This window comes from Xenopus tropicalis, chromosome 3 (assembly GCF_000004195.4).
Source record: "Xenopus tropicalis strain Nigerian chromosome 3, UCB_Xtro_10.0, whole genome shotgun sequence".
NCBI classification, from domain to species: domain Eukaryota; kingdom Metazoa; phylum Chordata; class Amphibia; order Anura; family Pipidae; genus Xenopus; species Xenopus tropicalis.
Window position 1 is genome coordinate 68,481,718 of NC_030679.2, and position 101,589 is coordinate 68,583,306.

Genomic DNA, 101,589 nt, shown 5'->3' on the forward strand with positions numbered 1-101,589 from the left:
GGGTCTGGCTGTACCAAATTCAAATCCTTAGAATCACGTTACTTTTGATCACGTAAACACGAAAGTAAAAAAATGTTTAAATGTCCTAAACGTGTGCTTCTCTTTGGCCATTCCATAGCCTAATTTGCTTATGCAAATTAGGATTTGGTTTGGTATTCCACCAAGGTTTTACAGAGAATTTGGGGTTCAGCTGAACCAAAAATAATGGATTTGGTGCATACCTACAACATATACTGTACATTATAATTCAGCAACCTGCCACTCTCTGCAGAGCCAGGACAAGGAACATAGGAACCCATATAGCAATGGAACCCATATAGCAATGTATTTGGCATAACCAAGCCTTCTGGCAAGTAAAAAAATTGCTTAGGGTCACTAATGCCATTTTGTGAAATACTATCACTGATTAGCTTGTGCTATGTCTACTATGTGGGTTTAAAGTAGTGTGAATCATAATATCTATACAAGGAGCAACCCCCACACAGTTAGTATGTTTGATTTCATGTAAGGGGTATGTTTACATGTCACTTTAAAAGGTTACAGCTCCGACATAATATGACAAAAATGTTATGGCAAAATGTATGCACACTTAGGGGCTGATTTACTTACCCACGAACGGGTCGAATGGAGTCCGATTGCGTTTTTTTCGTAATGATCGGTACTTTGCGATTTTTTCGTATGTTTTGCGATTTTTTCGGATTCTTTACGAATTTTTCGGATCCAATACGATTTTTGCGTAAAAACGCGAGTTTTCCTATCCATTACGAAAGTTGCGTAAAAAGTTGCGCATTTTGCGTAGCGTTAAAACTTCCGCGAAAAGTTGCGCATTTTTCGCGTAAGTTTTAACGCTACGCAAAATGCGCAACTTTTTACGCAACTTTCGTAATGGATACGAAAAACTCGCGTTTTTACGCAAAATTGTATTGGTAACGAAAAATTCGTACAGAATCCGAAAAAATCGCAAAACATACGAAAAAGACGCAAAATGTTCGTTTTCAAGTCGGAACTTTTCCAATTCGGGTCGGATTCGTGGGTTAGTAAATCAGCCCCTTAGGGTTGACAACAATATTACTATTAAATTGACTGTAAGGAGTAAAGGTATATTATGCAGTAGCTATTAAGTTACAGACAGATACACAGAGAGACCCCTCATCAATGAGCCAACACAACCCACTGTACATAAGAATCTAGGTTATACAATATACAATGGGTGTAGTAGAGATGTGACGGCAGATAATTTTTCTTATATTTACGTAAAAAAATAAATAAAACAAATGTAAATTCATCTGCAATGCAGACTTATGTTCAGAGATTCCAAGAGGACCTTCTTTGGATATATGATTAAAGGAGTAGTTCACCTTTAAGATAATTTTTAGTATTTTATAGAATGTTATGGTCTTAATCTTTTATTTTTTATAGTTTTTTTAGTTTAATGATTCAAAACCTTTTTTAAAAAAACTATTGTAAATTGTCTAAGAATATCATTGTCTACATCATACTGAAATTTTAATGTAAACTATTCCTTTAAAGGGAGATGTCTACTTTTTTGTTAAAAAGTCTTCAGTAAGTTTCTATTTCCAGAATAAGTATTTTTCTGAGAGAGGAAGTCTGATACCGAAGAACATGTTTACAAAAAAGGAGACAAGAAATCCTGTGTTTCTTTTGATAAAGGAGTCAAGGACTGCAGCATTTTGTTAGTGGAATTTTGATTTTGAAATGTTGGTCTGAATGCATTTTTATCTTAGTAAGATGCTGCAATGTTAACTAGAAAGGGAAGTTTGAGAACAAACTTCATGTTGGGTTGAAAAATGTGAAGTAACTGAATGAAATCTGATCTGTTGTTGGCTCGCCTCACTTTTTCTAACCTTGGACCACAGTTAAATGGTAAAAACCACTGTGCAAAGTTTGGGGACCCTGGTTTTAATAGTGTCTGAATGGCAGCGATTTAAATTTCCCCACTGAAAGTCAACGAGTGACAAGTGACTGGCGGTTGGTGGCTCCGCCCCCTTTTTCTAACCTGGAACCTGGAGTGACTAGCTCTGCAAAATTTGGGGACTTTAGTATTAATATTTAAAGAATGGCAGCAGTTTAAATTTAAATATAGGTGAAATCCCAGTGACAAACTCTGCAAAGTTTGGGGACCCTGACATTAAACATGTGAGAATGGCAGCAGTTAAAATTTCTCCACTGAAAACAATCAAAGAAATGTGATTGGCTTTTGGTGTCCCCACCCACTTTTTTCTAACCTTGAGTACGAAGTTACCCATTGACTGGGTTGTTGGCTCCACCCCACAAGTCACTAGGTAAAATCTGATTGGCTGTTCACAGCTCCGCCCACTTTTGGGCATCCAACAATCATCATATTTTCATTCAGGCTGACCCCATGACTATGTGATTCAAGTTTGGGGGGGTGCAGCCTCAAAGCTGTAAGATTGTCAGAAGTTTCAATTTCCCCATAAAAGTCAATGGGTGAAACTTGATTGGCTGTTGTTGGTCCCTCCCACATTGGGGTCATCCAAGAAATGTTGCTTTTTTCATTCGGGGTGACCCTATGATTATGTTATTCAAGTTTGGGGGGTGTAGCTTCAAAGCTGTAAGTGTGGCAGCAGTTTGAAAATCTTCCCTGTCAAAGTCAATGGGGGGGGCGCCACAAAAAGACGGGGGGCCGGATCGCTTAGAAAAGCACAAGCAACCTGCTTCGCTATAGGGCGAAGAAGTGTGGGGAGTTTGGGTGCTGTAACTATAAAACTGTAGGAGGAGTAGCGTTTAGAAAATAGGGGCGCTAAGAAGAAGAAAAAGCGGAAAAATAAGCTGAAGTCGAAGAACATTATAACCCAACACGATAAAGCACTATAAGTATTGTATGTTGCAAAAGTGAGTGATAAGGTGGCCATACACGGGCCCATTGTAGCTGCCGATATCAGTCCCTTGGACCGATTCGGCAGCTTATCAGCCCATGTAGGGCCAGGAACGACGGCCATACCTGACCGATATCTGGCCTGAAATTGGCGATATCAATCTGGCAGGTTAAAAGATTTAGTCGGATGGGGGGGCGCATCGGCTCGTTGATGCGGTCCCTGAACCGACTGTGCCATTGCCGCCGTTAGAATTTGATCGTTTGGCCCCATTTTCGAATTAGCCTACAGGTGCTCGATATCGGGAGAAGATCCGCTCTCTTGGTGACCTCGCCAAGCGAGCGGATCCTAACGTGCATGGGCACCTTTATTTGGATTGTGCCTTATTGGATGTTTACTCCTATTTACAGCAGGAGTACCAGAGTACCACTTTTATGTATATTCAGTTATACAACAACAGGCATTTTGCTAGTGGTATTTTACGCCACCATCTTAAGAAAAAAAAAGCATTTAGTTCACCTCACCAGTTAAAAGGTGAGTTATTCTATTAAAGCCTTGGGTGACATGTTCTCCCTGGCTTAATTCCCTTTATGATTATTAGGAATTCTTTAGAAAGTCAATTTCTTACCTTACCATATTTGTTAGTCTTACCTACTCTGGTTTTCTATTGTTATGCTCTCTGCTGTTTGGTGTTGCTTGCTTCTAACGGTGCAGAACTTATTTTTTTAGGGTCTTGAAATGATGTAATAAAAGGTTTTTCTTCTCATCTAATCACCAGGAAGCATGTCACCCATTTAAAATCAATGTTTGCTATAGTTCCATTCACCTATAGCAACCTATTAGCAGGTAGCATTTACTGGTCATCTGTTTAAAAGCAAGCATTTTACTGGTTGCTGTAGGTTAATGCAACCTTGATGTATTAGGACTTTTTAATCTGTTAACTCCCAATGTGTGAGCCTTAGACATGATAATTCCCCTGAATTTTGTGTTATTTTGCTACTGCCACATGGGAAAGTTTCTCAGCTGATAAACATCTCCAATCCACTCTCTAGTGTGCCAGTCAGAGCAGAGAGGCTATTTCTCAGCCTGCAGTTTTATACAAGACAAGAAACTGCCCCATGTGGCAAATTCCATAATTCATAGCACACATTTTAGCATCAGGTAATTTTAAAAGAACATTCAAAAATATTTGTTGTCTCTGTGATTTACAGTGAGCATGCATAATACTGATATGCACTATTTACCAAATAAACGAATGCGTACAATAAAATTCATCTCTCCCAGTTTAAGAAGTTTCATTTTATGTATAAATACACATTGCGTTCAGCTCTGGTTGTGTCAATAGATCCTTTGTCCTACATGACATTTTTAAATGATCATCTTGAAAGGAGCATGTTTTTGATAAACATACGATAATTATTACTAGCATCTTGCATTGTTTTAAAAACAATTACAGCTGTAAAGGAAGGTGTGTCAGATGTAGGATTTGTTGAACCTTGTTTGCAATGGCCACATTGAGACCCATCGTTCGAACACAGATGGTGAATTTCTAACCTAACAGTACCGTCACTTTTACATAATTGCTTTTAAGATGATAATCCAGTGATAATCCATTAAAGAAAATCAGGTCGCCAACTTATTCCCCCCCATCAACTATTGGCAGTTTAGCAACACTCACATGGTCGTTCAGTACAAAAAACAGCCATGTGTGGCTGTTGAATTTACATTTTAGCCAACCTTTAGCACTAGAATCAATATATTTTAACAGTATCAAGTTTCTTTCCCTATTTTCTTACCGAAAATGATATCATCTAGTAACCCTTCCCCGCATTCTGTCTTTCATCTTGCTGCCCTGTGTGTTGCAAGACTACATGCAGCACAGCATGGATCAAAGAAGAAACCACAACTATAATATTCATGGAGAGCTGGCATATTAGATTTTATGATCTACAAGAAAGGCATGTTCACCAGTTGCTCTATATACAGGCTACAGTTAATTTCACTCTACTATTGGTTATTGCTTAATAATAAACTATCATATAATTATCTCTCTGATGCTCTATTTACCAGTAGGTCCTTCCGGCAGACACTTGGGCACCCATTACAAGGAAGCTCCCATCTTAATATTCGGAAAGTGTGTTTTACAGTGAGAGAAGTTGAGAAATTCTCTTCTTGAATCAGTCTTACTAGCTGATACATTAGATAGCTTGAAAAATGGGATGTATGGATCTTATGTAAGCGAGGGAATACAGAGTTATGGGAAATAGCTCATAGTACAAGTTGATCCAGGGACTGGTCCAGTTGCCATCTTGGAGTCAGGGAGGAATTTTTTCCCCTCTGCGGCAAATTAGAGAGGCTTCAGATGGGTTTTTTTGTCTTTCTCTGAATCAACTAGCAGTTAGGCAGGTTATATATAGACTTAAATGATTGAACTTGATGGGCGTGTCTTTTTTTTCAACCTAACTTACCATGTTACTATGTTACAGTTGCCTCTTACTGCTTTATGGAAAGATTGTTACTTTAGGAATTATATATATTTATATATATATATATTGAAGTTTTTACTTTACATGTTGATGTGTGATGGATTTTTATACATTTCACTGCTCAGCAACTTTAACAGTTTAACAGTAATGTTGAATACAGATGCATTATTTTTTAATTAAGCAGCTCCAGATAGTATCATATGCATGAAGAATGCATTGGATCGGAAAGTACCCTTTAACTTAATTACCTGGTTGGTCTTTGAAATAAAGTGCTCACTTCATATTTATTAGAGAAACTTGTCCACTTCATGTTCTAGATTACCAAAACTCTTCCTCAGGTGCTTACATTACAGATATACCAAAAACTATTTATACACAAACATACCAACAAGAGCACCATTTCCTACCATGCTGCCAGGTGCATACAAACAGATGTGTCAAATATGCACTTCCATCTAGTGGCTTGCTGTAGAAATGCAAGGTTATACAGTAGTCTTACAAAGTAACACCAGCAATATGTACTAGAAGAAAATCAATATTAATGTTTTAATAATACTAATAAACGTGCAGTCTTTCAGTAGAAAATTGCAACCCCAATTCAGTGAAACCTGCACTTACTCATGGGGTTGGTGAGCTGCAGGACCAAGGCTGCTTCATCCTTCACACTGTCTGGGGGCAAATAAAAGCCAAATGTTCACTAATCCTTGTGCTTAGTTGTGCCCATATTCATTTTCCCACGTGGGCATACACAACAAGCTTAAGAGTGAAGTATGGTCTCATTTACCCCAGGCAGATTTAAAGAGCCCAAATGTTTAACTATTACAACAATTAAAGATTATATTTGAGCCCAACCTATATCACACTAAAAACATGTGCATATGACTTCTGGATCTTTAAATATCTCTACGTCATATAAAGTTTGGGGGTGTGGGCAGTGACATTGTGCTAGAGGTGAAATAGGAGATCATTTGAAAAGTCAACTTGGATAATATTAATTGCAGGACATACATAGGGCTTAAAAGCCTTATTTGCGTTGTCAGAAAAGAGCCCTATTGTACCAGACACAGGAGGTGGAATCTCAGTATACCAAAACTTTATTGCAATATCATTTTTTAAATAGCCTATTAGATAGCCTTTTACTACTTTGTCTTTAAAGTTTTGCTTTTTATTTTCAAAGCTATCCACTATATGTTCCTTTTTGGGGTTGCAGATGTATTCAGTAAAATAATATGTCCCTTAATATCTATAATATAATAATTTTTATCTATATTAATTCTGTACACACAAGAATAGAATTGATTAGCACCCCAGATATTCTCATTGTGGTACAGTAATGTGAGATCATTTAGGTGTTTTTCTCTTAGGGGTGATACACATTTCCATATTGACAATCAATTTTACAGTTTCTTAAGCAAAGTATTTTGTTGTACAGTCATTGTTGCAGACTATGACGCTAATAATTTTTTTGTGGCAGTAGAATAGTAAACAATGGCAAGACTTTAGTTTTCCATTACGTATTTTGTGATGATCCCCTGGTAACATGTTTTTCCAAATGTTGTTTTGTTATGGAAATAATTTCTCATTAAATAAAATAGCTGCACAGCATTTGAAAATATATAGAGCAAAATTATTATGAAAACATTGTTTTGACTTTACTCTTTCCTTTAAGTGAAAAGTAATTTAAAAGGTAATTTACACATATACATATATATTTAAATATATAAATATGGATTTTATAGTTGTTTCTAAACGTAACTGCAAGTGCAGTATATGTCTGTTCCTTTCTGCCCTGATGGTTGTAATTCTTGAAAAAATGTAAAAGAGGTATGTTTTTCTCCCATTTTCAGTTCTTACAATGGCTTGCATGCTTGTTTTGGTTAATAATCTGGCTTCTGCTACAGTACATCATTTCAATAGTTTGAACCAGCAACACTGCAAAGGACAGACAGGTACTGATTTCAATAGCAATTACATTTACTAACAATTTTAAAGGGAACACTTCTCAGGTCAGAATTATTTTCTTAATAATAATGTGCCTATATGTCCTTATTTTCCTCAATTAGACCTCTTTCTATATAAATTGTACATAGGTCACTTCTCCTTTAAGACAGTGTCGGACTGGCCCACCAGGATACCAGAAAAACTCCCAGTGGGCCCAGTTGTCAGTGGGCCCTTCTGCTCCTGACCATTTGGCCTGATTCATGGGCATTCCCTGTTTCTGAATGGAAACAAAGAGGAGAAATAGATGGAAGAATAGATGCTAGCATGTAAATAAAAGAGACTAGGAGAATAAAGAGGTTGGGTGAGGAAAGGAGGAAAAATAATTTGTAGAGTGGGCCCATGGTCTACGGTTTTCTGGTGGGCCCCTGAGGTCCCAGTCCGACACTGCTGACACCCTCTAATGCTCCCTTGTAAAGAGGAACAATCTGGCAGCTCAGTTAAATGGTGTTTTCTGCTTATACCACGGTGACCACACAGGTCAGTTCAGGTATGCATTTATACAATGACAATCTCTACCGCACTACAAAACTCCTTTCCTTCCCTCCTCCCAGTTGTTTTTTTTTTTCATGGTTTTTTTAACTCATTCCCCCATACTTAATTATTTATGCATGGCCCTTGGCTGCCTGCCTGCTTGCATTCCTTGCACCAACATAAAGGTCTGTGCTAGGACTGCTTACAAGATGAACCTTTTAGCAGCTATTGCTGGAGTAGATCATTTGTGCAGGAAAGGCAATGTGCAGGAAAGGCAAGCAGGGAGGCATAAACCATCAAGTAAAAAAAGAGCCATACACAGAGGAGGTTTCCAGAAACAGGAGGGTTTTTTTGAGACGAGTGTGAGATAAGAGAGGCTGAAAGGATAAATGTCTGCAAAAATAAAACAGTAGTTATTGCTCCCTACAGGAAGTGGCATAAAAGAAAGTAGAGTTGTTTTTTAAAAGCAATATATTTTACTAATGTGGTGGGTTTGTCAGTAATTTTGTGATTAATAATTATTGCTCTCAAAGAGAATATCTAAACACAAAACTGAAGATGTCACTATCACTTTAACACCACTGAAACGTTATAATGAATGTATGCTGAAAAGTTGATTAGAATAATAATATACTGTAATTTCATTATGCAAAATGTTATTTTTTGGTTTACGATCCTTTGTAGAAATAAGTAATAGATTCTCTAGATGGTAAATATAAGACCATTTCAGGACCACCCCTAACTTTTCATGTTTTATCAGGCTGAAAGACATGTTTGTATGAAATGCATAAATGGTGTTTTATTGTCAGCTTGCATGGGTAAAATGCAGCTATGTCTTCATAACACTAATATATGAATTTGTAAGTGCAACTGCTATGATGTTGTAAGACAGTGATGCTCAACTGGAGGTCTGTCGCCTGGATGAGGCTCTTCAGGAGATTTTTTTGCCCTCCAGTTTTCATAAGGGCTACTCTATTTTATTTACATATCATCATTTTATTATAATCCTGCCCCAGAATAAGAATAGATGTATAAAAGTATTATTACAGACAAGCATTTGGACAGCACTTAAGCTGGCCATACACGCACCGATAATATCGTACGAAACCTCGCCAGGTTAAAAGATTTTGATCGGGTGCCGTAGAAGGCGCCTGAGCAAAATCTGCCTTCAGGGCTGAATCGGCAGAAGGAGGTAGAAATCCTATTGTTTCTACCTCCTTATCTGCCGTTTCAGCCCTGAACGGTTAGTGGCTGATTGAACAATCTTGTACATTAGCTAACCCTGCACAGTGTCCAACCAACTGAACCGTAGGCATACATTGGACTGACCCAAACAATATCTGACCCATCAGGTCTATGGGCCTAACAGACAGATACTTTACAAAAAGCCTTTAAGACCTTTACATTGTCTTGTTTGGTCGGGGCCAACTGTCCAAATGATCAGAATAGCAAAAAGAGGAGCTGCAGAGATGTGGCTCCTCCTCACTTCCTCTAGGTAAACTGATAGAAATTTTGCTTCAGGAATGCTAATCCTTGAGGTTGGCCCTACTGTCTAAGATTTGGTGTGGCAGTTTGGCTTATTTTGATCATACTGCCTGACTGTCCTGGTATATATGACTAGATATAGTCCTATACAAGTGAACTGTCAAAGAGTTCTTTTGGCCTGTTTTGTGGTGAAATGTCTAGTTGCACTTTGATAGACTTTGACCTCCACAGGAATCAGTATAGCAAATGTAAATGATCTTTCAGATATATGGTAATAAATCCTGCTCAACGTTGAGCTATATTTTTTTACCTAGAATCTTTTAGCACTTTTATCATGTAAAAATAACTTTTATTGCTAACACAGGAATCACTGCAGTTAAAACATCACAAAGAAACCTGTGGGGAGAGCAATTTCCCACAGTTGACACAACTGACTGATTATAAACATATTAAAAAAGAAGAAAAGCTTCAATCACTGGTGGATGCCAATTGATAGGTCCCTCCCAGTGTAATCACTTACTCCTGGGCCGTGTCCCCTTTTAGCAGAAAACAGCACTGGCCCTGAGGTACTTCTGTGCCAGTGATCCTCTTTCTGCTTCTTCTTTCTTTGCGCGGGTGTGCATGTGCAGTAGAGTGAAAGGTTTGAACTTTAACAAAAAAGTTGTCAGTACTTTCAGAAGCTCTTCTCAGCCAAGGTCTTCTGTAAACTGGAGCTCTGTAATGCATTTAATTTTTAACGGGTTAAGTGGAAAATAACCTTTTGAACAAGGTACATACTATATGAACACTGTATTTTGCCCATTGGGCTCTGTAATGATCCAGCTTCAGTTTACACTTGATACTACTTTACCAGCCTGAGGATGGTAAAGTGGGTTATGAAGTGCTGGGTATTGTAATCTACCAGTAGCTAGGGACAGCAAAAATTACTCCTGTAACTGAATATTGAACTGAATATTGTTTTTGATTTTATACAGTTACTAGGGTAATATATGCAAAACCTCAAGCACGAAGAAAAACATGTGGATTGCATTTTTCTCTCTTAGGATGTTTAAATCACCTTGTTTATGGAAGTACTATTGCAAAACAGGAAATACGGTAAAAAAATATAATTCTTTGCATTCAGTTTATTATAATAAGATAGGAATCAGCATGAAATAATGAACATAGTTTTAAGTCTTCCATTATACAGATATTGTCCAAAAACACAATGTGTTTTCCATTTGGGAAATCTAGTTTATCCTTGATAAACATGCTCCAGCCTAATTGTTGCTTTTTTAACAAGGAACATAAGTATTCTTTGTAAAATAATAGTGATAACATCTGGTTATGTTACACAAAATTTTGTTGTGTGCTCACTCATTTTTATTGTCTTTTCAAATAATCAGAGAAACATTAAGAAAAGAAAATTCTCTGTAAAAAAACATTAATTTTATTGTCAACGAATTGTGGTTAAGAAATGTTAACTATCTTTTTAAGAAGAATTGATATGACTGCTAATTAAACCACTAAAAACAACGATGGGAATTAGAATCTTTGATGGTTATGGGTAAGAGAATTGTTATGCAAAAAGTAGTTTTATAACACTTGACTCAATTTTTAACTGCTGTTTATTGCAGCTTTTGTAACAGTTTTACAATGGCAATACAGCTGGCATGTAACTACTTAATTATATCACCACTGTAATATTGTCAGGAAGAAAGAACTGGAGGGTGCAAAACATTTTAATAATTGTCTTCTATTCATTTGTAGGATTGTTTATAATGGGGCTAGGTTGTGAATTTGCATGGTCATGGTTTGTCTTAGTTTCTTTTAACCCTTCTTTAAATGGCAGAAAATCAAATACAAATATTCAGTACACTATGTTAACCTTAGGTATAAACAATTATACCCTGGGATCTATGTCTTGGACACCCACTGTTGAAATAATAATAAAAATAATATAATAATATAATAATAGCTACTTTAACATATATCGCTCTCTTTTTTTAAGTAATTCCAATTCATCACTAAGGGTACTATCACATGGGGATTTCATCACCTGGCGGGAAATCTCCTTGTGTAGATGTTGTGTAGATGCTGGCAAGCATGGCTGGTATTAAACATGCCTAGTAGATACATTTTAACTGAATCATCTTTTATTAATGAATACTAAGAATCTGCATTGCCTACACAAGTTAGCTTTGCATGTTTCAGGGCAACGCTGGTGTATGGCTTCCCTGATTATTATAAATTCCTACCTGCTTGCTTTAGCTCATTAGCTGATTTCTCAAATGTAAGTCAACATTTAGAGCTCTGCAATTATAATGCACTTTGTAATAATATGTTATTAGCTGGCACTTTGAATTTCAGGTATAGTCAAGGTATAATGCCTGTGATACTATGTACTGTAGGTGTGTGGCACAGGCTATTGTCTTTTAAAGTGATATCTGACTGGATAATAGGAATATGTGAAGAGAGAGAGCAAGCATGTAGAATCTTTATTTTTAATGTGTATTTTTAGGTTACATTTTACTATGCTTCAGAACATTGTTTTATTAGTGTACTTGTTTTAAACAAGAGTAAAACAAACTCCAAACATGCGGGGGCAGATTTATCAAAATGTGAGTTTAGAGTTTAATACATAAACACTCACCCACGTTCTATTCATTCCTATGGGATTTTTAAAAGCCTATTTATCAAATAGGGAGTTCTTACTTTTGCCCATTGATAAATATGATTCTAAAAATCCCATAGGATTTTTATGTATTAAGCTCTAAACTCACATTTTGATGAATCTGCCCCTTACTGTTCATAAATAAGAACAAAATAAAGCTTGACTGTATTAGCTTGCAGAGTTGCAGGAAAAGGTGATGTACCGTGTTAGCCAGTCAAAAAATGTTTACAGGGTAACCCTTTTGAAATAAAAAATAACAAACGTGGTATAAAGGTGATACCTTTATTGGCTAACTAAGATAACCATAGCAAGCTTTCAGAACATTCTAGTTCCTTTTTCAAGCTGATTACAAAGAAGCTGTGGTGCTCGCTGATATATATACAACATTCAGCTCATAGATCAAATAACCAGAAAAAAAGAATATCTGTGTGGAAGGTGTTAACAAAGTCATATAAATGGGGGGGGGGGGGGGCTGCAAGGGACAAACAGATACAAACAGATAAGGTACTGGATAATGTGGATCAAAGTGACTTCATATAAATTAGGGTAAGTTACTGAAGTGTGAAGTGAATGGAATTCCATGTGATTAACTGGCCCAGTGTCTATACAGATGTTGGTATTTCTGGCTGGGTGCAGGCAGTTCTTAATCTATATAATTTGCCATAAATCCAAGGCCCAGGTTCAGCCCCTTCTCCAGAGAGTTGAAAGTTTTCATTAATTTATACTCCCAAACCTTCCTTTCATTGTCTGTTCTGAAGTTTCCCTTAAGGACCAAGATTCTTAAATCGTTTATGGAGTGGTGAGGGCTGTTGAAATGGTTCCCTACTGGTGTGTCCAGTTTTTTATTCAGACAAAATACAGATTCCGGACACATTAGAGGAATACAACATCCATGGCCAGTACAACTGTTCTTCCTCCAACGTGGTATACTTAATACAGTGCACTAGATGCCCAACAGGAGGACTGTATATAGGAGAGACTGGCCAAAGCCTGAGAAAGAGGAATACACACCACCGCTTTACCATAACAAATAAAAAACTGGACACACCAGTAGGGAACCATTTCAACAGCCCTCACCACTCCATAAACGATTTAAGAATCTTGGTCCTTAAGGGAAACTTCAGAACAGACAATGAAAGGAAGGTTTGGGAGTATAAATTAATGAAAATTTTCAACTCTCTGGAGAAGGGACTGAACCTGGGCCTTGGATTTATGGCAAATTATATAGATTAAGAACTGCCTGCACCCAGCCAGAAATACCAACATCTGTATAGACACTGGGCCAGTTAATCACATGGAATTCCATTCACTTCACACTTCAGTAACTTACCCTAATTTATATCAAGTCACTTTGATCCACATTATCCTGTACCTTATCTGTTTGTATCTGTTTGTCCCTTCCAGCCCCCCCCCCCCCCCCCCCCCCATTTATATGACTTTGTTAACACCTTCCACACAGATATTCTTTTTTTCTGGTTATTTGATCTATGAGCTGAATGTTGTATATATATCAGCGAGCACCACAGCTTCTTTGTAATCAGCTTGAAAAAGGAACTAGAATGTTCTGAAAGCTTGCTATGGTTATCTTAGTTAGCCAATAAAGGTATCACCTTTATACCACTTTTGTTATTTTTTATTTCAAAAGGGTTACCCTGTAAACACTTGCAGAGTTGTTAATTCTAAGTATAAAGAATGTGACATTTGTAAACTTTTTCTTCTGTTCACACTTAAGTGGCAGAAAAACCAATGAGCTCAGTTAAACAATGCTGTGTTTTTGTTTGTCATTTTGTATCTAAACTCCTGAAGGGTTTTAAAATTATTTTTTCTTCAGAATCTATGTCAAACAATGACCCATGCCTACCACCCTTACAATAGCACCAATCTTATAATGCATCCTGCAGCCAACAGAGCAGCTCCAAAAGTTATGACATCTGTTAAGCTTTTAGTGTGCCAGTTTCCTAAATGCGCTTGACACTTAAAACCAGGGGAATTTACACTGCCTGTTGTGAAACATAAGAAATATTATAGAGGTCTTCTATAACTAGAAAAAAAAATGGGCCCCAGATTCTGGCTTAGAATTCCAGTGCCCTAAAACAAGATGGGAATGCTACAATAAAAACTATTTAACTTAACACAAAGAAAGAAAAAAATCAATTTAGCCACATGGGTTGGGAACTCAAAACTATGCTATATTAAAACAACTCAACTGAAGCCAAAGGGGTCAGGTCCAAGCACTTTATATTAAAACACATTAAATAAAATATGGCACTCTTATTTAATTGGCTCATTTTGAATGCACACCTCTGTTGCCTGTGATAGGTATGCCCATGTTACCAATAATGTAAATGGACCTATTATCAAACTGGGAAAACAAACTTTTGCACACAGTACACATTGCCCTTGTCATTATATTAAATCCAGTGTATTTAAATTACCACATGTCAGTCATTCAAAAGAAGCATTCTGGAACTAATGTTTATAAGGTTTAGTTAAACGAATATTTACCTGAAAATGTAGAAATAACTTGATGACAGCTTGCTTGAAATTGTAAATGTATAAGAAATGTCAAGACTACCATATGCAATGTTCCCTCCCCCCCCTACCCCTCTCTTTTGTCTTCTGTATCCCTTCCCCATACCTGAAAAATTGCAAAATAAAGAATTATAAAAAAAATCCAGTGTATTTATCTTGCTGTGTATTGATTTTAGACAATTGCATTCTACAATAGCAGTCACAAGGGGAAAGGGCATCTGGTCTCCTGCCTCACAGTACCAGGCTAAAATGTGCTCCTGACTACAGTATAAGATAGCCATATATGTTAAAATTCACTCATTTGGTGATGTTGCTAAACAAGCAGATCTTTCTCCCAATATGCCCACCTAAGGGTTAATTCAGTATTGGGCTAATATAATGTTTTGGCCATAGTGCAAAGGAGCGGGTATAGGAGCAAGCAGTCCCTGATCTGACAGGAAAATCACACCTTGCTGATCAACACCTGACCAATTTTTGGTCAGATAATGGTCGGCAGATACATGGGCAGACAAGCTGCTGAATCGGTCTAAAGGACTTGAATTGGCAGCTCAAATCTGCCCATGTATGGCCACCTTTATATACTGTTTCAGTTGATATCACAGATATACTGTACGTCAAATGACTGTAGTTTGCTATTTTCTGCAGTCCTGACTTTATGTACCATTAAAACAATGCAGCAAGCAAGAGCAAGACTCAACAATTCAGCAAGAGTCGACTCTCCTGCAGTCAAGACTCCGCAGGGGTCATTTATGAGTGCAAGTTCGGTTGTGGTCCTTCAGTTTTCCCACAGTCAGCTGCTCGTAAAACACTAAACAGCATGCACTCCTAGCACTTTTTAGTTGCGCTAAGTGCTGCCAAGTCTTTCATGCCTCATGTTTTGAATTTGCATCTACTGATGCAAGGGAATCCTGGAGCTACTGCCACCTCCACTGCTACTTACTGTCACCTCCAGACCAGTCAGTAGCTCCAGGGTTTCCTAAGCACCCTGCGTCAATGGGAGCAGAGAATCTGCCTAAATAATCAACAAATGTGACAGTGAAACAAACAACCATTTATTGGCTCCAATGTTTAACAAAAAATGTAAAAAGCAAATTATTGGAGCACCCAATGTCCATTATTTTTTGTGCAATCTGTGCCTAAAGAATAGGACACACATGTCATTCCCACACCTAACACCAGAAACTACATCAACCAGGCCCTGGTGCAATTGAGACTGATTTGCAATTAAGTGTAATTGCAGTAATTTTGATGTACTGGCCACAGCTGTGTCAGATCTACTGGTGTGTGCAACCATGCTGGAATTCTGGGAAAAAAGGCATTATGGGACATGGCGATTGTGCTTGAAATTGTACTTTGCTCACAACAGTCAGTAGTAAGCAAAATTGACGCCTTATAGCCCCCTATTCTTAGCATGTTCTGTAAGTTTACATTTAAAATAAATGTCAGTTTTTTATTCTATTGGAAAATTGTATAGAATGACACTACCTTCAAATTTAATTCCCTTTCTTTCTGTGGTGAAAACTAGAACAGAATAAAGAGATAAATCTTTCTCATGGAATGTAATCTCGCCCAAAGTATCCAAACCCACATTCCTTCATTAACTGGGCAATGCATAGTGCAGTAAAAGATAACTATGTAACAATGCATTGCTTAGCAGGAAACCCTTTATGTTCGTTCCTAAGGTCATTGCATCTTAAAGTAACGTTTTTTGCAGCAACACTTTTATAGGTTGCATAGGAGACTGATTTGATTCGCTCTGTATACTGAACATTGTCATACTCCTCACTAATAAGTTCTGTGGGCAGGTAACTGTTGCTTATGCTCAAGCAATATAAAGTGCAAGCACCAGAGGTTAATGACCAAAATAGTAGGGAAAGACCAGATCTACCTTTCATCAGCACACAAGTCTGCAACTCCCCTAAGGTCTGATGGGAGACAGTTTTCTTAAGTATTCATGGGTTAATTCATGTTGGTGACATTAAAAACAAGGCAGGGGCAAACACGGCATAGAAGTGCTGCAAGCCTGCTGTACTTAGTGCTCCCAACCTTTATGTTCTCAATAAGTTGATATAGCCAGCATTTCTGTTACACATGAAGGGGAGAAGCATCTGACAGGAGCACTGGGGTGACTACAAAACTGATATCTATTTAAATATAGAAATCCTGCCAGCAGGAGCACATTATATATAATATACTCCTTGTGTATGTACAGAATTGCTTTTAATATGTTGTATACGATGCACTTAATGATAGAGGTTTAGCAGTACTGATTGTGAGAAAACAATTCAGCTTATTAAAAGAACACATTCTGTTTGCAGCACAAGCACACCCCTTTTTGTTACCTAAACGGAGAAAGGGAGGGGAGAGGGAGAATGAGAGAAAAGCAGAAGGAAGGAATGAAAGGCTGGGCTCTCTCTGTGCCTGGGCAGAGTCAAGGAGGGAGTGACTTCACCAGGCTGAGGGAATAAGGTGCGAGAGTGGTGACAGAGTGACATTACTGTGCCAAGAAGCCTGCAGCTGGCAGCACTGTGTCACCATGCAGAGATCCCCTCTGGAGAAAGCCAGCATCTTTTCACAGATTTTCTTTAGGTAAGTTCCTTCATACCTGTGCTAACCTGTTACTGACTGGCACAGAGAATAATGGCAGAGACATTCTAACTCTGGTGGGGTGCAGTGCCATGGTATGGTGCTGATGAGTTTAGGCCAGGAACATTCAAAGCTTCTACATTCAGGATCCTGATTTAGCAGTATCTTTATTACCCTGGACAAAAAACAAACACTCTGATTAATAAATCAGTTGCTGGCATTTTGGACTTTTACTGCTTGTACTTGCTTCATTTAGCCTGCACAAATACAGATCCAATGGCAAATATTTCTGCACTGCTTGTATTAGCTAAAGATGACTACAAGACAATTGTCAGTAATATACCCTATCTTTCACACTTACAGTAGCCCCAACCAGTTTACGTCTGTTTGCATTACAAAGGGAAAGTTAATTTTACGTTGACTTTTTGTGTGGATTCAAAGGATCTTCAGTATTGTTTTTTTAATTATTACATTTGCTATTCTAGCTAACCTTTTGGCTTAGCCTCCATTTGAAAATACAATCTGATTATCAGGGTCACTGACCTCAGCAACTATATTGCTTACTTTTGTGTTTAGACCATCACTTTGTCATTTTCCATTTTGATTTCAAAACTTCACTTTGGTTGCTAAGTATATTAACCCCTAGCAGGCAATTAAAAGTTGAAGAACCAAATATTTAAATAATTAAAAATCTATGAATACCAGTTGCAAATTGCCTTAGATTACTGTTATCTATGCCATATAAAAGTTAATTTTAAGGTTAACTACCACTAAATGGTTTTTTGATTAGCTTTGGGTGGTTTTTATAGCATGCACCATAACATAAAAGATTGTAAGCAGCACTTCAAGGCATAAAACGTACTGTATTGAAGAACACATTCTGCGTCGTTCTCTGACATGCTACTAGATATACCTATGTGTTTTACAAAGCATGTTAGCAGGAATCTTGTTACTCATCTACTAAAATGTCTCAAAATTTTTTACAGGCAAGGCACATTGTAATATTAACATGGCTGAAAGGATAATCTTGTTATTTAATCAAATAGTGACTGCAGGGGTCAAGCAGCAGGAGCTGTTAGCAAAAAACAGTGTAGGTGCACTGTTATTCCAGTATTTGAATAGAATTCATTGTATGATAGGGTATTGCTAAAGATTTGTGTGTCCCATAACAGTGGCTTTATTATTTCTATCCATCCTGGTAGTTTATTTTCATAACAGGCAGCTGGATTTATTCATGTCCTTGTATTAGTTGTGCTGTTCTGATTGTTATGGGATTTGGGCTCAAAAATCCTTTATGTGCATTTGCCTTGGCTTGCGAAATTGGAATTTTCAGAGGACAACAGGTGTGCTTAGCCTTACCACACATCACCTTTAAACAAGGAAGCTTAATACCAAAATAGCACAGACCTGCCTTATGATGTTTATTGTGTGACCATATTTGAAGCAAAGAATGAATAACCTTATCATTTAATGGAATAAGGACTTTGATTTTGATCTTATATTTCTAACTCCACGAGTTACATGAAATAACTCAGATTTTGTGGAATTGTATTTTTAGTGCTCCATTTTTTTCTGCATATTTACCTAAAAATCTGCCAGTTTAACCTTTTACAAAATTCATCAGAGCCAGCTAAATGGGACACCTATTCTAATTTCATTCAACCATGTGTATGTGGGTGTGTATGCAGAGTAACATTTTATAAAAAGAAATGACATCCAGCAAAATTATTAAGATAAATTAGAATTATATAGAAAATTGAGTGTCAATGCAAATCATTTTAGGCCAACAAATATTTGGAAATGGACTAAAAGGTCATTTGTCACTGAAGCTGTTGAAATACAAAATAAAAAGACAATTGCAGCAAGCTGTTTATGTCTGTTTGTTAAACTGTAGTTTGCGTGATTTGTAAACAGCGGTGCATACTACATAGACATAGCCATAGGCTATTAGGCAATAAAGGAGCATAGCAGTTAACTGAGAGTAAGAAACAAAAACTAATAGCATTGTTGTAATGAAAGGCACATTGGCCCCAATGCAGAATTTGTTGTCCTATACCCCTAGTCACAACCAGTTTGTAAATTCAATCCCCTTTCTCCATGTGGCCCATTAGGGCTTATTTACAAAGAAAGTGCACTGTGAAAAATGTAAATGCAATTCAACATGTGTTTTACTAACAAAGTCTCTATAAGAGTAGACTCCTAAAAAATTCCAATAACCAATGTTGACTCAAATCCCTTTCACAGAGCAATGGCTAAGAGAGGTGTATCAATGTATATATCATGCTTTCTTACATCTTATAAAGCCTGATTGTTACAGAATCATATACTGGGAGTTTACTTGCCCAGGGGCCACCATCTTCAATAGGCTAATAGACCAGGCTAATCATTACCCTTGTGATAATCAAATTAACATCAGACCAATAGACACTTGTTATGTACAATTTAGTTTTTTTTATTGACCCAGAAAGTGTTTACAGATCTAGAAATACACATGCTTTCATATTGCATCATTCCTACCATAAGAAATGTATCCCTTGCGTTTCAAACAAGCTGAAGTATTTTTATGATTATTATTTTAAAAACACCTCAGATGGTGACTCTACTGTGTGGCAACATTGTATTTCCAGGTATTGATATCCATTAATTAAAGTATGAAAAGAGATGGAGAGGAAGCCCCCTACCCTGAATCTTTTACATTTACCATAGCACCTGTGGAGGCACCTTCCAGCTACTCATTCAAGTTTCATTTAGCAGCTGTCATCTATATCTAGCTTTCACCACAGCCAGCATTTCATAAGCTGGCCTTTCATGGCCAGAGTTGGTTTGGCAGTTTAGCTTATTTATGCCATTTGTGCCCGATCCTTTAAGCATGTATGGCAAGTACGGCATTTTGTCTGTCTTGACAGAAGGGTGGGCCTTTTTGTTCACCTGTGCCAGTCCCATTTGAATGCTTTTTGGGGATTTTAAATCTGGATATTTATTTGTTATGTCTGTCTTGTTTATGTCACTTTCCCATGGCCTTATTGTCAACTCTATTACTGGGTATCCCTTTGAGCACCATCAACCTGCAGAGCTTCTAGCTGGCTGTACACTTGTGTATTATTGTCTCCAACATTTGTGTATTGCATCAAAATGAATTACCGAAATGCTCCCAACAGGCACTTCATGGATGAGGACTGATGTGAGGAGTGTTTGGCAAGGTGGGAAGTAGGTGAAAATACTTGGGGGCCGATTCACTAAAGGTTGTTAACACTTATCGCATAGTTTTTTGCGTTAAAAAATGTGCGATAATTAAGTACCGATCAAAAAAACACATTATCGCAAAGCGGTATTTGCATTGCATTGCAGTAATTATTGTATAGAAATAATACTAATGCAGAATTCGCAAACACATATGAAGCGTTAAAGGCATAAAATGTGGTGATAATTACTGTGAAACTTAACACCTCCCAGGAGTAGGCGTTACTAAACAAAATTGCAGGTGGTTATTGTCTGTGGTGACAAGATGGAGTTTGCAGTCAGATTTTTTAAAGTATGTGATCTTCCTAGAGTGATGCATTCTCCAGTTTTCATGGAAATGGTAATTTTCAGAACAGTAGTTTTTAGAAAGTAACTGCTACGTGCGTAATAGCGTGCGCTAATATCGCATGCTACGAAATAACGCATAGATATATCACATGGTTTAAATAACACTTTAAAATATGTCATCGCCAGATAAATAATGACAATAACGTCACGTCTTAATTCAGACAAGTGTCCTTTTAGTGAATCAATCGTTAACTTGCAAAATATAAGAAGTGACTTTCGGACTTTAGTAAATCGGCCCCTTGGTATCTAATAAATACTATATATTTTTGGAAGCAAGCAGTTGACAAACAAAGGATTGGTTTCTAATTTATGGAAACTTTAATTAGATTCCTGTGCTGACTTTGTGTTAGTTCTGTGCCTCAGGCACTAAAAATTAGATTGTAGGGTCTATATGGGAGGTCCTGGGAATGTTGAGGAATTTTGTGTACAGTGCAATGTTGATTCAGTAGCTCTGCATGTGACTAAATTTACTAGAAATGCTAGTATGTGAATCTTCATTAGTGAGTTGCTAGCTTAAATAACCAGCATATGTTTTACCAGAGTAAATACACACTATAATTACTGTACTGTTTATCACTTATTTGTTACTAAAATGCACACAGCAAATAAAATAGACAGACACGTCCAGATGCCTGTAAAAAGCTGCGCTAATTGTAAGTATATGAGATAAGCTGTTCATGCATAAAAACCTTATTAAGATAATGCCAAAATGAAGTTCTAAGTATTTATGGCCCTGTTATTGTACATCTTGTAATCTTGACATACTAGGAAAAAGCAACTATGCATTCCCAAACTTCTCAAATTTATCCTGGTTTTGGGTTATGTCTTCTGCTAGTGATCAGTTGGTCTTTCATATCTTTATTATTTGGACCAATCACTGATTTATTGGTTTATGGATTTTCTTATATAACATGCTGTGTAAACTCATGTTCAACTGTTTGTTGTCCTTTGTGGCGATGTGACACACTTCAAATAGAATAGGCTGTCCTGTACAGAAGACCAAATAGTTTGGCCAAATGATTGTGATAAAATGAGATGATTGCTGTTGGGCAAGATAGAGAGTGGGGATGGTACTCTTGTTCAAGCAATAGAGGCCATACTAGGGCTGCTGTAGCAGATGGGATAAGAGAAAGTCTAATTTTCAATTAAACATAAAATTTAGATGGCCTTTAATTGGTTAGTTAGCTAGTTAATCATCAAATTGTGTGTGGTCAATTTTGGTGAATACTCCCCCACATCTATCCATCTTTTAGATGTTATGAAATTAGGAACAACTGCAGTAGAAGTAGCACAAATATGATAGCATACAGCATGGCAACATTGTAGAGAAGTGGAGCTTGAACTATATTTTATGTATATAAAAGTAAGGGGTAAACTTTAATACAGAAGATGTTAATGCCTTAAAGAGTCTATTACCAAAAGTAGCAGATAAAAATTCAGATAGAGATAATAAATTGTCTACCCTACCCAAAATAACTTGAATCCTGTCTCTTCTGGGAGAGATTTTTGTTTTTGTTTTTTTTTTAAAATACAAATTTTCATATATTGATTGTGTTGCATTTTTGTATTTGCATACAGATTACATACTACCAGTAGAAATGAAAGAACCTAAATTTAGGATAAAATGGTTGGCAGAAGTAGGGAGGTAAGTGTAAGTAGAAAAGGAACAGGTAATACCTTTTTGAATGGTTCAGTAAACTATAGGACCATTTTGATTTTGAATAGCAGTACAATATATGTTGTCAAAATAGGTGTATCTCTGTCTATTTATTTGACTTGCCTTGCTTAAATAGTGACCCTTTAGAAATTCTCTTATTTTGCCAAATAGGAAATGTTACACTGAGATTTCTGTTCCCCCGTGATGCTAAAAAGCACAAAGCACAAAAGTTGTTTTTATTGTGATTTTTCTTAACTTTAGAATAAATCATTCAAAACTGAAATATGCTGTCACTTGTGGCATGACATTTGTGTGTTAATCTTTCAAATATGGCCACAGAAGCTCAGTTGGACTAAGACCTGTGACTTTACTGGGCAATTGTAAGAATTTCACCTTTTTGTTCTTGAGCCACTCCAATGTTACTTTAGCCTTCTGGCTAAAATGAGGGCCCTGTCAAAACATGAACTTTTGCTCAAGGTTGCTTTTTTAGCAGACATTTCTCTTGCAGTATGTACCAGTGTTCTGCACTGTCCATACTTTTAAAGGAGAAGGAAAGGCAAAGTCACTTGGGGGTGCCAAAATGTTAGGCACCCCAAGTGACTTGAATTGCATACCTTTCCCCCGGGCTGGTGCCCCTGTTCAGAGGGAACAGCACCAGCCTGGGGTTCCTTCTTCCTGTATCGCTCACGCGCGCATGCCCAGTAGAGTGAAAAGCCGAACTTTAACAGAGAAGTCGGCTTTTCACTCTACTGCGCATGCACCTATTGTGTTAGTCGCAGTGAAACGAAGCAGGAAGGAGGAAGCGCATCGCTCCAGGTACCCCGGGCTGGTGTTGTTTTCTTCTAACAGGGGCACCAGCCCGGGGTACGAGGTAAGCGATTAAAGTCACTTGGGGGTTCCTAAAATTTTAGCACCCCCAAGTGACTTAGCCTTTCCTTCTCCTTTAACAAGATGCCAAGTCCTGCTCAAAAACAGCAGCCCACAGCATGACTAACGCCACCATACTTTACTGTGGGTGTTGGTTTTTTTTTTGTCATATGCGGAAAAAAATGTATGTACACTTTTAAAACCTGTGTGTGCAAAACAAGCATTAGAGAATTATTACCACAAGAGTGTTATGAAGACCTCTTGATATGGTTAATCTATATATAAACTGTTGTACGGTGCATCATGATGTAAGAATTTTTATTGGCAGTGTGCGTGTTTAGGACCCATTTTTGAATGTCTGCACCAAGGGGGACATTTACTAATCCACGAACGCTCCAAGCTTATTTTCAGTGACTTTTTCGTACCTTGTGTGTGTTTTTTGCACTTTTTGCGACTTTTTTTGTAATTTGTGACAAAATTTGTGTGACACAATATATACTATATTTTCACATTAGCACCGGATATATAGTCTTGTCTCTGTTTAACCTTTTATACCTATTTAAATGTTTTGTGTTTGTGGTGTGTTTGCTACAATTTAGCTACTATAGTTTATAAAAATAAGCTGCTGTGTAGCCACTGGGGGCAACCATTCAAGCTGGAAAAAAGGAGAAAAGGCACAGGTTACATAGCAGATAACAGATAAATTCTGTAGAATATAATGGGGTTTTATCAGTTATCTGCTAAGTAACCTGTGCCTTTTTCTCATTTGAATGGCTGCCCCCATGGCTACACAGCAGTATTAGAGTTATGTTACAGGAAAAACAAATGGAGTAGATTTCGACACAGGCATGTAAGTTTTCTTTGAAATCCTGTGTGTATGTGTGCACACAGACCAAAGCACCCCCTGTTAGCTTAATTAAAGGAACGGCACCACCAAATAATCAAGTGTTTTCACTTTCAACCCAGACCTTTCAATCTGTTTCAGGGGATGCGGGGAACAAGGATCTTTTATTGGTGGACATGTTAAGTAACCCAAGAATTCTGGCAGATGGTAGCGACTCTGCTCTCAAAGGTTCTACATTGTACAATAAAGCCAGCCCCACACATATTCCTACTAGGCATGAAAATGAGAGCCATACACTCTAAACCAGTGCTGTCCAACTGGTGGCCCGCAACCCCCCTCTGTGTGGCCCCCCACCTGTCTGACTGCTTTGATGGCTTACCTTTGTGCAAACTTTAAATGGTATCAGTACTGAGATTAACTGGCCCCCTGCATGGTTTACACCTCAGATTCAGGCTGTAAACCCCTTGCATTGTTTAATCATGTAATCCCCTCTGTTGTTCACACATTTTAATCCCTACATTGTTCACCCCCTGCAGTGTTCACACCTCAGGCTTAGACTGTAAGACACACATTGTTCACCTGTTCACATCGCACACAAAAACCCTGCACACTATAAAAAGAACATATACTGAGATGGTACTGCAATTAAAAAAGTTTTTTAATATATAGTTATTGTGCAAACTGTAGGAGCAGTGCCAGCATTGTGTCACTGTATGCTGCCTGTGTGTCATACTCTGCCTGTCCTATGCTGCCTATGTGTGCCATACACTGAAGGACACTGAAGATATGATATTAGTAGCTGTTCCTGCTAACATGCAGAGGTTCTCAGAAATTGTTAGAGGGGTGAGAAACAACCTTTCTGGGAGTGAGGTGCACCACTGTAGTAGCTGCCTTCAATGGCTTTGGGAATCTCTGCTTCTATGTAGGTCAGTAACACAACTGAAATTTCCCTGAACATTCTAGCCAGAAAGTTTAACAAAGACAGCATTGCATTTAACAGATCTTATCTTTTTGCAAAATTCTGGTGTGTTTTGAGAAGCTTCTAGTTATATTGTATCTATTGTTTGTGATCACTTGAGTGAAAGCTGTAGTATCCATGTCAGAGGTACTGCCTCAAAATATTTGTGAACTGTTAGGACCTGCAAAATATGTAACTATTTAGTCTGGACTTTTATCTTCCCCAGATGTATTTGAAAATAAAACCCTTTATAGAACATCTTCTGGACACTCACTCCTTAAGGATAGTTTTGGTGTTGCCCATTTGTTAAAGTTGTCTTTTGTTTATGTCAAGATATATCTGTATGCTCTGTGCTAGAGGACATTGAGCTTTGGCTATTACAAAGATGGGTTTAACATTTATGGAGTGTGGATACTGTATCCTGGGGAGTGTGTGCTGGCTTCCTAAATAATCTGTAATGCCAGGGATTTATGTCAATATCTGTGTCCAGAAAGCTCAAGCAAGGAACTTTGCGAAATTATATATTCTAATGATCAAAATGGATCCAGGGGCCTTAATGGTACATTTTCCTTTAGTTTTTGTTGTGTATTAGAACCTTTTTTATCAAAGAAGGAAAAGTATGTAGTTACTCCACAAAATTTTCAAACAATTGGCTGGTGACCCAGTAAGTGTTTTGTTCATCACAAACACACAGCCCACACACAAAGTGAGCCACTGGTTTTATCTAATTAGTTAGAAAATCGGCTTTCTTTTATGATTAGAAAATTGGCTTTGGTTGAATATACTGTATATGGACCTTGGTCATCATTTACAATTTAGATGACTGTAGCAGTTGCCAAGCGGTAATTATCAGTACTGATATAAATCAACTGACCCTTTATCTCAGGGTAGAATATTGTGGAAGACAGGAACATTTACAGGCATATTTCAAATCTCCAGGTGACTTTGGCAAACAACTTTTACTTGGAAATGATGTGCCTAGGGAGTGACATTCTGAAGTATTGTAAACAGTTAATAAACAGAATCGCAGAGCATATCAAAACAAACTATGCCTGTGTACAAGTAGCTGTTTCACAGCAAAAGAAGCCTTGGCTGACAATATTTAACAAAAGAGAAACATTTGTTAAAATTATATTTTCTTGCAGGTACAGTAAAAAAGTATTTCCTGCAGTTTTTTTTTTAAATTGTAATAGTGATTACAGCTGGAGGGTTTAATAAAAATGTTCTTAATACCAGTTCTGATGGAATCTGTAAACTTATTTTTATTGTGCTGTAAGGACAGAATTAATTTTTACATAGTCTGCTTAAAGCTGAAACATTAGTGGGCTCATTTATGTCTGCTTCTAATGCAACTGCAGTAGCACCAAGGGACACATAAGCACATACCTTCACTTCTAATTTGCAGCAGGGGCTTACCAACTGCTATAGTTTAGGGACCTGTTGTAAACTATGCCTGCAGGAGCTCCCTGACTTGCTCATCTGAATGACACACAAGTTAGGGGCAGGAGGGGGGACAAATACTGTATTCATTTGGGGAGCGTAGGTCTCATAGGTTGGGGGGCAGCATATGGAAACATAGGTCATCTACCTTGGAAGTCGGGGTGCAAATTGCAATAACATTTTATGCACTTTTCTTAAACATGCTGTTGTCAACTGTACTGATGGAAAATAATTAATCACTATTTTGTTCTGCCATCCAGTTTGGCATCCAAGCTGATCCTAAGCTAGCAGGCTAACTAGGAATGCCAAGAAGAAAAATAGCTAAAACAGCGAGACACTTAGGGCCCGATTCACTAAAGTGCGATTTAACGTGCGCTATTTTTAGCATGCGTTAAAAATTTTATTGCGTCTTAATTTTCACGACTTTTCGCACGATTCACTATAAGCATATTCGCGCTATTTTACGCGCGGTATTTCATGCGATAATTTTGTCACGATAAATAGTGTGCGCGGTATTTTTCACATGCACGCTATTTATCGCATGCGCTAATTGTCGCGACATTACACACACGACAATCGGCAGCATAAAACTGGCGACATTTTGCCCTGGGAGAGCACAGAGTGCTAGAGAAGTGCTGTATAAATGTTTATTTGGAAAAAAAAACCCAAAAACCAATAAAAATTATGTAAAAGTAAGAAAAAAAAAAGAAGTGCTAGAGATAATAAAATGGGGGGGGGGCATTTAAGAATATTTAGGCAAATACTTAGGGGTCCGTTTGCTAAAGTGGCTTAAATTAAGTGGGAGATTTTAGACACAGAATAAATGGCAAATATTTTATGGGCACTTTATTAAACGGGAACAAATATAATATTGCAATTATTCTGGCAACAAAACATTGGATTGGCAGTTATCACACTCGCCAGAAAATACGCTATGTACTAATTAATGCAAGTTTTACTATTCAGCAAAATGGGCTAAAGACAAAATTGTTGGCAGAATATTTGCAAAAATGTAACCCATATAGCATATTGATGCTGTTACTGATAAATGTAAGAGTGTAGGAGAAACTACATGAAAGTATAGAATACCATATTAAGTAATTCATAATTTAAAAACTGATTTCCTTTTTCTCTGTAGTAATTAAACAGCACCTTGCAATTGATCCCAACTAAGATGTAAATAATCAATATTGGAGGCAAAACCATCGTATTGTGTTTAATTCATGTTTTATTGATTTTTTGTAGACTTGAGGTATGGAGATCCAAATAACGGAAAGACCCCTTATCCGGAATACCCTTGGTCCCGAGCATTCTGGCTGTATATATATATATATGTGTGTGTATATGTATTTGTTTTTCAAAATGCCACAACATATTTAAAATTCCCTCTTTATTGTGTATTTTTGAAAAAACATGCATATATACACATATATATTTATATATAGAGAGAGAGAAAATATACATTTCAAGTTCAAATTACTTGCTAAATCTTTTAAGAAACGTATTGTGTAAAAGCATATTAAAGTAGAATAATTACCTGCAGCAATTTCAGAGATCTCCTGAAAGTTCCTGCGCTTCAGGTCTGACCAAATCCGCTGGAGCAGGCAGAGGTCCATTTCGATGCGAAAGCCCCTGCGCAACCCGGCTATTAGGTGGCGCAGGATAGCCCTCTTCCGCTCATGGACCCCTATTGGCCCCAGCGGCAGCCTGTCATACCCTGAGCGCAGGAAGAACTCTATAATATAGCGCCTCTCCTCCATTAGCAGCTCGGAAACCCCAGGCATGATGCTCTCAGTGTGGTGACAGCAGGCTCAAAGACACAAAATTGCCACAAGTCGCACATGTCACGAGATTCAAAAATCGCCACAAAATGGCCGCAAGTCGCGCGTGACACAAGATTACGAAGTCGCGACAAATCGCCAATATATACCTAGTAATGTATTTTGTGCGACTAAATATTTACCGCTATATAGTACTGTATATTATCGCGACTAAATATTTACCGCTATATAGTACTGTATATTATCGCGACTAAATATTTACCGCTATATAGTACTGTATATTATCGCGACTAAATATTTACCGCTATATAGTACTGTATATTATCGCGACTAAATATTTACCGCTATATAGTACTGTATATTATCGCGACTAAATATTTACCGCAATATAGTACTGTATATTATCGCGACTAAATATTTACCACTATTGTACTGTATATTTTGGCGACTAAATTTTTACCGCTTTAGTATTGTTTATTAGTAGCGAAATTCCATACATGCCAAGACTTTAGTAAAATTGAGTAAAAAGACACATACTTGAATAAATAACACTGTAAGTCCATATTTTATTGCAAAAACTCATTTACTGTACTTTTCTATAATTTTTTGCCTGCCTGTAGTAGGTGTTAATTTTCGCATAGCCGAATGCGATATTTAGCGCGCCTAAGTTATAGTGAATCATGCGATCGTATTCTTTTCAGCGCGGAAATTAACGCATGCGTTAAACTAGCGCATGCGGTCGCGCGAAAATTTACGCATGCGATATGGCGACTTAACGCATGCGGTAATGCTGTAGTGAATCGTGCGCTAATTGTCGCGACTTATTTAACGCAAAAAAAGCATGCGATAAATTTTATCGCACTTTAGTGAATCGGGCCCTTAGTGCTTTGAAAAAACAAATACACACAAAGAACAATCTAGTAAGACATGCAAATTATTAGTTGGCAGGGTTAATAATTTTAACAACCAAAAGTTTAATATATGTTCTGTAATTGGTGGTCCTTATAAGTTTTATAAGTTTGTCATATCTGCTGTATGTGAACATTGACATCGTTTAAGTAATGTGTCTTATGGTCATTCTTATAGCTCCAAGAGGATAGCTTCAATACAGAGCCCAGTCAATTCTTCACAAAGTGTCCTATAAACTGATGACCCTAGTTTCTGTTTTCCTCATACAATTTCTCACCCATTTAAAGCACCATCTAAAAAACCTCTTATACACTACCATCCTCAAGGGGGCAACTTGACTTCAATTCACCAGTTCTCTCATTACACTGTCCTCCATTTCACCCACCCTCTAATTATGCTTGGGTAATCTTTCCTTGAATAATCTTCTATACCCTTTTTTCCCCCCTCATACTGGTTTCAACCCTCAGCTGTTCCTATTACCCCACCATGCCAATCATTTTGTTAACTTATTCACATCAATCACAAGACAGCTGGTTAAAAACCTAGCTTATTTTTAAAATCACCACACCTGTCTTGTTTTGTGGGGAAGCACACTTAATTATAGGCTTATTCCCACTTCACCCACATTCTCCTGACTCCCCCCAATTATTCACACTGTCCTTTTATTTACTCACTCACTGTTCTCCACCACTATACTCCCATATACTTGCTATATTCAGCACATAAATTCTTTCTCTTTATCTTGTCTCCCACTCTTGAAATGCTTGATTCTATTCCTCTATTTCAGTTATGTTTATACATGTATGTTTATTTCGTCCATCCAGAGTTGTGCATAGTGGGCCACTTCTCCATGCGTACTCACACCCCATCTAACATTTCTAGCATCACTGTGTTGTATAGTTGACAAGCAATATGATTTTTGATCTGAGATTTTCAGAGGTTCAGAATTTAGGAATCAATCCAACTGGCTGATCAATTTGACAGTCTAGTTTAGCTGATACTTATCATTGTCCACACCTTCAAAAATTTTTATCCCAGACCAGCTGTTTAATATTTGTGAGATTATTGATTATTATTTGCATTAGTAAAATGTAGGGTACCTGGGGCTGCTCTCCGTGGCCGTCCAGGTCCCAAGGTTGTGCCGCGGGTTGTTCCCGGCACGCGTCGCCCTCCTCTCTGCGCGCGCACGCCTGTCACGGCCCCAGGAAGTAGGCGTGCGCGGCGCAATGATGCAAGCGTTGGCGCGCGCGTTCATGCGCGCACAGGGACGCGCATCTGACGTTATGCGCATGCGCAGAACGTATATAAACAATGCCAAAGGCCTTTGTCACTGCGAAGTGATCATTTCTGTTGGAAACCACTAAGCCTCTGTTCCTGCTATTGAAACTCTGATTTTGACCCGGCCTGAATTGGGATTTGAACCTCGCTGCCTGAACTGACCTATCGCCTGCCTGACCAACCTATATGCTTTTGATTCTGCTCTGACGCTCCGGTTCAGCACTCCTGCCACTCCTCCACTAGGCCCAGTCCTGTCTCACCCTCAGCGACTGCCGTCTCAGTGGGAGGTGTAGGAGAGGTCCTTCCCCTACGAATTCTTCCGTCTACCCTTCCATATACGGTCCTGATATAAAATGAATTAGTAAATCCATTAATTGTTATGTAATGAGAAGAATGTCATGCAGATATAGCTACATATAGAGCCAAGAGGATAAAGATTATTTGGTAGAAATAATGTTGCACCATAACCCACCACATTTCAAACTTAGGGGCACATTTACTAACCCACGAACGGGCCGAATGCGTCCGATTGCGTTTTTTTCGTAATGATCGGTAATTTTGCGATTTTTTCGTATCTTTTGCGATTTTTTCGGCGTCTTTACGATTTTTGCGTAAAAACGCGAGTTTTTCGTAGCCATTACGAAAGTTGCGCAAAGTCGCAATTTTTTCGTAGCGTTAAAACTTGCGCCTTTTAAGTGTTAACGCTACGAAAAAATCGCGACTTTGCGCAACTTTCGTAATGGCTACGAAAAACTCGCGTTTTTACGCAAAAATCGTAAAGACGCCGAAAAAATCGCAAAATTACCGAAAAAGTCGCAAAATGTTCGTTTCCAATCGGAATTTTTCCAATTCGGATTCGAAATCGTGTCTTAGTAAATCAGCCCCTTAGTGTAATTCTTTGCAAAGAGTGATCAATATTCTTCTAATTTGTTATGGAGAAATAAATAATAGCTTGACACTTCATTTTTGCCTGCTCTTTTATGTGTGTGTGTTGCATTAAACCTTAATAAGGGAAGCCTAGCTATAAATCCATGTAATTATCTGTTGCAGCCCTCATTTAGTAATATGAAGCAATTCCTAAATAATTCAGTGTTATGTAATTTTTATTATCTGGGTAAAAAAAAAGAAAACAGTACAATGGAACATAAAAAAGTAAAAATGTCATCAATGTATACCAACAAACTTCAGAGATAAGTGCAGGTTTCTGTGAGCCTGTCCTTTATATTCACTTAAAGGAGAAGGAAAGGCAAAGTCACTTGGGGGTGCCAAAATATTAGGCACCCCCAAGTGACTTTAATTGCCTACCTTGTACCCCGGGCTGGTGCCCCTGTTAGGAGAAAACAGCACCAGCCCGGGGTAGCTGCAGCGAGCGCTTCCTCCTTCCTGCTTCATTTTCCGGCAAATGCCAGTGGTCGGCGCATGCGCAGTACAGTGAAAAGCCGACTTTTCGGTTAAAGTTCGGCTTTTCACTCTACTGCGCATGCACGCGCGAGCGAAGCAGAAAGTGCTGCGGCTACCCCGGGCTGATGCTGTCCTCTTCGAACAGGGGCACCAGCCCGGGGTACAAGGTAGGCGATTTAAGTCACTTGTTAGGCACCCCCAAGTGACTTTGCCTTTCCTTCTCCTTTAAAGGAGAAGGAAAGTCAAAGTCACTTGGGGGTGCCAAAATGTGCTGTTTTCTCCTAACAGGGGCACCAGCCCGGGGGAACAAGGTAAGCGATTAAAGTCACTTGGGGGTGCCTAACATTTTGGCACCCCCAAGTGACTTTGCCTTTCCTTGTCCTTTAAGTGTGTGATCTCCCTTATTTCCATGGTTGCACTGTTTTTAACATAAAATAATGAATATTTTGGCTTTTTATATCCATGGTGCACCAATTACCTTTTTTATGGAAGATCTCTCTACTTCATGACCTGCTTCTAGAGGTGAAGAATGAAAGTCTAGTGCTGGTTAATCACAGTTTTTTACTAAATCTTTCCCAAAGACTTGCTATAATGTTTTGCTAGATCTGCAATTACTACATTTCTAAAAAAAAAGATTAATACAGTCATTTTAATACAGTCATATAGGACGTTGTTACTCACAAAAAAATATAATTTCCACTATGTTATAAATATTGTGTCTGACTTTAGCTCTTTGGAATGGCAGGATACATTTCTTAGCTTGCTGGTGAATAAAAATGGCAAATTTGAAGAGGGTGCTATAATGGCCAGTGGGTTGAAAGAAGTGGATATACCACATAGTGCAAGCTGAATAAATACTGAAATTGCTGATGCTTTTAAGATCTGAGAGTAAGTTTAGATTGAAAGTTCATACATAGGGCAATGCAATTATTTTATTGCATATTAATGTATTATTAATATTTTAGAGGTTGGTAAGGAAACCAGCTGCAACTACTGCATACATTCAATTTGAGATATGCACCTCCAGGCGTGCATAGATATACATTCAAATTTGGCACCTGTAGTCATATAAATAATAGGATATATGTTATGTTAAGATATTGTAACTTTAAAACAGCTTATTTTAAATTATGCCAGAACAGTGGAGAGAGCTGTCTGTCATTTCTAAGTACCATATCTGCCCTGATCAGCGTCAGTACCTCAGTTTGCACTCATTTGAAATAATCAATAAACATTGTGCATTTATATTAACCTAAATATGACATTTCCACAATGTAAATCACACTGTGCAACAGTAGCATATTTAAACAGCAAAGCACCTCATTGCAGAAATGTTTCTAGTATCCACAAGGATATGTGTGTCTAATTATCTCTTATATTTACACAAAAGCTTTGGCAAGAATAGATCTCAGAGCTAAACAAACAAAAACAATGTTTTCTTCTTTTAGTACTCTTTGATCATATGTATTCCTGTATGAATTTTACAGATTTTTCTTATGGGTTAAATTCATACAAGGTGATAAATACAAAGGCTAGTACTACTTTAGTTACCCCTTTTCTCAGTATCATGTTTAGCATCTGCATGTTTCACCCATATGTTTTCTGAAACATTTCCTGTGCTAATTTTTTGTGTGCATGAAGATTGGGCATTTCTTGCATCTTTTTGTCTGGTGCAGGCTGCAGCCATATTGCCTATAGATTAAAATAGTTTTTTCCATCAAACCTGCAAAGTGGTCTTCTTCCATGTCCTACCCAGCTGTGCATGGCTAATGCTCATTCAGTAAATTGGCATGGTTATATCTTGCTATTTTAAAGAGGGTTACACAGCTATGTAACAGAGTGGGCAACAGACTATAGGGCCCATTGGGGGTCCTGGCTGATGCTGTTTCAGTGTATGTTTGCAAAACATATCATGGGCCCCAAAAAAGACTTGGCTGTGAGTTCCAGTAATTTTTTTGTTATACCACTAGGGTCACAAATTACTTCCATACCCTGTATTCCTAGCAGATATTGCGCTGATGATTATACTTTATCTGGAAAACAATTTAATTGTTCTATAGTGATACATTAAGGTAAATACCTGAAACAATTGTTTATAGCTTGTGGTAAAGGATGGATCACATGAATTTCAATGCAATTTGTAAATATAGATCATGTAATCACACAATAAAATAAAAACAATATTGGAGGAAAACAGACGTTATTGCTGCCAGCAGAACAGTAGTAAATTATAATCCACAGCCTTCACTGCTCTATAATGTTATAAATTTAATGGGAGACTGTTGCCTGTTATAACTTAACATTTTGGACCCAGATGGCAAGGGGAAATTCAGTGATGAAGCCTTTGCCATGCCCATGACATTTTCTAATTTGAATGGTTTGTGCCTTTTGGACGTCTTTCTCGGCCTCCCCTTCTTTGTTGCTATTTACCTATTTTATTATGTTTTATAGCTGGACCAAGCCAATTTTGTGGAAAGGCTATAGGCAACGGCTGGAACTGTCAGACATTTACCAGATTCACCCAGGGGACTCTGCAGATAACCTTTCAGAAAGGCTAGAAAGGTAAGTTGAACATTTTCATTTATTACTAGGCAACATTGCTTAGGGTCTAAAGAAATTCTTATTAAAAGCAGGAATTATGAAGTGTGTAATTCATAGAAAAATATATAGAGTTAATTTACATTCTGTTATAATGATAGTATTTTTCTTGGGAAATTGGTGTGGTCACAATGGTTGCATTTTTGGAAAAAACAACAGTTTGCTTTACTGGTGAGACTTTTTTTCATATATATTCTTTATTTGTATTTTAAACAAGAAGGGGTACACAAAGCAAGAAGAAAGGGGTTAATCATAATTTTCAGAAAAAGCTGGTGAGATTTTACCTTCATCATGTATGGATAGCAAAGTAATTGATACTTGCAAAATGAGTCTTGATGACAATATTTTGTTATTACAAAGTCTTAACAAGATTATCTAGAATACGTTTCCAATCACTGTGTTGTTTTGCAAAAATAAGCAGAATCTTAGGCACTGGATGAGATCTTTTTCCCCATTGCTAAGAAAAGGCAGTAATGAATAACTTCCAATAAATCAGTGCAAGCATGAATATGATACAAGCGCACGCCAGGAAACTTGTTGGTAGTGCCGGATCAAGCTGCCAGGCGCCCTAGGTTTAAAATGCCTAGATATCAGGTTCACATTTTGTTTCTGGATTAAGGGATGTACCTCCTTTTGCATTCTTCAGCAAGCAACACTGTTTTCATCCACATAGGTGATGAATGCACCGACTATTGAAAACTAAGGGGCAGAATTATGAAAATGTGAGTTTAGAGCTTAGTACATAAAACACTCATAAGTTGGGTTGAAAAAAACCTGAAGTCCATCAGGTTCAACCCTATACACTCAAAGACATAAACTATATATACCAACATCAATACTAACTGTAGGATTTAGTATCACAATAGCCTTGGATACTATGCTTGCTCAAGAACTTATGCAGGCCCCTCTTGAAGGCATTAACAGAATCTGCCATTACCACATCACTAGGAAGGGCATTCCACAACCTCACTGCCCTCACCGTGAAAAACCACCTACACTGCTTCAAATGAAAGTTCCATTCCTCTAATCTAAAGGGGTGGCCTCTGGTGCGTTGATCGTTTTTATGGGGAAAAAAGCACATTCCCTAGAGAAAACAACCCCAACCTCGACTAACCTCATAGTTTAAATCTTCCATCCCCTTTACCAGTTTAGTGGGTGAGTTTTTATGTATTAAGCTCTAAACTCACATTTTAATAAATCTGCCCCTAAATAACAGGTGACAGGATTATAATATAATAGAAAAATAATCCTTTGGGTTGGAATTGCACAGTGCCCTTTGCTACCCCCTGACTTCAAACACTTTCTTCTTTAACCATTTAACTTCACTCAGTTGTGCAATCAGAGCAAAGATTCTGAAAAATAGTTTTAGTTAGTAGAACTAGATAGTTCCTGAGTGGGATGTTCAGCTGTATTAGCAGAATGTCTTTGCAAGTCACAAATAAAGTAGCGTCTTTCAAGCTTACCAGTTATTTTAGCATGTGGAAACAGTTACAACATGTAAGTTATGATGTGATTTCTTCGGGCATTGGTAGATAAGATGTTACTGTCAACAAGTCATCTTTGTCTGCATTGTTACAGGCTGGGATAGTTCTTCTTTGTTTTTATCTTGCTGGGGACTGGAGGAACTCCAAAACCTTTATTTGCCTATTATTTCTGCATAGATCTTGAGATCTCTGGCAGTTTTTTTTCAAAACATACAATGTGACCTTTACATGAATTAACTCCCTGCCGTGAGATATACGGTTAGGAATTTAAATCTGCCAAATGCTTGAATGAACTGATGCTGAACTTGCGTTATCAAGATGGTGAAGAATGGATCTCACTTGCATCATAATGTTGTTATTTTTTTATTGCCATCTTTTATTTTATCTCTAATAGTTTCTATGGAAATACCTGGTTAAGTCAAGGAATTTGAGAAACTAACACTGTTTTTTTTCTGTTTTCTTTTAGAGAATGGGACAGGGAGGTGGCAACATCAAAGAAAAACCCCAAATTAATTAATGCACTGAAACGATGTTTTTTCTGGAAATTTCTGTTCTATGGTATCTTATTATACCTTGGGGTAAGAATTTTGTTTTATAATCAGCTATATTTTTTATATTCATGGGAAATAAAGCTTATTTCTTACCAATAAAAAGACACAATGCTTAAAGGAAAACTATACACCCGCCAAATGTAAAGTCCTGCTTTATACAAATAAACCATTTTTATAAAAATATACTTTTTTAGTAGTATGTGCTACTAAATAATCCTAATTAAAAATTTGCCATTTTAAATACTAACAGCCTTCCCCTTGGATCATACGATTCTCAGTGCACAAAGACAAACCAAGGGCACACATACATCTTAGATCACATCAGCCAATGAATGCACAGTTCTGTCATTTGCTCCCACACTACTTCCTGTTACAGTTAGAGCTGCATTATTTCTGGTCATGTGATCTCTGAGGAAGCACACAGCCCATCACTAAATGGTGTTTCAAGGTAATAGATGTAACAGGGCAATATTTACTGATATATATTCTAGTTTGGTAAGATTCTTTAATAGGCCGCTTTATATGATATAAACTGATATAAATCTGTTGATTAAGTATTAATTCTGGGGGTATAGTTTTCCTTTAAAATAATTTGCCATCTGGCTGTGCAGTATTAGATATATTACTATTTAGCAAAGGTTTTTGAGCCTAGGAAGAAACAGACCAGTGATAATGTCAATATTTAGTATTTTACGGTTACAGTTCTTTTTTTTTACTAAATGATATTTGTTTCTGCCTATTGTTCCCGTAAGTTTAACTGGCTGCGTGGGTGCTTATACAACAGATGAAACATTTTTGCCACAAAGCATTAGGTCAGCAAATACAATTCAACGAACTCAGGACTTATGCTTCAAAGAACATATTTTAACTGTACTTGACAGAAACAATTGATTATATAAATTTAGATTTTATGGTGCTGGTGGTGATTTTAATGTATAAAAGTAGATTTCTAAATTATACAAAGTAAAATGTTTAAAGCGCAGGATATGATCTCTAAATGAACATCTCTACAACTGTATATATTTATATTCATATTATCTTTATTTAAATATGGCCTTATTTATCAACTTTCGAGTCTGTGAATTCGAGTTCTTTCTAATTGGAATAAACTCATATTTTAAAAAACTCGAATGCTTGCTTATTTATTAATATGGTTCAAATAAAAAAACTTGAATTTTCAAGTTTACAAACTCAAATAAATCTCGAAAAACGTAAATATCTCAAATTGAAAATATGGTTTGATTTTGCCTTGGACAACTCCAATTGACTTCACATGAACTCACAAGCTTTTAGCTGCCGAATTTTTTCCTTCGAGTTTTTTGCACTTAATAAATAACAGACATTTGTGTTTTTCAACCATAACTCCAATTTTAGCGCAAAAAAACTTGAACTGTGAAAAAAAAATCAATAGCAAATGTTGATAAATCACCCCCTAAATGTTCTAGACAACTCAAAGGAAAGGTTGCACTAAGGGACCTCCTAGAACACAGCTGGATTGAAATTTTTGACACTACAAATTATAGATATAAAGTCATATCAAAATGAAGGTGTAAAGTGTAGCATTTACGTTATTTTTTAAACATTCTGGATACATCACTCAAAAGTGCATATATATATATATATTAGTCTCTGAGATCAGCACTGGTATAAAAGCTGTAGTTCACCACAAGGGGTGTTTTGAGTGTTCTGTAAATTGGGCTGTTTCTGAGCAGAGGCCCCTCTTTCACCACTGTATCTGCTTTACGCAGCATGTTTTCTATATGACACTATAGGAACTAGTGGTATAGGCAAGCAGAGGCGTTTTGACCTCTTTCTATGCACAATTTTATAAGCAGTTAATAGCCCCTTTTTTTGTGTATCACTTGTGTGGAACTCAATTTATATAGGACTTTGTTTAGATAATTACATTTTATCATATTACTATTTAATTAAAGTTACCTTGCGGTTTTCTTTCAGGAAGTAACTAAAGCTGTTCAACCTCTTCTTCTTGGAAGAATCATTGCTTCTTATGACCGCGACAATGAGCATGAACGATCGATTGCTTATTACCTGGCAATTGGCCTATGTCTACTTTTTGTAGTGAGAATGCTTCTTTTACACCCTGCCATTTTTGGTCTACACCATATTGGAATGCAAATGAGAATAGCAATGTTTAGTTTAATTTACAAAAAGGTAGGGCTTTGCTTTCATGTTTTCATATCCAAAATGTTTCAATAAGAGCATTTTTGAGTTTATTAAAAAATGTAATTCCTTTTTTTTCAGACTTTAAAACTTTCAAGCAGAGTTCTCGATAAAATAAGCACTGGACAGCTTGTAAGTCTTTTATCAAACAACCTCAATAAATTTGATGAGGTAAGCATTACAGATACTACTGTGTTCAGTTCATGACAGAGTCAATGAAAATAACTTCAGCATAATTCATTTAATTGCTTTTGAATATTCTCAGAAATAATAATATCCCCAAAAAAGTTTTTATATCCCCAAAAAAACTTTCCTTTATGTCATGTGGTACCCAGTATAAAAAAATAAACTTAGAGTAAAGATACACTATGGATCAATAGAAAATCCATTTGGTGGTTTTTCTCACTTCAAGAAAAAACACAGTGAAAAAACATAAATATAAACATAAACATTTCTAATACCTCAAATAGTGAGAATTTATCATTAATGCAAACATTAGATGTTGTCAGCCTCAATGTAAATGAATGGACCAATGTGATTTTTGCTGGTGTGCAACTTTCCTTCTGTAACAGAACGTAATTGTGACTATTCCAGTTTTCTCTTAAATATGATAACCAGGAAAAAAATGTATAAAATAAAATTGCTTAAAATTCTTTCTTCTTTCGAAACTTGCCAGCTTTTACATTTCAAGTTTTTTCTTGAATATTTTTGTGGCGTTTGTTTCATTTTTCAAAAAATATTTTTGAGTACAGATATCAAACCCATTATATGGAAACCTGTTATCCAGAAAGCTCAGAATAACAGGAGCTTTCACTATTAAAAATACATTCCCTTTTTCTCTGTAATACTGGCAGAAGGAGTGCCCTTTATGAGTTAGTATACTAACCCCAAATGCATTTTTCCTGTTGTTTTAATTAAGAGATATACAAAAAGTAAAACAATGAAAAAAAATACCAATAATAAAAAATGAAGACCAATTGCATATTGTCTCAGAATAGCACTCTCTACATCTTACTAAAAGTTATCCCAAATGTGAAGGTTTAAAATTTCCATTTTCATTAAGAAACAAGCGTGACTCAGTCTGAATAACCCTGGATAGAATTTGTTTCATTGATCATTTCCAGCTCGACCATTGAATTTATTTGATTGAAAATAAACCTGGCTTGACAAACCTTTCTTACTCTAATACTTAGATGATTTGTTATTGGCCTTCTCAGAATAGTTTAGATTCCAAAATGTCCTGTTTTGCATAAAAGAGCCTCAAACCATTTATGCTCAAAACAAATTGTTTTTTTGTTGTCAGTTGTCACCATTAGATGCAAGATTAATTAATAAGGAGTTTTTATTTTCATGGTATGATAGAAGCTAATCATCAATTAGTACACAATTAAAGGTTACAGTTTGTGTTTTTAATGGTTCTATAGGGGGCATTAAGGTGATATTATGTAATCATGTGGACATTCTTGAGGTATTCTTTCACAGGATCAAATATACCATCAAACCTTATAATTAAACCTGATAATTAACTAAGGATCTTTTATATTAATACTAAAATGCTTTCACACACTTCTCTCTAATTCATTTGGTGGAAGGGAATTTGGTTAGACCTCTTTGGTTTATGCTTTGCATTTGTTGGTTTGGAACACTGTAGACTTTGCATCATATATAAGATCTATATAGTATATATCCCTTCCTAATTAGTGGAATGTTTTTTTGACCCACCCTCATTGCTGATGTAGGTGGATAACTAAGCACGCAGCCAAATAATATACAGAAAAAACATTGACAGCTAAATGTTTTCGTTGAGATGTAATTATCCAAGAAAATGTAAATAATAATGCTGGGGATAGCAGTGGGTCTCTTCAAATTAACAGCTATAAGGCATATTGCAGAGAGTAGCCCATTGCCTGAAGTTGGCATGCAATAATGTACACCGATGTGTTTTGTGGGCCAAGGGTTACTTAAGGTACTTTGCATTTGGGTGGGTATTAACTTTCTGTTTTTTAATGCTTAATAGTACCAATAAAAATAGCTTGTGTTCTATAATCATTAGTACAGTCATGGGGTACATGGAATCCGTTATTCGGAAACCCATCCTGTATATACATGTGGTTAACTACATTTTCCTACTTTCATACATATTTTTAAAACATCAGGTTAAAATGAATATTTGTAACTGATAAATTGTTTTGTTGAGATTTGTGTTTTTGCAGTTATAGAAACTTAAAGATGCAAATTTTTGCTTTTTGCAGATTAGTGGGAATATTTTGTAATTTATTCTGCTGGTGTGTGATAGGTTTGTTGCCTTAGTAATGTTAACTCTCCCTTTGATAGCTTATTTCGCCTGACTGCCTTCTTTATAATTGCTCTTGGCAGGTGGGTGTGAGTGAGTTTAATGGGTGTGCCATCATTAGCATTGTGGCGGTGCTGTCTGTCATAGCTATTGCCTTCACCTATGTTGTGTCCTGTTTTTATCAAGGACTGCCAATTCGTGACTCTTCTTTGTAGTCTGTATTTAAATATGATATTTACTTTGCCATTAAGTTTCTGATAAAACTGTGTGCATTTAACAGGTTTGCTGAAGGTTGTGAAATGGCCAGTACAATTATTATTATTATAGTTTACAGAAAGAATTTAAAAGTAAACAGGGCTGCCATTGTTAGTAAAGAGATTTCACTGGCCATTACTGTGTAATTTCTTTGCTTAATTAATATACTTTTGTAAGTAGTTCCATTGATGCATTGATATTTGTTTATTGTATTGAAGTATTCTTGCTAAACGTCAGAATAGCATCATTAAATTGTTATACAGAAACTAGATGAACCAAAGACAGCATTATGACATTATCAGCACATATGTATACATACAAATATGCAGAAAATAAATGTTTTTTTTCCATATAGTAAGTTGTCTTTTTGTTTTACTGTCCTTTCAAAGAAATTAAGGGTGATGTCAGATGGGGTGGTTCATCACCAGACAACACCTGCTCCTTTATTTCTGTTTGAATTGCACCATATTAAACACATTTCATGTAGGTATCCCAGGTAATCGGCCAAAAAATGCCTCCTGCATTTTTGGTGATTACCAGGGATTGCCTTATGTAATGTGTTTTACATCCAACAATTCAAAAGGAAGTGAAGGGCCATGTATTGTCAGACATTTCATTGCCTGCAGGTGAGGAGATTTCGCACCAAAGAAAGGTTGATTAAAAACTTCTTACAGGCTAATGAGATTGGTCCAAGTCACACAATGCAAATTACCATTCTTCATTTGCACTGTGATGTGTACATTACTCTTTTTTTTCTACTTAGTTCATTTTATAAAGATAAAATCCATTATAAAGAACCCTTGACTGTGACAAGGTAGGTTACATCAGTGGTTAGCACTGCTGTAATGTAATGCTGTTTTAAGATAAAGCGTGTCTATAATTTAAAGGGGACCTGTCACTCTAAGGAATAACAAATTATTTTCTATCATGTTAGTTGAGCAAAATAAACTACACTTACACTATATAAATATTATAAACCTTGTTTCCTTGATTCTTGGAATTACTCAATCATAGCAAGCAGGCAGGTGCGATTTGGTAAACACCGTTAGTAAGAAAAGCTTTGTATCATACCAAAATCTTGTTTATGTGACAGAATGGAGGACCAGATGCCTATGCCCATGCACTAGCTATGTAATTGGTTGATGAGGAGGGAGGAGAAAAGTGAGAATTGCAGTGACATCTAGGTAGTGCTGAATGGAAAACTAAAGTTATCAGGGATTTTTAAATGTGTTTATAGTGGGTATGGATGTGTTATTATAAAAAAAAGGAACTTGGGTTTTTGCATGTTTAACTTGAAAACGACTTTTATTATACAGCTTTGTATGTCTGGGTGACAGGTCCCTTTTAAAAAGGGAAATATGACTTCCACAATTAAAATGATTGATCACTGTGCATTTTCAGTAGGTGAATTTATTATATAGCTACATTTTGTCCTTTTCTCAATGCACCCCCCAGAGCTTCCTTCAGTTCCAGAGGACCTCAAAAGGTATGCTTCCGTGCATTATGTGATGAAGATAAATTTGCCCCTGGCACCCTTGGCTCTATTTATTTTATGTGTTTGACATGAGATGGATAAAGCACATAAATACCTTCCTTTACACACAAATACATGACCAGAGCACTACTGACCATTCTGATGACCTCACTGAGCTCATTGAGCAAAGTCACTTCCCATAAGCCATATTTCAGTTTCTGCAGGTTTAGAATGTATTGCATAGTGCCAAAAGGAATAGATCGGTTCACATTTAATTCTTATTTTGTATGTGCCTTGCACTTCCATTTGGAGCCCCTTATAACAGAAATATTTTACTTTCCAGAGAGAACCAGAGATCCATATTTTTATGTGTAGTTAATACAATACCAACATAACCAGTAAATTGTCAGCATCACTTTAAACCTTGTAGTGGTTGCTTGGCCAGAGGTGACAGAAAGGCAGGAAAAGTGTGAGAAAAATGTACTTATGCCCAAACTCTTAAAGGAACATTGCCATCAAAATTTTCCCTGGTCTAGTAACCCACAGCAACAAAAAAGATATTTTGTTTTATATCCTATAACTTAACTATATAGGTCAAATCAAGCCTTTGATTGAACTCATGCCAAGACTGCAAAGTATTTTTGCCTGATGTGACACCATGGCTCAGAGAGCCAGAAATTTCAGTTTGCGTATTATGCTTTAAATTTTAAATGGGTGTATTTTTTACTCCTGTCAATCCAGATGCAAAATATTTCCTGCATCTTTTTGCAGCTGTAAACAGTTCATACTTTTTTCCCAACAAACTCAAATTTTAAACTAGAATACTTGTTTTGTGAATAGTGTATACTGGTAAATCAGACTGTCTTTGTATCTGTTTTTGTATCTAATTTTGTATCTGTTTGCATGCCTCCTGTGTTGTGTTTGGGCATGTGTGTGTGTTATTTTATTGTGTGCATGTTAATTTGACACAGTGTGGAGTTAAGAAAACCCCTACTGGGTCCTTTGCATAATAAGTATAAACACTTTATAGTTTGCTCTGAAAGCCTAATTGCTTTTGTTTATGTTATTTTATGGATGTCAGATTCTTGGATTTTTAGTACAAAAACTTTACCTTCCTTTCCTTCGCTCAGGGACTTGCTCTGGCTCATTTTGTTTGGATTGCACCTTTGCAAGTGCTGCTGTTGATGGGACTGCTGTGGGACTTACTTCAGGCCTCAGCATTTTGTGGGCTTGGCTTTCTTATCATCCTTGCATTGTTCCAAGCATGGCTTGGCCGTATGATGATGAAATATAGGTAAAAACATGTTCTATTATATTTTGATGTGCTGTGATATTTCCAGTAATATAGAATGTTCCAGAAATTGTTTATTTCATAAGGCATATTTGAATGACATTTATAATACACACACATATATATATATATATATATATATATATAAATAATTACAAGAAATATTGTACTGATTTCCATACATTCCATTATAATGAATACACAGATACTACAAAGGTCAGATGAGCACTAGTTATCATCTGACACTATCTGTTTGCAGACACATGAACAAGCTAAAGACCTCAGAAGGTGTGACTCAGTGGATTAGCCATATTGATTACATAGCTTACACGCAGAAGCACAGGTAGTGTGAAATACTGGCTTTTTCCAGAGTTATCAGTATGGGATAGGGATCATGGCTTCAGATTCTAAAGTTCATATGCAGCACGTACTTCCTCTCCTTCTGCTGTCTTTGTCATACAGTTACAAAATTGTGAGGAAAAAGGCACTAAGGCAAAAAATATGGCTTTTTCCATTCCTCCTGATTTTGCAAATGAAAACTACTATATTAAAAATACAATACAAATCACTGATACAAAAGAAATGTTCAATAATTGATTGCAAATATGTATTGGTTTTACAGGGATAAGAGGGCAGGAAAGATCAATGAACGACTTGTGATAACATCTGAAATCATAGAGAACATCCAGTCAGTAAAGGCCTACTGTTGGGAGAGTGCAATGGAAAAAATAATTGAAACCATAAGAGAGTAGGTTTCTTTGTTCCTGTAATGTCATGCTAATAGAAATGCGTTTGATGTTAATAGAAACATATACAAAGAAATTCCTTTGACAAAAAATGTGTTCCAGTTTAAATAACCAAAAACATGTAAATGCTAAATTTCTATTTTGTAATTTTTTGCATAATGCTCTTATATACTATATCTGCACTTTAGTTATTAATTGCTAGAAATATGTATTTTTGGTCTGCTAAAACCCATTTTTGTATGGATTCTGCAAATAGTAATACCAAGCCATATCAGAGTACTGGGTCTATTAAGGGCCATGTCCTCTTCCTTCCATCACTGTGCATTAACAGGCATGCCATTGGTCTGAGCACTGACAGGTGTGGCATTGGGTGGATTTTGTTTTAAAAATGCATACTTTTGCACTGATGGGAATAAACACATTATCTGACATGGCCCTATGCAAGAAAAGAACACTTTCAGAATAACTTGAATTCTTCTAGGCCATTTGCAAGTTTAATACTTAAAGAGGACCTGTCACCCTAAGAAATAATCACAAATTGTATTCTATTGTGTTTGTCAAGCAAAATAAACTTCAGTTACACTATATAAGTTATTTTAAACTTATTTCCTTCAGCCCTGGAATTCACAATTGCAGAACACAGGCAGGCACCATTTTGTGAACACTGTTATTAAGGCAAGCTGTGTATCCTGCCAAAATCTCATTTCTGTGCCAGTATGGGGGGACCTGATACCCATATCCATGGACTGGTTACACAATTAGATAGTGAGGAGGGAGGGGGAATGTGAGGAGTGCAGTGACATCTAAAAAGTTCTGAATTGAAAGTGAAAGTAAGTGTCTGCCCCACCCCTATGCCTAAGGCATAGAGGTGGGTCAGGCAATATATGATTGACAGCTGGCAAATGTAAATGCTTATATAAGGATGTGTTAATAAAAAAATGACTTTGGGTTACGTGTTTAATTTGAAAAGGGCTTTTATTATACAGCTTTTTATGTCTGGGTGACAGGTCCACTTTAAAGTGTGGTCAAACCTAATAATAATGAAAATTCAGAGTCTAGGTATTTGAGAGATGAAAGTGGCTGAAATTAACAATATTCTCTGCATATCAGATCATCCACTGAAGTATAAGAATGCCTAAATATGTGGTCGGTACCCCCTTTATCCATGTTAATTAGCACCTAGGCTCCTATCTGCCAGCTACTCATCTGTGACCCAACCTGACAATATGGTGCCTGGATGTTCATGAAGTTACACTTTATTTATTCCATGATGGCTGCCTTTAACATACCACAATACATTTTAAACACTTTTTAAATAATTGTGATTAAAGTAATAGAAACAAGTGTATGAGTGCCACTAAAATGTGGCCATGGCAGCTATGCGCTACTTCAAAACAAGTAAAAGATTGAGATTAATAAACAGATTTTTATTTTTTGTTGACTTGTACCACAAATGTTTTTTATTTTTACTATAATAAATGTTAAGTTCAAAAAATTGCTTTGAACTTTAGGAGCTTTAAATGTTATAGGACATTTAGGAGATAATGGGAAGCTGATAACCAAGAATACATCATGTAATTTATGGAGTATCTTAGTCACTGTTTCACTGTTTATCAGAATTACAACATATTGATCCTAGTCTGAGCTTCTCCTGTATGATAAGATATAATTTATAAGATCTATAATTCACGTTTTAACTTTTTGTTACCATCATGCACCAGTTTCTTGGAAAGTACACTTTGTTACAGAGAAAAACCAATAAGTCTAATCATACCATTATTTTTACAGTTGTTATCCTCAGCCTGCCCGCTCCGAACCAGAACCTACCTGACCCAGCTTCTGGCCTCTATTTATAGACTCGTGCCTGCCCTGCCACACAATGACATCACAAAAGGAGTGGGGCGTGGCACCCCTATAAATACAGAAACCGGAAGAGGCAGCGGGCAGTGTTAGGTTAGCTCTTCCATCGCCCTTCCCACCCCCAACCGTAAGTGATGCGCCAAGGTCATCCCGAACCCGCGTGTATCAAGCCTGCCTGCACATCACTACTGTGAAATGAGGACCATAAGCTGGAGTCAGCTGGGACATTTGCTTCATCTACATAGTCTGGCAAAACTTCCAGTTTGCTGGATGAAGCAGATAGCCCTCAAGGCTGGTTCACTGTTAAGAGCTCCTCTCCCTAAAGGTCACACCTCCTATCTGTGCCATCCACCATCCCTCTTTTCTCAATTTCTTCTCTATCTTTTTCAAGAAAAAAAACTAAACTAGAGGCTTCTGTGTAGTCTACCGTCTACCAAATCAACATGTAAAGATACTGTACACCACTGTATGTTTTTTAATAACATGGTTTCTTCCCTTTCTATAGGACTGAACTGAAGCTTACTCGAAAAGCAGCATATGTGCGTTACTTCAACAGCTCAGCATTCTTTTTCTCTGGATTTTTTGTGGTGTTTCTTTGTATTGTGCCTCATCTACTACTTGATGGCATTTCACTCCGAAAAATATTTACTACCATTTCATTTAGCATAGTCCTGCGAATGGCAGTCACAAGGCAGTTCCCCTGGGCTGTACAGACATGGTATGATTCCCTTGGAGTGATAAATAAAATACAGGTATGATTTAATATAAATCCTTATGCAATGAATACCATGCAATATATAATGTCTGAACACCTGCATATATGTGCTGGCTGATGGCAAGCATGCGTCTTATTTATTGTAAACTTGCATTTATAATCCTATAATAAAAGCCATTCATTTAGAAACATCTTAGTACTAGTGGTGTGATTCTAGTTAGTAAACTGAACATTTATTCTTCTAATATATCACTAATGGCCTAATGAGAAGGTGATGAATAAACGAAACTGGTCATTACCTGCTATTACACTGCAATTCTGAGGAATAAATAATGCCTTTTTGGTAAGGAAAAAAAAAACATGGTGGTTTGAATATGAATTTTGCATGTTGCACAAGGCCAGCATAAGTACTTACAATTCACATTGTACATGGCACCAGTGTCTAAAACATTAACCTTTTGTTAATAATGGGGTTATGTAATAAAAAGTGCAAAGTTAAGTCACTTATAGCATAAAATCAACAGGCAGCATTTAATGGGTACCCGTATCCTATTGGTTTCTATGGGTTACTACACCCGGGAAAACATCATGCCTTTCATCACATAAGTGGATAGTACATGCTGCATTTATCAACAAGTTTTGAGTTATCTCAAAAATATGTTTGTCCTTGTGTGTGCTTTCCAAAAGGGCTCAGTCCATGTTTTTCATTTACTGTTGTCTATTGAAAAATATGGTGCAGTGCAACATGGGCATGCAAGTCACTCATATATTTCTCTAAATCTCCTTATCTAGTGAAAAAGCTAATAGATATACTTACTTACTTACTTACTTACTTACTACAATAGAAAAAATAAGTATTCCATCTGATGAAAGTATACAGTGTGCAAAGAGGACGAGAAATCTTGTTATCTGATAATAACATTAATTCTTATTTATTTTTTTGCCCAGAATAAATGCTGGATTCAAACAGGAAATTATGGTTAGTACAGGTATGGGACCTGTTATCCAGAATGCTCAGGGCCTTGGGTCTTTGTATAATTTGGCTCTCCATATACCTTGGCTCTCCATACCTTAAGTCAATAGAAAAATCATTTAAATATTAATTAAACCCAATAGGAATGTTTTGCCTTCAATAAGGATTATTTATATCTTAGTTGGGATCAAGTACAAGGACTGTCTTATTACTACAGAGAAAAAGGAAATCATTTTTATGGGAGAAGGCCTTTCCAAAATTCAGAACTTTCTGGATAACAGGTTTCTGAATAATGGATCCCATACCTGTATGGATACAGTAGTTGCACTCATGCCTGGGACCAGACATTTTTGTGTGTATTATTTGGTCAGGAAGGAATGTCAGTTAGGAGCAAGATTAGTGCACCAAGAAACTTTAGTTTTTTATGCTGGAAATTATGTCTATTTTATTAAATTTTACAGGAATTCCTGCAAAAGGAAGAATATAAATCACTGGAATATAATTTAACAACCACAGAAGTTGCAATGGAAAATGTTTCAGCATCTTGGGATGAGGTCAGTCTGTATTCTGCTGTAAACTGCATGGTGCTCCTGTCTATCAACAACTGTGGATTGTGACTACAATATGGATATTGAGAGTGGCACATAACATGTTTGGCCCATCAGTTTCTCCTCTTTTCTATAATCAAGTTATGTTCTTAAAGTAACTGAATACATTATAAAAAGAAAGGCTATCAGAAACTTCTGATGCAAATTCTGCTAGAAGAAATGTTAACAAACGATGTGCATTTTTGATTTCACAACAGTAGTTGCTCAATGGACCAAACAATAGCCCCTTTTGTCTTATTTCCTGCTTTAGCTGGAATCAGAAGGGGTCCCTCTCTGTTTAATATAGCTCACAGTTAACACATAATTATCAACACACACACACAAAAATAATAATTATGCCCAATTTGCTTAATGACCAAATGCAGACCGTGAGCAATATCTAAACAAGCACCGATCATATGGGGGGGGGGGGGGAATTCTCTTTTGGTCTCCACTTTGAAGGCCTCCCACTGCTATTCAACTATAATTTTCATTATTTCCAGTAGCCATTGTGCTACACAACAGCTTTTCTTGCTATGTTGTGTTTAAAATATAACCAAAACCACTAATGACATTGCAGAGCACAATCAAAAGGGAACCTTGGTAACACCAATAAAATGTTACAAGTGCCCCTTTCACTTTCTGCTTAAAACAATTATTTCAAATTCCTTCTTTCAAGGGTGTCTCCTGGTGCATTTATTTATTTCCTTTACAGGGCATTGGAGAATTCTTTGAAAAAGCAAAGCAAGAAGTAAATGGAGGGAATATTTCTAATGAGGATCCAAGTCCGTTCTTTAGTAACTTTTCCCTGCATGTTGCTCCAGTCCTCAGAAACATCAATTTTAAGATTGAAAAAGGGCAGCTTTTGGCAATTGCTGGATCTACAGGGGCTGGAAAGGTAATAGAACACATTTACTTTTTAAATTGGCATTATGGGTGCCGACAAGTATAGGCAGGATCGAACAGCACATTATTCTTTTGAAATTATTTGCATATTTACTGTTTCAGTGAAGAAGCATATTAAATTAATTTGTTAAACTTCTTGAAGGTGATGGTGGCCCTGAACAATGCATATACTACATTGATGCATACAAGTTGTTATATTAGTGTTTTGACCTTTCTCTAAAATGGGAAATCCAGCCTTCTGCAGCTGCCATTAGATAGGGCTGCAACTATGCACTTGACTTCCTTCTTCAAAGGGAGACCCCTGCTCTTTCAAAGGAGAGAATTCATGAGGTTGTTTTGTTAAAGGAGTGGGACTGCAGTTTGTAAAACAAAAAAGACATCTACAGAGAACAGGTGCCATCACTGGTGGGCTGACAATGTATTCTTGCAGTCCTGGTTCTGACTCCTGAAACAATGTAGCAAATGCCAGATGATTTACAATCATCATATTGAGATACTGTTATTTTATTGAAAGCAATATTTATTTATACCTTTCTATTTCCTGGTGCGGAGATTGGCCCAAAATGCCTGATTTCTGCTCCACTCTGTGTGGCTTCACTCAGGTTGAAGCTGTGCCTGTCAGTTCAGCTACAGGAAGAGACATTGGATTCACTAGAGAAGCATGTGATATGCAATGTGTGCCATTTCCCTTATTTTCCTGTTCTATAAATATCCACAATAGGGTTTATTTTATCATTTACATTGCTTGTATGTTTTTGTAGTGTGGGAGGAAATCTGAAGAAAAACTATATACACTTGTAGAAAACTTATAGCATCTTGACTGGAATAGAATTTAGTACTCAGTGCTGCAAGGTGGCAGACTATATAAAAGGTAGATTTGGTTGTAAAATAAACTGTCACCAGGATATGGAAGATTTCCCTAATAATGTATATAATACATGTTAGCAGTATGTTTTTATTCCATGAAAAAAATAATACACTGTAAATGTTCAATGCTATAATTTCTTGAAGATTGTAAGTTCTCATAATCATATGAGAACATTAGTGTATAATAAATGGACATGGATGTATACATACTTTGGTATATAGTCTCATCATTTTGTACACAACTACATAAAATATTTATACTTTTTACAAATACTTAAAGATAATAATCTCTGCCATTTGCTATAGTTTTTTTCAAAGATGCAATTGCTTTTAGTATCTCACTCCCCTGCCTTTTTTCACAGCTCTCCATTTGTACTGTTTAATAGCCATTTTGCTAGTAGGAAAGGAAATTTCACACAGGCTTCTCAATTAATATGTGACTTGCCTGTAAACTGTTAACTCTGTTGTGCGTAATACCTTTGCTCAGATTGTTGAACAAAATGATTTATGCTATCCGCTATATTTCCCTCCCAGCCCCTGACCTAAGCGGAACCATAAGATAAGGAATAGCTTCATTTAACACCTTCCCTTGTATTTCTGAGGTCTGATAAGGGTAGTTGGCAACTTATTAACTAAGAAATGACAGTAGACATTGCTTGTGAATCTGTTTTGTTTTAGGTATAGATACTAATGATAAATACTACTTTACAAAATGTGTTATTGCTGAAAAATACAAAACAGTGATGTTTTTATAAATCTAGGGTTGCCTTACTGAAAGAGCAAAAGGAACATTTGCTTAGAGTCCACTGATTCTGGGGGCCCACTATGACTCTACCTGTGTTAATTTGCAGCTTCACTCACAAATGAGTACCTTATATTACTTCTTCCATGTCACCAGCCACCCATGACCACTTCCCCAGCTACACCCATAACTCCACCCTACCCCCCATACGTTTCTCCCTATGAATAGCATGCACATTGATGTATTTTCATGGTACAGAGTAAGGGGTCCACCAGTTGAGTCTTTTCCCAGGGCCTTAAAGTGGCCTTGAACGATTACATAAGTCATTTATTTCAATATCTCTGTTGGCTCATCATGCTTCATATATACATTTCCCTATATACATTGTACTGATACAGTAGCAAAATGCACTCTCTTGCTGATTGGATTAGCAAAATGCAATGGTATGTAGAAAAGAGTGTGTTAGGAAATGTACCATAGATTGTTTTTATTAAAAACTTTTTACATCAATAGCTAATTAATTTGTTCACCCTAAAATATTGGCCTCATACATGAATCTTATGTGCATAGATTTTGTAGCCCAAAGGCACATGTCATTTTTTGGCATTTTTGACAATGCTTTGCTGCCTCTGAGAAATACCTTTTCATTGCTGTAAACAGGAATAGGCTGTGGTAAAGCTCTTAGACTAAATTACATTAGAATGACCTTGTATATCTTTGTATGCAGTTTTTAACAATGACAATTTTTATACTCAGTAAAAAAACTATTTTTGTGTGCTTAGTTGCCAACCAACCCAATCATGGGTAAGCATAGTGCTCCTCTGTGTTCCTTATATATATGTTTATATATACACATATATATACAGTATATACAAATACAAAAACAGGTGCACAACAGGTAACAAACCAGCAATGCCTGGGTGATTACTCACAAAAACACAAAATTACAAAAACTTCAAATAACACTGAGGTGTTTTTATAAGCATTCTTGATAAAGGCTCAAGTTTGAGCCTAAACGTTGAGTAAAGACTTTCTTTTTTTGTATAGACATCGATGTGTTTGATCCTATATATAAATAGTGCATATCTTTCACCCATCTATATTTATATCTTACCAATGATGAACCCTGGCATGTAGTGAAATGTCGTGACTGCCTAATTTAGAGTTGCTATATGTTTACATGTATGTACTTATGTTTATATGTGTATATGTATACATATATATATAGTAGAACATATACATTTATACAGTATACATTTACTGGTAGTCTGATGTTTCTTCACTGTGTGAGACCTAATTTCAGTGTCCCCAGTAGTGCCACAGTACCAACACTGAAAATGTTTGCTGCAATGTTAATTCAGTTTGTTTGCACACATATGTGCATCACATTTCTTTTGACGCTTTAGCTGCAATTGCTGTGGAAGCAACTCCATGGTTAAAAAAAAAAAAGGATGCGTTATGATTTGTATCCTAAATTTCATCTTCTGCACTTCACTCGCAGTCGTAAATTACCCTTGGTGTCTAGGACGTTGATTTATGGTTGCTGAAGCCTCTGTGTTTGAAAAATTGGTTACTTAAAAAATGCACTAGGATTATTTTTTCCCTGAGCAAGATTTTTTTTTTTTTTCTTTTTAAAAAAAAATCCCTTTGGGGGAAAAAAAACATTCAGCACAAAGCTGACGTAATCACATAAAGATATAAATAATAAATCAATCCCTAATTTTTGTATGGGTGAACCCTGGATATCAATATCTCTGATTGGCCCTAGGAGGTCCAGACTGTTACATTCTGTAATCACATTTGCAGTATTTTAGTATTTGATCTGAAATCTTCATCTTCAACATAACCAAAGTGATACAGTGTCCAGGAAACATAATAAAAGGATAAGAAATGCCAAATGCTCCAACAAACAGCACTTGTCTTTTCTACTTATGTTATTCCAATGTCAAGTGGCACTTACGTACAATAAATGGACATGTTATGACACTGTTAAAGACACTCCCAAGTTCTCTCACAATCTAAAACCTGGCCTCACTTAAACTACTTGTTCTCATTTACATTAGGTATGCATATATTACATATATATATATAACAGTAAGTTACATTAAGCACTTGAAGTGTTCTTTACTGGACATCATTAAATAGTTTTTGCCTATTATCTAATTTTGTTAAAATAATATTTGCTTTATCCACCACACCTTAATAATACAACTGGGAAGGACTGAACATTTATTTTAACTGTGTTAAAATTAAACTGGATATTTAATTTATGTAGCAGCACACAAACATGTCTGAGATAATATTAATAATGAATAAAAATGTATACTGTATATAGAGATAGATGAATAGAAGATAGAAAGAGAAAAAGGAAAAAGTACTATATATATGTCTATATATTAGTTGGATATTTTTGACTTTTTAAAGTGCATAAGATACTGATACATTTAAAGTTTAAATTCTTTACAATGTTTAATATAGTGGATGATTTATTTTTTTAGTGTTAACGGTTTCTTAGTCATATCAAATATAACACACTTAAAGTGATACTGACAATAAAAAAACTGCTCTTCAAAATATTCTGTACATTAAAAAAGTAATGTATAGGTAATGTTGATTAGTTGTTGCTGATAGGCCCACTGTTTTGCAGCACAAATCTGGTGGTACATCATAAATGAACACGGAAGTTAGGATAGGTACAGTAATATAAAAGCATCAGGCAAATACAAGCAAATTACAAAGCACATGCAAAAATAATGTTATGAAAGCTGTAAAATAAGGTTTAAAGGAGAACTAAACCCTAAAAATGAAAATTGTTACAAATACCAGGTTTTATACATTTAACTTATTGCACTAGCCTAAAATGTCAGCATCTCTTGTAGTAATAGTAATAGTAGTAATGATCCAGCCTTCAGGGTTGTCACAGGGAGACACTATACTGGAATCTGTTAAAAGTGTAAGTGACACTCACATGCTCAGTGAGCTTAGGGGGTCATCACAAATGATCAAGCAGACAGTTAGATTAGCCTTTCATACAAGCTAGTGGGCTGATTATTATTTCAGGGCTGATTATTATTTCTGATGCAAATTGCACTGGTTTTAAAGATACCATTTTCAAATAATCTGTATTACTTACTAATCAGCCTTTTATTGTGACTTTTTATATTCTATATATACAGTATATTGTATATATAGAATATAAATAATATAAGCTCAGTAAGCGACAACAGCACAGAGCATGTGTGGAGAATCAGCAGAAAAGAAGACGGGGAGCTACTGGGGCATCTTTGGAGGCACAGATCCCTGCTAAAGGGCTGTGGTTGCCTTGGGCTGGTACAGAACCACAAAACATTATGTACAACATTTCCGCCCTGCTTCTTTAGTTAAGATTTGGTTCTGGTATCAGTATCGCTTTAAACCCCATCTATTACAAATCATCCAGCTCTTAACCCTGATTAGTAAACTACATTTTGAATGCTTAATTTTAATTAGGGTCACCATTATTAGGGTCACCCTTTGGCGGACTAAATCCCCATTGAAGTAACATATAATTTCTGCATATAGCATTAGGAAAAATTATAATAGCTCCTAGGTTATGAGTAAGATTGCCTGGCAGCCAACCCAACCCAAGGCTAAACGGCAGCTAGAAGCAATATTAGGCTACAATTTGAAGACACAACAAAATAAAATATTCGGCTTTTGGTTTAACCCACTTGAAAATGCCATAATGAGTTCAAGACTGTTTTTTTTGTTGCTCTATTTGCAGTATTTTCTGTAGAAAATGCAAGTTTCACCCATTTTGTAATACCTGAATGTATTAACTGACCATATATTCTTTTTATTCTCTGTTACAGACTTCTCTATTGATGATGATCATGGGAGAACTGGAGCCGTCAGCTGGTAAAATAAAGCATAGCGGAAGGATATCTTTTTCTCCTCAAGTATCTTGGATCATGCCGGGGACCATCAAAGAGAATATAATATTTGGCGTTTCCTATGACCAGTACAGATACCTGAGTGTTATAAAAGCTTGTCAGCTGGAAGAGGTTTGTTCTGTTATACATTTTAATTCTTTCAATAAAATACAGACAGTGGATTTATTATTTTAAGATCAGCTATCCAGAAAGTTCCAAAATATGGCAGTGCTATTTCTTACAAGGGAACATTCACTTACCCTGACATTGTGAGCAGATCGCAATTTTTTTCCCACAATGCACAGTTTTTTTCGCCAGAAGTCATATGCCCTTGCGTGGGGCAATGTGGGCGTTTAATGCTAATGTGGGTGTTTAATCTGAAATCCTCATGTAATTCAAGCATTTCTTTATCAGAAAATGTATTTCTGTAAACTTATTTCATTGTATATACAGTATTTTAAATGTATGTTTTTCACTTTAGTTACCATAGGGCTAAGTAAATATTAAGATACATAAAACTTTCCTATTTACTGAAAAAATCTGTGTCTAGATATTGTGCAGTTAACATTCCAATTCGAATTATCATCCAGTGTTTTTGCAGGAGCAAGGCCAAGTGTGTATAAAATGATAATAATGACTAAAATTATACAATGGTGGTGCATTGATCATTAAAATCTTAGTTATATCCCTATGCCCGAAAAGCTTGATTTACTCCAAGACAGAATACAAAATGCTAAATGATGGTGCAGCTAGGATATACCACTTTGTGAAATGTATCAGAATTATTTGAACTTTACTATATGTTAAACCTTTCCTGCTTCTGCCATTGCTAAATAATTCAAAATGGACCTTAATAGTGGAATGTCAGAACATAAATTGTTATCAGGAACAAAGTTTATTTTATGTCAATTTGACAATCAGTATATTGTACTTCACAGGGTTAATCAGGATAGGGACCCATGGTTATTTGAGTCTTCACAGGGTTAATTTTATCCGAACTATGTACTTTAGACAGTATTACAACCCCTACCTGTTGTTAAGCTAAAGCCAATGCACCAACTGCAACAGTTTTTCCCCTAAGTAAAGTGTACTGTTATTCAGTTCCTTTGATATAACAAATTCAAAAAAGTATGTGCACCAACAATTCTTATGCCTTAAAAGGGCAGTATACCCCTGTGAAAGAAATTGAAGCTACTCGATGTTTGGTTCTTGCAAGGTAGATATTAGATTACCAGTCCACAGATAATCATTTCTTATGGAATAATGTACCAACAATTATAAAATAAGGCTATTAGAAGATACCAAGGAGTTTCATGACATTATAAAGACACAAGGCCGCAGCCCAAGTGCATTTGAACAGATCAAAATCCTTTTTGTGCCATACAATTTGTTGTGTGATATTACAGCAAGTATGCACTCGCATGAGCAGAACATTGTTAAGCCCTGATTATATTGCTAAGCAGCAAATACAAGAATATGTTTTACAGGTTATTTATGGTATTTTTTATGTGTATAGGAACTATAGGCTTATCCAGAATAGGCTGAAAAAACAGCTTTTTGGTATACCTGTTTTATACAGTTAAGTTACTGCATTATTTATTATAGTAGTAAATGATTATGTATTGAAGCCAAATTGTTATTACCTACTATCAAAGTTAATAATACACTTATTAATTTTTTACAATACAGTAACTTCAAAGCACTAGATGCTTAATATTCTGATAATTATGTTTATCAGGAATGGTTTAGTGCTTTGTTTCTAAAGTTTTGTTTATGTAAGTTCAAGAGATAAGTGTTTCTCAATATATTTATTGCCTAAAAATGGCACTTTAGTCTTTACTGTATAATGCCACATGTAATGCAGTAGCAATGTGCTGTCCAGAACTTGTGTTCTAAACCACAAATATACAAAAAAGTGGATGCTTCTAATGTCTTAGGGCAAGTTCACATAGGGTAGATTGCCAGCCTGCAGATAAGCACAGGCAGAGAACATACCCGTACACCTAAAAATTCTTCTAGTTAAGCAAATTTGTTTGCCAAACATGGATTTGCAGTAAAATTCTGCATTTCGCCATCTAAAAATTTTTTTTGGTGAAACTGCTCAAAAAGTTTCGAGTGACAAAAATTTGCAGAGTGAGAAAAAAAAGTCATGCAGTAGCCACATTTCGTGAACTTTTCACTAATGCCTGCAACTGGAAGCATTAAATCCACCCGAATGCTTCATTTTTGATTACAGAATCACAGACTTAAAATGTTTGGCTGAATACCTAACATACACAGAGCCCTCATTTTCATACTTAAATGTGTGATAAATAAAAACTTGCATCAGCGCTGAACAAAGCATTGCTGCATTTAGTAGTCACGCTATTTAAAGTCACTTCAAGTGTTTTGTTGAATTAAATCCTAATTATGTGGCCAAATCCTGCAAAACATTTTGTGATGTGGTCAGATCCTGAACAAAATTCTGGATTTGGAGCATCCCTACAAATATTAATCAACAACTACACAATTTTCCCAGAAGATTAGTTAGATGTTTTCTTGGTAATGAAAAAATTGCAGCAAACAAATATCCATAAAAGATATAAGAGTGCTATTGTTTACACCACTGTGACACAGATAAGGAAAAAGTAAGGTAATACAAAACCTTTCCCACATCCCCATGCCCCTCTCCATTGCCCTGCTCCTTGCCCACACCACCCATTACAGTCAAAAGTGTCCTGATTTTTATAACTGCTATAAAAATGCAAAGTTGCGCTGTGCGGTTGGCAGCCACCACCTTGTGCTGTAACTGAGAAAACCCGAACTGAAAAATCAAGCATTAGTAAATGCCCCTTTGTGTGTGAGTATGGTACGGCTCCTAAACTATTGAATAAACATATAGGGCCCGATTCACTAAAGTCCGAAATAAGGAGTGCTATTTATAGCATGCGTTAAAAATCTTATCACTTCTTATTTTTTGCTCGATTCACTAAAAGGACACTTGTCATAATTTAGAAGCGATGTTCTTGGCGTTATTTATCTTACAATGACATATTTTAATGAAAAAAACTATGCGATAAGCGTTATAGGGGCCGATTCACTAAAGGTCAATAACGCTTATCGCATAGTTTTTTTCATTAAAAAGCATGCGATAATTAAGTACCGATTCATCAAAGTCATTTCGCATGTGTTAATCCGCATATCGCATGCACAAAAAAAACGCATTGCGTTAATTAGCGAATAGAAATAGTACTAACGCATGATTCACAAACACATATGAAGCGTTAAATGTGCAAAATATCGTGTTAATCTGTGTGAATATTAACCCTACTTGGGGTAGGCGGTACTTAAAGAAAATTGCGGTTCGTGAGCTATTGGCAACACAACATGGAGTTTGCAGTCGGATTTTTCCAAGTATATGTTGGCCCTAGAGTGATGCATCCTCCAGTTTTCAGTGAAATGGTGGTTTTCAGAAAGTAATGGTTACGTGCGTAATATATTGCGCTCTGCGTAAAATATCGCGAGCTGCGTAATATCTTGTGCGCTGCGTAATATATTGCTTGAAAATATGTCATCGTAAGATAAATAACGCCAAGAACATCGCTTCTTAATTATGACAAGTGTCCTTTTAGTGAATCGAGTGAAAAATAAGAAGTGATAAGATTTTTAACGCATGCTATAAATAGCACTCCTTATTTCGGACTTTAGTGAATCGGGCCCATAAACTTTCTGTAAACAGCCACTGTCACAAAACCGTCACTGTTCACCAGAACATAAAATGTAAATAATTTAGTAAATAATTGACTCTCCAACTTTACAATGCAAACTCTACCCAGAAGAACCCAAGTTACACAAGTTCTATGAAACCATACATGTTTCCAAGCCAGCACATTTAGTCAAAAATTAATAATGGCCATAGTTATATATACAACACTGCTGGAAGGTCAAATATTTCTGTTTTCAGATAATTCAGTTTATTTCCCATGCCCTTGTCAGTAATTCTCTTTACAGCTTAAATATTTTGTGCCCATATTAATCACTGAAGGTAAGAGTAGCATGCCATTTGTATTCATTGGAAAAGCTGTCACATGCTCACCTGGCAATGGTTGTGTAATAAATTGTATTCCATGGGGCCCTGCATTCTGACAAGACGGCAAGCATCTATTATTCTGTAACAAATAAAGAACAGGCTGACCTTTCATTTAACAAGAACAATAGTCAAAAGAAGAATTTTACATCCACAGCATTTGGCACATTTTGCCTGTAAAAAAACACCCACAAAACAAAACCTTTTGTGACCTTTATATGCTTAAGTGCTTCAGAAAAGCACAAATACATTTCATGTAATTTGTTGCATATGTTGCTGTATTTGTGTGTCTGTGGTTGCACAAAGTATTGCTTTAATTTATTAAATTGATCAAAATGTGTAGTCCAACATTTCAGTCACTCACAGGTGACTTTCTGCAGGAACAATCCAGAGAGCAAACAAACAAACACATAACTAAACTAATTAAATATATACTTAGGAACTGTCCACTCCTCTGTACCATATAAAAGTATAATAAAGTTATGTCACTACACACAATGAAGCAATCCAAGGGACTTACCATTAAATTGTTAACTTTGACTTAAAAATAGATTCTTCTTGTTGTGATTCTTCTTGTTGCAGTGCTTCATTTTGTGTATTGACATAAATGTGTTTGTGTGTGTGCATATGCATCTGTGTGTTTTTAAACAACATGTCTGATTGTTACCTTATTCTGAAAACATTTTTAGAAATTACTGCTTTAGTGACCCATATTTCATCTGCTCTTTTACTCTGTGAGGAGTAAATAAACGTTATTATTATGCTTGATAGGATAGGCAAAACAGGAGGAAGAGAGAATCTTATAATAGAGAATTCTTGATGCCTTTTTACTGGAAAATGAGGAGAATCTACAACAATTAAGTCACCATTTTGACAGACAAAACACATTTGTGTGCACTTCCAGGATTTGCACCCCTGTATACCTCACCCCCAAAGCCCTTGTATATTTTCCCCCAAAGCCAATATCCTGTGAAATGTGTTTTGATACCTGATATTTATGTAATAACTTTTTGGCATAGGAGTAAGTATAGCATTGGTGAATAATATCAAAAATTGACTACACCTCTAAATAGACATTAGCACAAGATCTAATAATTATGCAGGTCTTCTGCAGTTATTTCTTGCTAGACATTGGCTATGTCACACTACTTATTGCATTATTCCAGCTGTAAAACAAATATTGCTACTGATAAAATTAATCACAGCTACTTAGTTGCGATACTGAAATTGGCAGCCAAAGAAAGATGCAGATATCACCAATCAGTCCCTTTGTTCCAATGCCAAAACTAGTTATTATGCAATTTTATGCAATAAAAAAATACTTTGTTTTTTAATGACAGGAAGGCAAATCATGAGGTCCTTTAATTAACACTTGAAAGTATAAATATAATTTCATAATTTATTACCCTTGTAATAAATCTATCTATTGTAAAACAGACTTAAAAAAGTTGAATTATTTCTTGTCAGTAGCTTTAATATAAATAGCATAACAGCATGCCTTATCCATATCACTGTAGTAATATTTTTCAGGTTTGTAAAGTAAAAGAGATACTTCAACTGTGATGAAAATCTAGCAAACATTTGATGTTGGTGAAAATGTTCTTTCATAATAATAATATGACCGTACAGTATGTTTATTCTAGAATTAATGTATTATTTAGACTACAGTTTTTTTCTGATAAAGTTTATGGCTGCAGTCTATGTATTTCAGTAGAACAACATAATAGATATTTCTTAAAAACAAATAAATAGAAAAGGAATATTTTCATTTGACACTTTTCCTTTGTATTAAAATTAAGACCTCTGCATTGTGCACTTTGCATAAGCTGCTCACACTCTTTGTTTCTACAGGACATTTCAAAATTTCCAGAAAAAGATAATACTGTGTTAGGAGAAGGGGGAATAACACTAAGTGGAGGCCAGCGTGCAAGGATTTCACTTGCAAGGTAAACTTCACTTTTTTTTTTAAATGGTACCACAATACTATAAATACAACAAATATATAACTTGTAGAATATATTATTATAAATGGAAATCCTCAATGACTTCTAATATATTTAGTTGTTTCGAAAAAGTCAAAATTTGCTCTACATATCTGTGGCCAGTTTTACAAAAATCCACCAATCAACCTACCGGACAGTAAATATTTAATAATTGTAATTGTGGAGCCATTGAGTATTGTGCTTAGTAACTGGGACCACATAGAGAATCCATTCAAGGAGATGGGGGGGGGTCCATAATTACAGTTTGCATGACAGTGAAGAAAACATTTACTTCTACAGTATACCACTCAAGCAGTATCTATATGCTCCGAATTGCAATGATTTACAAATAACTTTAAAACCATTGTAAAATGGTTAATTAATGTATATAGGGATGGCATTAAGTTCCTAGACAATGAATTAAATAACATGGACTTAGAAGTAAGAGGCATTAAATGCCTAGGGAGTCACACTAGTACACTTATTAGTGTATTACTCTTATTAGTTCTTATGTCCTCCTAACTGTAGCAGTGTTATTTTTCTGTCTAGAGCCGTATACAAAGATGCTGACCTCTACTTGATGGATTCTCCATTCAGTTATTTAGACTTGTTTACAGAAAAAGAAATATTTGAAAGGTATGTAATCAGCTTTATATAAGCACATATAAACAGGATTGATTTGCTTTATGATGATTTAAATTAGTGCTGCATATTGATTAGATGGTTAAAAAATTGGGTGGCACAGAATAAATAATCAGTGCAAAGTATTTTAAAATGCTGAGTAATTGATTTTCATAGAGATAAGAATACTAAAGTTTTCCATTAGCCAGAACTTGCAGTAAGACTTTCCTTTTGCTATTACTGGCTAGAGTAACAGAATGTTGTTTAATAGTTAAATAAAAAAAACAAGCCATTTAGCTATATATATATATATAGTATGTATTTATTATAGAGAAATGTGCTTATTTATCAGCAACTATTGATTTTTACGTTTAAACTGAGACATATCAAAGTTAGTTTTACTTTATCATTGATCAAATATTGTACTTACCTTGTAAACAAGACTGTACCATGGCAAAAATCCAAATTATATATTTGTTTTATCTGGCATATTACTGTTAAGCTAATAATTGGTAATGACGGTTTATTTTGATTTTTAGTTGTGTTTGCAAGCTAATGGCTAATAAAACAAGGATTTTAGTTACATCTAAAGTTGAACAGCTTAAAAAAGCTGACAAAGTGCTGATTTTGCATGAAGGAAGCTGTTATTTCTATGGAACATTTTCTGAACTTCAAGATCAACGTCCTGAGTTCAGCTCTCATCTGACCGGATTTGATCACTTTAATGCAGAAAGAAGAAACTCTATAATAACTGAAACCCTGAGAAGATGCTCCATTGATAGCGATCCAACAGCTGTTAGGAATGAAGTCAAGAATAAGTCATTTAAGCAGGTTGCAGATTTCAGTGAAAAAAGAAAGAACTCTGTTATTAATCCTCGGAAATCCAGCAGAAAATTTTCTATCATGCAAAAAAGTCAGCCACAGATGAGTGGAATAGAAGAGGAAGATATTCCCCCTAATCAAGGAGAACGAAAGCTTTCATTAGTTCCTGAATCAGAACAGGGAGAAGCCAGCCTGCCTAGAAGCAATGTTCTTAATACAGGTCCTACATTTCAAGGCCGCAGGAGACAGTCTGTACTAAATCTAATGACTCGCACCTCTGTTTCTCAAGGTTCCAATGCCTTTGCAACAAGAAATACATCTGTTCGTAAAATGTCTGTAGGTTCTTTCTCCAACTCATCTTTTGAAGTGGATATATATAACAGACGACTTTCACAAGACAGTATTTTGGAAGTTAGTGAAGAAATCAATGAAGAAGATTTGAAGGTAAACTTTTTTGAATATGAAAGCATAGCGTGTAAGGATTCACTGTCAGTTTTAATATTTTCATTCTTAATCAGAATGTTAAATGTGTTGGTGATAAAATACGCACCTGATTAAAAAAAGGCAAATTAAAACTATTTTGTTACTAATGTTAAAAATGCAATAGTACATATGATAAACTTCGTATGGAAGATCAACTTTAGGGATCATAGGTCAAGTTTCAGACCATTATGCACCAGCGTTATCTATATGTGACAGACACATATTTTATTTTTACAATTTTGTAAAAAGTTAATATTTTTTCTCATTCATCTATTCTTAAAAGCTCCTTCTTAGCTTTAGGACCACTTTGGGCCTATAGTCTCAAGGAGAGAGAGAGAGAAGGAGTAGAATGCCAACCTTTTATATTAGAATGAAAAATACCTCAAGATATGTGTAAAGAGTCTTCATAGTTGCTTTCCTCTATTCATTTCCTTCATGGTGCATCTTGTAGTCAGGATAGACCAGTAATATTTAACTGTATTGGCTATAAACTATACCCTCCTACGTTACCCTATCTTATGGGAATTGTAGAAGAGGTACTGGTATTTGGTGCACCCCTAAAGCCCCTTTAACATGTCAAGGAATGCAGGTATTTTCATCCACATTAATGTGCAGTTGGCCTTGACATTGGTTCTAACAGGCTTTGTCTCTCACTTTGCAGGAATGTTTCCTGGATGATACAGACAGCCCATCACCAACTACCACATGGAACACATATATAAGATTCCTTACAGCTCACAAGAATTTCATTTTTATTCTTGTATTTTGTATAGTGATATTTTTAGCTGAGGTAAAAAACATATTTCTGATTTCTAATTTTGAAAAATATTTACAAAAGTCTTTCCTCGCTATTAAAGTGATACTGACAAAAAAGACTACTTTTTCAATTATGAATCTACATAAAAAGTTACCTATAGGTCATGTTGATCATTTTTTGTTGATAGGATTGCTTTTATAAGCCATTGCTACTTGAAGTTCCAAAACCTGACTGTTTTGCCAACCTGACTGTCCCTTCTCAGCCTGTAAGTTATAGCTTCTCCTCATAGAGGAACATGGGGGATCAGATAGAGAATGTAAAAGCTTTAGGAATTACTTTTATGGTGAAATTATAAAGCTCATGCAAAGACAGTTTTATGATGTAAAAAAGGTTTCAGTTCTGGTGTCAGTATCTCTTTAAGGCAATTTATGCAATATATTGAATAGTATCTGTTTTAATATTTAATCTTTCATTACCATTTCTCTCTGGGGAGTGCTAATAAGTAAATTGCTAATCCTACCAATAAAAAGGGGGACTTTTTTTTATAAACCTTTTGTTCTTCTTTTGACTATCTGACAGGGCAACCAAATGATTGGCTAGATTCTTACACTAACCAAGCCCACACTGACCAAGAAGAGATCAGTGACATCAAAGTTTTTTATAGGGTTATAATGTCTTCTACAGCTCTCAGAACTCTAATATGTCCCACAGTCAAGTGTCTACAATGACTACACTTACACCAATGTTTAGATCATCCTCGATATAAAAATATCTTGTTAGAGACAGTTATACGCCTTGGGTTTTTTTTTATGTGACAAAAAAAAAATAAATCTTGAAAATGATACATGTATTTTTGTTAAAGTCAACTGTGCCACAGTTTAAGGGGCTGATTTACTTACCCACGAACGGGTCGAATGGAGTCCGATTGCGTTTTTTTCGTAATGATCGGTACTTTGCGATTTTTTCGTATGTTTTGCGATTTTTTCGGATTCTTTACGAATTTTTCGGATCCAATACGATTTTTGCGTAAAAACGCGAGTTTTCCTATCCATTACGAAAGTTGCGTAAAAAGTTGCGCATTTTGCGTAGCGTTAAAACTTACGCGAAAAATGCGCAACTTTTCGCGTAAGTTTTAACGCTACGCAAATTGCGCAACTTTTTACGCAACTTTCGTAATGGATACGAAAAACTCGCGTTTTTACGCAAAAATCGTATTGGATCCGAAAAATTCGTACAGAATCCGAAAAAATCGCAAAACATACGAAAAAGTCGCAAAATATTCGTTTTCAAGTCGGAACTTTTCCAATTCGGGTCGGATTCGTGGGTTAGTAAATCAGCCCCTTAGTCTTGTGCTAATATCACCACTGTGGGTAGGAATTTGCTATGAGCTGAGATTCTGAGTTTCTGAAAGAGCAAATGCACCTAAGGAGATGTCTTTGCTACAATGTTATTGTGATCACACATTCATTGTGTTTTGGTTATTGAACATTCTACCTTTTAAAACTTTTGCAATGGCCTGTGTACCCACACCCTTAAATTTCAGTTGCTAATAAACACACTCGCTGAAAGTAAAGCAGTCAAACATAATTTCTAGAACAATTATTGCTAACTTTGTTAGAAAACTATCTAGGAATCTTTAGAAAATACTATTGGGCACATGTATTGGTAATAGAGTTCTGATTTGCACATATCAAAGTAAATATTTGTTTTTATTCGAGATTGTGGTTTTTATGTAAGGCAGCGTTCTTTTTGTAGTCGTGTTTCTTCTCACAAAACTTAAAATCTCACATAAAACAGGGACTAAATGCAACCGTGAATACAAAAAGAATTCAATATTCTAGCTGCAGTTTAAAAATGAATAAATGTGCTTGTAAGTGCTATAAAATGATTGTATGTAAAGATCATTACTAAACAGCAATAATATTTTACTACACTTAAACAATGTGAGTATCTAACAATGTATGTTGTGCTGCTTGCTTTCGTTTACAGGTCATTGCATCGTCAGCTGGGCTCTGGATTATTAAACGGTAAGTAGCTTTCTTCTTATTAACAACACTTTTATTTTAAATGTTTTTCTAAATGCAAAAATACAAAATCAAATTAATGCTCAGTTTAAAACCAGTATTGGAAGCCAATTGTGTGTTACTTTTTATAGACTATAGGGGTCCTTCCTAGTATTTGCAATCCATTATGTTATGTGCCCCCTATCTATCTTCTGACTTTTGTTATTCAGACACACATGTTAGGAAGCACCAACAGAACTGCCTTGTACCCACCAGTTTCACCCACTCTTCTCCTATGCTTTTCTAAATCTGCTTAAATCTATTTTTTATTTTCTTTTTTTTAACATGGGTTAATGTCTTTCTGTGAGTGTTGCTAAATGCTCTTTTTATACATATCAACATATTTGTTTAAGGCTTTATTTAAAAGAACACTAACCTCATAAAAGACCCTTTTGTCTCTCTTTGTTCTGAAAAAAAAGCTTATTAACAAGATTCTTGTTGTCTTTCTAATACAATATTGACACTATACTGTTCAAGATCTTTAACTGAACCCATTATTTACATCTCTCAGCCATTAAAATAATTAATTATCAGAGTGATTGAGACACGCTGATCACTAGTCAACCAACTGTCAAACAAAATTGCCCCCTGTTGCCAGCAATTGGTTGGAATGTGAAATGCCAGACAACACCAGTTTTGTTGTTCTTTAAAATGAGAACCCTTCTGTTGTACATTTGCCCTTAATATTTTTTCTGCACATTACTTTAAACAGTTTATTTTTTTGCTTTTTCTTCAGAAATGCTCCTGTTAGCAACATGACAAGTAATGAGAATATATCTGAAGCATCAGACATCCTTTCTGTCATTGTGACACACACTAGCTTTTACTATGTGTTTTACATTTACGTTGGTGTGGCTGACTCCTTACTGGCTCTGGGAATATTCAGAGGTTTGCCTCTCGTACACAGTCTTATATCAGTCTCGAGGGTATTACACAAAAAAATGCTGCATTCTATTCTACATGCCCCAATGTCAACCTTCAATACAATGAGAGCTGGTAAGTTAGTGTGTATGTCCAGGTGAGGTGAACACAATGCCATTTCAGGAGCTGATCGCGCTAATGAATTTGTGGTTCTTATGTTTCTCTTTCTTCTTGGGACTCAAACTTTACAACTGTATCTGCACTACCAGAAGCTTCTAAGGATAGGCAAGCTGTCTCTTCATAAGTCTTAATTTTCTTAAAGAGATACTGACACCTGAAATGAAACAGTTTTTTAAATATATCATTACACTGACTTTGCATAAGCTTTAGAATTTTGCCATAAAAGTATTTGCCCAATGCTTGGACATCACCTATCTGATCCCCATGTTCCTCTGTGCAGCAGTAGGCCGTTAGCAGTAGAAGCTATAACTGACAGGCTGAGAAGGGACAGTCAGGTTGGCAAAACAGTCAGGTTTAGGAACTCCAAGTAACAATTACTTACAAAAACAGTGATCAATGTGACCTATAGGTAACTTATAATGTACATTCATATTTTGAAAAGTATTTTTTTCATGTCAGTATCGCTTTAAAAGAGCTTAGACCTGAATGTGATATTTCTAATCTTAAACAAATACAAAGGGAAAATAACCAGTAATTATCATGCTCATTATAAGAAGCTTTCCATCCACTAATCACAATTTAATGTTGTGTTTGTTTTTAGTATTTTTTTATACATATTAATGGCATCAGTTTAAAGTTGTGTTAATTTCTTAAAGGACCAACATACTAATATTGCCTTTATTCTATGTAATAAAGGGGAATGGTTATCCAGACATTATTAATAGTAGTAGTATGTGCTGTCATGTCTGGGGCTTGAGTTCGATTTGGGCCACTGAGACTTACTTCTTACCACACCCTTCTGGAGCCACTTGTAAAGTCATTATAGCACTACAGGATTGTGATGGAAAGAGTTTGAAAAGGTTGTACAAACATGGCATATGGAGGCTGGTGCAAGGCTGAAAGTGCTATCAGAGCTAGGTTAAATACAATAAGAGTGAAACTGTTAAAACTTCACCTTCTAATATTTTCAATTATGGGGAAATTATATAAGTTGTTGATTTAAAGTGGTTGGTTTTGTTTAATTCCACTACTATTATTTATACAATGTTGGCCTTACAATATCTGTGTCCACTCAGACTGTATTTAATATACCTACATTATTTTAATATAAAACAGTTTGGCATGAACATAAGATCTCATTATTATCTAAATTTCTATACAGGTCGGATACTTAACAGATTTTCAAAAGATACAGCAATATTGGATGACATTCTACCTCTGTCAATATTTGACTTCACACAGGTATGCTGACAGTAGAATAACTAGTGTACAGAGAATTTCATCTCTAAAACAAACAAACAGTCAATATTACAAAGCAGATGTACAGCTGAGAATTGCCTGATGGCAGACTGACAGGTTTAGGAGGAGGAGTTAAAGGTAGAATGATTATTTAAATGTTGTTTAAAATTTCACATATAAGGCAAAATCTAATATCTGTTTTTTTAAAAGGCGAAATCCCAGAAGTGTAGATTGAGGTTTGCGAATATAGGTTCCCATACATGGGCCGATTCTAGCTGCCGATATTGGTCCCTTAGACCGAAACGGCAGCTAATCGGCCCATGTATGGGCACTACCGACGGACCTGCTGGCCGATATCTGGCCTGAAATCGGGCAGATATCGATCAGGCAGGTTAAAAAATATAGTTGGATCGGGGACCACATTGGCTCGTTAATGCGGTCCCCGGACCGACTTTGCCTATACCCGTCATTATAATTCGATCATTTGGCCCCAGGGGTGGGGGATATCGGGAGAAGATCCGCTCGCTTGGCGACATCGGATCTGAAGGTGTATGGGCACCTTATGACAGGAAAACCAAACAATCTGGCTTTTATTTGATTTTGTCACTTTTTAAATTCCCCCTATTGTGTTTTCTTTCATACTCCCATCTAAAATCCTGACTCCTGATCAGCTGAATCATTCTTTCCATATTTTATGTTATCTATACCAATTTTCATATCTTAAGTTGTATAAGTGTGTACATTATTATACAGTTTTATTTTCCTGTGATACTTCTTTTATTTTACAGCTTGTGCTTATTGTGATTGGAGCAATAACAGTGGTTTCATTACTTGAACCTTACATTTTCCTGGCAACTGTGCCTGTAATTGCTGCTTTTATTCTCTTGAGATCATACTTTCTTCACACATCTCAGCAACTAAAACAGTTAGAATCTGAAGGTAAGGGACATTCAGCAAACTTTGGGTAAAATCTCAACAACAATTATTTGTTATTTGGGCTGATTGACAAAGTGCTAGATGCAAGAACTAGAGGGCATTGCATTCCTTTGAGTGCCATATGCTATATGCTAAGCACTTATACCAAACCCCTGTCAGTGCAATCTGCATTCTGTGCATTGTGCCAAGTACAGTGCCAGTCAGGCCTGGATTGAGATTCAAAATAGGCCCTGACATTTCAAGCACACAGAGGCTCAACCAGCCCCCAACCAGCCCAATAAATAGTGACTGTCTATGGCATCTTACACAGCAAGAACATCAGTGTATACAAAAAGGGCTTTGTGCTGATTGTGTATATATTTTTTATTTACTGCATTAATGTTTATATCAAATTAATTGTATATGTGAGGCCTTGCTTAATGTTCAAGGAGTGTACAGAAATTAAATTAGCAATCTAAAAAACATACAATTTCAGACACTGTGCCAGTATATAAATATAACTCTTTCTCTCTTTTTAATAACAGCCCGCAGTCCGATTTTTGCTCACCTTATAACAAGTTTGAAGGGTTTATGGACATTGAGAGCCTTCGGGAGACAACCATATTTTGAAACCCTTTTTCACAAAGCACTGAATTTACATACTGCAAACTGGTTCCTCTATCTGTCCACTCTACGCTGGTTCCAAATGACAATAGAAATGATTTTTGTGATATTCTTTATCGCTGTTTCATTCATCTCCATCGCAACATCAGGTACTTGATTAAATGCTGTGCCATGATACTATATATGTAGGCATATTTTTTAAACAGTTAAAACCATCCACAAGTGAACAGAGAGCTGTTAAAGGCTTTTATGGTTATACTTATACAGTTATAGGATCCATTATGCAGAAACCCTTTATCCACAAGACTACAAATTATGGGAAGGCCCAGTAGACTTATTTTTAATCAAATAATTCTCATTTTTAAAGATGATTTCCTTTTTCTCTGTACTAAAACATCAGTACAGGTATCAGATCCCTTATCCAGAAACCCTTTATCTAGAATTCTCTTATAAAGCACATTAAAAGCAAATAATTCTAATTTTTAATAATGATATCTTTATCTCTGTAATAGTAAAAACTACATTGTATTTGATCCCAACTAAGGTGCATGAATCCATATTGGTGGTAAAGCAATCCTTTGAGGTTAATTTCATGTTTAAATAATTTTTAGCAGACTTAAGGCATGGTGAGTCAATTACAGAGAGATCCTTTATCCGGAAATACCAGGTATCAAGCATTCTGAATAATATATCCTATACCTGCATATCTTTGTGATACCCGTAGTTCTGTGTATGATCTGTCACATACTGTTGCATATATATATATATATATATATATATATATATATATATATATGTGGTGATCGAAACGCGTAGATGGTATGCTGAAATAAATCACTGACCTGATTGATGCTGTAGCTGTGAGTGCTTTCTACTGTTGAGTTTGATGTATTATTTTTGTCAGCACCCAGCCTGTGCCCGATACTGGTGAGTGCCGATTCTTTGCAAGACTATATATATATATATATATATATATATATATATATATATATATAAATATCAAGGATAAGTTGTAATGGTGCTTTGTTAATAGGTATGCATGTCAAGTGATTTCAGGTATTTTTCTGCTGGAAAACATGGGTTGTACCCCAAGAGAAAGCAAGAAGCCACCAATGAGGACCTACCTGGCTATTAAGCAGTAGATGATTACAAAGATATTTTAGCCAGTTAATGAATTGCACAGCCGTATCCAGACTTGTGCCAACATTCCATAAATGCTAGACTTTCAACAGAATGCAGCAGAGCTTTTGCTACTTAAAATTTACTTGTACACTTTTTACATATATATTTAGGCTTATTGCATCAAAAAACCTTTTTTTTTGTAAGAAAATACACTTTATTTTAGCAACAGTGCTTACTTTTTACTCTAAAGCCAGCAAATGCTTCAACTGATGTGTTTAATGTAATGTGTTTATTTTTAGGTGCTGGGGAAGAAAAAGTTGGAATTGTTCTGACATTGGCAATGAATATCATGAATACATTACAGTGGGCTGTAAATGCTAGCATTGATGTGGATAGCTTGGTACGTCCCTTGAAAAAGTATATGTTCGATTTAATCCTTTATGTGCGATGCATCATAAAATTTACAGCACTGACATGAATGGCATGCTATTTGCTTATATTCTATGTTTCTGGCTTTCTTATTAATATATGCCATGATGTGTGCTGTCTGGAAATGTGGTGTGGACAGATCAGAAGGTTTCATTTGTCCATTCTGAAAATAGCAAGCTTTCCTAACAATCAGTGTTTTTATCATTGTGATCCACATTAAAGAGAAACTTTACCCCAAGAATCAATACATGACCAACAGATAATTCATATCATATTAAGTAACCTATTAAAGAATCTTACCAAACTGAAATATATATACAGGCATTGGATCCCTTATCCAGAAACCCGTTCTCCAGAAAGTTCCAGATTATGGCAAGGCCATTTCCCATAAACTCCATTATAAACAAATAATTAAAAAACTTTTAAATGATTTTCTTTCTTCCGTAATAATAAAACAGTACCTTCTACTTGATCCCAACTAAGATAATCAATCCTTATTGGAGGCAAAACAATCCTATTGGGTTTATTCAATATTTAAATGATTTTTATCAGACTTAAGTTATGGAGATCCCTAAGATCCCTTATCTGGAAAACCCCAGGTCTCGAGCATTGTGGATAATAAGTCCATACCTGTACCAAAAATATTGCACATTTTCCCTTGATCCACCATTTAGTGATGGGCTGGGTGCTCCCTCAGAGATCACATGACCAGAAATAATGCAGCTCTAACTGTAACAGGAAGTAGTGTGGGAACAAAAGGCAGAACTCTGTCCATTAATTGGCTGATGTGACTTAACGTATGTGTGCCTTGGCTTGTTAGTGTGTGTGCACTGTGAATTGTATGATCCCAGGGGGCGGCCGAGTAGTACATACTACTAAAAAGTATATTTTTAAAAATGGTTTATTTGTTATGAAGCAGGGTTTTAAATTTGAGCTGCTTATAGATTTACATTGTTTGACAGTATAGTTTTCCTTTAAGTTTATCATAATTATATATATATAAAGTCCAGGCAAAAGTAGCACACCGTGCAATGGAGGTTGAAACCTGTGCAAAAAAGTAAAGAACAAAAAATGTATCGTCATTTTTTGTGTATATATATATATATATATACCTATCGTTTTTGCATTATATATTACAATGTAGGCATATTTTTAAATGTAAATTGTAACAAGGGCTATAATAATGTAAGCAAAATGACACAGCTTCTGATAGCATTAATGAGTATGCTAATAATAAACAGATGACATTCCATACTCTGTGGTAAACCAATTAACAATATGGTTATTAATGAGAAATGCCAAAATGATTGGCGTTGTAAGAAGCTTATGTTAGATCTGATTAAGTTAAACAGCAAGAATTTTAGACTTGCATATACTTTAGTTGTTATTTACACTTAATTTTAAAGTGGTGGCATCACCTTTTTCCATGAAAAATGGCATAACGTAGCTGAAGGGTCCTCAATATCTGGGAGCTGTTACATTTAAAACTGATTGTCCGATGAGAGATGAGATATAGAAAAACTGGCCACTAACCACACAGTAACTCTGCTATTAAGGGCCTGGACTCCTGTATCAATAATACATGAAAGTAGATTGCCTGGGCAACTATTTTAGGCATAAGGGTAATGGGACAAGGGGCAATTTCATGTCTTTTATCACCCAACTGCTTTTCCACTCAGTGGGTGATTAAATACTCAAAATCAACCCTCCATATATTCCTGTGGTATGGTTGCAGGTGCACTTGTGAGTCAGGTGAATATTGTTTGAAATTAATTAGGTACATTAATGCCCTTTTCAATAAAACTAGTCTGACCCGGGCACCCCCAGCGTAGTAATATAGTATCTATGTATATTGCTAAAGCAGTGTAGTTACTAACCCCCATATGTAATAAAAGGCACTAAGTTTGCCCAGTAGCAGTAACCATAGCAACCAATAAGATGCTTTCTTTTAAACAGGTAGCCAGTAATTTTAATTAGCTGATTTGTTGCTATGGGTTGCTTCTCCTGGGCAAACTTAGGGTACCCAATGAGCGAGTTTCCAGGGCTTTCTGCCCGCAATAGCAGAGATCTATCACAGGTGTGTGGGTTCTTACCCTTAGAAACTTTTATTACATAACCCCCTATGTATTACCGAGTTGTAAATAAAGGAAGATTGATTGCTTGTCAGACATTTCAGATAAAATCCTTAAGGCTTGAGAAAAAGAAATGTTAAGTCTCATTTACCCTGCAATGTATGTAAACTTCCTTGGTTGTGTTTTAGATGCGTTCTGTCAGCAGAATTTTCAGGTTCATTGACATGCCAAGAGAAGAGTTGATACATGACAATAACCACAAAGATGACCAACTTTCAGAGGTTCTGATATATGAAAATGATTACATCAAGAAAAACCAAGTCTGGCCATCTGGAGGTCAAATGACAGTGAAAAATCTTTCTGCAAAATATAAAGATGGAGGCCACACTGTGTTGGAAAATATATCCTTCTCTTTAAACCCTGGACAAAGGGTAAGCAAGACATGTGTGATTAAAATGAACTTTCTGTTATGAAATGTAAGATTTGTTTTCCATGGATCTGAATCTAGAAATTATTAAGAAAACTGGAAGTTAGTGCATCACATCACATCAAGTCTAATGAATTTAAATACGCCTTTTGCTTTCTTATAAAATAAGTAAAATTAAAGGGCAAATATAAAAAATGTATACATCATTAACATGCCTGCTGAAATATTCCCTGCAATTACAAATAGGTAGCTGTCCAAACACAGAGCAGTCACAGGTAGTAGTCCAAAGTAGTAGCTGCTTATAGGGCCAAGCAAACACTTGCCTGAGGCTGGTGATGGGAATTGGCCAATTTAGAAAAATAATATTTTGTTTTAAACTAAAAGGGCTCAATATAAATGCAAAGGCTATTAACTGTAATATAAAATACTGGTTTATAATTCCACTAAAATATTTCTCTCCTACCTGGAATTGCACAGACCTACAGTCCAACTATCCAGCTCAAAGTACAGTTACAACACAACACAATCTGGATAGCTCTGATCCATCTAAATACCCTGGTTGCCTTTGTGGGTTTGTGTTTGTTAATGACCCAATGCATCCGCAAAATCTGGTAATCAGTTAGGCCGTTTTTTGGTTGGATAGTCAAAAAACTGTTTAATAAATGTGCCAGCTTAAGAATTCACTGATGAATCAATCAATATCCAGGGGACATAGATATTGATTGGGACCCTCCTCCTAAGAAACATGTAACAAAAATTGTTATAATCATTATATTATATACAATGCATATGACTTTGCGAGTCTTATTTAACCACATATGAAGTCACAAAGACAACCAGCCAATGTGTTTTGATATATGCTTTCTGTAGTCAACTAAAGTATAACTGCATTTATCTTATCATAAGCATTAATATAGGAGACACTAAGAGGAATAATTAATTAATATTACATAATAAATACCATATGGCCAACAGTATCCATTCAAGAGCCTTTCCAACATTATTTTGAAACCAAGGTTATTAATATGAACTTGGCCCTGTCATCAGGTGCCATAGCCCAAACCATAAAAACAACTGTGAACTATTATGCCTCTTCCACCAAATCTTACATCTGGAATTACGCATTCAGACTGGCAGTGGACATGCAACATTAGAAGGGGTATCCTGATACCTTTGGCCACATTGTGTACCATACACCAATTTAAATTTGCACCAAGGCAGATTTTTGCCTGCAGATATTTCATTAATTTTATTCCTGTACTGGCCCTAAACACCTCTGTGCTGTACTCCACTTTCTAAAGCCACTATGGAATGTAGAGAAATGCATGTTATCCTATACATATACAGTACATAGCACACTATTTTCACTAGAACATCCAGAATTATCCTTTTTAACATTCTATTCCTTTTACTTTTTTTTGTAGCAGTTTAAGATAACGTACATGTGACACAGCATAGTGCCATTAAGTGGGTATTCCTCTGGAACACCAAAAACTGTGTGTTAGTAATTAATAGTCCATTGAGGTAACATATTGCAGTCTTCCTCAGTCCTCCCAATGCTATCCTCACTGAATCTACTGTGTTCTTTTTAGTCTCTGTATATTTTTCAAAGTTATCAACACTTTAAAGTGAAGTTTCCCTCAAAATATATATACTTAATACTTGTTTTAATGTCTAACATTCCAGGTAGGCTTATTAGGAAGAACTGGTTCAGGTAAAAGCACCCTGTTGTCTGCCTTTTTGAGATTATTATCAACCCAAGGAGACATTCAAATCGATGGGGTATCCTGGCAAACAATTCCACTTCAGAAATGGAGAAAGGCATTTGGAGTAGTTCCACAGGTAAGAAAAGTCCAAATAATAGGGAACAGTGCTGTGCAGTGAGCAAAGTGCAATTTCCAGCACAATCACCAGTTTTTTTTTCCCTACAAAGCAGTGTTTTTTGGGCAGAATTCCGGAGTTATGGTGCTCACAAGGGAACAATTCTCTTGACACAATCACACTGTGCCTACTACAGTTGTAGGCGATTGAGCAAAATTAGCGCAACTGAGGGTTCATTTTGTTGCAAATCAGACTTAGTTGCGTAAAAGTTGGCCTGGCATAATTTCTGGTGCTCAGCATGCATTTGACTTCTACACCCAATTCTTTAAGCTGCACCTAATATCTCTAAGAGCTAAACCAACCCTGGAGCTACCTCCTGCTCAGAAGGTGGCAGTAGCTCCAGGCTTTCCCTGCATCAATAGGCACAATAGCGCCAAATTTGAAACATGCACAACTGTAAGAAAGTGCAGGGAGAATATTTTGACTTAAGTACTTATAATGAAGTGCTTTTATGTGCAAGAGAAGATTTAGGGACTGCAAATGCACTTAATGTGTAAGCGCAGTTTATTGAGTAATGATACATATTGTTCATTATCAAACACATTTTGCATAATTATAAATATGCATTAGCTTCTATTCAATAGAATAGAATAATTTTAACAGTATATGCCATGCAAAAACCAGTGCTGCAGAACCTTGTAGCCCAATGATACACCGGCCTTGTTGAACTCCATTTTCTTTCATTTTCTACTTAAACAAGATAATTAAAAAGAGTGACATTTTGTTTACTGTAGCTCATATATATATATATATATTTGCTGAATTATAAGAAAAAGTTGGCATACAATAGAAAATGTAATGTCAATAGTTATTTGGCAGAGATAAGGAACAGCACATTACACTACACACAATGTTGTGCTGCCAGCGTTTAGTTACAGAGGATATGAACTTTCCTTTGGGTGAAAAAGTTGTTTTGAAACTCCTCAAACAATATAAAACAATGAAAGGGTGGGCAGATTCTTATTTGTTATAGTATTTTTGTTCACCTCAACATTCTGTCTTTGAAACATACCTTTTAAATTCCATGGGTTCCTGCTATACTTTTGGCAGCTATAGCAGTGGATTGTTTAAAATATAAACTTTCCTGCTATCATCAGGGGTAAATTGTTAATAATAGAATGGGGCTTATTATTAAGAATATCTGGGTCTCTGTGAATGTTTTCCTTGAAAGGCTGTTTGGCTGGAATTTTGAGCAGTGCTGGCATTGTACAGACAAGTAGCAGAAGTGTATCATGCCTCATTGGTTATGCATTACCTGCTTACCTTTTTGAAGGTACTGGGTGCACTGTACAAGAACACCCTGTGTGTAATGCACAACCTGCCTGTACTTATTCCTATGGCAATGGGCCAATCTGTGCCTCCATCTCTTTGTTCTATAAACCATGACATTACCACCAATTATTGGGCAGGTGGTAGATACAAGATCGCAGAGAGAAGTTTAGCTAGCTGTTGACTAAACATATTGCAGAGTAGGCACACTGTATCCTCTTAAACGAGTGGCCTTTACCATTAAAATTGGCACTAACCATCTCACCATTTTTTCCTGTTTAACTGCAACAAAACCTTTTGTTTGCTAAACACATGGTCTAACCACTAAATATAAAATTGCTGTGGTTACTGTGGCTCCTGCTATTTACCTGATAAACTATATAGAGAAATGTACTACTTAATGTTTAATATAACTATGCTGCCTGTGTATGCCACACTCTGCCTGCCCTATGCTACCTGTGTGTTCCATACTCTGCCTGCCCTATGCTGCCCCTGTGTGCCATAATCTACCTGCCCTATGCTGCCTGTATGTGCCATACTCTGCCTGCCCTACCCTGCCTGTGTGTGCCATACTCTGCCTGCCCTATGCTGCCTGTGTGTGTCATACTCTGCCTGCCCTGTGCTGCCTGTGTGTGTCATACTCTGTCTGCCCTATGCTGCCTTTAGGAGGTGAACCTGGCAGAGATTTGTTCTGGGAGTTTGTTAGTAGTTGGAAATAGCCATTAAATGATCCCTAAGGTGTGTAATTATGTGCTGGGGGTTGCTGTGCTATCCACAGGGGAGGAGGAGGCATATGGACTTAAGGGTGTGTCTTAAAATGACATAATATAATTCTTTCACATATGGAATGATGGTTGATATACCCGCAGTGAGCATCAACCATTTGGGATTTTTTTTTCTTGTGATAATATGGGTGTGGTTTTTAAGTGGGTGCAGTGTAAAAAGGGGGAGTGGTCAAAACTGGCTTCCATTAGCATCCCTCCACTATATATGCTAGAGAAATTCTGGCCCTCGGCACCGCAGCAGTTGGACAGCACTGCTCTTAAACATACACATTTGTGGTAAGCTAGAAATACAGGGGACAGTATACATCCAATACTGTATATTAGCAGCACACACTTTATAATAGTAAAAAAAAAATATTTTGCTATAAATCTTAAATTGTGTTTCATGTTTTAGAAGCAACATGTGCACATATGCTCTAATATGTAAACCCAAAGCAAATAAAACTTTGTTATCTTTATGAAGTTATGGTGGTTCATTTACCAAACACTGTTCAATAGTGATAGGCGAAATGTTTCGCCAGGCATGGATTTGTGGCGAATTTCCGTGTTTCGCAATTGGCGGATTGTTTCCGCAGAAAAATTCGGCGTGCGTCCAAAAATTGTCGCGGGCGACAAAATAATAGCCACACGACAAAATAATAGCTGCGGGCGACGATATAATAGCCACGCGACGAAACAATACCCGCGGGCAACGAAATAATAACCATGCGACAAAACAATAGCCGCGGGCGAGGAAATAATAGCCGTGCGACGAAACAATAGCCGCGGGCAACGAAATAATAGCCGTGCGACCAAACAATAGCCGCGGGCGCAAATCTTTTGAAAGATTCGCAAATTTTTCAGCGAAGCAAAACGCGACAGATTCGCTCATCACTACTGTTCAATACATTTGTTTGTAAATCGGTGGGTTGATTTATTAAAGGTGTAGCTGAATTTTAACTTTTAGCATGACATAGGCAATGATATTCTAAAAAAAACACAATTGTAATAAAGAATATGGCAGTGTTTTTAACACTGATATACAATCCCCTTTTTCTATTGTTAATAAATCAGCCCTTAGATGTCACCTTTCTTTTATTATCATAGTGTACCAGGGGTGAGTAGAATTAATCTTTTTTTCATAAAACAGGTTTGGTCAGATGAGCTCTTTAACATCATGCCACATAATACAGAACAGCAAATGTCTGTGTTAACACAATCTGACAGCAAAAATAGTTGAGCAACTTTTTTTGTAATAACTAGCATAATCCAGGTATTAGACTACACAAATAAAATGAGGTATGTCTTCAACATAAAAAACATTCAATTATACAAGATTTTTGTCAACTAGTTGTTACTTACAGTTTCAGATGTAGTATTTACAACACCCCAGAGGTTGTATTGCCTGCCTTTGGTGAATAAATCCCCAGTGCTAGGTGAAGCTCACAGTGGCCCCACAATCCAAGGATCTCTCTATCCCTGAGCATAACTGCTTGAGTCCTTATACTGGCAGCCTTGTCACAGCAGGGTACAAACCCAACTGGCCTCCTCACTGGAGCCTCTGCTGCTCTACTAACTACCCTGATCCTGCCTCTCACTCCTAGAGTGAGCTATTACAAATCTATCCTGGCACTTACTACTTCTGCTGGGACCTACCTCTGTCCCAGGCTCCCAGCACCACACCACTCCCTCCAGCAAGTAGATAAACCAAAAGAGAGTGAACCGTGGAGCTTTACCTTTTTATACCCCAGGGGCTTACACCCCCTCCCTGAAATACAAACGGGGAATAGCTGGCCAGGAACCCTCCTGGAAAATAACATAATTTAAGGGTTGTAAAGTGTTACCCCTTTACACATGTTTGAATTGTAATGATACAGTAATATCTTGTATGTCTGGTCTAAAACTGTATTGGCATATCATTTTCTAACTAAATGTATTACTTTAATGAAATTGGTAGAAAAGGGCACACAATGTTTGCAATGTCCTGAGAACAGCATTCTCAACTTTCAGACACAACTTCCTTTAGCATTGGTGGTATCTGAACTCCATGATATCAGCCTCCTTCTAACTGGCGGCTGTATTCTTAAGAAAAAATGTACATGTAGAATTATCTTTTTGGTTCCTAAACTACAGTGCAGGCGCCAAAAAATCAGTACAAGATAGGTGTGATAGCAAATGAAAGATTGCATTGTTACTTAGCAATCCCATGAGATTTAGGACACTTGCTATGAGCCATATACTTAGAAATTGCTGTATACTTCTATTCCTTTTTCTAACCCCCCACCAAATAATCATATCCTTTGTATTTACAAAAAGTGCTGGTTTTCTGGATACCAAAAAACACCACAGGTAAATCTTTCCAAATTACCCATCTATTTACTGAGCTGTCTATGGTCTTTTTTTTGATATGCCATTTATGTACATTAACAAAAGATTTGAAAACCAGTAATCTGTACCTGATTTAATTGTCTAATAGCGTTTTATAATAAAAGGCACTAAGGGGCACATTTACTAACCCACGAACGGGCCGAATGCGTCCGATTGCGTTTTTTTCGTAATGATCGGTAATTTTGCGACTTTTTCGGCGTCTTTACGATTTTTGCGTAAAAACGCGAGTTTTTCAGCGTCTTTACGATTTTTGCGTAAAAACGCGAGTTTTTCGTAGCCATTACGAAAGTTGCTCAAAGTCGCGATTTTTTCGTAGCGTTAAAACTTGCGCGAAACGTTGCAGCTTTTAAGTTTTAACGCTACGAAAAAGGCGCGACTTTGCGCGCAAGTGTTAACGCTACGAAAAAATTTCGACTTTTTTTTTACTGCTCCTTTTTTTTTACTGCTCCTTTTTTATATGTGGGAGATAAAGTGCAATAATTGAATAAAATAATTTAGAAGTGGAATTATGAGTAGTCTCTTTAATTGTATTTTTTAACTCTTCGTCAACATGTATGTATGTATGTATGTATATCTTTATTTATAAAGCGCTACTTATGAACGCAGCGCTGTACAGTAGAACATAATAATGTTCTAAGTAAGTTCTAGGTCACCCCATCCTGCATTATTACAAAGGACTGGAGTCTGTAGAAGAATACTTATAAATACTTATAAATTCCACAATATACCCAGTTTTTAAAAAAAATAATTAAATGTTGTGTCTTGAGTTGAAAATATAACATTCAGAATCATGAGGGATATTGTTATAAAGAACTGATATTCACCTAAAAATGATACTAGGCAGGTTATGAATGAAACATATGTGACCAGCCTATTTAACAATGACCTTCTTTTAGATGAATGAGGAAGTGAGTGTAGTTATGTTTGTTTAGTAAACGTTAGCTCATTCCAAGCTGCTATTTTGTAAGGAAGTATTTTAATTAAAAATATTTTCGAAAATAATTATTGTTATACAAAGTTTTTCTGGATGTGCTGAAAATTACTGTGCTATTTTCTTCTCCCTCCAGAAAGTATTTATATTTTCTGGAACTATTCGAAAAAACCTTGATCCCTATGGAAAATGGAGTGATGAGGAACTTTTGAAAGTCACAGAAGAGGTAAAAACTCATTGACCTTCTGTATGTTTATGATGAGTGTTCGTTTAAGGATTACAGAATTTCCAGCAGAGACAAGGAACAGCATTGTTAAAATACCCAGGAAAAGATAAACACAGAACAACATGATACACTGACTATGCGTCATTTTACAGCTATTAACTAGCAAGGTTGTGACATGGCTGTTGAATTAACTTATTAGTACAGCTGGCATATTGTAGGACCCTTAAATGACAAGGAACCCCTGATTCACTGGGTGGGGTTTTTAGGAAAAAAATTCACAAATGTGAGCAAATGCAGCACCTTGTTCCCATGTATCCTCTGTTTGGACTTAGGCTTGTACATGTGCAGTTATATTTTCTGATCTTACTCTATTTCACATGTGTAAGTGGAATTCATTGTTAGGGATACCTAAAAAAAATAAGTAAAATAGAAGCTTTATTATTTATTTGTATCTTTCCCCTAAAACAAAAAGCAGCACCTCGAGAAAGGTCCTAAATTGTGATCGAACTGTCGATTTTTGCACATTAAAGAATTTTGTTTTTTCATTAAGGCCTGTGAGTGAGTTCTCTGTTTCCTGTATTGCCAACGTTTCACCCTGCACGTGGCATTTTACTATTTTGTTGTGCGTGCCCTCCCTCTACTATGCTATATATATATATATATATATACTGTATATATATATATATGTATACATATAGAAAGCAAAGAAGTGTCAGCACTCACAGGATTTAAATTATTTGATAAAAGGGTAAAAAAAAGTTAAAGGTAAAAAAGGTATTTAAACTTTATGCTTAGTTCCTAACCGGCAAATTTGGTTCGCGTAGCCTAGCAATGGCATGCAACCGTACAGGGGCCATGGAGACTTGGTGCGCTTTGGTACGCACACCCAACACTGCCCCTTCTGAAGCAGTGGCCGGATTTGATCCCGGCAATGACAAAAGACACCAGGCAATTGGGTGCACTTGCGCATGCTCCCTGTGCAAGTGACATGCACGACCTCTGCTCCCCCCCTGCTCCCTGCCTCCTGCTCTCTTGCTCCTTCATCTGAGTTTCTTCTGTTTGGCTCTTTCTATTATACTCACAATTCCCCTCTTGGACTCTCATTTTCTTTCTATGCATGGCTAATCTATTGTGGATCTACAACTCACACATACATTTGCACAGAGGGTACATTTCCCCATGTGGGGTCCCAGTGGCACTGTTCAATATTAATGGCTTCCCTTTCTGTTGTATGGGGCATATCTAATGATATAACTATAATATGACAATAATCTGGATCTAATTGCTTTTAGAACATTCCTGCATATTGTCTAAGAGTTACAATTGGGGCTTGGTGGGGGTTGGTAGGCAACCATATACAGGGTGACAAAGAACCTCCCCCTGTGAGTAGATTTAAAGGTCATGAGAGTGAGAGATGGTTGTACTGTCTTTTCTCTGCCTCCTGACAAAAGTCCCTGTGGGGGACTGAAACGTTGAGGTCTGTAATGTTCCTTTTTCATATTTTGTAATAAAATGTATCCTTTTTTCAAATAGTGCTGACACTTCTTTGCTTTATTGTACTATATTTGCTCTTGCACCCAGGTATAATCATTGTTGCATCTGGGTTTATTACTCACCAGAAATTTTAATAGCAGTAGGTGCCAAAAATATGTGTAAGGTGTCCTCCTTAGCCTCCTATCCACACAACTGTCCAGTAATAACCCTTCCTCTTGTATCAGAAAGCTCTCACCTATTGAGTACAATTTGTACTTCTGTTTTCTCCACTGGCCACAGTTCTCTCAAAGAGGACAAAAGAAGCTAGGATTCTGTTGGTAAGGCACAAAGATGGGTATCTTATTAGATTGGAGATCAAGAAAGAGAGAACTTTTTGGGCGATTTTGGCTTCCTTTCTACAGCTATCCATATACGCTTCCATACAATCACACAAAACAATGTTTTGTAGTATTTTCAGTACATGTATGTTGGGGTGACAATTCCGACTGTTATCTGCTGATTAACCATGTTGGCAATTGCATAATGCCTTGGCAGGTGAGAAAACAAAGAGGATCCATACCATGTATGTCCTCTTGTAGGATACTCCACTGGCCAGTGAGCCACTAGGTGGAATTCTGTAAATTATAAACCAGTTTTGTATTGTCACTGCAGGGTCTTTGTTGAGATTATCTGCTAGAAGAGCATTTGTTTCTATCCTGCTATCACAGGGCGCTTCCTTTGGGGGTCTTTATGATATCCCTACCATTCAAGATGGGAAACATTTACATTTTTGTGGTCAATACATGTAACTCTTATGAAGAAAAGCATTTATCCTTTATGCTTTCAAGGAATCGGCTGCTCTATAATTCTTATGGTTTCAGCCCTTTTTTGTAATTTATCGTCCTGACGATTACATCCTTACCCTCTAATTATGATGACCAAGACGTGATACCATAAAGCCACATTTTTAGGGGTCTGTGGAAAAAGTGTTCCCCATACAGTGAAACCTTGATTTTACATACCCTGTTTTTAAGATTTCTCTCATTATACACTGTTTTTGTGGTCCCACTGATTTATAATGAATAATGCATTTCTTTGATTTTACATTTTCATGGATTTCACTGTATTTGGTTGAAACTTTTGTTCTATATACAGTGGTGTGAAAAACACCTTCCTGATTTCTTATTCTTTTGCATGTTTGTCACACAAAATGTTTCTGATCATCAAACACATTTAACTATTAGTCAAAGATAACACAAGTAAACACAAAATGCAGTTTTTAAATGAGGGTTTTTATTATTTAGGGAGAAAAAAAATCCAAACCTACATGGCCCTGTGTGAAAAAGTAATTGCCCCTGAACCTAATAACTGGTTGGGCCACCCTTAGCAGCAATAACTGCAATCAAGCGTTTGCGATAACTTGCAACGAGTCTTTTACAGCGCTCTGGAGGAATTTTGGCCCACTCATCTTTGCAGAATTGTTGTAATTCAGCTTTATTTGAGGGTTTTCTAGCATGAACCGCCTTTTTAAGGTCATGCCACAACATCTCAATAGGATTCAGGTCAGGACTTTGACTAGGCCACTCCAAAGTCTTCATTTTGTTTTTCTTCAGCCATTCAGAGGTGGATTTGCTGGTGTGTTTTGGGTCATTGTCCTGCTGCAGCACCCAAGATCGCTTCAGCTTGAGTTGACGAACAGATGGCCGGACATTCTCCTTCTGGATTTTTTGGTAGACAGTAGAATTCATGGTTCCATCTATCACAGCAAGCCTTCCAGGTCCTGAAGCAGCAAAACAACCCCAGACCATCACACTACCACCACCATATTTTACTGTTGGTATGATGTTCTTTTTCTGAAATGCTGTGTTACTTTTACGCCAGATGTAACGGGACATGCACCTTCCAAAAAGTTCAACTTTCGTCTCGTCGGTCCACAAAGTATTTTCCCAAAAGTCTTGGCAATCATTGAGATGTTTTTTAGCAAAATTGAGACGAGCCATAATGTTCTTTTTGCTTAAAAGTGGTTTGTGCCTTGGAAATCTGCCATGCAGGCCGTTTTTGCCCAGTCTCTTTCTTATGGTGGAGTCGTGAACACTGTCCTTAATTGAGGCAAGTGAGGCCTGCAGTTCTTTAGATGTTGTCCTGGGGTCTTTTGTGGCCTCTCGGATGAGTTGTCTCTGCTCTCTTGGGGTAATTTTGGTCGGCCGGCCACTCCTCGGAAGGTTCACCACTGTTCCATGTTTTTGCCATTTGTGGATAATGGCTCTCACTGTGGTTCACTGGAGTCCCAAAGCTTTAGAAATGGCTTTATAACCTTTACCAGACTGATAGATCTCAATTACTTTTGTTCTCCCTTGTTCCTGAATTTCTTTGGATCTTGGCATGATGTCTAGCTTTTGAGGTGCTTTTGGTCTACTTCTCTGTGTCAGGTAGCTCCTATTTAAGTGATTTCTTGATTGAAACAGGTGTGGCAGTAATCAGGCCTGGGGGTGACTACAGAAATTGAACTCAGGTGTGATAAACCACAGTTAAGTTATGTTTTAACAAGGGGGGCAATCACTTTTTCACACAGGGCCATGTAGATTTGGAGTTTTTTTTTCTCCCTTAATAACGTAAACCTTCATTTAAAAACTGCATTTTGTGTTCAATTATGTTATCTTTGACTAATAGTTAACGGTTTTTGATGAGCAGAAACATTTAAGTGTGACAAACATGCAAAAGAATAAATCAGGAAGGGGGCAAATAGTTTTTCACACCACTGTAGATGTGTTAACAATAATAACAATACGGTGTTATTTTCTCAGGTTGGTTTAAAGTCAATAATTGATCAGTTTCCGGGACAGTTGGATTTTGTGCTTCTGGATGGGGGTTGTGTCCTGAGCCATGGCCACAAGCAACTCGTATGTTTGGCTAGGTCGGTTCTCAGCAAAGCAAAAATCTTATTACTCGATGAGCCTAGTGCACATTTGGATCCAATGTAAGTTTTAAACACATTTGTATATTTTACAAGATAAAAGAAATAGGAAACTATTGTGTGTCACTAAAAAAACTGTGATCTAAATATAGCCATCTTGTCTTTCAGAACATTCCAAATAATTAGGAAAACACTAAAACATGCATTTGCAAATTGCACAGTAATTTTGTCAGAACACAGACTAGAGGCAATGTTGGAATGCCAGCACTTTCTGGTAAGCACTGCATGTGGAATTATTTGTACTCTAATAAAGCTAAAATGGCCTCTTTAGATACTGTACATCTGTTACTATATTGTTTCTTAAGATGAATCTACCATGATAAAAAAAATATTTCCATGACTTCTAAGTCATCTTCTTCTATAGATATCTTAACAACAGAATTGTCTAGGCCTGCATTTGTACTGTCTGATTAATCTAAACCACCAGAAACCATACTGACTATTTCACATAAGATCACATAATATAAATTCTAAATATTATTTTTGACCTGCACACATATAATCATGCATACAGAATGTCATCTTTGTTAAATATGAAACAACATGAATGTGAAATGCTTACATTAGTTTTGTTCAGTTTAATATCTACTACAGTGCAAACTATATGGATTAAACATGTACTGTAAATTTGTATACAAAGAATAATGGAACAGGCGTTTTCTCTACTGGTGTATTTTCTCCAGAGCAGAAATGCCTGAAGTTACTTATGTGGCCTGCCATTAACTTAAATGGAAAGCACTTCTACTGATGAGAGCTGCCATGCAAGTCAGTGTTCTTGTACATTAGCATTGGTAGTCTCATGCAATTTTCTGCTGAATGGTTAGCCATTAAAATAACAGAATTTTTACGTTCAGTAATTTTGCTGCCTCTTCACAGCTGCAGCTCAGGAGCAGTTTGTTCTGTTTTGTAGTATTTTATCTCAGTGAGATTTTTATACTGATAGGATCAGGTTTAAGTTGGTAACACATGTATTGTTTGTACAGGTGATTGAAGACAATACAGTACGACAGTATGACTCTATTCAAAAGCTTATGAATGAGAAGAGTTTCTTCAAACAAGCCATAAGCCAATCTGATCGCTTGAAACTATTCCCATTGCATCGTAGAAATTCAAGTAAACGAAAATCCAGACCCAAAATTTCTGCCTTACAAGAAGAGACAGAAGAGGAGGTTCAGGAAACAAGACTCTAATTATGGAAAATGCTGCTGTAAACACATTTCATGTCTCAATGTAAACATTTCCAGTCAGGGGCGCTTCTGCCATTAGGCGAATTGAGAAACTCGCCTCAGGCGGCAGAAGCGCCCAGTTACCAGGGGCGGCAAAAAGCCGCTCCGGGTAACTTTAAGAGCCGAATTTCCGTTTTTTAAACTGGAAATTCGGCTCTTCTAGTGCAGAGAGCGCAATTGCGCTCTCTGCACTAGCGATCTCACCGCCACCGGACCCGCTCCTGCGCTCAGAAGGTGAGCGGGGGGGGGGGCGGCATCCAGGAGCGATATGTCCAGAATCGCCCCTGTTTCCAGTTGCCTAATACAACAGTATAGCTATGTACAGTTATTCAGTAGGTTGAGTTATAAGCTTGAAGTGCAGTAGGTTCTGCACAGTCAAAAAGTTGAGACGTAGTAAAACTTTTCATCTGTTACTTGCCTTTCCCAAAGGGTCTAGGAATATATATGTTTTTATAGAGAACTGGAAGTACTGGTTTCAATATAGACTTGAAACTAAAGGAAAAAAATAGTGTAGCGTTTTTCTCCTTTTTTATAGTCCTAAAGCATTCTTTCTCTGTTCATTTGTTTGATGTAAATGAGCAAGATCTAGCATATTGTTTATTGCAGAAGAGATGATCATAAAACCATCATAGACAACAAGAATAACATAAACCTGTGGCAGAAGAATGAATACCAGTACAGGATTTTAGGAGGAGAGGAAGATCAGTTAATAATAATTAAAAAAAAACCATAATATTTTTATTCCCCTTTAAATCCTGGCTCCTTGTCATGGGGAATAAACATTGCTGTTACTATTTACATATATGTTTCTACTTGGGAACCCAAATCCCTGAATGCATTAATGCGGTGATAGAAGATAGGCTGTTATGGTCTGTAATTATAGTACCGCTGCCTATACCCCAGTATTTATTTTGGAAGGGTAAAGTAACTGAATAAGGTAAACTATCCAATTAATTTGCTATTGATTTGTGTTTCTATATAATTAACTATTATAGTTGAATCACAGTCATAGCATATTATTAATTTAAAAGGTTCAGTATATTAACAGATTTATATTAAGTTTAATAAACACAATTTACCATTCTCCTTTTTAAAAGGCATGGGCTTGGCATGTAAGCTACTCTACAGGGATAAAATAGAGATATGAGCCACAAGAGTCCATATACTCTTGTGATAGCTTATATATATAATTGATGGTCCTAGTTGTTTTTTACATTTTAGTGCTATTTCCTTTTCTCTAACTAGCCTCTGGTTGTACTTTAGTTCAGCATCATACAGAAAGCTGCACATTTGTTTCTTTTTCTCATAATATATACATATGCATTCAGTATTTGGTATTAAAGTATTTGGACAAAATAGCCACATCACCCACAGCAAACAAATTATGGCTGTAAAATAATTGCACTTTTATAATTCAGTGAAGCTATCATTATATTCTATTTATTTATCAGTTTAAAGAAGGATTTGTAAAAAAATGAAATGAAGGACTGTAAACATTTATGCACAGAAATTATTAATATTATGCATATTAAAAGACTTAAACTGCATGGTACCAGGGCACGGGCCAGACTTCCATTTATTCAAGCAGGCAAATAGCTTGGAAAGAAAGGTGTAACCCTATTACTGGCCCCACTAAACCATGTTTTTTTCAGGTCAGCTTATTTTTTGGTGGAGCAAACAGTGAGTGCCAGATACTATTAATTGAATATAAACTATTAGAATGAGTAGAATGAACTCATTAGTAAAGCATGAGTTCCACCTACAGGGCTGCTAATGGTAACAAACAATATGGACCAGGAAGAATACTTAAAATAAGCTTGTTGTAAAGGAGTAGTTACAATTGTGTGGTAAATATATGCTAGTTGTAATTATTTTGATTAGTCTTTACTGAAACAAACATTAGCGCTCCTATGAGAGATGGCTATGTCTGATATACAGTTAAAGATTAAAAAATTGCAAGATATGGTCCTGCTTGTATAGAAATACCACAGTTCAAAGATGATTATAGCTGGTTATTTGTAAAAAAAATGATAAAGTCTGACTATTCATATCCCCCCTAGCTATTTTGCTGCTATTTTTGAAAACAGTTATACAGTATATATATATATACAGTATATACTCATGTGGTAGGGATATTGGCAAAAAGATTAGCAGACTGTCGTAGCCACCTAATAAGTTAGATTACTTGCTCTCTGCAATGACCATGCATTTACTACTGCTAGGAATTACCAAGTCACCTTTATCTGGACTGATTGGTACACATTGCAGCAGCTTTGTATGTGCAACTGAGCCATGAAAAGCACAAAGTCTCTAACTATTTTCCAGTAATGTGATCCATTTTATAAGACAGATGTAACTTGAAATCCAAAAATCTAGATTTAGGCATGACTGCAACCATACACTATATGGTGAATGTATGTACAGTTTGGATTTATACATAAAACACAAATCTGCCAGTTGACGTTGGTTTGATAGATTTGTGGATAGTGGGTTTGTGAATAAAATATTTATTTCATTTTGTAAGTTTATTAATGTAATGCTGTATTTAAGTGATTCAATAATGCACTATTTGGTACAAAGTATATTTGTATATGCAAGAATTTAGCATAAAAGTAGTCATGATTTTTCTAATATATTTTGAATTATTTGAATAGAATTTTCCATCTCTTTTGATAAATAGTTTTTCTACTTGTTAACAGTGCCATGAGAATAGAAGAGCATACATGTGATTTTATTCTTAGTGCTAATGTTGAGCAATACTGCCAGTTAACAATCTTGTGACATTTCATCAAATACATTTAGTCAGAACACTGCCTTCCAAATATACTTTTTGAAAGTGTTTTGGGAATTTAAAATCAATGTACTAAATTGTTAAATAAAATAGTTACAATGCTCACTACTTTGTATCACTGAATTTTTGTTGTACATATATGAGACATATTATACAGAATGCTTGGGACCCAGAGTTTTCTGGATAAGGGGTCTTAAGGTAATTTGGATCATTTAAACATTAATTAAAAAAAATGGAAAGAAGTATAGATAATACGTAGAGCAAAGTGATTAAAGGAGAAGTAAAAGGTAAAAACTAAGTAAGCTTTATCAGAAAGGTCTATGTAAATACAGCCATAAGCACTTACAGTAATGCTGCACTGACTTCTCCGTCAAAAGAGACACAGGATTTCTTGTCTCTTTTTTTTTAAACATGATGTTCCAGTGTCTGACTTCCTCTTTTAGAAACATCCTTTATTCCAGTGGCCAGAGTCTGTGCAGTTCTCTCCTCTTTTCCCTCTCCTGCTCCCCCCTCCCACCAGAATGCTAAAAAAAACCCTCCCCCTCCCTTAGGAATATGTGATCTTAGCTATAACGGCTAGAGCTGCAGGAAGGAAGCTATTTAAAATGGCAGCTGCTGTCTTAAACAAACGGAGAAAGCTTCTAGAGCTGTTTACTCAGGTATGGTAATGATTCTGCAGAATATAGTGTTCTAGGTGGCACTAATGTGGCAAATCCTATGGGCAGTAAAATGCCAAAATTACTTTCCTTCTCCTTTAAAGTAATAAACAAGGTGAGTGATCAGAGAAGAAATGTTTCTGGGACCCACAGTCTGAGGTTTTCTGGTGGGTCCCTGGCACCCCATACCTGTACTAATATTTACAAATATAAATATGGAATCCTTGCATTTAAAGGTCCTACATGCTTTCTTCATATAGAAAATGAGGGTTATTGTTCATTACTGTAAAACAAGCTTAAAAAATCAAGGCTTCTCAATGCCATAAAACAAAATACCTAAAAAATTAGAAAAACAAGGCTGGCACTAGAAATGACTGGACCAATTTCCTTTGAACAAGGGGAATTTCCATACATTTACAGCACTGGTAAATTATGATAGACAAATATTAAGATTACAAAGCTAAAACATGTGAAAAAGATAATTTAGAACTATTTGTGTATAAAAAGCTAATCAAAAAGTTGCCAGGTCTAAACTGATATTTAAGCCATGTGGTTGCAGACTATTAAGCTCAAAAGTGAAGAAGTGAAAGTGTTAAGGAGCAGTGGCAGTACATCTGTTTCCAGAGCTACTAGTAGCAGCTACTTGGGTGGCTTCTAAGAAAGAAATTGTCTTAGCCCAAATCTTGGGCTGCAGGTATAACAGGCGGCAAGGGAGCCTTGATATCAAAGATGTATTGGAATTTATTGAAAGGGGCACTGAACTTTAAGCAAATAGTCCAGTCTTGCTTCCAATCACTGCAACAAAACTGTGGAACAGTGATATTCAGTGCAAAGTTATGTGCTGGCAATGGAAGGGTTTAGGCTTCTGGATGTAAAGAAAGTCTGTAGATTTCAGCAAAATACATCTTTTTCACCAGCATATGTTACATAATATTCCACTTTAAAGACTGGGGTAATATTGTACGCCACATTTCTACATTTCCAAGATACTAAAGTATTTATTTACTTAAAGTGTTACTGTGTAATGAAATGTAAAGCATGTGCACAACTTTATAAATGTATATTATACACATATTTGTAAGATTGTACAGCACTGCGTACCATTGTGGCGCTTTATAAATAAAGTTACATACATATTAACCACTCATTTTAGTGTTACGCAATAATCAAAGCTAATGTATATACACTAGTGATGAGTGAATCTGTCCTGTTTCACGTAGGCAAAAAATTAGCAAATCTTGCAAAAGATTAGCGAAGTGGCGGAAAATTAGCGAAATGGCGAAAATGTTGCACATCAAAAAAACAATCTTTTTGACGCATGAAGAAATTCGCCCCAAAATTTGTGGGTTTAAATAATCCATGTACTTACTTGATTTTTGACTCCCACCCCCAGTCTCCTGTCACTGCCTCATTCACTCAGTTTTCTAGTTATCCCCCAATTTTCTGGTATTCCTGGGAAAATAATAAGTGTGTGCATGGGCAGAAATGGCAAAGGAGCAATGTGCGCAGGGGCAATGGGTGACTACTGGCTTGAGAGGAGTTCTTGCACATGTGCAGTGACATCACTTCCAGCCTATGAGAATTTGTGGTGGTGCTGACACACTCCGTGACTCCCCTCAGCATTACGCTACTGAAAGCCATTGCTTTAAGTTATTTCACTACTTGCTGCTTTTCTTCTGTCCACAGCACTTTGCTTCTATCATGAGGCTTCAAGACCATTTTTGGCAACTTTTAGCAGGATGTTACTTGCTCTATCCATTGCTTCAGCTTAGCTCCACACCAGCATCGTTCCATTCCCAACAAATGGTCCTCACTTTCTCTCTTAAAGTCTTCTTCCACTAAACATTTCCTGCAGTTATTTGATAGGAATACACTTCCCAGCTTCTATCACATCCTGCCTATATCTCCATGCTGGCTGCATATCGCTATTATCACGGTGTAGCTGCTTACAGAATTTTGCTCTAACTTTTTAATGGCAGAAACACAGTATGAAGACTTTAATGGCCATAGGAATATGTGCATAAAAATACAAAATGTCATTGAGTTTAGGAACACAGTTCACAGTTTCTGCAATTATTTCCCTAAACCTGGAAACACACAGATACAGAAATCTGCTACCAAGTCATTCACTGGCTATGCCATGTCTCCACTATCTGTAGCTGGGAGTTTCTGCAAGGGCTCCTTTATAGCCTCTGCCGTCCCACCCTGTAGATTGGGCGTCTCTCTGGGTCCTCCTATTTTTCCAAGCCTCAGATGGGCTCCTACCATGCTTTGGCCTTTCTCTTGCCTCCCAGCGAATGGGATTGTTCCTCTATGTGTAACTGGGCAAAGGCTGCTAAGGCATAGGAGCTGTTTGGCCTGAAATGAATGCAGGCAGAACAGGGGAAAGAGTCCCCTGATCTTCCACACGAGCAATACAGTGATTTTAGTGATAATAAACAGGGAACAATTGTAATATGTATTTTGCAGTTCCTGGACAGTCTGGCCTAAAATGCAGGGGCCATACTGCCAAAATGAATGAAAATAAGTGTCATCCATTGAAAGTCAGGTCCTGGGAATAAGTTTGATGTAATAATTTAAATTATCTCAATATCCTTTTGAATATGCCAGTATGTATTTACCAAGGTATGTTTAAGCATCACCACAATTAACAATGTATATGTTAATTAATTTACAATTAATAAACTGGAAAGAGATAACTTCATTAAACGTAGACCCCACTTGGCACCTCTATTCTAAGGTAAAGCCAGGACACAAAACTGGTCTTCATAGTATATAATATTCGCTGAAAGAAAAACTCTGGCTAATGTTAAAAGTTTGTAGTTTCCCTTTAAAAGAAAAAAAAAGCAGTCGCATGGGACATTAACCTTAGAGGGTGATAAAGGGAAAACTAATGTTAATAAAGAAAATTACTCTAAATAATCTTGGCCATTAGCAATAAAAAACATTCAATTTACAGCTGTGCGTCATCCTGCTCTTGGCTACAAGCAGCTTTATAGCACGTAGCCCGACAGGGATATTTAGTATTACTTGTTTCAAATTTCCTAACAAACCAAACACAGAGTGACACAATGAGGGACGAGCGGGAGTCTGCATATGGCAGGCTTCGATTAGCACGTAACGGGAGACTGTCACGCCTTTTTAATCAAAAGAAATACATGGGATAGAAATTTGTAGATGCCAAGCAAGTTACTCAATATACTTATTATGTACAGCTTGACTATTCATTAACAGAGCAAGAAGGTTATGTCTTACACAATCAAAATGTTATGTACAGTGCTTTAATGGAACCAGTCATTTACATCATATTTACGTACCTGGTGCGCTGCAGCTTAATAGTGTTGTGACCTTGATCATTTTTGCCTGCAGCACTTTAAGAAATTGTCAATAACAGCAACTGGAAAAAAAATAGAAAGTACTAAGGTCTTGGGAGGACAGAAGGGCCAAAAATCCCATACACATGTAGGGATCCCAAGATTTGGGCCCCTTACACTGGTTCCCCTTTAGACAGGCAAACCAGAATGTGGCTTTGTGGGATATGGACACCTAAAGGTGGTCATAACAGTGTGTGTGTAAAGAGAGTTTCCTCTGTAATTCAGCAGTAACCACTAGGTGGCGGCGTGCTGCAATATAAAAGAGGATGACTCACAATCTTTGAGGTCTTTGGTCCTGGGACCACACCTCAGCCAGAGGTTAGCTACAGGATTCAGTTAGATAATTTAGTTAGACCCAGGGCCGGATTTCTAGGCCGGGTGCCCCGAGGCCACCCCCTGTCCATCGCCACCCCCACCACGCACGAACGGCGCGCGCCCCCCCTGCGCATGCGCAAACTTGCGATCGTGCATGCACGGGTCTTTACAAGCACATACGCAGGGCCGGACTTCTACTTGGGGCGCCCCAAGGCCGCCCCCATTCGGCGACACCCCACCCCCGCCGCGAATGCGCATGCGCCTAACTTGCACATGCGCGAACAAGCCCCCCCCCGTGTCCGCTAATGCGCATGCGTAAGCGCCTAACTTAGAACTCCCATACGGAGCAGTGGGGAGATGTCCCCATTGCTCCGTATGGGAGCAAAATGTTAAAATTTGCTTGCGGCGGGGCGGCATGCCGCCCCTGTGTATGTGCCGCCCTAGGCCCGGGCCTTTGTGGCCTCGCCACAAATCCGGGCCTGCACATACGGAGCAATGTGGAAGAGGTCCCCATTGCTCCTTATGCGAGAAAAACTTTATTTTTTTGGTGCGGCGGTGCAGCGGGGCGGCAAGACCATTTATAATCACTCTAGGCGTGAAAGGATAGACAGGGTATCTAGTAAGGGCAGTCTGAAGCCCCTCCGAGGAAATACTGTAAGTGAGGTTATTACCTCACAGCTTTACTGGTGGTTGTTCAGGTATATCAAGTGGCCAGCTCAGGTGGTAGCTAGGGCCAAGAAAGGGGAGATTTCCTAAGCGAGAGGATCTTCTGGCGTGAGTACCGGGGAGATTTCCTAAGAGGGGGTCTCTTGGCGGGAGTACCAGGGAGCAATCCTAAGTGAGAGGATCTCCTAGTGGAAGTAAGGGAAGAGGTACCTGAACCTGCATATCATATTACTGGATACTGTTTGGATACAATAAATACAGTGGCTTGCAAAAGTATTCGGCCCCCTTGAACTTTTCCACATTTTGTCACATTACAGCCACAAACATGAATCAATTTTATTGGAATTCCACGTGAAAGACCAATACAAAGTGGTGTACACGTGAGAAGTGGAACGAAAATCATACATGATTCCAAACATTTTTTACAAATAAATAACTGCAAAGTGGGGTGTGCGTAATTATTCAGCCCCCTGAGTCAATACTTTGTAGAACCACCTTTTGCTGCAATTACAGCTGCCAGTCTTTTAGGGTATGTCTCTACCAGCTTTGCACATCTAGAGACTGAAATCATTGGCCATTCTTCTTTGCAAAACAGCTCCAGCTCAGTCAGATTAGATGGACAGCGTTTATGAACAGCAGTTTTCAGATCTTGCCACAGATTCTCCATTGGATTTATATCTGGACTTTGACTGGGCCATTCTAACACATGGATATGTTTTGTTTTAAACCATTCCATTGTTGCCCTGGCTTTATGTTTAGGGTCGTTGTCCTGCTGGAAGGTGAACCTCCGCCCCAGTCTCAAGTCTTTTGCAGACTCCAAGAGGTTTTCTTCCAAGATTGCCCTGTATTTGGCTCCATCCATCTTCCCATCAACTCTGACCAGCTTCCCTGTCCCTGCTGAAGAGAAGCGCCCCCAGAGCATGATGCTGCCCCTCCATATTTGACAGTGGGGATGGTGTGTTCAGAGTGATGTGCAGTGTTAGTTTTCCACCACACATAGCGTTTTGCATTTTGGCCAAAAAGTTCCATTTTGGTCTCATCTGACCAGAGCACCTTCTTCCACATGTTTGCTGTGTCCCCCACATGGCTTGTGGCAAACTGCAAACGGGACTTGTTATGGTTTTCTGTTAAAAATTGCTTTCTTCTTGCCACTCTTCCATAAAGGCCAACTTTGTGCAGTGCACGACTAATAGTTGTCCTATGGACAGATTCCCCCACCTGAGCTGTAGATCTCTGCAGCTCCCCCAGAGTCACCATGGGCCTCTTGGCTGCATTTCTGATCAGCGCTCTCCTTGTTCGGCCTATGAGTTTAGGGGGACAGCCTTGTCTTGGTAGGTTTACAGTTGTGCCATACTCCTTTCATTTCTGAATGATCGCTTGAACAGTGCTCCGTGGGATGTTCAAGGCTTTGGAAATCTTTTTGTAGCCTAAGCCTGCTTTAAATTTCTCAATAACTTTATCCCTGACGTGTCTGGTGTGTTCTTTGGACTTCATGGTGTTGTTGCTCCCAATATTCTCTTAGACAACCTCTGAGGCCGTCACAGAGCAGCTGTATTTGTACTGACATTAGATTACACACAGGTGCACTTTATTTAGTCATTAGCACTCATCAGGCAATGTCTATGGGCAACTGACTGCACTCAGACCACACTCCACTTTGCAGTTATTTATTTGTAAAAAATGTTTGGAATCATGTATGATTTTCGTTCCACTTCTCACGTGTACACCACTTTGTATTGGTCTTTCACGTGGAATTCCAATAAAATTGATTCATGTTTGTGGCTGTAATGTGACAAAATGGGGAAAAGTTCAAGGGGGCCGAATACTTTTGCAAGCCACTGTAAGTTTATTTGGTTAATCAGCAACTTCCAGTCTCCTGGTCAGTTCCTCTACAAGTGGATCCTCAACTGCCTGGTAAGCAACCACCCCTAAGAGTGGGGAGTAAGGTCCCGGGAGTTGCAGGGAGTCGGCCCAGTGGAGGCCTGCACAGATTAACCCAGAGAAGTTTTCCAGGGAGGGGTGTTACAGTCCAACCTGTCCTGGCCCTGGGTGGAGGCACACCATTTATCAGTGTACCTGCTCTTCCATATAGCGGAGGCACAGGACTCCTGTAGCGCCACAAGCCACAAGTGAATGCATGCTAGATCTCATGCAGTAGCAAAAGGGGGCTACACACACAAGCTAGAGACGTACTTATTTCTCCTGCATCAAACTATGCTTTCTGCTTTATTTTGCACAGATATGGCTGATGGGTGAAGGACATAAACATTTTAGGCCACTGGATAGTGAAATCCTCTTATAAAAGGAAAATAATCATGTTCTGTTCAATATTTTCTCCCACAATATTTACTACAGTGTCCATCCATCACTAGAATGCGATGTAGGTGGCAGTGTTTTAATATTTTTTAATTACCTCATAGACCTCATAATTTGCTATTGCCCTAAAGAAATAATGTCATCAAATTCCCCACCCTTTCAATAATCTTAGATATTTTATTACAGAGGCTATTCTGTTACACAGGCTTGGTCATTAAATGGTAAAGAAGAGATATGATATGTTACAGAAAATATTCTGCCTTTGGTTTTTCTTACTCAGCTTAAACTTAATGCCAGATCTCTATAGCTTCTATTGTGGAAACCATGAGGCCCTTAAACCAGAGAATCACTATTCATTCTAATTTTAAGAGAATTTCATTATATTTCTATAGTTGTATGTATTATACAGCTATCCAGAATCTCAGGTGATAGGTTTTCTTTTTAATTTAACCATTACCAATGATGGCAATAAAAAGTTATCAATTTTCAGAATGAAAGTCAATCAAAGTCACTAACATGGCACAAGATATTGTTCAAATGTCACAAATAAACACACTTTGAGCAGAAGGAGGGAAGCTGCCCCACACCTTTTTTTTAGCAAATAACATCACTTTACACAGAGTAGTGTAATATTTCATTCTGGAGTATTTTATGTTTGATTAAAAAAAAAAAACCCTAGACTTTTTTGATCACATGGTCCATTTTGCCCAATTACAAAATGGGCATACATGATGTATAACAAGCAGCAGGGTAATGCATCACCACCAATGGGAGAAGAGTGCAGGTGTCATATGGAGGAGGTGACAGAATAACAGTACTTTTCGTAGGACGGTCCTGATATTTATAGCTCAGCCTGCTGTCCTAGACCATTTGTAAATGTCCACCATTTCCCTTTAGAGCTCTTTGCCCTTTACGGACTGCTCATTGAAATTTAGTCTAGTCTTGACATGAGACTGCAAAACTTGTAAGACGCCAGAGCACTGGTGTAGGGTTAAAGAAACAGAGCTACAGTAAATCTGTAAGTCTTTATGTAAAGCTCTGCAAATTGCTGTATATCTTACACATTTGTATTGGTACACATTTTCAAGTAAACAGAGTGCTTAATTGTAAAAGCATCCCACCTTTGTTAATTCATTTATCAAGCGTCTACAGAGTAATTTACAAATCGCTGAGAACCTGAATGAGTGCCTGACCTGTTTTTGCAGAAAAATAAAAACTCTGCTTAGTTTCAACAGCAGCGTTTCCACCAATATTCCACGAATATGTTGTTTCATGACCAAACTTTAACCTTCACATCTGCCTTGACATGATTCCTCCTTCATTAATTATAATGCAGTGTCTTATTACACAAGCTGTATTGTATTTTCTAATGCAGGTTTATTTATAGCATGTTTTACTAGTTCAATTCTTGAAGGCAATGGTGGAGCAGCCATATTATATTCATAACCTAAGCTCTGAAGCTCCCAGCATCCAGCCTTTTATGTATCCTTTAAATGTTTGGGGCAATGGGAGTTGTAGCGAAAAAAGAGCTTCAGAGCTTGAGTTATGAATAAAGTGGGTGATCAAGCCTAATTGTAATGAAATAAACTTAATTTATGTGTAGATTGAATTTTTCGTTTGTCAGAGCTTCTACAAGCATAAGGAAAAACACACTAAAATTATATACCAAATCTTTTTTTTTTTTTTTTTTGTTCAGTGTGTAAATCCTTGAGAGTGCCATGGAATGCTTAGTGCCACAATATGTTATGGAATGTTGGGGGCCACTATGTCTTAAAACATTGGTGTGTATTGAATGACTGATTGCTTGCGGCTGTACAGTTTGCCAGTCCCACAGGCAGTTGTTGCCAGCAGCAATATGCCAGCCCTGCAAACAGTATGTTGTCTCCAGCATTCTACCTGCCCCACAAGCAATATGTCATTGCCTACAGAAGGATGTCTGGCACACAAGAAGTGTGTTGTTGTTTTTTTTTTACTTTAGCAGCACCTAGATTCCAAAAACAGCATCTAATTGCTTCTAGCAACCTATCTATCCCACAATTAGTATGTCAATTACTACCATCTGTATATATCTGCCAGGCTATACCCCTGGCCCTTTTCTCTTTATATATATATATATATAGTTCAAGCATGCAAGCTATATCAATGACCTACATTTTGTTAAATAAACTCCCTAGCCTTAATTAGATAAGGTCATAATAGTGAAAAAATACTTAATTTGTGTCACTCTTAAGAGCATAAATAGGTCACAAATTATATGTAAAAAAAAAAAAAAATGGCATGTGTGGCCAAAATGGAAGGTATGACTAAAAAATACTGTGCCCTGCTCACACAGCCCACACCAAGACAATATTGTGTAATTTGAGTTGGAAAAACTGTCCATCAAGGTCAACCCCTCCAAATGTGCACACAAACACATATACATACACAAAGGTAACTGCAACTCTTGAAATTACTGTAGCCCTGGATAGAAGTTTGTCCATGAAGTCACCTCTCTAAGGTATTCATGAAATCCCCTTATTACATCATACAGGAGATTTCCACCGCCACACCATCCTGATGATGAAGAACCAGTAGTGCCTAAAGTAAAAAGTAATTTTCTAAAATCTAAGGGCTCTGGCACACGGGGGGAGATTAGTCGCCCACGACAAAACTCCCTGTTCGCGAGGCTTTTTCGGCGATTTGCCAAAATCGCGCTGCCGTGTGTGCCATCCCACCGGCGACTTACACTTTCGCCGGTGGGATGGCAACTCAGGGAGATTAGTCGCCCGCGAACAGGGAGATTTGTCGCGGGCGATCTTCCCGTGTGCCAGAGCCCTAAAAGGGTGTTCGCCTTCTATCCACAAAAAACAAACCTAACCATAGTTTAATTGTTCTATAGCTTTTACAAGTTTAGTTACACATTTCTGCACTCTCTCCAGCTCATTAATATCCTTCTTAACGACTGGAGCCCAAAACTGCACTGTATATTCAAGGTGAGGCCTATAAAGAGGCAACATTATGTTTTCACTCTTTAAATGAATGCCCTGGAGTGCCCTAAAGTCCTGTTTGTGCACAAATATGCCCCTTATCATGTAATACACATTAGGGCTTGTTTGCAACCTTAAAGGGAAGTCGTGGTTGCACAAGTTTGCCTTAGTTAGTTGCACAATAAAAATAGTCAAGTGTGGACATCATTTTCACAACAAGTGTACGTGGTGAGAAAACTAAACACAGAAGATGTTTAGTGGGATTGCATCTGATTTGTGTCAAAGTGAAATCACAATAGTACTCATTTTAACACAGTATGTATGTATGTATGTATAACTTTATTTATAAAGCGCCACAAGGGTACGCAGCGCTGTACAGTCTTACAGAATACAAAATTACACACAGGAAGGACAAGTGATATAATAAATAAATATAAATATATATATATATATATATATATATATAGAAACAACAACAAGAGATCCTCTGCACTCACCCATTATCAATATATAGAACATTAAGACATTCGGTGCATTTAAGCTACTAAGAAATGCCCTTCCCTTTAAGCAAAACAGGGATTGTTTGTCCATATATTGCAATATACTTCAAGCTGGCCAACTGCGTCAAAGTCATCCCTTTTGACCAGTTCCTACACTGACTTATGCGATTCATTAAGAATTCTACTGCTTCAATATACATTTAGCCAAGGGACTAAGTTTTACCTGCAACTTACTTGCTTTCAAGGTTAAAACCCCCATATGGTTGCCCTTTTATTGGCTCCACTGGGATCACCTGACTGCAGCTGGGAGGGGTGGGAGCTACAACAAGGAGCTGGCCACTGCTCCTGTATAAGCTATAGCAAAAAAAGGGAAAGTTGTGCTCAACCAGAGGATCTCTTGTTGTTGTTTCTATGTATTTCGTGGTCACAACCTCATTGCACCCCCGCCTAATGGTTTAAAATTTAGTGGTTGAGCACAACTTTCCCTTTTTATATATATATATATATATATATATATATATATATATATTTATTTATTTTAAGTGCCATGTGGTATGAGACACAGTAGGAAGGAGGTCCCTGCCCCATAGAGCTTACAGTCTAAGTGGTTGGCTAACATACAGGCACAAACTGGAAGGTTGGACATATTTGCCCTACCCATGTTTATATTTATGCTGGTTGGTGCATTTTATGTGTGATTGTAATTATGCCATATTTAGGAAGCAAAGGACAAATTGCAAATATTTATGCACACACACTGCACCTGAGTTACTCTACAATTTTGGTGGTGAAAAAAATATTGCAAATTCTTTTGAAAATCAGTGCTATATTCATGCACAATAAACACAGACAAAAGGTCATCCTCAAGCAAACCACAATTGTATTTGCGAATTTTTGTGCATAATATGCATTTTATAGTGATTTGCAAAAAAAGCAGAAAGGCACAGTAGTGCAAAATGTATGAGTTTATGGAAAAACATGCAC

General features: G+C 36.8%; 1 protein-coding gene across 2 annotated transcripts; it reads left to right on the top strand.

Annotated features, from left to right (window-relative positions):
- Positions 1-16,873: 16,873 nt before the first annotated feature.
- Positions 16,874-89,917, top strand: cftr (cystic fibrosis transmembrane conductance regulator). Of its 2 annotated transcripts, XM_031898971.1 has the most exons (27): positions 16,874-17,072; positions 34,244-34,354; positions 36,341-36,452; positions 38,382-38,597; positions 38,688-38,777; positions 43,759-43,922; positions 44,542-44,667; positions 47,031-47,277; positions 48,675-48,767; positions 49,516-49,698; positions 55,167-55,358; positions 61,144-61,238; positions 61,824-61,910; positions 62,435-63,161; positions 63,862-63,990; positions 65,947-65,984; positions 66,757-67,016; positions 68,224-68,303; positions 69,089-69,239; positions 69,761-69,988; positions 71,261-71,361; positions 73,651-73,893; positions 75,576-75,731; positions 81,259-81,348; positions 85,626-85,798; positions 85,904-86,009; positions 86,779-89,917. In XM_031898971.1, exons 1-27 carry the CDS (start codon positions 17,020-17,022, stop codon positions 86,983-86,985), a joined length of 4,458 nt encoding a protein of 1,485 aa, XP_031754831.1. In that variant the 5' UTR covers positions 16,874-17,019; the 3' UTR covers positions 86,986-89,917. The 2 variants fall into 2 exon arrangements, with proteins under 2 accessions (XP_031754831.1, XP_012815406.2); XM_012959952.3 differs by lacking the exon at positions 16,874-17,072 and having other exon boundaries at positions 34,233-34,354; positions 86,779-86,985.
- The last annotated feature ends 11,672 nt before the right edge of the window (positions 89,918-101,589 follow it).

Coding starts and splice junctions, on each gene's coding strand:
- cftr (XM_031898971.1), top strand. CDS start 17,020: ATGCAGAGATCCCCTCTGGAGAAAGCCAGCATCTTTTCACAGATTTTC. Junction 49,699..55,166: donor GATCTACAGGGGCTGGAAAG/GTAATAGAACAC, acceptor TCTCTGTTACAG/ACTTCTCTATTGATGATGAT. Junction 75,732..81,258: donor CATTTGGAGTAGTTCCACAG/GTAAGAAAAGTC, acceptor TTCTCCCTCCAG/AAAGTATTTATATTTTCTGG.